The sequence below is a fragment of the Globicephala melas genome, chromosome 3 (genome assembly GCF_963455315.2).
Source record: "Globicephala melas chromosome 3, mGloMel1.2, whole genome shotgun sequence".
Lineage (NCBI taxonomy): Eukaryota > Metazoa > Chordata > Mammalia > Artiodactyla > Delphinidae > Globicephala > Globicephala melas.
The window spans coordinates 157,233,877-157,378,055 of record NC_083316.1 but is presented as its reverse complement, the minus strand read 5'-3'; the positions used below and the strand labels follow the sequence as shown (position 1 = coordinate 157,378,055).

At 42.2% G+C, this 144,179-nt stretch overlaps 2 protein-coding genes and 1 pseudogene across 11 annotated transcripts; 1 reads left to right on the top strand and 2 right to left on the bottom strand.

The window, feature by feature from the left end:
* Positions 1–17,732: 17,732 nt before the first annotated feature.
* LOC115865528 (inner centromere protein pseudogene) lies at positions 17,733–23,049 on the top strand (annotated as a pseudogene).
* Positions 23,050–30,841: 7,792 nt separating this feature from the next.
* Positions 30,842–106,478, bottom strand: MGAT1 (alpha-1,3-mannosyl-glycoprotein 2-beta-N-acetylglucosaminyltransferase). Of its 8 annotated transcripts, none has more exons than XM_060296796.1 (4): positions 106,393–106,478; positions 49,801–49,844; positions 47,669–48,088; positions 30,842–33,383 (listed from the first exon to the last, which is right to left on the bottom strand). In XM_060296796.1, exon 4 carries the CDS (start codon positions 33,256–33,258, stop codon positions 31,915–31,917), a length of 1,344 nt encoding a protein of 447 aa, XP_060152779.1. In that variant the 5' UTR covers positions 33,259–33,383; positions 47,669–48,088; positions 49,801–49,844; positions 106,393–106,478; the 3' UTR covers positions 30,842–31,914. The 8 variants fall into 8 exon arrangements, with proteins under 8 accessions (XP_060152779.1, XP_060152780.1, XP_060152782.1 ...); XM_060296797.2 differs by lacking the exon at positions 106,393–106,478 and adding an exon at positions 96,076–96,175; XM_060296799.1 differs by lacking the exons at positions 49,801–49,844; positions 106,393–106,478 and adding an exon at positions 49,402–49,504.
* Positions 91,761–106,458, bottom strand: ZFP62 (ZFP62 zinc finger protein). Of its 3 annotated transcripts, none has more exons than XM_030880335.2 (2): positions 106,393–106,458; positions 91,761–96,203 (listed from the first exon to the last, which is right to left on the bottom strand). In XM_030880335.2, coding segments are annotated over exons 1-2 (2,718 nt in total). In that variant the 5' UTR covers positions 106,394–106,458; the 3' UTR covers positions 91,761–93,486. The 3 variants fall into 3 exon arrangements, with proteins under 3 accessions (XP_030736195.1, XP_060152771.1, XP_030736193.1); XM_060296788.1 differs by having other exon boundaries at positions 106,389–106,420; XM_030880333.3 differs by lacking the exon at positions 106,393–106,458 and adding an exon at positions 101,466–102,627.
* Positions 106,479–144,179: the final 37,701 nt, after the last annotated feature.

Genomic DNA, 144,179 nt, shown 5'->3' with positions numbered 1-144,179 from the left:
GTCACAAAACACCGAGCTGATCTCCCTGTGTTATGCGGCTGCTTCCCACTAGCTATCTATTTTACATTTGGGAGTGTATATATGTCCATGCCACTCTCTCACTTCGTCCCAGCTTCCCCTTCCCCTTCCCCGCACCCTCAAGTCCATTATCTATGTCTGCGTCTTTATTCCTGTCCTGCACCTAGGTTTTTCAGAACCTTTTTTTTTAGATTCCATATATGTGTGTTAGCGTATAGTGTTTGTTTTTCTCTTTCTGACTTACTTCACTCTGTATGACAGACTCTAGGTCCATCCACCTCACTACAAATAACTCAATTTCATTTCTTTTTGTGGCTGAGTAATATTCCATTGAATATGTGTGACACATCTTCTTTACCCATTCATCTATCATCGACACTTAGGTTACTTCCATGTCCTGGCTATTGTAAATAGAGCTGCAATGAACACTGTGGTACATGACTTTTTGAATTATGATTTTCTCAGCATATATGCCCAGTGGTGGGATTGCTGGGTCATATGGTAGTTCTATTTTTAGTTTTCTAAGGAACCTCCATACTGTTCTCCATAGTGGCTGTATCAATTTACATTCACACCTCTCCAACATCTATTGTTTGTAGACTTTGATGACCGTCATTCTGACTGGTATGAAGTGATACCTCATTGTAGTTTTGATTTGCATTTCTCTAATGATTAGTGATGTTGAGCACTCTTTCATGTGTTTGTTGGCAGTCTGTATATCTTCTTTGGAGAAATGTCTACTTAGGTCTTCTGCCCATTTTTGGATTGGGTTGTTTGTTTTTTTGATATTGAACTGCATGAGCTGCTTGTATATTGTGGAGATTAATCCTCTGCGAGTTGCTTCGTTTGAAAATATTTTCTCCCATTCTGAGGGTTGTCTTTTCGTCTTGCTTATGGTTTCCTTTGCTGTGCAAAAGCTTTTAAGTTACCATTTGTTTATTTTTGTTTTTATTTCCATTTCTCTGGGAGGTGAGTCAAAAAGAATCTTGCTGTGATTTATGTCATGGAGTGTTCTGCCTATGTTTTCCTCTAAGAGTTTTATAGTGTCTGGCTTTACATTTAGGTCTTTAATCGATTTTGAGTTTATTTTTGTGTATGGTGTGAGGGAGTGTTCTAATTTCATTCTTTTACATGTAGCTGTCCAGTTTTCCCAGCACCACTTACTGAAGAGGTTGTCTTTTCTCCATTGTATATTCTTGCCTCCTTTATAAAAAATAAGGTGATCATATGTGCGTGGGTTTATCTCTGGGCTTTCTATCCTGTTCCATTGGTCTATATTTCTGTTTTTGTGTCAGTACCATACTGTCTTTTTTTTGTCTTAAACGTTTTTATTGGAGTCTAATTGCCTTACAACGGTGTGTTAGTTTCTGCTGTATAACAAAGTGAATCAGCTATACATATACATATATCCCCATATCTTCTCCCTCTTGTGTCCTCCCACTCTCCCTATCTCACCCCTCTAGGTGGTCACAAAGCACCGAGCTGATCTCCCTGTGCTATGCAGTTGATTCCCACTAGCTATCTATTTTACATTTGGTAATATATATTAGTCCATGCCACTCTCTCACTTCGTCCCAGCTTACCCTTCCCTCTCTCCGTGTCCTCAAGTCCATTTTCTACATCTGTGTCTTTATTCGTGTCCTACCCCTAGGTTCTTCATAATCTTTTTTTTTTAGATTCCATATATATTTGTTAGCATACAGTATTTGTTTTTCTGTTTCTGACTTACTTCACCCTGTATGACAGACCGTAGGTCCATCCACCTCACTACAAATAACTCAATTTTGTTTCCTTTTATGGCCAAGTAATATTCTATTGTATATATGTGCCACATCTTCTTTATCCATTCATCTGTTATGGACACTTAGGTTGATTCCATGTCCTGGCTATTGTAAATAGAGTTACAATGAACATTGTGGTACATGCTTCTCTTTGAATTATGGTATTCTCAGGGTATATGCCCAGTAGTGGGATTGCTGGGTCGTATGGTAGTAAACAAGATGAAAAGACAACACTCAGAATGGGAGAAAATATTTACAAATGAAGCAACTGTCAAAGGATTAATCTCCAAAATTTACAAGCAGCTCATGCCACTCAATATCAAAAAAACAAACAACCCAATCCAAAAATGGGCAAAAGACCTAAATAGACATTTCTCCAAAGAAGATATACAGGTTGCCAACAAACACATGAAAGACTGCTCAACATCACTAATCATTAGAGAAATGCAAATCAAAATTACAATGAGGTATCACCTCACACCACTCATAATGGCCATCATCGAAAAATCTACAAACAGTAAATGCTGGAGAACGTGAGGAGAAAAGGGAACTCTCTTGTACTGTTGGTGGGAATGTGAATTGATACAGCCACTATGGAGAGCAGTATGGAGAGTCCTTAAAAAACATATTGCCTTGATTACTATAGATCTGTAGTGTAGTCTGAAGTCAGGGAGCCTGATTCCTCCAGCTCCGTTTTTCTTTCTCAAGATTGCTTTGGCTATTTGGGGTCTTTGGGTTTCCATAAGAAGTGTGAAATTTTTTGTTCTAGTTCTCTGAAAAATTCCACTGGTATTTTGATAAGGATTGCATTGAATCTGTAGATTGCTTTGGGTAGTATAGTCATTTTCACAATGTTGATTCTTCCAATCTAAGAACATGGTATATCTCTCCATCTGTTTGTATCATCTTAAATTTCTTTCCTCAGTGTCTTATAGTTTTCTGCATGCAGGTCTTTTGTCTCCTTAGGTAGGTTTATTCCTAGGTATTTTATTCTTTTTGTTGCAGTGGTAAATGGGAGTGTTTCCTTAATTTCTCTTTCAGATTTTTCATTGTTAGTGTATAGGAATGCAAGAGATTTCTGTGCATTAATTTTATATCCTGCTACTTTACCAAATTCATTGATTAGTTCTACTAGTGTTCTGGTAGAATCTTTAGGATTCTCTATGTATAATGTCATGTTATCTGCAAACAGTGACAGCTTTACTTCTTCTTTTCTGATTTGGATTCCTTTTATCCCTTTTTGTTCTCTGATTGCTGTGGCTAAAACTTCCAAAACTATGTTGAATAATACTGGTGATCATGGACATCCTTGTGTTGTTCCTGATTTTAGAGGAAATGGTTTCAGTTTTTCACCATTGAGAACGATGTTGGCTGTGGGTTTGTCATATATGGCTTTTATCATGTTGAGGTAAGTGTCCTCTATGCCTACTTTCTGGAGGGTTTTTATCATAAATGGGTGTTGAATTTTGTTGAAAGCTTTTTCTGCATCTATTGAGATGATCATATGGTTTTTATCCTTCAGTTTGTTAATATGGTTTATCACATTGATTTGTGTATATTGAAGAATCCTTGCATTCCTGGAATAAACCCCAGCTGATCATGGTGTATGATCCTTTTAATGTGCTGTTGGATTCTGTTTGCTAGTATTTTGTTGAGGATTTTTGCATCTATGTTCATCAGTGATATTGGCCTGTAGTTTTCTTCCTTTGTGACATCTTTGTCTGGTTTTTGTATCAGGGTGATGATGGCCTCATAGAATGAGTTTGGGAGTGTTCCTCCCTATGCTATATTTTGGAATAGTTTGAGAAGGATAGGTGTTTCTCTAAATGTTTGATAGAATTTGCTGTGAAGCCATCTGGTCCTGGGCTTTTGTTTGTTGGAAGATTTTTAATCACAGTCTCAATTTCAGTGCTTGTGATTGGTCTGTTCATATTTTCTATTTGTCAATAAAATGGACAGCCTGAAAGAAATGGAGAAATTCCCTGATGATTATTGATGTTGAGTATCTTTTTACGTGCCTGCTGGCCATCTTTGTGTCTTCTTTGGAAAAATGTCTATTCAGATCCTCTGCCTATTTTTAAATCAGGTTTCTTGTTTTGTTGATATTGAGTTTATGAATTCTTTGCACATTTTGGATATTACTCTTTATCAGATATAACATTTACAAATATTTTCCTCCATTCAGTATGTTGCATTTTTGTTTTGTTGATTGGTTCCTTCACTGTGCCAATGATTTGTAGTCCCTGTAGTCCCAGTTGTTTATTTTTAATTTATTTCCCTTCCCTGAGGAGATCTATCCAGAAAAATATTACTAAGACCAACATCAAAGAGCTTACTGCCTAGGTTGTCTTCTACAAGTTTTATGGTTTCTGGTCTTACATTTAGGTCTTTAAGCCATTTTGAATTTATTTTTCTACATGGTGTGAGAGAGAAGTCCAGCTTGATTCTTTTGCATGGAGTTGTTCAGTTTTCCCAGTACCACTTGTTGAAAAACTGTCTTTTCTCCATTGTATATTCTTGCCTCCTTTGTTGCATATGAATTGTCTATATAAGTGTAGGTTTATTTCTGGGCTTTCTATTCTTTTCTATTGATTTCTGTGTCTGTTTTTGTGCCAGTACCATGCTGTTTTGATTATTGTAGCTCTGTAATATAATCTGAAGTCTGGGAGCATGATACCTCCAGCCTTGTTCTTTTTACTCAAGATTGCTTTGGTTATTTGTGTTCTTCTGTGGTTCCACAAAAATTTTAGAATCCTTTGTTATAGCTCTGTGAAAAAGGTCTTTGGTATTTTGATAGGGATTGCATTGAATCTGTAGTTTGCCTAGGGTGATATGGTATTTTAAGACAATTAAATTTTCTAATCCATGAACATAGTGTACCTTTCCATCTGTTTGTATCATCATCAACTTTCTTTCATTAATGTCTTACACTTTTCCAAGTGAAGGTCTTTCGCCTCCTTAGGTAGGTTTATTCCTAGCTATTTTATTCTTTTTGATGTGATGGTAAATAGGATTGTCTCCTTGATTTCTCTTTCTGATCTTTCATTGTTATTGTATAGAAATGCAAGAGATTTCTTTGTATTAATTTTGTATCCTGTAAATTTATTGAATTCATTGATGAGCTATAGTAGTTTTCTCGTAGCATCTTTAGGATTTTCTATGTATAGTGTCATGTCACCTGAAAAGTGACAGTTTTACTTTTTCCTTTCTGAATTGGAATTCTTTTATTTCTTTTTCTTCTCTGATTGCTGTGGCTAGGACTGCCAAAACTATGTTGAATAAAAGTGGTGACAATGGACATCCTTGTCTTGTTCCTGATCTTACAGGGAATGCTTTCAGCTTTTCACCATTGAGAATGATGTTAGCTGTGTGGGTTTGTCATTTATGGCCTTTATTATGTTGAGGTAATTTCCCTCTATTCTCACTTTCTGGAGAGTTTTTATCATAAATAGGTGTTGAATTTTGTCAAAAGCTTTTTCTTCATTTGTTAAGGTGATCTTATGATTTTTATACTTCTATTTGTTAATGTGGTGTACCACATTGATTGATTTGAGGATATTCAAACATCCTGGTATGCCTGGGATAAATCCCACTTAATCATGGTGTATGATCCTTTTAATGTATTGTTGAATTCAGTTTGTTAGTATTTTGTTGAGGATATTTTCATTTGTGTTTATCAGTGATATTGGCCTGTAATTTTCCTTTTTTAAAATATATTTGTCTAATTTTGGTATCAGGGTGATTCTGGCCTCATAAAACGAGTTTAGAAGCATTCCTTTTTTTGGCAGTTTTTGGAATATTTTAAGGAAAATAGATGTTAACTCTTCCTTAAATGTTTGGTAGAAATCCCCTGTGAAACCATCTGGTCCTGGACTTTTGTTTGTTGGGAGTATTTTTGTTACTGATTCAATTTCATAATTGGTAATTGGTCTGTTCATATTGTCTATTTCTTCCTGGTTCAGTCATGGAAGACTGTATGTATCTACGAATTTTTCCACTTCTACTAGGTTGTCCATTTTATTGCCATATAATTGTTCATAGTAATCTCTTATGATCCTATGTATTACTGTGGTATCCATTGTAACTTCTCCTTTTTCATTTCTAATTTTATTGATTTGGGCCCTCTTCCTTTTTTTCTTGATGAATCTGGTTAAAGAATTATCAATTTTGTTTATCTTTTGAAAGAATCAGCTCTTAGTTTCATTGATCTTTTCTATTTCTTTCAGTCTCTGTTTCATTTATCTCTGCTCTGAACCTCATAATTTATTTTCTTCTACTAACTTTGGGTTTTGTTTGTTCTTCTTTTTTAGTTCCTTTAGGTATTTTTTATTTCCTCCTTGATTTCTTCAGTGATCCATTGTTTGTTTAGTAGTATATTGTTTAGCCTCCACGTGTTTGTGTTTTCTGCAGTTTTTTTCTTGTAGTTGATTTCTAGTCTCATAGCATGTGGTCAGAAAAGAGGCTTGATATGATTTCAATTTTCTAAATTTACTGTGACTTGTTTCATGGCCTAGCATGAGATTTATTCTGGAGAATGTTCCATGTGAAATTTAAAAGAATGTGTATTCTGTTTCTTTGGGATGGAATGTTCTATATCTATCTATTAAGCCCATTTGGTCTAATGTGTTGTTTTAAGGCCTGTGTTTCCTCCATGTGAATGATCTGTTCATTGAATTAAGTAGAGTGTTAAAGTTCTCTACTATTATTGTGTTACTCTAAATTTCTTCCATTATGTTTGTTAATATTTGGTTTATGTATTTAGCTGATCCCATGTTGGGTGCATATATCTCTACAATTTTTGTATCTTCTTGGGTTGATCCCTTGATCATTCTGTAATGTCCTTTTTTTCTTGTTACAGTCTTTGTTTTAAAGTCTATTTTGCCTGATATAAGTATTGCCACCCAGCTTTCTTTTAATTTCCATTTACATGGAATGCCTTTTTACATCACCTCACTTTCAGTCTATGTGTGTCTTTAGATCTGAAGTGAATTTCTTGTAAGCAGCATACATATTGGTCTTGTTTTTACATCTATTCAGCCAATCTTTGTCTTTTGATTGGAGCATTTAGTCCATATACATTTAAAGTAATTATTGATAGGCATGTACTTATTGACATTTTAATTGCTTTGGATGTGGCTTTTTTTTTTTTTTTTGTACTTCCTTTTTGTTCCTTTCTTCTTTTGCTCTCTTCCTTTGTGATTTGGTGACGATCTTCAGTGTTATGTTATGTTTGGATTACTTTCTCTTTTTTGTGTGTGCGTCTATTATAGATTCTTGTTTTGTGGTTACCATGAGGTTTATACACAGCAATCTATTTAAATAAGTAATTATTTTAAGTTGCTGATCTATTCAGTTCAAGTGCACTTTAATAACCCTTCATGTTTACTCTTCTTCTCCATGTTTACTGGGTTTTCTTTCTTTCTTTTTTTTTTTTTTTTTTAGTTTTCAGATTTTTTTTTTACATCTTTATTGGAGTATAACTGTTTATACTGTTGTGTTAATTTCTGCTTTATAACAAAGTGAATCAGTTATACATATACATATGTTCCCATATCTCTTCCCTCTTGTATCTCCCTCCCTCCCACCCTGCATATCCCACCCCTCTAGGTGGTCACAAAGCACTGAGCTGATCTCCCTGTGCTATGCAGCTGCTTCCAACTAGCTATCTATTTTACGTTTGGTAGTGTATATACGTCCATGTCACTCTCTCACTTTGTCACAGCTTACCCTTCCCCCTCCCCATATCCTCAAGTCCATTCTCTAGTAGGTCTGTGTTTTTATTCCTGTCTTACCCCTAGGTTCTTCATGACATTTTTTTTTCTTAAATTCCATATATATGTGTTAGCATATGGTATTTGTCTTTCTCTTTCTGACTTACTTCACTCTGTATGACAGACTCTAGGTCCATCCACCTCATTACAAATAGCTCAATTTCGTTTCTTTTTATGGCTGAGTAATATTCCATTGTATATATGTGCCACATCCTTATCCATTCATCTGTCCATGGACACTTAGGTGGCTTTCATGTCCTGACTATTGTAAATAGAGTTGCAATGAACATTTTGGTACATGACTTTTTTGAATTATGGTTTTCTCAGGCTATATGCCCAGTAGTGAGGTTGCTGGGTTATATGGTAGTTCTATTTGTAGTTTTTTAAGGAACCTCCATACTGCCATGTTTACTGTTTTGACATGATATTTTACATCTTTTTTGTTTTGTGTATCCCATAACTACTTATTGTGGATATAGATGACTTTATTACTTTTCTCTTTTAACATTCCTACTAGCTTTATAAGTGGTTGATTTACTACCTTTACTCTATATTTACCTTTTCTGATGAGATTTTTCCTTTCAGAGATTTCATGTTTCTAGTTGTGGTCTTTTCTTTTTCCACTTAATAGAAGTCCATTTATCATTTCTTGTAAAGCTTGTTTGGTGGTGCTGAATTCTTCATTTTTTGCTTGCCTGTAAAACTTTCAATCTCTCCATCAAATCTGAATGAAAGCCTTAGGTAAAGTATTCTTGGTTGTAGGCTTTTCCCTTTCATCACTTTAAATATATAATGGCACTCTCTTCAGGCCTGCAAGGTTTCTGCTGAAAATTCAGCTCACAGCCTTATGGGAGTTCCCTTGTACATAGCTCATCCTTTTTTCTTTGTTGCTTTTAATATTCTCTCTTTATCTTTAATTTATCCCATTTTAGTTACAATGTGTCTTGGTGTGGTCTGTTTTGGGTTGATCCTGTTTGGGACTCTCTGTGATTCTTGGACCTGGATTCTTTTCTTTTCCCAGGTTAGAGAAGTTTTCAGCTACTATATCTTCAAATATGTTCTCTGCCTTTTCTATTTCTCTGTTCTCCTTCTGGGACCCTACATATGAACAAGTTTTGTTCCAAGAGTGTGTTCATAAGTCCTATTTTTTCATAAGTCCAACAGAGTTAACCTAGGTACCCAATTAACACAATCAGCTATATAGTGCTGTACTGTAATAGGTTTATAATAATTTTCACACAAATAATACATAAAAAGCAAATAAACCAAAAAATAAAAAGAAAATTTTTAATCTCACAGTACAGTACCTTGAAAAGTACATTAGTACAGTAAAACAGCTGGCATACAGGGGCTGGCATCAAGTGAAGAGGTAAGAAGAGTTACTGACTGCAGGAGAGAGAGGAGGTGGGAGATGGTAGAGCTGAAGGATCATCAGCAATAGGAGATGGAGGGCAAGCTGCAATTTCACTCATGCCTGACGTTGATGGAACACACATTCACATCCTTGAAATTTCACACCTTGAAACTTCGTATGTAGGAGACTTACTGTAATGTGAATTTTAGTATACTTGATGTTGTCCCAGAGGTATCTTAAACTGCCCTCATTTCTTTTTCTTTTTTTTTTTTCTTTTTCCTTTGGTGGATTACTCTACATTGACTACTTTTTATTCCAAAGTTGCATTTACCCATCTGCAGGTGGCATTATGTAGCAACCCTCTTACCTGCTTATCACACCACTGATGTCCAACCAGCCTGTTGCCTATTCAGCAAGCAAGTACAAGGTGCCTTCCACTGCCAGCAAGGACATCAGCAAAATCTCCAAAACAGAAATAGTGGGGGTACATTCTCATCACCTGTTCTTACTCTGGCTTGGAGTAAGAAATCAACAAATGATGAAATAAGGGTAACTTTGGTCCTCCCCAGTCTCTCATCTAGGTGTTTTCAACCGCATATTCTACTTTCATCATCAAGGGATTTCAGAGACCTTCAAAACTCATTCAGTCCATACTGTACAAGCCAGGCAACACTCACTTCAGAGAGAAGTACAGCAGTCTTATACTTAAAGTTCTCCATTAAACTAAAACACCTCAGTGGACAAAAATAGTCCTGAAAGAGAGAATTATTTTGGTATCTAACTTGAATGCTATTTTTTTCTCATTAGTTTTCTCTTTTATACATACTAGCATATACATGTCAATCTCAATCTCCCAGTTCATCCCACCCCCCTCCCCCTTTGTGTCAATACATTTGTTCTCTACATCTGTCTCTATTTCTGCCTTGCAAATAGGTTCATCTGTACCATTTTTCTAGAGTCAACATATATGCATTAATATACGATATTTGTTTTTCTCTTTCTTACATCACTATGTATAACAGTCTCTAGGTCCATCCACATTTCTGCAAATGGCACAATTTCATTCGTTCTTATGGCTGCGTATATTCCATTGTATATATGTACCACATCTTCTTTATTCATTCCTCTGTTGATGGACATTTAGGTTGCTTCCATGTTCTGACTACTGTAAATAGTGCTGCAATGAACATTGTGGTGCATGTATCTTTTGGAATTATGGTTTTCCCTGGGTATACATTCAGAATTGAGATTGATGGGTCATATGGTAGTTCTATTTTTAGTTTTTCCAGGAACCTCCATACTGTTCTCCATAGTGGCTGTATCAATTTACATTCCCACCAACAGTGTAAGAGAGTTCGCTTTTCTCCACTTCCTCTCCAGTATTTATTGTTTGTAGATTTTTTGATGATGGCCATTCTGACCAGTGTGAGGTGATACCTCATTGTAGTTTAGATCTGCATTTCTCTAATAATTTGTGATGTTGAGCATGTTTTCAAGTGCCTCTTGGCCATCTGTGTGTCTCCTTTGGAGAAATGTCTATTTCGGTCTTCTGCCCATTTTTGGATTGGGTTGTTTGTTTTTTTGATATTGAACTGCATGAGCTGCTTGTAAATTTCAGAGATCAATTCTTTGCCAGTTGCTTCATTTGCAAATATTTTCTCCTATTCTGAGAGTTGTCTTCTCGTCTTGTTTATGGTTTCCTTTGCTTAAAAGCAAAAGTTTTTAAGTTTCATTAGGTCCCATTTGTTTATTTTTGTTTTTATTTACATTTCTCTGGGAGGTGGGTCAAAAAGGATCTTGCTGTGATTTATGTCATAGAGTGTTCTGTCTATGTTTTCCTCTAAGAGTTTGATAGTGTCTGGCCTTACATTTAGGTCTTTAATTATTTTGAGTCTATTTTTGTGTATGGTGTTAAGGACTGTTCTAATTTCATTCTTTTACATGTAGCTACTCATGCAGCTCAATATCCAAAAAAACAAACAACCCAATCCAAAAATGGGCAGAAGACCTAAATAGACATTTCTCCAAAGAAGACATACAGATTGCCAACAAGCACATGAAAGACTGCTCAATATCATTAATCATTAGAGAAATACAAATCAAAACTACAATGAGGTATCACCTCACACCAGTCAGAATGGCCATCATCAAAAAATCTACAAACAATAAATACCGGAGAGGGTGTGGAGAAAAGGAACCCTCTTGCACTGTTGGTGGTAATGTAAATTGATACAGCCACCATGGAGAACAGTATGGAAGTTCCTTAAAAAACTAAAAATAGAACTACCATATGACCCAGCAATCCCACTACTGGGCACACACCCTGAGAAAACCATAATTCAAAAAGAGTCATGTACCACAATGTTCACTGCAGCACTATTTACAACAGCCAGGACATGGAAGCAACCTAAGTGTCCATTGACAGATACAGATGAATGGGTAAAAAAGATGTGGCACATATATACAATGGAATATTACTCAGCCATAAAAAGAAACGAAATTGAGTTATTTGTAGTGAGGTGGATGGACCTAGAGTCTGTCATACAGAGTGAAGTAAGTCAGAAAGAGAAAAACAAATATCATATGCTAACACATATGAATCTAAGTTTAAAAATCTTTAAAAAAAAAAAGGTTATGAAGAACCTAGAGGCAGGACATGAATAAAGACACAGACATAGAGAATGAACTTGAGGACATGGGGATGGGGAAGGGTAAGCTGAGACGAAGTGAGATAGTGGCATTGACATATATACACTACCAAATGTAAAATAGATAACTAGTGGGAAATCCATGTTGCCATAAGTGGCAACATTTAATTCTTTTCTACAGCTGAGTAAAATTCCATTGTTTATATATGTCAGGGGTCCCCAACCCCCGGGGCCACAGACAGCTACCTGTTAGGAACCAGACTACACAGCAGGAGGTGAGTGAGGTGCACAGCAGGTGAGCGACCGAAGCTTCATCTGCTGCTCCCCATCGCTCTCCATCGCTCTCATTATCACCTGCACCATCCGCTGTCCCACAGTCTGTGGAAAACTTGTCTTTCATGAAACCAGTCCCTGGTGCCAAAAAGGTTGGGGACTGCTGATATATACCACATCTTCTTAAGCCAGTCATCTCTTGATGGGCACTTGGGTTGATTCCATGTCTTGGCAATTGTAAATAGTGCTGCTATGATCATTGAGGTGTATGTATCTTTTCAAATTAGTGTTTTCATTTTCTCTGGATATGTAACCAGGAGTGGAATTACTGGATCATATGAAAGTTCTATTTTTATTTTTTTGAGGACCCTCCATACTGTTTCCATAGTGGCTGCACAATTTCATTCCCACCAACAATGTACAAAGATTCCCTTTTCTCCACATCCTATCCAACATTTGTTGTTTGTAGACATTTGATGATAGCAATTCTGAGGTGATATTTCATTGTGGTTTTGATTTGCATTTCTCTAATAACTAGCAGTGTTCAGTGTCTTTTCATGTACTTGTTAGCTATCTGTATATCTTCTATAGAAAAATGTCTATTCAGATCTTCAGCCCATTTTTTCATTGGGTTGTTTGGGTTTTTTTGATATTGAGTTGTTTGTATATTTTGGATATTAACCCCTTGTTGGCCATATTATTTGCAAATAAATTCTCCCATTCAGTAGGTTGTCTTTTCATTTTGTCAATGATTTCCTTTGTTGTGCAAAAATGTTTAAGTTTAATTAGGTCCCATTTGTTTATTTTTGTCTTTATTTCATTTGCCTTAGTAGACAGATCCAAGAAAATATTGCTATGATTTATGTCAAAAAGTTTTCTGCCTATGTACTCTTCTAGGACTTTTATGGTTCTGTTCTTACATTTAAGTCTTTAAAGCATTGTGAGTTTGTTTTTGTATATGATGTGAGGGAAGATTCTAATCTCATTGTTTTACATATGGCTGTCCAGTTTTCCCAGTTTCCCAGAGGCCCGCGTACCGCAAAAAAAAAAAAAAAGAATTTTAGGATTATTAGTTATAGTTCTGTGAAAAAGTCATGGGTATTTTGATAAGGATTGCACTTAATCCTTAGATTGCTTTGGGGAGTATGGACATTTTAACAGTATTAATTCCTCCAATTCATGAACACATTTCCATTTCTTTGTACCATCTTCACTTTCCTTCATCAACATTTTATAGTTTTCAGCATACAGATCTTTCACCTCCTTGGTTAAGTTTATTACTAGGTATTTCATTCTTTTTGATGTGACTTTTTTTTTTTTTTTTGCGGTACGTGGGCCTCTCACTGTTGTGGCCTCTCCAGTTGTGGAGCACAGGCTCCGGACACACGGGCTCAGTGGCCATGGCTCACGGGCCTAGCCGCTCCGTGGCATGTGAGATCTTCCCGGACTGGGGCACGAACCCGTTTCCCCTGCAACGGCAGGCGGACTCTCAACCACTGCGCCACCAGGGAAGCCCCTGATGTGACTTTAAATGGGATTTTTTTCTGCTTCCTTTTCCTGATAGCTCATTATTAGTGTATAGAAAAGCAATAGATTTATGTATATTGATCTTGTGTCCTGCAACGTTGCTGAATTAATTTATTATTTCTAATAGTTTTGGGGTGGAGACTTTAAGATTGTCTATATAAAATATAATGTCATCTGCAAATAGCAGCAGTTTAACCTCTTCCCTTCTTATTTGGGTGCCTTTTACTTCTTATCTTGTCTGATTGCTGTGGCTAGAACTTCCAAATCTATGTTAAGTAGAAGTGGTTAGAGTGAGCATCCTTGCCTTGTTCCTGAGTTTAGTGAGAAAACTTTCAACTTTTCATCATTAAGCATTATATTGGCTGTGAGTTTGTTGTAAATGGCCTTTATTATGTTGAGATATGTTTCTCTGTACCCACTTTGATGAAAGTTTTTATCATGAATGGATGTTGAATTTTGTCAGATGCTTTTTCTGTGTCTATTGAGATGATTGTGTGATTTTCATCCTTGCTTTTGTTAATGTGGTATATCACATTGATTGATTTGTGAATGCTGAACCACGCTTGTATCCCTGGAATAAATCCAACTTGAACATGCTGTATGATCCTTTTTATGTATTGTTGTATTTGTTTTGCTAATATTTTGTTGGGGTTTTTTGCATCTATATTCATCAGATATTGGCCTGTAATTTTCCTTTTTTTTGTAGTGTCTTTGTCTGGTTTTGGTGTCAGGGTAATGGTGGCCTCATAAAATTAATTTGGGAGTGTTCCGTCATCTTTGATTTTTTGAAAAGTTTGAGAAGGATTAGGTATTAGTTCTTCTTTATATGTTTGGTAGAATTCCCCTGTTATCTGTCTGATCCTGGACTTTTGTTTTCTAAGAGTTTTTTAAATTTCAAATTCAATTTCACTTCTAGTGATCAGTCTGTTCAAATTGTCTGTTTCTTCTTGAATCGGTCTTGGCAGAACTTTATGTTTCTAGAAATTTGTCCATCTCTTCTAGGTTGTCCAATTTGTTGGCATATAGCTGTTCATAGTATTCTCTTACGATTTTTTGTATTTCTGTGGTATCAGTTGTTATTTCTCCTGTATGATTTTTTATTTTATTTGGGTCCTCTCTCTTTTTCTCTTGGTGAGCCTGGCTAAAGGTTTATCAATTTTTGTCTGCCTTTAAAAAAAAAAAACTCTTGGTTTCATATATCTTTTCTATTGTTTTTTATCTCTATTTTATTTATTTCTGCTCTGATCTTTATAATTTCCTTCCTTCTGCTGACTTTGGGTTTTGTTTGTCCTTCTTTTTCTAGTTATTTTAGGTGGTAGATTAGGTTGTTTATTTTAGATTTTTCTTCTTTCTTGAGGGTGGCCTGTATCACTGTGAACTTCCCTCTTAGAACTTTCATAGATTTTGGAAAGTTGTGTTTTCATTTTCATTCATCTCAAGGTATTTTCTGATTTCTTCATTGACTCATCGATTTTTTTAGTAGCATGTTGTTTAGTCTCTACATGCTTGTTCTTTCCCCATTTTTCTTTCCCTAGTTGATTTCTAGTTTCATACCATTTGGGTCACAAAAAATGCTTGATATAATTTCTATCCTCTTAAATTTGTTGAGGCCTCTTTTGTGACTAAGCATGAGATCTATCCTGAAGAAGCTTCCATGTACACTTGGAGAGAATGTGTATTCTGCTGGTTTTTGATGTAAAGTCCTGTAGCTATTAATTAAGTCCAACTGATCTATTGTGTCATTTAAGACCACTGTAGCCTTATTGCTTTTCTGTCTGGATGATCTGTCTGTTGATGTCAGTGGGGGTGTTAAAGTCCCCTACAATTATTATATTATCATCAATTTCTCCCTTTATGTCTCTTAGTATTTGCTTTACATATTTAGGTGCTCCTGTACTGGGTGTTTATATGTTAACAAGTGTAAAATACTCTTCTTGTATTGATCCTATTATCATTACATAATGCCCTTCTTTGTCTTTCATTATTGACTTTGTTTTAAAGTCTATTTTGTCTTATATGAGTATTGCTAACACTGCTTTCTTGTCATTTCTGTTTCCATGAAATACCAACTTCATTCTGTGAGGTCATCATTACCCTGATACCAAAACCAGACAAAGACATGAAAAAAAGTAATATTACAGGTCAATATATCTGATGTTTATAGATGCAAAATTCCTCAACAACACATTAGCAAAGTAAATTCAATCATATGCTATAATCAAATGGGATTTATTAAATATTCCCAAATCAATCAATGCATTACACCACATTAACAATAGAAAGGATAAGAATCACATGATTGCCTCAATAGATGTAGGAAAAGTATCTGACAAAATTCAACATCCATTCATGATAAAAACTCTCAACAAAGTTGCTATAGAGGGAACATATCTCAACATAATAAAGGTCATTTTTGACAAACCTATAGATAATATCATATTCAATGGTGAAAAGCTAAAGCTTTTCCTCTAAAATCAGGAACAAGACAAGGATGCCCATTCTTACCATTTCTATTTAATGTTGCAATCAGACCAAAAAAAAAAAAGAAAGAAAGAAATAAAAGGCATACAAATTGGAAGGAAAGATGTATAACTGTCACTATTTATAGATTACATGATATTTTATATGGAAAACCCTAAAGTCTGCATCAAAACATTATTAGAACTAATAAATGAATTCAGTACAGTTGCAGGAGACAAGATTAATATACATAAATCTATTGCTTTTCTATACACTAATAATAAACTATCAGAAAAAGGAAGCAAGGAAACAATCCCATTCGCAAAAAGAATGAAATACCAAAGAATAAACTTAACCAAGGAGGTGAAGGATGTATACCCTGAAAACTATAAAATGCTGATGAAGGAAACTGGAGACAATACAAAGAGATGGAAAGATATCCCTTGTTCATGAATTGAAAGAATTAATATTGTTAAAATGTCCATACTCCTCAAAGCAATCTAAGAATTGAGGGCAATCCCTATCAAAATACCCATAACATTTTCCACTATAACAAATAATCCTAAAATTTATACGGAATTACAAAAGACCCCAAATAGCCAAAGCAATCTTGAGAAAAATGAACACAGTTAGAGGTATCATGCTGCCTGACTTTATACTATACCATAAAGCTATAGTAGTCAAAAGAGTACTGGCACAAAGAGAGACACATAGATTAATGGAACAGAATAGAAAGCTCAGAAATTAACCCATGCACCTATGGTCAATTAATCTACGACAAAGGAGGCAAAAATATACAATGGGGAAAAGAGAGTCTCTTCCATATGTGGTGTTGGGAAAACTGGACAGCTACATGTAAAAGAATAAAATTAGAACATTTTTTCAAACTGTATAAAAAAAACAAACTCAAAATGGATTAAAGACCTGAAAATGTAAGACCAGAAACCATAAAACTCCTAGAAGAAAACATACGCAGTACACTCTATGACATAAGTCTTAGCAATATTTTGGGGGATCTGTCTTCTCAGGCAAGGGAAACAAAAGCAAAAATAAACAAATGGGACCAAATTAAACTTAAAAACTTTTGTACAGTGAAGGAAACCATAGACAAAACAAAAAGACAACCTACTGAATGGGAGATAATATTTGCAAATGATATGTCCAATAAGGGGTTGGTATCCAAAATACACAAAAAGCTCATACAACTCTGTATCAAAGAAACAAACAACCCAATCAAGAAATGGGCAGGGCTTCCCTCGTGGCGCAGTGGTTGAGAGTCCGCCTGCCGATGCAGGGGACACAGGTTCGTGTCCCGGTCCGGGAAGATCCCACATGCCGCGGAGCAGCTGGGTCCGTGAGCCATGACCGCTGAGCCTGCGCGTCCGGAGCCTGTGCTCCGCAACGGGAGAGAGCACAGCAGTGAGAGGCCCGCGTACCGCAAAAAAAAAAAAAAAAAAAAAAAAAAAAAGTCTACAAATAATAAATGCTGGAGAGTGTGTGGAGGAAAAGGAATCCTCCTACAATGTTGGTGGAAATGTAAATTTGTACAGCCACTATGGAGAACAGTATGGAGGTTCCTTTAAAAAACTAAAAATAGAGCTACCTTATGATCCAGCAATCCCACTCCTGGGCATATATCTGGAGAAACCATAATTCAAAAAGACATGCACCCCAACGTTCATTGTAGCACTATTTACAATAGCCCGGCCAAGGAAGCAACCTAAATGGCCATCGACAGATGAATGGATAAAGAAGATATGGTAGGTTGCTTCCTTGCAGCCGTGAGCTTTGGAGGCTGGGAGCGGTGGAACTCGGGCGGGCTGAGATCTGTGCTGGGAAGGGCGCCGGACTTGTATCGGAGCAGCACTTAGGAGACACGGTGCAGTTGAACAGAGCCATCATGAGGACGACAGCCCTAGGGCCCATTCACTTGCTGGAGCTCTGTGACCAGAAGCTCATGGGGCTTGTCTACAACGTGGACAATAAGGACATAGTGTGGCTGGAGGAGATCGAGGAGGAGGCCGAGCGCACGTTCACCAGAGAATTCAGCAAAGAGCCCGAGCTGATGCCCAAAACACCTTCTCAGAAGAACCGACGGAAAAAGAGACGGATTTCTTATGTTCAGGATGAAAAGAGAGACCCCATCCGGAGAACGTTGTCCCACAGAAAGACGCGGAGCAGCCGTCAGAGCTCCCGGCGCCTCCGTAACAAGGACAAGCTGGCCACAGTGGTGGGGGAGAACGGCTCCGTCCTGCGGCGGGTGACCCGTGCGGCGGCCGCAGCTGCAGCGACCTCCGCGGCAGCCGCTCCTTCGCCCACCCCTGAGTCTCCCACGGTGCTGACCAAGAAGCCCAAGGACAGCCTGGCCCTGTGCCAGCTGGTACCCGTGGTGGAGACTGGCATCAGCGAGCGCCGGAGCGCTGAGCAGCACCTCAGCCAGCTCCAGTCTGCCCAGGCTCCGTCCCCCACCCCGGCTCCGGCCACGGCTTCGGCCTCCCATATCACCTTGACCTCGGAGGACGACTCAACACCCCAGAAGTCAGAGGCTGAGAGACTGGAGTCTGTCCCCGTGAGCTCCCTGATAACTACACCCCAGGACCCCAAGAGCCGAGGGGGCGGGGCAGAAAGGTCCGCCTCCAAGCTCAGAATTGCCGCGACCTCCCCAGGCCCGCAGGACTCACCCAGCTCTCTGGCCTCCCCGTGGCGGGAGCGGGTGCTGGCTCCCATCCTGACAGATAACTTCTCCACGCCCACGCGCTCCCACGTGGGCCGCGGATCGGTGCGGCGCAGCCTGATCGCCCCGTCCTCCCCGGGGCCCCAGGTCTCGCTGGCCCAGAATTACTCCCTGGTTTCCAAAGAGGAGAGCACCGTCCGAAGATCAAGCAGAAGGATTGCCAGGAAGGCCACCAAAGAGCCGGCCGCCTCATCTGCCACAGTTACCTGGAGAGGCTCCTGCATGTCGAGGTGCCCCAGAAAGCGAGCCCCAAGGCGGAGGAGCCCAGCAAGGAAGCTGAGCCGGAGAGGACGGCCGAGCCGGAGGTCCCCAAAGCAATGGCAGTGCCTTGCGGCTCCGCAGTGCCACCAAGATCGCCATTAGCATGCCCGGCTCGCAGCCTGCAGCCGGCGGCCAGGGAACGCCCTCCGAAGGGTGGCGGGAGGCCGAGACTGACCAAGCAGATGGCCCCCAAGGAGCCGCCTCCGAGTGTCAGGAGGAAGCGCAGCTACAAGCAGGCAGTGAGTGAGCTGGACGAGGAGCAGCAGCTGGGGGGTGAGGAGCTGCAGCCCCCCAGCAGCAAGACCCCTTCCCCGCCCTGTCCCGCCAGCAAGGTGGTGCGGCCCCTCCGGCCCCTCCTGTAGACCGTGCAGAGGAACGAGCTGCTCATGACCCCGACCTCGACCCCCAACAGCAGCATCATGAAATCCTTCATTGAAGCGCAACGCTCCCCTGCGCGTGGACCCCAAGGAGGAGCTGCAGCGGCTGGAGAACCTGCGGCGTTAGGAGGAGGCCGAGCAGCTCCGCGGGCAGAAGGTGGAGGACAAGCGGCGGCGGCTGGAGGAGGTGAAGCTGAAGCGTGAGGAGCGCCTCCCTAAGGCGCTGCAGGCCCGGGAACGGGTGAAAAGGATGAAGCAGGAGAAGAAGGAACAGATCGAGCGGCAGTTTGCTCAAATCGACGAGAAGACGGAGAAGGCCAAAGAGGAGCGTCTAGCCGAGGAGAAGGCCAAGAAGATGGAGGGGGTGGAGGCGTTCAAGAGGCAGCAGGAGGAGGAGGCGCGGAGGCTCAGGTGGCTACAGCAGGAGGAGGAGGAGGAGGAGAGGCGCCCCCAGGAGCTGCTGCCGAAGAGGAAGGAGGAGGAGCGGGAGCGGCGGCGGGAGCGGGAGCGGGGGCGGGAGCGGCGGCGGGAGCTGGAGCGGCGGCGGGAGCGGCGGCGCGAGCGGGAGCGGGAGCGGCGGCGGAGCGGGAGAGGCTCCAGGCCCAGAGGGAGCTGCAGGAGAGGGAGAAGGCCCTGCGGCTACAGAAGGAGCGGCTGCAGAGGGAGCTGGAGGAGAAGAAGAAGGAAGAACAGCAGCGCCTGGCTGAGCAGCGGCTGCAGGAGGAGCAGGAGAAAAGCCAAGGAGGCCGCGGTGGCCAGCAAAAGCCTGAACGTGACCGTGGACGTGCAGTCTGCAGCTTGTACCTCGCATCAAATGACTCCACAGGGCACCGCCCCCCCCCCCAAGATCAACCCAGATAACTACGGGATGGATCTGAACAGCGATGACTCCCCTGATGACGAGGCCCATCCCCGGAAGCCCATCCCCAGCTGGGCCAGAGGCACCCAGCTTAGCCAGGCCATCATCCGGCAGTACTACCACCCCCGGAACCTCCTGCAGCTCTTCGGAACCATTCTCCCACTGGACTTGGAGGACATCTTCAAGAAGAGCAAGCCCCGCTACCATAAGCGCACCAGCTCTGCTGTGTGGAACTCGCCGCCCCTGCAGGGCACCAGGGTCCCTGGCAGCCTGGCCTACAGCCTAAAGAAGCACTGAGCCAGGTCCTCGGGCCTGCTCGGCAGCCTCAGCCTTCATCTGTGTCTATACGTCTGTGTCTCTGGTGCCATCCTGCCTGGTATCCTGTCGCTGAGGGTTCGGTCAAGTGTATATAAACGTCCTCTGTGTGCTACAGGGGGAAGGCGGCTCGGGCCTGCTGGGAGGCTGAGCTTGTTGGGTGTTCGGGGAAGACCCAGGCCCAGCCTTGCCTGGTCTGCTGACAGCACTCTGTAAATAGGTTGTTAGAGTTCAGCTGAATTTTAGCCTCTAGTGTTTGAGAGCTAGAGTAATAAAGTCTATTCCTTCAAGCCTGCTGTGAGTATCATGAAGACTGGGCTTCTCTTCAGAAAGCCCTGGACCCTGGCCCCGTCTCGGGCCGCTGGATGGGCTAGAGGAATAGGAACTGCTTATACTCCTGGGGTGTGCGTCAAGGTCTCCTGGGTCCCACCCCCAGAGATGCCGATGGAGTGGGTGATTCTGATGCCAGCCCTGGACAACCCTGAGAAACACTTCAGTTACTTTCATGTTGGGGCAGGTGACGATACTTCCTGTTTTTCTGGGGAGCGCCCTGCCTGTAAAGGGGGCCTCATTCCAGTGGTAAGACCTGGAGTTGAGGTCAGGAGAATTGGGCTCTTGACACAGCTCTGCCACTTAAGAGAGGCCCTCAGCCCCTCCACGCCTCAGGCTCCACCCACCCTTGCTGCACGGATGGTGAAAGGACTTAAGAACGTGGACGTGCTGCTGAAGCAGGAGATCTGGGTTAGGAAGGGAACATCTCTTGAAACTCCCTCAGGACCAGTACGTGCAAGTAGTTGAGATGTTTCTCCAACAAATCCAGGCAGCTGCTAATTAAATGCTTAGTGTCCATGGAAGCTGGCCCTGCCCCATCGCTGCCAACCATGTTGTAAACGTGCCACAGCTTCATCATCTCCTACTCCAGCCCCTGGAATGGGGGTTGGTGAATTTGGGCCTATGGGCCAAATCAAGTCGCAATCCATTTTTGTAAAGTTTCATTGGAACCCGCCCAGTAGAAATGAATGCCTGTTGTCTCCGGCTGCTCTGCTGAGGGCAGAGTTAAGTAGTTACAACAGAGGCCTTATGGTTCGCAAAGCTGAGAATATTTACTGTGAACCTTTACAGAAAATGTTTGCTGACCCTGCTTTAGGACAAAATCAAGGCTGAATATAAGAGAGCTTTTTAAAATGAGTAAAGAGTGAATGCACACAACAGGCTGAAATCTAGAAGATTCCACCATGCAAAGAAAATCATTTTACAGTTCATTCAAATACGGTGCGAATTTAAATTTGTTCCATATGTTCTCTGATGAGAAACTGTTGTGTTGAGTCAACTGGTGAGTGTGTCTTTGCCTGAAACCACAATGTCAATGGGGAGCATATAGATGGATGTCCAGTTGTTCTAGAGCCATTTGTTTAAAAGACTATTCTTTTTCACTGAATTTCTTTTGTATCTTTGTCAAGAGTCAATCAGCCATATTTGTATGGGTCTATTTCCAGACTTTGTATTCCCTTTCATTGATCTATGGGTCTCTCCTTTTACCAATACCACATGGCCAAGATTACTGTAGCTTGTATAAGTCTTAAAAATCTGGTAGTGAGGCTTCCCTGGTGGTGCAGTGCTTGAAGGTCCGCCTGCCGATGCAGGGGACACAGGTTCGTTCCCTGGTCCTGGAGGATCCCACATGCCGCGGAGCGGCTGGGCCCCTGAGCCATGGCCACTGAGCCTGCGCGTCCGGAGCCTGTGCTCTGCGGCGGGAGAGGCCGCAACAGTGAGAGGCCCGCATACCGCAAAAAAAAAAAAAAAAATCTGGTAGTGTGATTTCTCCATCTTTATTCTTTTCAAAATTATTTTGGCTTTTCTATCAATTTTGCCTTTCTGTATAAATTTTAGAATCTGCTTATCTATACAAAAACACTGCTGGGATTTTGATTGAAATTACATTAAATCTATATAAGTTTGGGGAGAATTCACATGTTTATAATAGTGAGGCTACTAATCCATGAACATGATATATCTCTTCACTTATTTACATCTTTGGTTTCTTTTATCAGCATTCTGTAATTTCAGCATGCAGATCCTATATAAGTTTTGTTAGATTTATAGCTAAGTATTTATTTTCTTGGAGCTGTTATAAATGGTATTGTCCTTCTAAAAAAAAAAAGAAGATATGGTATATATATACAACAGAATAGTACTCAGCCATACAAAGAATGAAATAATGCCATTTGCAGCAACATGGATGGACCTAGAGATTATCACACTAAGTGAAGTAAGCCAGACAAACATGTGATATTGTTTATATGTGGAATCAAATAAATGAACTTATGTACAAAACAGAAGTAGACTTACAGACACAGAAAACAAAGTTATGGTTACCAAAGGGGAAAGGGAGAGAAGAATAAATTAGGAGGTTGGGATTAACACGTATACACTACTATATGTAAAATAGATAACCAACAAGGACCTACTGTATAGCACAAGGAACTATACTCAATATTTTGTAATAACCTGTAAGGGAAAAGAATCTGAAAAATAATATATGTGTATATAGATATATGTGTGTATACAACTGAATCACTTTGCTGTACACCTGAAACTAACACGACGTTGTAAATCAACTATACTTCAAATTTTTTTAATTAAAATGAATTTGAGAGATCAAAGTGAAAAAAAAGTGGGCAGAATACCTGAATAGACATCTTTCCAAAGAAGACATACAGATGGCCAACAGGCACACGAAAAGATGCTCAACGTACTAACCATCAGGGAATAGCAAATCGAAAGCACAATGAGATATCACTTAATACCTATCAGAGCAGCTATCATCAAAAGACCAAAAATAGCAAGTGTTGGCAGGATGTGGAGAAAAGAGAACCCTAATACACTGTTGACAGTTATGTAAATTAACACAGCCACTACGGAAAACAGTGTGGAGGTTCCTCAAAAAACTAAAAATCCAGCTATTCCATCATGGGTATATATCTGAAGAAAACAAAGGCCATAATTCAAAAAGATACATGCACTCCAATGTTCATAGCAGCATTATTTACAATTGCCAAGATTTGGAAGCAAACTAAGTGTCCATCAATGGTTGAATGAATAAAGAAGATGTGATATATATATATATATAGTTATATATATTGGTATATATATATATATACACACATATAATTATATATCTAGTTATACATATAATTATATACCTAGTTATAGACATAGGTATAGATAGCTATAAAATGGAATAATACTCAGCCATAAAAAGAATGACGTTTTTCCATTTGTAACAACATGGATGGATCTGGAGAGTTTTATGCTGAGTGAAATAAGTCAGAGAAAGACAAATAGTACATGTTTTCATGTATCTGTGGAATCTAAAAACAAACGAATGTAATAAAACAGAAACAGACTCACAAATACAGAGAATAAACTAGTGGTTACCAGTAGGAAAGGGGGTAGAGGGAGAGGCAAGTGGGGTAGGGGATTAAGAGGTACAAAATACAAGGTATAAAATAAATAAGATACAATATAATATGTTTCACGGAGACTATAGCCAATATTTTATAACAACTTCAAACGGAGTATAATCTACATAAATATCAAATAACTATGTTGTACACCTAAAACTAGCATAATACTGTAAATCAACTATACTTCAATTTAAAAAAAAAGTATTCCCTGTCTGTGTGACTTTGCCGAACATCGGAGTAGACCAGGAAGGAGGGTGTTTTGAAAAACAAGAATGGGGGTCGGAGACCTGTCTAGGTGGAGCTTGTCTATTTCCACAGGTTTGTAGCTCAAAGAACTCTGTGTGGCCTGAGGCAGGGCAGTTGTCTGGTACCCACTGAAAACTGGGTCTGACATTGTGAGCAGTGGCACAGGTCAGTTATTTAGGAAGGCTTCCCACCTGCTAGTGGAGGTAAGATGAGAGCCGGTCCAGGTCAGCTTAAATGGAGAGCACTGAGAGAGATGCATCTCCTCTAGATGTCATGTCATGGATTGCCATGTGCCAAACAAGCAGAGGGTTTGAGACTGTCTCACATTCCATAGTATGAGGCTCTGGAGCCCCTTGAGAAGGAGCTGTGTGACATAAGGCAAAGTGAGGCAGCAAGACAAGACTGTTGGCCAAAAAAGGCTGAGAGTGACACGGTCCCATCTCTTCATTGCATGTCAGCCCACTCTACATTGATGCTTCCAGTGTTTGGAATGTTCAAATGCTCATTCCCTCCTTCACTCCTCTCCCCACACTCTTACCACAAAGCCAGACTATTTTCCTTGAATTTTTCCTGATAGAAGCGGTATGACAATCAACCTTGAAAATGTTTAATTACTTTATTCATTCACTGTAACTTTAAAATCACTTCAGTTCCTGTCTAGCATGGAATGGAGGCAGACAACAAGGTAATTCAGTGTGAGCTCACTGCCATGGCTATTTGGAACTCCTGAAGCAACAGGCAGAATGCTACTTCCAGGGAAAGTGTGACTTCCTGTGGGGAGGGAGGGAGGGAAGAATAGAAAGGGAGAGAAGGAGAATATTCTTTTTATAAATCTTGTAGAGGCCTTGTTGTATAAATGTGAATACGTGAATTTGCTAATTTTCAGTAAGGCAGAAGTTGATAGAAAAAAGAACAAATGTGAAGTGAATTTACACCAGAGGCCCTAGAAGGTGGGAAGTATAAAGACAAGATGTGGTTGGAGAAAAGGGGATAGGGAGGATGAATCAAAGGAAGGGGAAAAAAAGAATCTAGGAAAAAACAGTCAGTTCAGTTTGGGGAGAGAGGTGTTGGAACCACATGTGTGTGCCGTGTAACCGGATGTAGAACTGCCAGGGTGTGGATTGGGGTTGGATGTCCATCTCTTTCGGACCATAAAAGAGAGCAATAGAACAAGGAATGGTAGGTCAGACTAGGTGTTTCAGGTGAGGCCTCGCCCAAGACTTTGATGAAATCCCCAGGTAGGTGGCCGTGGGGCTCAGGGCTACAGTTTCAGAAACTCAGGTTTCTTGATCTATTCATAAATCTGAGGAAGCAATGCAACCAAAGTCCCCAAGAGACTATGTAAATGAAAAGTCCACTCCCTGACAATTCACACTACTGTCAGCAGAGGGCGCCCCTGCCCAATGAAGACCAAATGCAAATTAAAAACTTGTTTCAAGGCAGTTAATCTGGGCAGTAGGGTTACGGATGAACTTTGTTTTCTTTTTCTTTTTCTACATCTTACAAGAGTTATACAATGCAAATATACACTACTTATAAGATCACCAAAATTATGTGAAAATAAGATTTATTCTGCAACTTTCTGTCAAATGGTATAGAAAGTTATATATATTTGCCATATTACAAAATATTAATTGTCATATCATCTCAATGGAAGGGATATGAGTCTTCTTGGTACTAGTCTTTCAACTTCTCTATGGGCTTGAAAATTTTCATAATAAAAACTTGGGGAATATCTTGAATATAAATTTGAAAAAAAAAAAAAAGCTTGGGGAGGAAATAAAAGATATTCACATCTATTAATTCAAGGACCACTTCTACCTAAAAAATAGAGCCAGTCTCCTAGATAGCAATATCCTCACCCCTAGGGATTGGTGAGTAAATGTTAAAAAATTCTTATTCTCAAAATATTTGTTTAAACATTCCCTTCTGGTTAAATAAATCTTACATTTCAGGGACAGAACATAGTACCTAAGACCACCAGGTACCACTGTCCCTTAACAAACTACCCCAAAACTTGGCATCATAAAACAACTGTTTTATTTTACTCCCTATTTGTGGGTCATAAATTCAGGAAGTGTTTGGCTGGGCAGTTGTCACTTGGGGTGTCCCATGCAGTTTCAGGTAGGTGTCAGCAGAGCAGCAGACGTCCAAGGACCCCACCCCACCCCACCCACCCCTGGGCTGGATATGCAATGTGGGTGACTCACAGGGCTGCAGCCTCTCCAGCAATGCAGCCTCAGGGTCATTGGACTTCTTACAAGGCAGCTCCACACAGCTCAAGGCTCAGAATTTGTGCAGTCCAGCAAATGAGGCAGAACCCAGCTCCCCTTTCATGACCTGGGGCCTCACTCCTGCCCACTGCGTGGTTTCATGTAGGCCAAGGTGGCTAGTACCACCACAGTAAGAGAAGTTTTAGCTGAACACACGGCTACCTCTCCATTTCCCTGTCTCCCCTGCAACTGGGGGGACTAGACCAAGTCCTGGTGACTGGGAGATGAGGGAAGGAGATATGCACAAATTCTAGGTTTCATTCTAAAAGGAAAGAGGCTTGCCCTCCCCTTCTCTTTCCTTCCTATCTGACTGGAGCCAGGGCACCATCTTGGACTGGGTGCTGGGAACCATGTGTTGAAGATGGTAGGACAAAGAAACAGAAGACTGAGTTCTTGGTGGGTGTGAATCTGCTGTAGCAGCCTCAAAATACCACCCACCTGGACTTCTGAGTGAATGAGGAATAAAACATCTTATTTAGGCCACCATCGTGTTGCGTTTCTGTGTTTTGGCTACCAGACTCGATACCCTATAAGGTAAAAGTCTGCTGCTTTTAATACAAGTGCATCTCCTGGAAGGGACACAGATCCCTGTGAAACAGAGCAGGACCCCGTGGGGCCTTTCTGGGGACAGATCTCCACCCCCACCCGCACTCCTGTTGTGAAAAAGCTTTTCATTTTCTAGGCCTTCCCTGAGTTCCAAAGAGCAGATTTAATCAGAGAAGTGAGAAAATGCAGAAGCACTGGAAAACAGTCAAGCAAGATTCTGTGCCTCAAGACAGGAGATGTGGTGTCTGTCCCCATACCAGCAAGGGCCCTGACCTCTGCTCCTAGGTGGAGGGTGTGTGGGAGAACAGACAGAGATTCAAGGCCCCGGCTGGGCTGTAGGCAAACCCCTGATCGCTAAGGAAATCCTTTCAGGTAGCCTGAAGTCCCAAGTGTTTGTTAAAGATATTTAAGGAAGAGGGTAAATGATGAAAATTATGGTGAAGGTGAATATTTGACATGGTTACATGTAAATGTTTAACTTACATAAAGCTAAATAAATATTTATGTAAAGTTATGGCTTTTATAGATGATTTACCGATTTATCTACATATAGGAGAAAGAGGCCTGATAGGAGTAAACAGAGATGGGACTGGGGGAGGAGTGTGGTATGTACGTGTGAATGTTTTATTATCTGCTTTCTGAAATGAATATATTTCGCTTTTGTAACAAGAAAAAAGGAAATGATACCTTTCACTTTATTTATTTATTTATTTATTTTGTGGTACACGGGCGTCTCACTGTTGTGGCCTCTCCCGTTGCGGAGCACAGGCTCCGGACGCGCAGGCTCAGCGGCCATGGCTCACGGGCCCAGCCGCTCCGCAGCATGTGGGATCCTCCCGGACCGGGGCAGGAACCCGTGTCCCCTGCATCGGCAGACGGATTCTCAACCACTGCGCCACCTGGGAAGCCCACCTTTCACTTTAAAAGGTTGTTGCATCTAACAATCTAAACTCAGCACACACACCCCCTAAGCTCCCCTTCCCCCCACCCCAGCTCCACCGGTCCCAATCCCCATCCTCAACTCCGCTGTCAGCCCTACACCTGGCCCCCTACCACGCCCCCAGGTACGACCCCCCAGCCTTGGTCCGGTTTTGAACAAACCCCAGGGGATCAACCCAAGGCTCAGGGGGACCCTGGCCAGAGACTCTATCCAACACATCCGTCCACACCGGGATGACTCAGCCCACAAATAGAATCCCACCTGAATGACCCAGATAAGAGAAGAGGACCTAGGCCAAGAGACTTGTGCCGTGGAGGGAAGGCGGAAACACCAGTGGTTGGAGAGAATGGCAGGAAATGGAGGAGGAAGGGCTTTGGGTCCCTGGCAGAGGCTGAAGGGCCAAGGCCAAGGCGCAGGAGTGGTGGGATGGCTCAAGCCGTTTCTGGGCCCACAAACACACCAGGTCCCCGTGAGGCCTCCTGTGGGCAGCTGAGACGCCGACAAACCCTCCGCCCACGGGAACTTGCAACCTGCAAGCGCCTTGCCAGTCGGTCACCGACGTTTCAGTGAGGGCCTGAGGTAGGAGGTAGAGGGGCCCCTGGGCTGGACAGCTGGTGTTTGCCAAGTGGAGTAAAATTGGAGCTTTTTTTCCCTAGACACTCCAAGGCCAAAGTTAAAGGCAGGAGCTGAGCTCTGCTGGAGTAAAGAGATAAGATGACCATTCCTGAGACCAAGGAGACCTCCCTGACTACACATGCGCAGTAAGGCTCCTAGGGGGTCAAAAAGGAGGGGGCGCCACAGCACAATAGGTGATGCCAAAACTCCCACAGGCCTCTATGCTGGAATCCATCTTGGCAAAATGTTGTGCACGCATATGGGGAGGGTCCTAGGGCAGGTCAGGTGTGAGAAAAGAAACAAGATAATTGGCCAAAGGTAAACAGAGACCGGGAAAAACTGCCCTATATAAATGATTTAGCTGCCCTTTTACTGTGCTTCTCCCCACCAGGGAGGACACCTACACCCTTTCTCTCCTGGTGTATATTTCTGCCTTGCTTCTGTCTTAAATAAATCAACAGTTTCTCTGTGTGCTCTCCCACATGTTATGCTGTGTCTCTGATAATAAACTCTGTACCTGTGTTTTACAGTTTTTTTCCTCATTGAGAAATTCATTTTTCAAATGGGGCAAGAGCCAGGGGAACTTTGCTTTTAGTCTCTAGCCCCTGGTGGTGTAGTGGTTAGGATTCCTGGTTTTTCACCCAGGTTACCCAGGTTCAATTCCTGGGCAGGGAACTAAGATCCTGCTTTAAGCCACCACTCACTGCCCTCTCCCGAGATCAGGCCCACCTGGCCTGTGTTGAGCTGGGTGAGCTCTTTGGTATTATCTTTAATCTCCAAAGTCAAGGTTAGCAGAATTCTGAAGGATTTAATGACACCATGTTTTTCCATTTGGTATGTCCGCTTGCTTTGTTATCCACAGGAGGTTCATGCTCTATGAGGGCTGGCAGCCATGCACACATGAATCACACCTGAGGATGCCTTGGCATAGTGAATGTGGCCTCTCTGGGGACCCGCATCAAAAGGAAGAGAAACAGGACACAGAGACCCCTGAAAGTGCTCCTCACTTAAGGACAAACCTGAGAAACCTGCCTGAATCTTCAGAGGGTCTCCTCCTCTACAATCTCCCTGGGAGGGCTGCCCTCCCACCCCCACCTGCTGTTTGGCCTGGGAGCCCAGGCCCACCCACCAACCTGGAGCCTGTGGGAGGGGAGACCAGAGTACAAGGGAGGCAGAGGAGACGGCCTTGGAGCAAAGGCTGTAAAGGAGAGAAAGGGGAGGGTCCTGATTAAGTAGTGATTAACATGGGTTCCATTCAAATCCTGGCTCCACCCCAACCAGGTGTGTGGCCTTGGGCAAAGGACCCTCTCTGTGCCCAGTTTGCTCCTCACCTGTAAAACGGAGCAATACTTAACTACCCATGATCTCTTTGAGGATTAAAGGAGTTCATTCTAATTTGTGGAGCGCTCAGAACAATGCACTTGGTAAGCAACTGTTAATTTAGTGCTAAGAACATGGATTCTGGCAGCCAAAACACACCTGGCCCAATTGTGTCGAGACAGAGAGCCTTGCCAATCACAGCTAATGATCACCTCTCTACCCCCAAACAGGGTTTAAACATCCACCTAAGAGCACGTGGGAAGACAAAACTAGCTCTACAACAATCTAAAAGGTTAAGATGAATGTCTGACCCTGGTTCCCTTAGCCCAGAAGTGAGGCCAGAGTTGCTCCCTCAGTGACCTGGTGACACCCCCTTCTCCACAACTCATCCATCTGGTGTGAAGCTCGAGGATGGTTTCTGTCAACAAAGTCACCTAGCTCAGGGTTTTCAAACCCACTGATGAAATCAAGTTGGTAGGTCACAAGCAGCATTAAAAAAAAAATAAAAATAGTGGAAAATAGAAACTCTTAGGATAGTTTCAGGTAAAGTTTGCCATTTACGTGTGGGTGTCTTGGGTGGCAGTGTAAAAGGCATCCTCACACTCTTAGTGCTACTGCCAGCGTTGATCCAGTTGTCAGGTCTGCATCCTGGAAGGTGCTGGAGGATGCCTAGCAAATGCTGCCTGGGCCAGCAGAGGGCATCCCACCCGAGGTGCCCATTTAAGGAGGGACTGCCTGCATTCTCTCTCGGACCAGGGCTTGAGGGCCCCACTGCCCACCTCTAGAGAAGATTAGCACTGGGGGAGTGAAGCCTTGGGCCCTCTCCACCTCCAAGCCTGGCCTTTCTTTCCCACCTAGGCCCCTCCTTAGCTCTCCTACTCCCTGCTCCTATCTTCCCGTCATCTGCTTTCCTTCCTCCAACTGACCTCCTTCCTCTCACCTGTGCAGCCCCTTCCTTTAGGCCTCATTCTTTTCCTTGCTTCCTCCACCTTTCTCCTCCCTTTTCCACCCCCAACTCCTTTACCAGGACACACAAACACACAGAGTTTTTCAGACAATTCAGGCTTTATTTTTGAAAATAATTCTGTAGCTTCAACTTTCTTCCGTGAACTGAGGTCAGGCAAGAAAGAAAAACACACATGTTGCTCTCCAACCCTCCATCTGCGTCCTAATCTGTGCACACGGGAAGGGAATGCTTGGGGGAGAAGGGAAGGAGGCTGGGCTGAACGGTCTTGGCTGCCCTACCTCACACTGAGAGGGCCTCCAGAAGCCACGGGCCGGGCTAGCATGAACCGTCCCAGAGTGACAGGGAAAGGATTGGTTTTCAGAAAGGACCGGATAGGGGGCAGTCTGTTTCTTGGAGGAAGGATGAGGGAGGGGCGCCCCAGCACCCGAGGCTTTTCCCCCCACCCCAGCGGGTGAGCTGAGGAGAGGTTCTGCTTTTCCCCTTCACCGTTTCATCTTAGGATCACGAACTGCTAGGCTGCAGGGAAAGAAGAGCTGAGAGGTGGTCAGGGATAAACGAGAGGGGGAAGAAGAGAAATACAGGCAGGAGGGAGTGAACCCTGACAACCTAACAGCTCTGCCCAGACCCTGATGATGATGAAACCCCTTTGGTTAGTCTCATTTTGGCCACAAATACATCTCCTTCTCACATAATCCAGCCTCCCACCTTGCTCCAGTTGGGGGAAGGTGGAGAAGGTGGGGGACAGGTACAGGAGGAGGGCTCATACTCTGGCTAGAATAGCCAGGACAGGGAAAAGAGGCCTGATCAAGAGAACTAAAGTTGCCAACCTCTCCACAGATGTCCTGGGAGAAAACCTGGAACGTGGATTTTGTGGCCCCAATGAGCCCAAGTCTCTCCCTACCACACAGTGGTTTCCTGCTTAATAACTCCCCCAACATACCCCAGAAAGATTCCCCTGATTTGACCCCCTTGAGAACAGGAGAATAACCCTCACCTTATCATCTGTGCACTTGAATGCCACTCAAAAAAAGAAAGAAAAAAAAAAACAAGATAAATGGACCCAAGAGAGAAACACAGAGAGGATGATGCAGCCCAGGGACTACGGTCCCATCTTAGGCCATGATAGGCCAGGCGGGGCCCCAGGAGGGACAGGCAGGTGCTGCTAATTCCAGCTAGGATCATAGCCGTCCCAGGTCTGGGGTGGGGCCAGGTGGACACGGCGGCCCCGGAACAGGAAGCTGACGATGCCCTGGTAGCCGGCCCTGGGGACACCAGACTTGAGGTCATCCATGACTCCCAGGGCCTTGGCGAAGGCCTTGAAGCTGTCCCTGCTCGTGTACTGCACTCGCACCTCCCCCAGCTCACTCCGCTCACTGGTCCTCACTTTCTCCACCTGCAGCAGGGGAGCACCGTAGACACGTGCAAGGAAATCCCTGTCATAGGCCTCCTGTCGCAGGTAGGACAGGTCCAGCTGGGTGAAGGGCACGAAGTGCTGGTTCAGCTTGATAAACTTGAGGTGCTGGTCAAAGAACTGCCCATGGCTCACACCTTTGCGGCCAAAGGTCATCGTCCTGGAGATTTCAGGCCGCACACAGGCCCGGCCCTGCCGCTGCTCTGGCCGGCGCATCCAGTCGTCCCAGAAGGCCTTGGGCCACTTGGGCTCTAGCTCAGCCCAGAGCTCGGCCAACAGCAGCCAGCCCAGGCCAGGGAAGAAGTCTGTGCGGTAGAGCAGGTCAGGCTTGCTTGAGTCCACCATCTGTTCCTTGCCGTTGTCATTCCAGGCGGACACACACCAGAGGGAGGGGTCGGCCCTCAGCAGCGGGTACGTGGCCTGGAAGTACTCGAAGAAGTCTGGAGCCACCTCCAGGTCATCCTCCACCACCACGGCTGCTGGGAACTTGAACGTGTGAAAGACCTGGCCCAGCGCCCAGCGGTAGTGCCGGGCAATCTTGTAGTAGCCCTGGAACTTTCGGTGGTCGGGCGGCACTGCGATGTTGCTCAGGTCGGGCTGCCGGATGTGCGTGATGGCGCTGCCGTAGGAGGCGATGACCTGGGCTGTCTCCTCGTGCCCGCAGTCCTGGCTGACGATGACGGGGAAGTGCTCGGCCGAAGGCCGATAATGCAGCAGCTTGTCCAGGCAGCGCCGGACGGTGCTGCGGTCACAGGCGATGACCAGGATGGGGATCACAGCTGGCGGAGAGGTCACAGGCACGCGCGGCAAGACAGGCGGGGCCACGGTGGGCACCCTCCACCGCTGGCTCCACCTAGCATGATGCTCCCTGATCTGCTGCAACAGCCCCCGCTGCCGCTCCAACTCGACCTCAGCATCCTGGGCCAGGCGGATCACCTCCCGGGTGAGGCTGGCGGGGTCGTCATCGAGAGCACTGTCTGAGGGCAGCCTGCCAGGCGCCGGGCGCGTCCAAAAGAAGAGGAGCAACAGGGCGTTCCAGGCCACAAAGAGGATGGCGCCCCACAGCACGAGCCCTGCAGACTGCTTCTTCAGCATCCTGGCCCCCGCGGGGGAGGCGGGCAAGGGTGGGGCTCAAGGCTGCCCTTGGCTTGCCTGGCTCACACGCGCACAGTTCTAGGGATGTTTCCTCTGGGCTCCAGGATTAGGAAGCAGCCATGCACCTGAGGAGAGGAGAAAAACAACCATCATCACGAGGCATGGGGCTGCCCTGGAGTGGAAGAATGGGGCGCAGAAACAGATGGAAAAGTGCAGGACAAGGAAGGCCAGGACGTTAACTCCAAAGCTCTCTTAAAAGATAGCTGCCTGTTCCCTAATCTGGAGGGTCAATCTCTGCGGAAGAATAGGATTAGGAGAGCATGTTCCCGCACTCCAAAATGAGTTCATGAGTCCTCTGAAAAGCAATGTGGTTTTTTTGGGGGGGTGGTGGGGGGTGGGGGTGGTGGGGGGTGGGGGTGGTGTAGAGAGTGATGTTGGTGGAAGAGAGGAAGCAAAGGAATTCCACTTCCCCCTTCCCTACCTGACAGATTTTGTTTATCATCTTCTGTCCAGAGCTTAGGAGAGGTAGGGGTTAGACCACCTGCCTCCCATGCCTCAAATCAAACTACCCAAAGATTACTGATTTTAGGGCTTCCCTGGTGGCCCAGTGGTTGAGAGTCCGCCTGCCGATGCGGGGGACGCGGGTTCGTGCCCTGGTCCGGGAGGAGCCCACGTGCCGCAGAGTGGCTGGGCCCGTGAGCCATGGCTGCTGAGCCTGCGTGTCCGGAGCACAGAGCCTGTGCTCTGCGGCGGGAGAGGCCGCAGCAGTGAGAGGCCTGCGTACCGCAAAAAAAAAAAAAAAAAAAAAAAAAAGATTACTGATTTTAAAACTCTAATATCACACCTCAGGGCTAAAGCCAGCACCTTACCTAATAAAGAAGCACCAGAGGCATTCTCACGAAGGTCAGGAGCAAAGCCAAGCCACCCCAGATCTAATGACTATTTAACATTCTGTTGGAGGGATCAGCCAATGCAACTGGACTGCAGAACACAATCATAGGCAGAGGAAGTGGAGAAGAAGCAAAAGTATCTCAATGTACTGATGCTATGAGAATATGCCTGGAAAAGTCTAAGAGAATCAATGATAAATCCAACCTAAACAATCAAAGAATTGAGCAAGGTAGTGGGATATAAAAATTAACATGCAAAAATCAATAGCCTTCATATCCACAAATAATAACTCATTAAAAAAACAACAAATGAGGAAACCCTATTTATAATAGCCATGAAAATGATAAACTATTTAGGAATTAACAAGAAATATTCAAAAATCTACACGAACCTATAATTCCCGAAAAGACACAAAATAAGACTTAAATATCCCTTGTTCTTGGTTAGGGCATCTCAGCATCATCAAAAACCTCAATAAAAATACTTTTTTATAGAGCTAGACAAAAGTTCATAACAGAACATCTAGGAAAATGATGAAAACGAACGAGCAGTGAAGAGGGACTAGCCCTACCAGATATTAACATACTAAACATTACAAAGCCTCTATAATTAAAGGTATGTGGTGCTGGTATGTAAACAAACAGATCATCCAAAGGAATCGAATTTAAACGCCAGAAATACACCCAACTACACGCAGAAATCTAATGTATGACAAAGGGGATATTTAGAATTACTGGCGCAAAAAATGGTCTTATTAATGGTGTTACAACAATTATATAGCTACTTGGGGGAAAAAATAAGATCCGTACACAATAAATTCCAAGTGGAATAAATTCCAAGTGGACTAGACATCTAAGGAGAAAAATAAAACCATACAAGTGCTAAAAGAAAATGTATGTCAATTCCTCTGTAACCTTAGTGTAGGGAAAGGCTTTCTAAGTATGACTTAAAATACAGATGCAGTAATAAATAAGACACTTTTTGCATGGCTAAAAACACCATAAGCCAAGTCAAAAGACAAATAACAAACTGGGAGAGGATATTTGCAACATACATCACAAATAATAAACCAATACCCTCACAGACAAAGGACTTTTTAAAAACTGAGGGGAAAAAAGGCCCAAACTCTTGTCTATATGACTAGGGCAACTCACACACAAAAATATTAAAATGGTCCTTAGACATACGAAAAGGTATTTAATTTCACTCATAAGAAATATTCTAATTAAAACTATACTAAGATAACATTTCTCCACCCATCAGACTGGCAAAAATTCAAACACTTGTCCTATTCTCGTAACAGAGTCAGCTGAAGAACAGAAGTTCTTGATTTTGATGATGTCCAATTATCAGGGTTTTTTTTCTTTTATGAATCATGCTTTTGGCGTTGTAGCTAAGAAATCTTTGCCAAAGTCACAAAGATTTTTCCCTATGTTTTCTTTTTTAGGTTTGATAGTTTTAGGTTGTACATTTAGGTTTACAATTTTGAGTTAATTCGTGTATATGGTGTGAGATATGGAACTAATGTCCTTTTATAGCAGTCTGGCAGCTAGTCAAAATGCTAAACAGAGAGTTACCATATGACCCAGCAAGTCCACTCCTACATACAGACCCAAGAGAAATGAAAACATATGTCCATACAAAAACCTATATGGAGTGTTTATAGCAGCTTTATTCATAATTGCCAAAAAGTGGAAACAACTCAAATGCCCATCAACATGGGAATATGGATAAACAAATTGTGGTTTACCCATGGAATGGAATAATATTCAGCAATTAAAAAGGAACGTACTACTGATACACACGACACATGGACAAATCTCAAAATAATTATTCAAGATGTGAAAGAGTACATGCACATCAGTGGCTGCCTGGGGATGGGGCCAGTGAGAACATCAGGGGAGGTATTACAAAGGGACACTAGGAAACTTTGTGGGATCATAGTTTCATGGGTATATACATATGTACAAACTTATGAAAACTTACAATTTTAACTATGTAAAGTTTACTGTATATCATTTATACCTCAATAAAACTTTTTTAAAAAGATATTATTGGGTCAAATGACAAAATTAGAATATAGACCGTAGATCAAAGTATCAGTGTTGACTGACTGATAACCATAATGTGATTATATAAAAGAATATCCCAGTTCTTAGGTAATACACGCTGAAGTAATTAGGGGTAGAGGGCCATGGTAGATGCAACTTCTCAAATGGTTCAGAACAAAAATATCATGTATGTATATGAAGAGCAAATGGAGCAAAATGTTAACAGATGGATCTGAGTAATGGGAATATGAGTATTCTTATACCATTTTTATTCTTGCAACTTTTTTATAGTTTGAAGTTATTGTCAAATAAAATTTCTTAAAATCAAATATAGGGACATAGCCCACAGCTCTGACTAGATTCATCCAATATGGCCCCAGCTGGGCACATCAGTAAGAAGAACTGGGACACAATCCATTTTTCCTGAACTCCTCAATCACACCATGACATGCATCACACACCTGCTCTCTGCCAGGCTCTGGGAAGGGACTGGGACACACATCTAACAAGAAAAAGGCATGGTCCTGCCAACTCCCTCACTCTACCAGACCTCATTACTGAAAGGATCTACCATACCCTCCCATTCCAGGACAGCTGCCATTCCTGACCATGCAACTCTCTCCCTGGCATTCCTGCCTCTGGTCTCAACACTTCATATCCCAAAGCTTCAGGTCTGCACTCTCTTGTGCTGACTGCTCTGCCAGTTCCCCTCTGCCTCACAGACCAGTTCTCTAACCCTAGCTAAAATCTTGGGTCCCAGATCTCATCTCTGTGCTCCTGGACGCTCAAGCAGGCAGATCCAGTATCCAAGGATCAAAGGGCTGATCTTTAAGAGTCTCTAAAGGGAATGGATTCTGCCTCCCTCCTCAGAGACCCCTCCAGCCCCTGCAAGCACTACCACCCCCTGTCTTCCTCCTAGAAATCATCCACCCTCACAACTCCATCGCAGCAGTCTTCTCAGAAACCTCAAGTCCATTTCAGTTTTACTGTGTCATTAAATTTCCACTTTATTAGTGCTCATATACCAATTAGGGTTTCCTAGAAGAGAAACACACACAGATTTCCAGTTTCTTCCTCACTCCTCCCTCAGGATGTGGTCAATGTTGGAGTCCCTAACCCCCAACAACCTGCCTCCCAACTGACTGGGCAGGAATAGTCTTTAGATAAAGAGATGGGGGAAAGAAAAGAGAAACTGACTCCTTCAGCTGAAGTGTTGGCTTCAGGGCCAGAGAGCAGGCTTGTCTCTGACTTATCAATGAGCCACCTCAAACCAGCAGGCTCTCAGAGGGGTAGCAAAACCCCACGGGACCACATCCTCTCCACCCTGCACCCTGCTCCAGACATCAGAATTAGGTGGCCCACACCCACTACCCTGAGGCCTGGAAGACCTCCCAACACCTTCTAAGCCAGGCAGATCAAAGCAATCTTCTCAGCCCCTCTGCAGACTGTATTCCTAGCAAGTCTATAAACCTTGAGAAATGTTAGACAGCCCACAGGAGACAGCTGCCCCAGTCCAGCCAGGCCTCCACCTTAGCCCTCAGGCCCTTGTTCTCCACCCCACAACCCTTTTCTCTAAATTCTCAAACAGGACTTGCTTATCTTGCCGAAGGAGTACGTGATTGCTAGCCAGTCCCCTCTCTCGCCGGCTCTCTTTACTCCACTCTACTAGATTCCTTCCAGGACGCAAACACTCGAGCCTGCCTCAGGGCCTGTGCATGTGCCGGTATGCCTGGTCGGCTCTTCTCTCTCTTCTTCACCTAGTGTGTTCTGACTCACACCTCGCCAGGACACCTTCCCTGATGCTTTTGGACCCTGTGGCCCACCTCAGGCCCACCTCCCCTTCACAACCAACAGCACCAGCACAACGCTGTGCTCAACATCTGTCAAATCCCCTCTACCACCAGCTACCTGAGGAGGCAGACCCACTCCCCCAGTGCTGCCAAGCTGCTATGCTAGGATCCTCGACATTCAGATTTGCCTGCAACAAAAAAGTGGCTTCCATGTGGATGCCACACCCCCACAATCACTTAACTGCAATTCCCAAGTCCAAAAAGTGCTGAAAAGCCGAACTTTTCCACACTTGTTTGGCTTAACCTCATTTGGAGAAATCTGATCTAATGTGAGGCTACTTACAGTCTTTATTTATCCCATTCATATGTTTTGCTACAGAAAATAAACATGCTGGATTATCGTATGCTGCTCCAGACCTTCACTACACCATAAATGCACCAGATCATCTTTTTTAAATCCAAAAAATTCTAAATTCTGAAACATATCCAGCCCCAAGAATTTCAGAGTTATGAAAATAGAAGAGAAAGTTACCCATCCACTGCCATCATCCCATTTCAAGATCTCAAACGCTTTAAGCTGAACTCTCTTTCCTTATTATTAAATACTTAACTCCTGATGTGGCTCCTCAGCTGGTTCACCTATCACACACCTTGCTCCCCTCTAAGCAATCTTCCCAACAGTAACAGAGCATCCTTCTTAAAGTACACAACTGGTCCCAACACTAACTTGCCTTAAGAACCATACTGCCACTGCCCACAGACTAGAACTCAAAATTATTATTATGACACACAGGGCCTTCACAACAAACTGACTCCAACATTCCTTTTCAACCTCACCTCCAACCACTAACCCCATGAACCCCGTACTCTGGCCTCAACAGGCTACTTTCTCCCTCAATAAGTACCCTTTGTACACTGCTTTCTTTCCTCTGGCTGGTCCCGCATCCTGAAATATTATCCAAAGCCCCACCTACAAGCATTATACATCCTTAAGAACGCAGTTCCTTAACATCCAGGCAGAGCCAGGCTTCCCACAGCTATACTCCCACCGTACTCTATCCATACCTCCTGTCTTTCCTCTCCACACTGTAACAGAACCTGTGGCTGTACTTACCTGGCTCTCACCTTACTCCTTAGAAAAAAGGCTCTATGATCTGTATACCTATGACAGTGCTTGGCACATGTACGAAGTTCAAGTAGCTAGACGGAGGGCTGCTTGCATTATTCACTAAATCGGGGAGAAAGAAGACCAAACTAGCAGCCTAACAGTGAAAGATTACATTTTCCGAAGATGACTACCAAATATCCCATCCCACATGTTCTTCTTACAAAGTGACAATGAGGCTCCTCCCTCTAGAGCTGGGGGAGACGGGGTCTATGTTCCCTCTCTTTGATCTGTGACTACAGAGGAAGTGATGATTATGCGACTTACAAGGCTAGTTCATGAAAGGCAATACAGTTTCCACTTGGTGCTCCTGAGATGCCTGCTCTTGGAACCCAGCCACCAAAGTAAGAGGAAGCCCAGGCCATGTGGACAGGATACCTCTAGGTATTCCAGCTGACAACCACAGCTAAGGTCTGGCTAACAGTCAGCATCAGCCACTAGACATGGGAGGAAGCCTTCCAGATGATTCCGACCCCAGCCACATATGACTGCAAGTACATGAAAGGCCAGGAGCAAAACCACAGTGATCCAAAACCTTGGGTCACTTCTTTTTTTTTTTTTTGCGGTACGCAGACCTCTCACTGTTGTGGCCTCTCCCGTTGCGGAGCACAGGCTCCGGACGCGCAGGCTCAGCGGCCACGGCTCACGGGCCCAGCCGCTCCGCGGCATGTGGGATCTTCCCGGACCGGGGCACGAACCCTTGTCCCCTTCATCGGCAGGCGGACTCTCAACCACTACGCCACCAGGGAAGCCCTGGATCACTTCTGACTTACTCACAGGCCAGGGGTATCACGAGTCGCTGCCTACATTCAAGCGAAAAGGAACACAGACTCCCCACCACCGGGTGGGAGGAGGGCAATGTCCTATTGTAACAATATAGAGTGGGATATTTAAAGTTGTGGCCATTTTGGGAAAAGACAATTTGCTACATCTTCCTTTTCTAAAATAGAACAACAGTCCTTAACCTTGACCTGAGTACCTGATGTTCTGTTATTAATGACATTTGCCTGCAAGGCACAAACTCACAGTAGTTTTTTTTTGCCAGAGTTTTCACAACTCCTTCAGGGAAGTCACATAGCTGGTCCACACCACCAAGTACAAAGACATCTGCACTGTGGTGGGAGATGAGGAGTGAGCCTTTTTAGTGAATAAGACCCTCAACAAAAACCCAGGAGGTTCTGGGCAGGTTCCACCAACTCCCGTGGGTCTCAGCTTCTTCTTTTTTTTCTTTTTTACTTTTTATGGAGTATAGCTACTTTACAATGTTGTGTTAGCTTCTACTGCACAGCAAAATGCATCAGCCATACATATACATATAGCCCCTCCCTTTTGGATATCCCTCCCATTTAGAACGCCAGAGTGCATTAGGTAGAGTTTCCTGTGCTATACATATGTTCCCATCAGTTGTCTATTTTACACATAGTATCGATAATGTATATGTGTCAATCCCAATCTCCCAATTCCTCCCACCCCACCCCTCTCCCCCTTGGTGTCCATATGTTTGTTATCCATGTCTGTGTCTCTATTTCTGCTTGGCAAATAAAGTCATCTGTACCATTTTTCTAGATTCCACATATATGCCTTAATATACAATATTTGCTTTTCTCTTTCTGACTTACTTCACTCTGTATGACACTCTCTAGGTCCATCCACGTCTCTACAAATGACCCAATTTCGCTCCTTTCTATGGCTGTGTAACATTCCATTGTATATATGTGCCACATCTTCTTTATCCATTCCTCTGTTGATGGACATTTAGCTAGCTCAGTTTCTTCTTTTGAAAAACTGCCTATGAGCTGTGAGATCCCTTTTTAAAACTCTGATTCCTATGGTATTCTCTAGCCAGTTCTCTCTCTGTGACAAGAAAATGTTTCTTAAACAGCAAGAGAACACCAGATAGTCAACTTCTCACTGTAAGCAATAATGGAGAAGTCTTATTTAGCTTTTAGAAAGTATGCAAGTTGAAGGAACATTGACAGACCTTCCTTTCTGTCTCTGTGTTGCTTAGTACGTTCAAAAGCACTGCCTGAAAAAAACCAGAAAGCATAGAACATGCCACAGATAATGGAGACCTAACTGAATCACCTTCTTGTTCATTAGACCTCTGCTAGATTCCTGTACCTTGTACCAGGCTCCATAATTTCAAAAGGATGTTAGAACTGAAAGGGAGTCGGAGAAGATACACTAAATAATTGAAGGACTTAGAGAATAAGACCTAGAGCAAAGGGATGCAGGCTAAAGGGATATATGATGCTAGCGCAGCAAAAAGGATGAAGCCCTGGGAAACCAAGTAACCTTGGGCAAGTCACTTGCGCCTTAGTTCCCTCATTTGAACAGGGAGAGGGTTGATTTGGATCATCTCCAAGGCCCCTGGGCTCTGATGATGAAAAGGACAGTGACAATTTCCCCAGTGTCCCAAACAGGAAATGAGTTTAACCTGTCACATAGGCCACTGAGGTTAGACATACTACATTGCCTTCTAATCTGAGAAAAGGACAGGGAAGATCCGAGAGGCCTCAATGGTCTCGGGTAATGGGGTCAGGCAGGGGTGATTCACAGTTCGAGGCAGACGCAGGGGTGATGTAAGCATCTAAAAGAAAAGTCTACATGGTCTGAAAAGTATTATAAACGACAGAAGATAAAGCTGGACAATCTCAGCCAGTGATGTTCATAAAGGGAGGACTAATTAAACACATCACAGGGTCAAAGGTTAACCAAGGTGGAGCCTCACTCCAGGGTTCACTGTCCCGTGGGGACACAGACCAGCCGGCCACAGCCCCTGTGCTCCAGGGTTTATAAGATGGGGCCCTGCACGTCTCAGGGGCCCCCTACTCCACACACATTAGCAAACAAGTACGAGAAAGTTTTCTTGACAATTTACTTATTTCCACATCGAGTCAATTCTTCCTCCCGGCAGAGGAGAAAGAACCCCTAGTAACTTTTGGAATGGACGCGCGGGTGGGGTCTGGGGAAAGGCCCCTCGCATTCCGCTCCCCAAACCCTCTCCAGCGACCCCAGCTCCTCCAGGCCCCACACCCACGTCGGCCCAGAGGCTGAGTTTCACAACCAGCCCCCTCCCCGCGGAGCCCGCCCTCTCTCACCAGCTGGAGGCCCGGGATTCCGAAAGCGGAACGCAGAGCTCCACTTCCCGGCTCCAAAGGGGCCCGTGGCCGGGACCCGGGGCGGCCCGGGCCAAGTCCCTCTCTCGGGCACCGGGGCTGTCGGAGGACACGGAGGGCTCGGAAAGGGACAGCTTCCCAAGCCGAGACTCCAGCTCCGGAGCGCCCTCTCCGCTCCTGCGGGGCCTCCTTCAGTCAGACCTCGGTCCCGTTCCGGGGACAAGCCCCAGAACTGACGGACGCTGGCGTCCCCCGGCCCCCACTCACCAGGTCCTCCCAACTTCCCGGCCCTGAACTTGGCCCGCCCCGGGGCTTGGGGAGCGAGCCCGGTGCCCCGGCGCGTTCCAGGCGCTAGCACGGAGGCCGCCGGCACCTTCCGCCAGGCAGGCTCTTCCTGCGGCGCTCGAGGGCCGGACCGCCGGGCGGGCAACGTGGCCCTTCCCCGGGGAGGGCGGGGCGGGGCAGGCCGAGGGGCGGGGCCGGCTGCCCCTACTCGCCCGGGACCCCTTCTCCCCGGCTCGCCTCCAACGCTCGACCTCTCAGAAGGACTCGCGGTCTGGACACCCCAAGTTTTCCGGGGTCCCCAACTTCTGGAGATGCTGTGGAGACAGCTGTTACCTTTGAGCCCTTTGCCGCTCTCAATCGCAACTCCACGGGTCTATACCCATCAACCCAACCACACTCAACCCATTCCAGTCAGACTTCTTGCGTCTCCCCAGCCCCAGAGCCCAGGGCCTCGTGGGGTTGAGGGGCAGAGCCCTGCCAGAGGTAGGCCAAGCAGCCTGCCTCAGTAGTGCGTTTACCAAACCCAAAGCCAAGGATCCTCCCCACAACCCCTGGCTTCCAGGAGGGAGGAGTCCAGGGCATTTGAGAGGCTAGAGGGTGCAGGGAAGTAAGAACACGAACCAGGATGCCAAAAAGGAAGCCAAGGAGGAAACACCTGCAGCCAAAATCGAGAAAGAGCAAGCTGGCTTTTTTTTCTTCCTGTTTTTTGTTTTGTTTGTTTTTTCCTTTCGGGGTGGGTAATGAGTGCTGTTAGTTTGGAGCAAAAGAGCAAAGAGAGACAGACCTTTCCCTAGGGTACACCCACCAGACCTGAAGAGAAAAGGCCTCAATCAGGCTTTGTGGTAGCCCTGTGAAAGGGGGTGAGGGGGGACCCTGGAAAAGCCTAGATGTCCGTATCTGACCCTAACAAGTGAGGGTGGGGAGCTGAGAACTACCGGCTACTCGTGCAGATGACTTTCCTGAGAAGGATTGAGTCCAGGGCCAGCGCTACCATGTGATCAGGACACACTCTGGCACCAGCACGTGCCCCCACCCACTTCCCTCCCCTGTGTTCCAGAGCACAGAGCAGGCCAGAACTTTGTGGTATATGGTTACTGACTTCACTCACTAACTTGTTTCTAGGTGAAACTAGGAATTATGTGGGGTTTTAGAGAAACAAAGGCAGGACATGCCCTAAAGTTCCCCGCGTAGGGGTGAGGAGCTAAAACAAAATTGCACAGAGGCCATCACATGCCAGACCTGCATCCTGCCCCACCCCCAACCTCTCCTTTAACCCTCCTAGCAGCTCTGCAGAGTACACATTGTCATCCCATTCTACAGATGAAGAGTTTGAGACTCCAGCTAAGTGCCAACTTGCTGAAGGTCACAAGACCTAATGAGGGTCATGGCCAAGTTTTAGCCCCAGGCATTCCTGCTTCCAAAGATGGCACTCATTCCCTCTCCTCATGCAGCCTTGAGTGCAAGTGCTCTTTGTTATAGCTGTGTGTCCAGCATGACAGGCACACAGTGGGGCAGCAGGGAAATCCTGCAGTTGGAGCCCACCCCTGAAGGAGAAGAGTGAAAGAAGAGCTGACACCTCAGTGAGGCTGGACTCGTGTGTGTGTGAGTGTGTGAGTGTGTGTGTGTGTGTGTGTGTGTGCAAGGTCTCCAGTTTAGCTGATTGTGTGGACTGTGGCAGGAGATGGGAGCCAACCAGCTCCCATGTGCCAGCCAGCAGCCAATGCTTCTGTACCTCTGCCCCTTCTCTAAGCTTTTCCTCAGGTAGGAGACATGGAAGGCCTACATACTAACACTCCATGTCAAGGCAAGAGGGAAAACCAGAGTTTCTTAAAATGTAAAAAGTTGGGAAACACTGTAGGGCCAAGATATCAGGAGCTAAAATCACTGTCCCAGGACAAAGGCCAGAGAGGGATGCTGAAAGGTGGGGAAACCAACCAGCCCATGTGATGTCAGATTCCCACCTCTACCAATAATCCTTCTCCATCTAAGGCTGTTCAATGGGGAACAGGACAGGTAACTGTGTACCAAAACTCTCGCCCCATCATTATAGTCCTCTGTTTAAATTCCAAGGCTCACAGGAAGATCTAAGAGTAGAAATTCCATGACTGTCCCAAAACAAAGGGCCTGGTTAGAGAACAAGAATGAGCTGAATTCTTGGATGGAAGCAAGAGAAAACATTTGGTCTGAGAGGCAAGAAACAGGGTGATGAGTGCCAAACTGACCTGGGAAAAGAGGTCCTGGGCTCCTGATGGAGGTTTCAGGCAGAAGGGTTATAGGGGAAGGAGGGCAGAAACAAGGAGCCAGGTGCCTGAATTCTGGGGATGAAACTGGGAATGGATTATGTGAAAATGGAAGGAATAGGAAGATCTGGCCCCAGCCAACCCCCACTACTTCCAAAAGAGGAGAGGAGAGATAAGAAGGAAGTGAAAGTTGTTCCAGGAAACTACCCTCCCATAAACAATGCCTAAGATACCCTGAATTTTTATATAATTTGGAAAGAATTCATGTTCTGAACTTAAGAATTCATGCTCTGAAACCATCAGTAGTGGTAAAAGCAAAGTTTTAAATCAATGATGGATCTATTTTTCCCTCTCCCTTCCTCTCAATATCCCTTCTCCCCATAAAGACCCAGAAACTCAGTTCATTAAGATAAAAGAAAAAAGATTAATACAATAATCACTGAGCAGTGTCTGGGAAATGGAACTTTTGGTTAGCCACCTACAGTTCCTTTTGGGAAAAAAAAGGGTATAAATAAATTCAGTTACAACACACACACAATATGTGGTTTCAGTCTATCATTGTGGATAAGTAGCTGGACACCCAATGAGTGCTGTGCCCTGACATCCTGGTACCCCTGTGAGAAGGCTGTGACTGTCTTGAGAGGACTGTCTTGTGGAAGGGTCAGGCTGAGGGCAGGGCTACTGCTTTTGGTGGAAACAACAGGAGAGAGGAATTCTGGCTCACTCCAGGGAAGAAACATCTTAGCAGAGAGGCCGTCTGACAGGGCACTTGAGTTCCCCTCCCTGGAGGTTTGCAGCAGAATCCGAATGGCCCTTCTCAGGTCAGATGCTGTAGGAGCAGCACAGCACTGGGCAGGCAATCACAGCATCTGCCGCTCCACAATTGGGCAAGCCCTTCCTAATCAGGGCTTCTGTAGCTTCCCCTCAAGTATCAAACTGGGAGAATAATCCCTGCTCTGTTCTCCCCACAACAATGTCGTGACGAAAAACTTACACAACACAACAGCCTGGACACTTCACATAATGTAAGCACTGTACAAATACAGCACGACTCTGTGGTACTTCAAGTGCTTCGAAGCACTCACCGTCCTCCCAGGCACGATGAGGGCTGCAGAGGCATCCTGGGACCACACATCCCTGAGGGATCACTGTGATCCCGGTATCTAAGCAAAGACTAGCACCAGGAATTTGCTGGACAAAGCTAGGGGAGATGACAGGCCCACCCTGAAATCCAGACCTTCTAAAGTAGAAGCCTGGCCTCAAAGGGGCTACCTGAGGCATCAGACTAGAGAAGAAACATCTAGGGCCAGGAACTCCACCCAGGTCTGCCTGCCCAGCCCTCAGGCCCCTGGGGGACTCAGGGACTCCTATGGCAAGGAAGGAAGGGAAAAAAGAAATTAAGTCATAAATATGTGATTTTCAGCTTGCAAATGACCTCTGTTATTGTTGCCAGCACCCAGGGTATGTGAGGCCCAGGTGTTACACAGCTAGTGAGAGGCAAAGAAATGCTAGAAGCCAAGCTTCCTACCCCTTGCCCAGGCCACCAGACCCCACTGTCTATCAAAATTCCCAACACCTCTCCCTTCTACTGTTACTGTCACTGAGAAAAGCAGGCATCTTGGCAGAGGTAAACTGGAGTTCAAAGGAGGAGTGAGCAGAAAGTAAGGTAACCATGAACAGCCTATAGAGGGCTAAAAAATGACAGTCTGAAAAGCACTGGCATCTTAAAGAGCAGGAGAGAAGACCACGATATGGCACAGGAAGGAAAGGCCCAGGGTTCCATCTCCTAAACAGACACTCGGTCCTTGAAACTTCCACTTTTCTCCACCCCTCTTTAATCTGCTACCCCAAAGAGGCACACTTGCCAAGCTGACCGGAGAGCTCTGAGAGCCAACAAGGTATCTGGCAGAATCCCTCAATTTCAGTTCTCCTTGAACCCGTGCACCTTTGCCACCACTTCATGATCCCAGGTATTGTTTAACAGCAACAGGATGAGACAAATTCAGGGCAGGCTTTTAATTAAGGACAAATAAGGCTTTTGCCAGAACCCTATTTCAATAAAAGAACAAAACTAATTTAGAGTTTTTCTCTATGTAACTATACAAGCATATGAAGCAATGGCAATGTTACTGTTTTACATGTACATGGCCCTGGATACTTCTCAAAATCTATCATTTCATTTGTTCCTTGTGAACAACCTGTGAGGGACTTGGAAAGTTAGTTATCCCCATTTTGCAAGTGAAGAGAACATGGCAGAGCTTAACCAACATACCTAGGGGTGTACACTAAGAAAGGCAGAGCTAGAACACAAATCCTGATTCCCAAACCTGTGTTCTGTTCCTCTGCTCTTACCATGAGGTTTCATGGCCTACACTCCCTTATAGGGGAAGGAGGAGAGGCAACTTAGGAGGTTACCTAGACCATCTGCTACCTGCCCCCCAAGGCAGTTCTATTCAGTTAGCTGCCCAAAACACAGCAGCCTGCCTCAGCCTGGGTAATCCATTCCAGTGTTGTGCTTAGCCCAAACTGGCTTGGAATCCTACTACCTCAGCATTGAAAAAGCCCTTACAAGTAATCTAACACAACCTCCCTTCAGAGGCCTAAATAATTTTCATGTTCTCCTTGGACTAACCTCACAATTGCCATTGCTCACAACCCCTTACAAGGTAATCCTACCTGGGTAAGGAGCAGCTGGGAACAAGCCTGCACCCAGAGAGTGAAGGAGAGGTGAAGTTTCCTGTGTACCCCTCAGGGTAAGGGTTCCCATCACGGCAACTCCTCAATGACAGTGTCCCCAGACTTACCCCACTCAACATTTTCTGCACAGGAGCAGCAAGACACCAAGTGGGAAATGAGACACAAACCTTACCTTTCTTCTGCTCCCCTGGAGATCATCAAACCCCCATCCAGCACTCCATTTCCAAACTGAGAATCCCAAATCAGATACACCAAACAAAGTGCGGCTTCTCTCCTCTTGTCCAGGTCCAAAGTCCATGGCTGAGTGGACTCTGAGGGGGAGGAGTCTGGGGGGGAAGGGTTATGTCCAGGCCCCTCCCCCCCAACTGCAGGCTTCAGTGTCCCTCCCAGAGGTCTATTACATCCCTTCATTCAGCTGGTTTATTAAGCCCAGAGTCTGGTGATAGGCAGATCCCTGGTACTATCCCATCTCTTGTTCAGGGAGGGGAAGTCATCCACTGTGAGGGCTGGCGAGTCCGTCTTCTGCTGAGGCTCATGAGAGGAAACAGGCCTGAGAACTGACATGGTCCAGGAGGCTGATTTCTGTGTTAACCTGCAGAATATTTAAACATCATGACACTCTCTAATCTATTATATACCCAGAGGGATGTCTAAGACTCCCTACCTAAATTAGACTCCTTGACTCTATCATCAAAAACCCTTCCTTAAACACTCCACAAGGTTATACAAAGTTCCTACCTCATTCACATATTGCACCCCAAAACAGTCATCTCATCAATATGTATACACGTATAAGGCTCAAGATACAGGAAAGACAGCACCTAACCGCACTATAGGAAAAGTAACCAAAAGCACTAGTGTGTGGAGACTGTCTTCTAAGAAATACAGAAAAGAACATTCTCCCCCTGTTCTCGCCTTGTGAGTGCCACACACTAATCGCCCTACATCTCCCAAGCTTCTTAGGGTGTGCAGTGTTTTAATCGGCCAGCTCTCCCAGTCTGAACTAAATCCATTCCACACCTAGATGCTGGCACCTTCTACAAGCATTCTTTGCTCCCTTCCCTTCACCCGCACCTCCCCTTCTGCTTCCAAAACTGTGCCATGGATGTAATTCCCAATCTCCGTCAAACTCCTTCCCGGGGCCAACTCCCGAGAGCACTCTCCTGAAACGTTAGAAGCCTGAGTCCTACCAGCAATAGCCCCAGTGATGTTCCAATTTTTCAATCCGGTGGCCCACCCTGGCCGCCCCCTCCCTTCTAAGTGTATTCCTAAACACAAACACACACACACACACACACACACAATCGCGCGCGCGCGCTCTCCCCCTTCCTTCCTGTAGGGGCGTGGCGCCCACAAGAACGCCCCCCAACCCAGGAAAGAATTTAGCTCCTCCCACCCTTCTCAGAACCCCGCGTTCGGTGTTCACGGGGAAAGGGGTGACAACGCGACCCTCTCTAGGTTCTGACCCCTTCCCCTCCGCTGCCCAGACGACCCTCGCCCTATCTGCGCTGGGTCGTTACCTGGGCCCTCCCCCCTCCCCCAACCTCAGCAGGGAGCCGCGGCCCGCCCCAGGTCGGACTCCAGGGCCCAGGCCGGACTCCAGGGCCCAGGCCGGGTCCCCGTTGCCCGCCCAGGCCCCACCCCCTCGACCCCCGGCGGCCCGGCCCTCCCCTCGCACTCCTTTCCCCCTCCCACCATCTACCGCAGCCACTTCCGCCCGTCCTCCGGAAGTGAGTCCGTGGCAACTGCCACCACCCGTCACCCGATTTATCTCCCCCCAGCCCATCACCCCCGCCACCAAGGGAGCAGGACTTGAGGTTGCTCTGCAGTCACTATTAACAGGACTGGGGACGAGGCGTGGGCAGGACAGGGTGTGAGTGAGAACGGAGCTGGGGACGACAGTACCGGCCGTGCAAGAAAGGGCGGGACAGAGTTTGTGGCGGAAAGCGGGAGCTCGCGTCAAGTCGAGCCGCACGGGAAGAAGAGCGCATGCGTCACGATGCCTCGGTCGGGTGCTTGGACTGCCTGGCCCGGAGGGAGTGGGCGGGAAGGGGGCGGAGCGAGGAGCCCGGAAGTGGGGGCGGAGCCGGCCTGGCGCCGGTTCACCTAGTCCACTTTGGTCTTAGGGTCGCCTAGCAACCGCCCGCGTGCTCAGGGTTCTGGAGAAAGCCCCGAGGGCTACCCTCTCTGGATGCGAGTCCTGGTGAGAAGCAATTCTGGAAGCACCAAGGGTTGTGTTCACCCGTCCCTGTGCTGAGAGCTCTATAGCCGTACTGAAGGAAAGCTGTTTTGTTCATTGCTTACTGTTTCTCGCTGCATCTCTCACGGAGGCAGGACCTTCCTTGGGTCTGAAAAGAGAAAGAAAAGAGTGAGACTACTCATAAATTAAGCCCTCCCCCCGCGCCCCCACGACAGCTCTCTGTTGTACACGCCTCGTGTGAAACACTTTTCAATTATTAGTACCCACAGGTCGGAACCACGGTTACCATTCCCTGAGCAGCAGAGAGCTCTGCCCGAGATTACGTGGCTAGACAGTGATGGAGGCTGGACGCGAACTTCCCAGTCTGTGACACTAACCTATGTTGCCACTATCGTGTGCCACCTGTGACCATTCTCCTCTTAAACCTTTCTACACCTTCAAACATTGGACTTCCAAAATTTCCCTGGTTGCTTTTTTCTAAATGTATTGGTCTGACTTGCTTTTGACTTCAAACTGAATCCAAGAGAAGCTACTACTAATTTTTGTTCATATGTCATCCATTTAATGACGTGTTCTAGAATTTTGCCAGGACTGTGGACGGATTCGCAGCCTTTGCTTTTTCCCCCTCTTATTGAAAACTGGAACTTAGGCTCCAGTCTTCTGGCATATCTTCTTTGATACTGTGATTTATAAGAAGAAATATATGTATTTGGTCTTTGTCTAGTTTCTGATACCGAGCTCCTAAAATCCTTGGAATTTTCATAAGTGATAAGAGCACTAGGAGGATCTTTTGTTCCAATATTTGATTTTTGACCCTAGTTCCTGACACAGGGCCACTGAAACCCTTGGCATTTCCTGGGTGATAGGAGTGTCATTTTTTCTAATGAGGCAACTTTGGGTGGGCTCCTGGATAGCTTCCGGATGGGGGCTGATCATTGGAAAGACCAAGCTGTGATTAGAAGGTTGGAATTTTTAAGCACCCCCTCCCCAGGCACTCCCCCACCCCCGCCATTTTCTTGAGATGAGAGAAGGGTTGAAAATGGAGCTAATGATAGATTAGGCTTAGGTGATGAAGCATCCATTAAAATCCCAATAGTATGGGATTCAGAGAGCTTCTAGGTCGGTGAACACATCCAGAGACCGGGAGGGTGCCACACCCCCAACTCCAGAAGGACAGACGCTCCTGTGCTCGGGACCCTCCCAGGCCTTGACCGCTGTATCTCATCTGGCATTCATCTGTATCCTTTAATAAACTAATACACATAAGTGTTTCCCTGAGTTCTGCGAGCTGCTCTAGCAAATAATCGAATCCAAGGGGTAGGAGGTCACGGGAACCTCCAGGTAGAACAAAAGTTGTGACTTGCAGTTGGTATCTGAAGCAGAGTCAGTTTGGTGGTACTGAGCCCCTAACCTGTGGGATCTGATGTTATTCCAGATTGTGTCAGAATTGAGTTAAATTGTAGGACAAGCAGCCGGTGTCACAGAGAACTGCTTGGTGGGAGAAAACCTCCACACATTTGGTGTCAGAAGTTAAGTGCTCTGTATGAGTAGTAAAGAAGACACATAGGATAAAAGACTGGGTTTTTCTAGTACATACGTTGATCTGACTTGCTCTTAAGGCTGAATCCAAGAGGAACTACTACTAATTTTAAGAGTTCATCCATTTAATGACATGTTCTAGAATCTTGCCAGGACTATGGACGGATTTACAGCATCTGTCTTTCCCCCTTTTTTGAAAACTGGAACCTAGGTTCCAGTCTTCTGGAATATCTTCTATCCATGTGATTTCTCCAGATTACTAGCAGTGACCAACTTGCATATTTTCAATACTGGGAATGTAATAGTTGCTAGGTCAGGAGTCGTGAAATGATTTTTTTTTATTTGGAAAGATGTCATAGTATTAGAAACATTCTTAAAACAAAATTTATATTGCTGCTACACTCAAACAATACAGGTCCACAAATAAGTTCCTGATCTTTTCTCAAAAAGCTGTCTTTCTCATCTGAATTAATGTTAACTCCACTTCATTTTCTCAGGCCAGAATGCCAAGAGCCATCCTCATCTTCCTCTCTTACATCCTCTATCCAGTCTGTCAGGAAACCCTGTTGGCTCTATCTTCAAGCTCTGTCTAGGATTCAACACCTCAGCATTCTCACGGCCCCCTTCATCGCGCACCTGGACAACAAGGTCCCTCTGTCCTTACTCCCCTCCTCCAGTAGCCTAGTCTTCACACAGCAGCTAGAGGGATCCTGGCATTTCTCTGCTTAAAACCCCACAGTGGGTCCCCCGTTCACTTGGAATAAAAAGCCAAAGTCCTTACAGCAGCCTACAGAGCCCAACACCAACTGGCCTGCTTACCCCTAACTTGCTCTCCCTTTGCTTACTCTGTCTCAGCCACACTACCCTCATTGCTATTCCTTGAACCCACCTCAGGGCCTTTGCACTAGCTGTTCTCTCTGGGTATAAAGCTCTTCTTCCGGATACTTTCATTACTCTTTCAAATATTTTCTCAAATGTCACCTTTCTCAGTGAGGCCTTCCCTGGCCAACCTATTTAAACCCTGCCCCTCAGCCACAGCACTGCCAGTTTCCCTTTACTCTGCTCAATTTTTTCAGTAGCACTCACTTAGCAACTCCCAACATATTTATTATGCTTACTGTTTCCCGTCTGTCTCTCCCCGCTAGAATGTCAGTTCCATGAGGGGAGGCATATTTGGCTGTTTGATTCCTTGCTGTATCCCTGGAACAGGGCCATGTGCCTGGCCCTTAGTAGGTGCTCAACAAACGTTTGTGGAATGAATGAATGAATGAATGAACTTGAACAACTGTTTTCATGGTGAAGTTTTCTTATCCTGCAGATACCTGAACATAGTGATAAGCATAGTATGCATATTTTGCATTATGATATTTTATCATCATAAGATAGTATCATGTTTCTAAATACTTTCAAAATTATAACCACTTTTTAAAACGTACTTAGACTTTTTGCATGCTTGTTATAATAAAGCAAACAACAGAGTTGTGTAAAGAAAAAGTTACTATCGTCCCACCTCCACTAATCCCTTCCTGCCGAAGGGAACTACTTTTAAATTTAGTGGATATCTTTCCAAATATTTTCTCCATACCCACATATATATGTAACAGATACAGATGTCACAGTTCAAAGACAAGTATGACTAAACTGTAACTTTATTTTGTATAACACAAGGCACTTTCTATTTTTAGGCCTCACTGCCTCTGATAGCAGAAAAACTGAGTCTGGTTAACTCAGGATAAATGTTAGCACTTTATGATTTGCTTATTTATTAATGATCAGTTATAGTTTAATTCTAGTGAACTCTTTTCTCTCTTCACCTTTACAAAATTACCAAGCTTTTAAAAATTATTGTAAAAGAAGTATATATTCATTACAGAAAAATAGTAACTCACAAATATGCAAAATTTAAAAGTAACCATATGTAAAGCCAGCAGCCAGAAATAATCAGTTTGTTCTTTTCATATATATGCATATTTGAGATCCTATTATAATTGCTTTATACATTGTAAACATATTTCCATGTCAGAAAATATACATCTATGGCATTTTTAATGACTGTGTGATCTCCCATTATACAAATGTACCATAATTATTGTCCCTGTTTTTGTACATTTGGTTTCCAACTTTTTACTTTGGCAAAATTACTTGTAGCTAAATGTCTGAGCATATCCCTAATTATTTCCTCAGGATAAAATCCTGAAACTGTTGTCAAAAGGTGTAGTCACTGTTGAAGGCTTTTGACGCATGTGAGACCTACAGAAAGGTGTCACTGCTTTGACTCCAGCGAGCAGGAGGGTCCTTTTCTTCACACCCTGCCAGCACCATCTTAAGTCTTCCCTATTATCTTGTTTTGCAATGTTTTCTTGGATATTTTCACAAACATATTTTTTCCAACATATATTTTTCAGATGATAATTATTTTGGATTCATTTTAGAAGCTAGATACTCTTTTATAATTTAATGGCCTCCTCCTTACCTTTTCAAGTGTTCCTTGTACTGATTTTAGTCCAAAGTCAGATAGATAAAAAAGTCAGTTTGTATATTTGCTATTTGTCACATGTTCTTTTATCCTGGAATGTATTTTAGAATTTTGACCCATAAGGAAACAGCCATATTCATTTTCTCCTTTTATCTTATTGTACCTCTTAGCAACTTCTGACCCACTCATCTGTGCACCTCTGACTGTGCACCTCTCCTTCCAACACTCTTCCCCCTTGACTCCCATGCCACCACACTCTTCCTGGGTGCCCTCCTCCCTCTCTGACCACTCCTTCTCAGCCTTCCTGACTAGCTTCTTCCTCCTCCCTCTTATTCTCTACCCAACACTTTCTCTTTAGATGATCCTGTTACCAAACTCAGGTCTGGCTGCTCACCGCTCAAAAATCAGTACTCAAGAGAGACAAATGTTGGTAAAAAGGAAAGTTACTTTTAATCCGAGTGCGGGCAATCTGGGGAGATGGTGGACTCAGTTTTCCCCCAAAGCCATCTCTGAAGATCCTGCTCAGCCATGAAAGTTTTTAAAGGGAAAAAAGGAAGTAATCTCAGTTAACCACTGAAACAGGGGGTCAGAATCGGCGATTCCCCACTGTGTGCATGTTTGTCGACTTCCTGTGATTTTTCTTTAGATGCTATCTTGTTCACACAGTTTGTTCACGAGGTTACTGAAGGGGAAGCTAGGGAAGAGATCTGGTCATCGGTTACTTATTCTTCACTTCTACTTCTTTGATCTACAGAAAGAACTCACATGTTAGGCAAGGTATTATGTGATCAAAAGATTTGAAAGGTGTGCTAGGGCCAGAGATGAGTAGAGCACGGGAATGCCAGGTTTAACGTTAGTGTCAAGACAAAAGGGGCCTCCCGCAGAGAGCTGTTTCCTGCAAAGAGCTCTTTCCTGCCAAAAACTGCTTACAATCCCACTGAAGTCACGTGGCTTCCGTTATCAACTCTGTGTCAGAGACACCCAAATAAGCCCCCCAGGTCCCTTCTCCTCCGTCCTCCAGGCCCATATACCCAGCTGTGTGCTTGATATCTCAACTTGGTCCCCTCACAGGTAGCTCTAATTCAAGTGTCCAAAACTGAACTCATAGTATTCCTCCCAGCTCCTCTCCCAGCATTCCCCTTCTCAGTGAGTAGCTCCATCAACCAGCCAAACGCTTGTGCCAGAAATCCAAGTCCTCCACAAAGTTCCCACATCCAACCAATCAGCACACCCCTCAAAGTTCATCTCCCAATTATTTCATGACTCTGCGCTTCTCTCTGTCTCTTCCCAACCTGGACCAGTCAGTACAGCTTATACTGTGACCATAGGAATTGGGTCACACAGGACTCAAGCCTGGCCAGCCAGCTCCTTCCTGAGATTTGCTGAATTCAGAGTAAGTTTCTCTCAGGTAGCAAAGCTCAAGCATGAATGGCGATAGTTTCAAATTTTCTACTTAAAGGACAAAAGTCTTGGAGGACACTTGCTCAAGATTTGTTGGCCCTGCTCAACCTTCTGACCTTCTGACATGAGTTGATGCTAAGGAGCAATCTGAAGCCACTTGATGTTTCCCTTTGGGAGAAATAGATTTTTCAGTCTGTTGCCCATGTAGGTTTTCCATTATCCATGAAGTGCAGTACACTTAACCAGAATGACTTAGTTATACCAGTTTTTCCTGGACACATTACACCCTTTAAATCTGCAGGTACGAGTTTTATTTTATTTCAGTTATGCCACTTACTGCAGGATTTCCTTTAGCAAGTTACTAACCCTCTCTGTGCCTTAGTTTTCTCATGAATACAGTGGGGATGATAACACTACCTAACGTTATTCAATTATCATGAGCATTCAATGAGATCGTGCATGTCAAGTTCTTCAAACTATGCCCAACCTATATAGTAAGTGCTCAGTAAATGTCGGTTACTCTTCTTACGATTAATTCAGAAAAGTTTCAGGCTAGTACTTCTTTACTGTTTCTTTCTGTTTCATTTGTTCTGTTCTCATCTTAGGAATACCCATTTTGTATATGTTGGGACTCATTTGACTGTCTTCCACCTCCCTCATTTTTATGTCTTTGTTTCTTTGCCATTTTTCATGTTTTGTGAAGAGTTTTTTAGTTATGCGTATTCTATTTTTGATGTTTCTAATGTTCCCAGGCAAATATCAAGTTAATACAATTTAGTTAATAGTAAATTGTATTAACCTGATAACTAAAACTCTAACATTGTACACCTGGTTTTTTTTTTTTTTTTTTTTTTTGCATCTTTCCAAAGTGTATGGTTTAGTGGTTTTTGGTATACTGACAGAGTTATACAACCATCACCACTAATCCAGAACACTTTCATCACCTTTGAAAGAAACCCCATGTCCATTAGCAGTCACTCCCCATTTCTGCCTCCCTCACCCCTGGCAACCATTGATCTACTTTACGTCTCTACCAGTTGGCCTGTTCTGGACATTTCATATGAATGGCATAAGACATTATGTGTCTGGCTTCTTTCACTTAGCATAGTTTTTAAGGTTCATCCATGTTATAGTATGTATTAGCACTTCGTTCCTTTTTGTAGCTGAATAACATTCCACTGTATGTATGTGGTTTATTCATTCATTGGTTGATGGATATTTAACTTGTTTCCACTGTGTAGTATCTGTTTTTCCCAGTGTGATATAAGGAATGAATAAAGAGACTGGACCACAGCCTCTACATAGAAGCCTACAGAATCCCCAGATGAAGAAAGTGGTATTTGGGAGGAATTTGTGTTTTCTGGAAAGCAGTGGATATGGGCCAGTGCCCTCCTAGATGTGGGGAAATCCCAATTTTAAATGATCTGTTATCCCTACTCTTAGTATGCACATAATTATCACACCATGTTCCTTCTGTGTCAGGTGGAGACAGTCCTGACTATAGGCATGTTCTGACTTTCCCCTTGTCTTCTCACTCACTCTGTCCTTGGCCTGGTTGGATTTCCTTCCTGAAATGCCCTCTGCCTATAGGTCTCTCTTCATGTGTGATTTATTAGTCATTATACCATTTTCTAATATCTGCTCCCTTCAGCACTTCCAGGAGGTGAGGGTGGACTTTCTGGAACACTGAAGACAGATAACCCCCACTCCCTTTTTTATGTTCCTTGTGGCTAAAAGTAAATAAATAAATTAATAATTGGGTGTGGGGGCCCGGAGTTGCACTGCAAATATGGAAATGAAGAGGATGTGACAAGCCCAGACATCTCCAGAGATAAGGTGTAAAGCTGAAGACTGTGTAGATGCTGTAAGGAATCTGCGTGAAACTCAGAATATTAAGCAGAGACTTAGGATGAAGGTGGGGTGGTGGATGGAGGACACTTGGGAATCTCAGTTCAATCATGGGATGAAAGCTATTTAAGTACACTTAAAATCATAGCACTTTCTTGCTTCATTTCACAATGAAGGATGAACTTACTATCTTGTGTCTGGTCTTATTTAATCCTAGTATTATTTTAATTATGTTAATTTGGGGCATTCCTCCCCAACTAGATTATGAGCTTCTGAAAGGAAGAGACCCTGTTTACCTTATCATACTCATATATTTCTGAATTTGTTCAATTCAATAAACATTTACCTGCCAGCTCAGATTCTGGCTCCTCTGATTTCAGTGGACTCAGGAGATTCAATTTGCTTTCCCAAGGCTCAGGTTGTAAAATCTATCCTTCATTCCTGGCAAGGCATTCATGAGGATCAAATGAAACCAAGACTGTGAGAACCCTTTTAAAACTGAAAAGAGCTATGTAAATATTTATTGTGTTTAGAAGTTTCCAGATAGCAATCAGAAAGTGCCAGGGTGCTAGTAGCTTTGCGCTTTCAGGGGAGAACCCCTCAATGCCCTCTCCATCTGAGAACAGAGAAAGCCCTCAGCATCCCCTCCCTTAGGAAGCTGCTTCCGTTTCTCACCTGGCCTCTCCCTTTTTCAGGGCTCTCAAAGTGCTATCATTGTCATAGAGAAAGCCAGTCTACTCTTAAACACCTTTCTTTAACAATATTATAAGTTCTAATTGTCACTGGGTGGTGGGTTGGTTGGTTGGTTGGTTGGTTGGTTTTAAATCTGAATTTGCATTTAAACCAGAAGCATTTTTCTCAGGTCAGTATTCCCTTAGACCAGCTCCATCAGCAGGGGTTGTCCAGTTACCTAGTGAATATTTGAAACCTCAGATACTGATGCCAGGAAGCTGAGGTTTTCCTGTACGGGCCTCCACTGGTGGGGAGTGGTGGGGAGAGGGGTGGAGAGGGAGAAGGGGCAGTCAAGTGAGAACACTCTGAAATAAAAGTGTCTTTTGCCTTCAGGATGTATCAGTTCACAGGGAGAGAGGAGACTGGTTCTCAAGAAAGAACAAAGAAGCTTACAAGTAAAACACTGAAGACATGCAGAAGTGCTGGTGTAAAGAATAAAGAAGTGTTTAGAGGGATGTAAGCTTAAATTAGGAATACTTCCTGAGGGTAGGTGGCTCACCAGCAAGGTCTTGAAGGGAACCAGGAGAGAGGAACCCCTGGTTTAGGTGTCATAAATCCTCCCTTACTTCAAGTAGAACCAAGCTCAAATAGGAATATTTCTAATCCTTATCATCTAAGCTGGGCCTGGTGCCAGGAGCTTGGATGCTTGTCCTGATTGCAGAGACCAGGTTTCACACACCCCCATCAAATCCTTTAAAGCATTTCCTTGTGCAGGAGCAGTTGAAAAGTACTTTGGGGAAAAAACAATTACAACTATTACCCCCAAGCCAAAATTATAACCTTTTCATAATTCTTTTATCTTTTTTGAAATGGGTTTTAAACCAGAACAACTATTTTAAATTGTTAGAAACATTTTAAATAATTGTCAGTAGTAGTCTTTATTAATCATAAAAAGAGAAACATATACATTAGTCTTTGAAAGTACCATCTCTGATATTAGGCCTTTTTAGTATTTAAGAAAAAAACAGCAGAAAAGAGCAAGCAAAAGCATGTGAGGGACAATAACATAACTGGACCTAACAAAACAAAGAGGCTGAGATGGGAGACAGAATGAAAGAGAAATATTTAAGTTGGGGATGGAAGTCAGTGAAGGAGGTCTAAGTAATTAATAAGATGAGAAATATAGATATCTACATGCTAAAACAGGTAAGAGAGAGCCATCAAAATTCTGAGTCATGAGAAGCAAGAGGAACTACAGTCCTGCAGCCTGTGGAACAAAAACCACATTCACAGAAAGATAGACCAGATGAAAAGGCAGAAGGCTATGTACCAGATGAAGGAACAAGATAAAACCCCAGAAAAACAACTAAATGAAGTGGAGATAGTCAATCTTCCAGAAAAAGAATTTAGAATAATGATAATGAAGATGATCCACGACCTCAGAAAAAGATTGGAGGCAAAGATGGAGAGGAGGCAAAGATGGAGAAGATGCAAGAAATGTTTAACAAAGATCTAGAAGAATTAAAGAACAGAGATGAACAATACAATAACTGAAATGAAAAATACACTAGAAGGAATCAATAGCAGAATAACTGAGGCAGAAGAACGCATAAGTGACCTGGAAGATATAATGATGGAATTCACTGCTGGGGAACAGAATAAAGAAAACAGAATGAAAAGAAATGAAGACAGCCTAAGAGACATCTGGGTGGGACAACAATAAATGCAAAAACATTCACATTATAGGGGTCCCAGAAGGAGAAGAGAGAGAGGAAGGACCCAAAAAAATATTTGAAGAGATTATAGTTGAAAACTTCTCTAACATGGGAAAGGAAATAGCCACCCAAGTCCAGGAAGCGCAGCGAGTCCCATACAGGATAAACCCAAGGAGAAACATGCTGAGACACATAGTAATCAAATCGGCAAAAATTAAAGACAAAGAAAAATTATTGAAAGCAAGGGAAAAACGAAAAATAACATACAAGGGAACTCCCATAAGGTTAACAGATGATTTCTCAGCAGAAACTCTACAAGTCAGAAGGGAGTGGCATGATATACTTAAAGTGATGAAAGGGAAGACCCTACAACCAAGATTACTCTACCCGGCAATGATCTCATTCAGATTCGATGGAGAAATCAAAAGCTTTACAGACAAGCAAAAGCTAAGAGAATTCAGCACCAGATCCACAACAAACCAGCTCTACAACAAATGCTAAAGGAACTTCTCTAAGTGGGAAAAAGGGGAAGAAAAAGACCTACAAAAACAAACCCAAAACAATTAAGAAAGTGGTAATAGGAACATACATATCGATAATTACCTTAAACATGAATGGATTAAAAGCCCCAACCAAAAGACACAGGCTTGCTTAATGGATACAAAAACAAGATCCATATACATGCTGTCTACAAGAGACCCACTTCAGACCTAAGGACACATACAAACTGAAACTGAGGGGATGGAAATAGATATTCCATGCAAATGGAAATCAAAAGAAAGCTGGAGTAGCAATACTCATATCAGATAAAATAGACTTTAAAATAAAGAATGTTACAGGAAGGACATTACATAATGATCAAGGGATCAATCCAAGAAGAAGATATAACAATTATATATGCACCCAACATAGAAGCACCTCAATACATAAGGCAACTGCTAACAGCTCTAAAAGAGGAAATCGACAGTAACACAATAACCGGGGGACTTTAACACCTCACTTACACCAATGCACAGATCGTCCAAAATGAAAATAAATAAGGAAACACAAGCTTTAAATGACACAATAGACCAGATAGATTTAATTGATATTTATAGGACATTCCATCCAAAAACAGTAGATTACACTTTCTTCTGAAGTGCGCACAGAACATTCTCCAGGATAGATCACATCTTGGGTCACAAATCAAGCCTCAGTAAATTTAAGAAAATTGAAATCCTATCCAGCGTCTTTTCTGACCACAACACTATGAGATTACAAATTAATTACAGGGAAAAAACCGTAAAAAACACAAACACATGGAGGCTAAACAATACATTACTAAATAACCAAGAGATCACTGAAGAAATCAAAGAGGAAATCAAAAAATACCTAGAGACAAATGAGAATGAAAATACGACGATCCAGGGCTTCCCTGGTGGTGCAGTGGTTGAGAGTCCGCCTGCCAATGCAGGGGACACAGGTTTGTGCCCCAGTCCGGGAAGATCCCACATGCCACGGAGCAGCTAGGCCCGTGAGCCATGCCCACTGAGCCTGCGCGTCCTGAGGCTGTGCTCTGCAACGGAAGAGGCCACAGCAGTGAGAGGACCGCATACCGCAAAACAAACAAACAAACAAAAAAAATGACGATCCAAAACCTATGGGATGCAGCAAAAGCAGTTCTAAGAGGGAAGTTTATAGCTATACAAGCCTACCTCAAGAAACAAGAAAAATCTCAAATAAACAATCTAACCTCACACCTAAAGGAACTAGAGAAAGAAGAACAAACAAAACCCAAAGTTAGCAGAAAGAAAGAAATCATAAACATTAGAGCAGAAATAAATGAAACAGAAACAAAGAAAACAATAGCAAAGATCAATAAAACTAAAAGCTGGTTCTTTGAGAAGATAAACAAAATTGATAAACCATTAGCCAGACTCATCAAGAAAAAGAGAGAGAGGACTCAAATCAATAAAATTAGAAATGAAAAAGAAGTTACAACAGACACCGCAGAAATACAAATCATCCTAAGAGACTACTACAAGCAACTCTATGCCAATAAAATGGACAACCTGGAAGAAATGGACAAATTCTTAGAAAGGTATAACCTTCCAAGACTGAACCAGGAAGAAATAAAAAATATTAACAGACCAATTGCAAGTAATGAAATTGAAACTGTGATTAAAAATCTTCCAACAAACAAAAGTCCAGGACCACATGGCTTCACAGGTGAATTCTATCAAACATTAAGAGAAGAGCTAACACCCATCCTTCTCAAATTTCCAAAAAACTGCAGAGGAAGGAACACTCCCAAACTTATTCTATGAGGCCACCATCATCCTGATACCAAAACCAGACAAAGATACTACAAAAAAAGAAAATTAGAGACCAATATCACTGATGAATATAGATGCAAAAATCCTCAACAAAATACTAGCAAACAGAATCCAACAACATATTAAAAGGATCATACACCATGATAAAGTGGGATTTATCCCAGGGATGCAAGAATTCTTCAATATACAAAAATCAATCAATGTGATACACCGTATTAACAAATTGAAAAATAAAAACCATATGATCTTCTCAATAGATGCCGGAAAAGCTTTTGACAAAATTCAACACCCATTTATGATAAAACTCTCCAGAAAGTGGGTATAGAGGGAACCTACCTCAACATAATAAAGGCCATATATGACAAACCCACAGCAAACATCATTCTCAATGGTGAAAACTGAAAGCATTTCCTCTAAGATCAGGAATGAGAGAAGGATGTCCACTCTCACCACTATTATTCAACATAGTTTTGGAAGTCCTAGCCATGGTATTCAGAGAAAAAAAGAAATAAAAAGAATACAAATTGGAAAAGAAGAAGTAAAACTGTCACTGTTTGCAGATGACATGACACTATACATACAGAATCCTAAAGATGCCACCAGAAAACTACTAGAGCTAATCAATGAATTTGGTAAAGTTGCAGGATACAAAATTAATGCACAGAAATCTCTTGCATTCCTATATACTAATGATGAAAAATCTGAAAGAGAAATTAAGGAAACACTCCTATTTACCACTGCAACAGAAAGAATAAAATACCTAAGAATAAACCTACCTAGGGAGACAAAAGGCCTGTATGCAGAAAACTCTAAGACACTGATGAAAGACATTAAAGATGATACCAACAGATGGAGAGATATACCATGTTCTTGGATTAGAAGAATCAGTATTGTGAAAATGACTATACTACCCAAAGCAATCTACAGATTCAATGCCCTCCCTATCAAATTACCAATGGCATTTTTTACAGAACTAGAACAAAAAATCTTAAAATTTGTATGGAGACACAAAAGACCCTGAATAGACAAAGTGGTCTTGAGGGAAAGAAGCGGAGCTGGAGGAATCAGACTCCCTGACTTCAGACTACACTACAAAGCTACAGTTGTCAAGACAATATGGTACTGGCACGAAAACAGAAATATAGATCATTGGAACAAGATAGAAAGCCCAGAGATAAACCCATGCACCTATGGTCAACCAGTCTGACAAAGGAGTCAAGGATATACAGTGGAGAAAAGACAGTCTCTTCAATAAGTGGTGTTGGGCAAACTGGACAGCTACATGTAAAAGAATGAAATTAGAACACTCCCTAACACCATACACAAAAATAAACTCAAAATGGATTAGAGACCTAAATGTAAGACCGGACAGTATAAAACTCTTAGAGGAAAACATAGGAAGAACAACACTCTTTGACATACATCACAGCAACATCTTTTTTGATCCACCTCCTTGAGTAATGGAAATAAAAACAAAAATAAACAAATGGGACTTAATGAAACTTAAAAGCTTTTGCACAGCAAAGGAAACCATAAACAAAATGAAAAGACAACCCTCAGAATGGGGGAAAATATTTGCAAACGAATCAACAGACAAAGGATTGATCTCCAAAATATATAAACAGCTCATGCAGCTCAATATTAAGAAAACAAACAACCCAATCCAAAAATGGGCAGAAGACCTAAATAGACATTTCTCCAAAGAAGACATACAGATGGCCAAGAAGCACATGAAAAGCTGCTCAACATCACTAATTATTAGAGAAATGCAAATCAAAACTACAATGAGGTATCACCTCACACCAGTTAGAATGGGCATCATCAGAAAATCTACAAACAACAAATGCTGGAGAGGGTGTGGAGAAAAGGGAACCCCCTTGCACTGTTGGTGGGAATGTAAATTGATACAGCCACTATGGAGAACAGTATGGAGCTTCCTTAAAAAACTAAAAATAGAACTGTCATACGACCCAGCAATCCCACTACTGTGCATATACCCTGAGAAAACCATAATTCAAAAAGACACATGCACCCCAATGTTCATTGCAGCACTATTTACAATAGCCAGCTCATGGAAGCAACATAAATGCCCATCGACAGATGACTGGATAAAGAAGATATGGTAGACATATACAATGGAATATTACTCAGCCATAAAAGGAACGAAATTGGGTCATTTGTAGAGACGTGTATGGATCTAGAGACTGTCATACAGAGTGAAGTAAGTTAGAAAGAGAAAAAGAAATACCGTATATTAACGCATATATGTGGAACCCAGAAAAATGGTACAGATGAACTGGTTTGCAGGGAAGCAGTTGAGACACAGATGTAGAGAACAAACGTATGGACACCAAGGGGGGAAAGCAGCAGGGGGAGGGGGTTGTGGTGTGATGAATTGGGAGATTGGGATTGACATGTATACACTGATGTGTATAAAATGGATGACTAATAAGAACCTGCTGTATAAAAAAAAAAATTCTGTGTCATGAGGAAATATACACTAGCAGTCAGGAAATCATAGCATTTTCCATCTTGAAACTATTACAACCATATTTGAACCATTCTAATAAAATTTTTTATGCTAAAAAAATAATACCATCTCTGATCTTTTGCTAGGTGTGTGATTCACTGTTTTCCACCTTGTTTGGGGACAAAGGTGTGATTCTCACATGCCCTACCCCCCACCCCCAAACCAATACAGACTCCTCCAGAATAATGGAAGAACAGAAATTAAAAGTAATCCAACACCCCTAGCAAACACTCATTAGGTATCATCTGGAAACTGTTCATGGCAAAGTAAAAAAATTTTTTAAGGAGCCACCAGTTTCTTGGAGTTAATCCACTCCTTCTTCTGCCTGCCACCTCCCAGTTATCTCACTGCTGTGTGGCAATCACCTCTGCATTGTGTCATGCACTGATTGACTCCTGGTAACTGTTAAAGGGCTGAGCTTTTCAGATAATTGCTACTTTTAAATAAAATCAGACCCATTTGAGGTCACGTCTCGGGGAATATTAAACTTGCATTCTGACATGCCTTCTTGAGTGGGCGAAAAATAATTGGAATTTCAGTAGAGAATTGGGTGTGATGTATGAAATGGATCGCATTACTCAGCTGCAACCCAGAGCGAGGAGAAGATTTCAAGTAAAACATTTGATTTACTTTTTTTTTCTGGGTTTTCTCAGTACCTGAAAAACCAGAGGCGGTTTGCTCCAGGGAAGAGATCAGGGATGGCTGGTCTGAGGAGCACAGAGACTCCAGATTCATCTCCCCTCCCTCAGCTTGGGGTGCCACCTCTTCCTCCTCCACCCACCAAAGTCCTCAGAAGTCCTCTATTACCGGCTCAAACGCCACTCCCTCCTTGAAACCTTCAGTAGCTGTCAGCGCTGATTCTTCTTTGCCTTGTATTGGAATTCATTGTGGTACAGCTGCCCCTAGTCTCACTCCTTTCCTCATCCCTCAGTTCCACCTCACGCCCAGCAGTATCTCGAGAGACTCCGGTGGATTGTGAGAAGCCACGGAAGAAATCAAAGTTTCAGTGAAGCCCTTTAGCACGGAAATCCTCCCAGGGAGGCTGTGGAATCGAAATTAAGAAAGGTAGAAAAGAAAAATACAAAATGTTGAAGATTTAACCCGATACATTTTGAGAAAAAGAAGAAATGTGGTGTAGTGGATGAGGCAGGACTTTGGGCTCAAATCTGAATGAAATTTATAGATGCCGCTCAACCAAATCCCGAAGAGATACAGCCAAGAAAATGTTAGAAACTTCGTTGCAGATTGTACAGGTTTCAATAAAGAGGGCCAAGTTTGTGGGGTAACGGAAAATAGAATAGGCATTCCAAGAATAATACATGATGTTCCCAGTTCAAAAGTAAGGAAGTACCATCTGAAAAGTATGGGAAAGCGCAAGTTTAGGTCTGTGTAGAGAGACGCCATGCGTGGCACAGCCATTATGTTCACACTCAAGGTCCTCATGCCTTGGATTCAACTTCCAGCTCCACCACAAAGCTCTGTGCCGTGGGCAATTCTTCAACCTCTCAATGCCTAAGTTCCCCCCACCTGCCAAATGGGAAATGAATAATGACCACCTCATGGTTTTCTTGTAAGGATTGAAGGAGTCACCAGCAATGGTGCCTGGCACACAGTGAGTACCATAGCATGTTACTTTACTATACATTATAAAATTTGAAAGATCCGCTTGGTGATTTATTTGGAACAAATAAAGAAACCTCAGGAATAACCTTATCAAGTCCTCCACAGATGATGAAACACAGTGTCATTAGACGACCCTTATAAGCCACTTGAAATGCATTTTATTACCCACTAGTCTCTTTGGGTCATTTTAAAATGGGTTTTTATGTATTTAGATCTTGTCTTCCAGTGTGACTCTTGAATGCAGGAACTTCTGTCTTAACCTTACGTGACACTAACAATGTGAGGCACGTAGAGCGGAGCTTAATAATACCTGTTAGTTTCTTTAAAATACAAACTTTCAAATGTATCCCAATGACAATCATTTACACATTAGCAATGAATCATTTATTTATTTATCTATTTTAATGCCACTTTGGAAGACACAGATGGCCCTGGCAGAAAGGTCTGAATGAGTAAGTGTTAACAAAGGGAGAGAAGGCCCCAGAAGGAATTGTGACCTGGGCAGCAGGTCTCGCTGGGTCTTGGTAGTCAGAGGGAAGAAGGCGTGTTCACTGAAAAAGTCTGATGAAAGCAAACAGAAGGTATACCAAGGACTATGGCCCATACACAAATGTGGAGCCCCTGTCCTCGGGCTGCTCACAGCCCATTGAAGAAACAGACAGGTCAGCAGCCTCACAACACAACCCAGGCCATGGAGGGAGGCCCTGCAAAGCCCCAGAGCTCAGAACTCAACCTGAAGCTTTGACCAGGAGGTGACATTTGTCCTTCTTGTTCATCAAACATTAAGGGAACCACCGGGAACAGCAGGGAGGCAGGGAAGATCGAATCACTTCACTAAACCATCCATTTGTAAACCATTTCTAACTAACCAATTTTCTGCCGGGGGGTGGGGAAGGGGAACTGAGAAGAAAAACCAAGTCCAGTGTTCCTAATTCTGAGGGGGTGAATAGACTTGGCCGACGTGGGACAGAGAGTGCGCTTCGATGGAAAGGCAAGACTCTCCTTTGGGATGTATAGAATTGGGGGCAAGGGGAGGCAGAGGGGGCTTGGGGATGTAGGTGCTGGAGGAGTGAAGTAGGAAGTGAGTTCCTGTCCTCCCAGTGGGCTCTCCCTCACTGAGCAGATCACTTGCAGAGACTGGAGTGACTACACGAAGGAGAGACTGGTGTTCTGTTCAACAGCTGGATAGGGCTGGTGACTGTCCCTTTGCCACTGAGATAGAGGTGGCAGTGGGACAGCATATATTGCAGAGGTTTGGCATGCCAAAGTCCAGGAGGACCGAGGAGTCAAGTGGACACAGCAGGAGCAGGGTTTGTGCCACCTTGCCAATCCACTGAAATACACTGCCCTCCAGATGAGGGAACACTTCAGGGGGCTGCGGGGTGTGAAGCCAGTGATGAAAATTGAGAGGAGCAGAAGGAGACTGAACTAGGTGTCCCCCCTTCCTCCCAGCAGCAGTGCCCACATCCTGTCCAGCCTAGATCCATCCATCAGATTGAGGACCTTCAAAGTAAAGGGACAGGGCGTGCAACCAGTTGAGTTGCCAGATGAAATACTGGACACCCAGTTAAATCTGAACTTCAGACAAGGAATATTTGTTATTGCATAAGACATACTTACACTAAAAAAAGACAAACAAGGAATAATTGCTATTGTATGAGACATACTTACGCTAAAAAAAGACAAATGAAATAATTGTTACTGCATGAGACATACTTACAGTAAAAAAGACTATTCCTTGTTTATCTGAAATTCAAATTTAACTGGGTGTCCTTTTTTAAAAAATTTGTTTTGCTAAATCTGGCATTTCTAGTAACAGGACAACATGCTAAGTGAACCTCAACATTTTGAGGATGGTATTAAAGTAGTAGGGTCTTGTCATGTCTTGGCAAAGGTGGGAGCTTCCACAAATGGTGCTGACTTCTCCAGGCTCTGGGATTTGGTTACTAACTCCCAGGTGATAGTTCCCTCTCTAAGCACTGGGTCCCTCTTCCCTCTGGGAGCTGTGAGACAAAAAGAGAAAAGAAATGTTCTACACAGCCTAGTTTGATTGGCCAGCCAAAGTAATAGGCAATAGCTCAGGGGTTTCAAACTGCGGGTCACAACTCCTACAGGTTGTGAACCCAGGTCATGCCAGCATTTTGAGTAGGGGGTAGGGTGGGTTAGGGGAGGCAATCAGAGTGTACTGCCTGCATTTTATCTCAAAAAAATCTTCTGTGTCTGTGAGTCACTGTGTGTATACATAGTTAATGATGTTTCTTACTGTGGTCAGGGTCCAAAATGTTTGAAAGGTACTGATATGATGTTGAGACCTGCAGGGCATTATTGTGAAAACTGTATTGGATCAACAGCCAGGATGATTTGGTTTCACACTTACAGGATAGGGTAAGCTTTGCCTTGTTCTAGAAAAAATCACCCTCTGGAACCACCTTATCTTTTCACGGAATCTGCAGTCTCTGCATATAGATGGCCAATCCTTCATTTAAATCACTTAGAGTTCCCAGTGTTGTTCATTTTGCTGTAATCACTTACTAAAAGCATACATTGGAATCATATATTGTTGTACCCAATCTTAGGCATTAAATAAAAGTGTTAATGTGGAACTAAAGGCACTGTCCAAATGGCCATAGTGGTTTTTCACATTTGTTTTATTTCCTCCTCTAAAGGAAAAGCTTTTCAACTTTGAAATCCATGGAGATTACTTGGGATAATTCCCCAAAACTACCCTAAATGGTTCTGAAAGAGTCATAATTTCTCTCATTCAAAGAATATATGATGCTTTTATTTAGAAAGAGGAAGAAAAAATGTTTGCAGTTTCACTTGGAAATTTTAAAAAATTCCTATAACAATTAGCTCTTGATTCAGAAATTATAAATAAGTAAAGCTATTTTATCATCCACTGTTACTAAAACATTGTGTCCTGTGATGTTTTAGTCTTTATTGATCCAGGGATTTAACTTTTATCTTGAGCTCTTTTGTAGGAAAATAGCTTATAAATCTTAAGTATAAATACTTATTGTCCTTTACCAATTGCTCCAACCTCTGTTTCTCCAAATTTTGCATTTATGTGTGGATGAAATGGATTTGCCATGCTTTTTGCAGTGGACGATACTGGTTGGCCATGGAATGTACCGGCCTTGGAGGCAGATACACCAGGATTTGAAACTAATTCTGGCACACAGGAACACTGTGATTTTGAAGGCACATAAGGCTTTGGAGCCTCAACATCCTTAAATGTAAGGTGGGAAAAACCAAAGTACCTAAACTGTAGAGCTGTTGTGGGTTTATATGAGAGAATAAATATAAAATAAAGCCTGGCATGGGAGAGACAATGCTATATATTCACCAAATTCCATTTCTATTTCCTCTTTATGAAGCTTGACACCACATTTTCAACCTCCCTTGTAGTTAGTTTGGGGTTGTGTGACTGGGCTGTGGTGTGGGCTATTTCTAGGCCTGGCTACCTAACCTGGCTACCATGCGGGCACATGTTTTAGCTCATGTGGCTACAAGACAAAGGAAGATTGCCCAACCCACATAAGACTTTATGTAAGCAAGAAATCAACCTTTCTTTGTAAAGCCATTACGATTTTGGGGTTTATTTGTTACTGCAGCATTGACTAGCCTACTCTGACTAATACACTTGAGATATATAGAGAGATATAGACTAGATAGATAGATAGTAAACAGCTAGTAAACTTTAGCATTTAAGTTATCTATGAACCTTAAAATATGGAATGAGTCCTTTGATATATATTAAGAGAAAAAAAGTGAGACAATATATACTGTGCCACATCGTGTATAAGAAAGAAGCGGAAATTAAGATGTACATATGTATTTGCTTATCTTTGAAAAAAAAAAAGTATAGGAAAGGAGAAACCAGAAACTAATAAAAATGGTTATCTATAAGGGGTAGCTTGGAACAGGGTGGACATGATATTCATGGCAGTGAGACTTCTCTGACTAAACGTGTTTATACAGTATTGGTTTTTGAACCATGTAGTTTACATATTCAGAAATAAGAGTAAATCATAAAGGAAAAATGACCTAAAGTTGGACCTTAAAAGAAACAAATGGGCCAATTCTATATGAAATTGGTTATTCAAACAACAATGAAAAAGAAACTTATTTGGGGTAACCTGAACAATCTACTCTGACTGTACATACAGTAATATTATTGGGAACAAGGAATTTCTAGTATAAGAGGGAAAAAATAAAATAAAAGAGAATTTAAGAAAAAAAATTACGCTGAATGCCATGACAATATGAACTCATACAATTCATACCCCCCCATATATATATATATATGTATATATGGTCTCCTAGTTGTGTTCCTGAAAGAGCCTAGAAACAACACTCTAGTGGCAATGAGTCCAACGAGCCCCCTTATCTTGCATCTCCCAATATAATAACTGGCACAGGCAAGAATAATCAAATGGGTACTACAATCACTACATGAAAGGTGGTTGGGCACTAGGTTATTCCCACAGGGGCGAAGTACCACTCCACAGATCATTATTAATTTCAAAGGGAAAGATGTTCCTTTGGTACCCGATGCAATGTATACCCACCCCCACAGAGGCATTTGGCCTTGCCTGTCCCTCAGGACCCACTTGCCCTGATTGCTGGATAAGCTGGTCCCAGTGATGGTGGTAAAGCTTCAGCCTCCACCTTGTCACCTCATCTCCTACAATGACAGACGTCTCTGCTTTGGCAAGGCTGTCATTACACCTTCCAGGGCCGAAGCTGCAGCCGCTCCCATGGCCAGGTCCAATGCAGCAGGACCCACGGAGGCCCTGGTTTTTCCAGTGGCTGCCCAGAGGCACTGAGTAACACAGTCCAGAAGTACAGATACATCAACACCCCACAGGCTTTATCCTGGAGTAGTCCTCCAGGAGGTAATAGTGTCACACGGCAACTCTGAAGATGTCATACATGACCAAGTGACCAGCCAGGCTGCTTATGAAGCCATTGCCAGCTCAGCAATGAACCACCTTTGATTCCCCTTTTTGGCTCCCGTGGATCGTACCCATCATAAAACACTAGCATGTAAACTTTGCTTCAGTCTCTGTTCCCAGGCAAGTGCTTCTCCATGGAAGTACGGCAGTCACTTTCTCAACCCAGTCATCACCTTTAGCATCACTAGTAGTGGAAAAACCCAACATGTGAACCTCTTCATGAGATGCCTCTGAAGCATTCTTGCAAATGACGTTTAACCCAAAACTAATCAAGCCTCCAGACTGAATTTCCATTTTAAGGGCAATACAGGCATAAAAGAAAAAGTTAAAGAACACCGTCAGGAAACAATCAGACAAATGAAGAATGTGCAACTCTCTATAAATCCCCTGGCCTGGACTCTTCAAAAGTCCATGTCATAAGTCAAAACCAAACAGAAGTTAAGGTGGGAGAGATTTTCTAGGTTAACCTCCAGATAGACTCCACAAACCTTGATTAGATGACAGGCGAAACTGCATAGAAGTCTTTAAGGGACAATTAAAAATATTTAAATATGTGTCCACTGACAGACAAATGGATAAAGAAGATGTGGTACATATATGCAATGGAATATTACTCAGCCATAAAAAGGAACGAACTTGGGTCATTTGTAGAGATGTGGATGGACCTAGAGACTGTCATACAGAATGAAGTAAGTCAGAAAGAGAAAAACAAATATCGTATATTAACACATATATGTGGAACCTAGAAAATGGTGCAGATGATCCAGTTTGCAGAGCAGAAATTGAGACACAGAAGTAGAGAAAAAATGTATGGACACCAAGGGGGGAAAGCGGCGGGGGGTGGTGGTGGTGGTGGTGTGATGAATTGGGATTGACATGTATACACTGATGTGTATAAAATGGATGACTAATAAGAACCTGCTGTATAAAAATATATATATATATATTTAAATATGGCTTGGATATTAGTTGTGATTGTTAATTTTCTTAGGTGTGATAGTGGCATTGTGGTTATACAGGTGATTGTCCTAATTCTTAGGAGATTCATGCTGAAGTATTTAAGAACCATGATGTCATACTGACAACTTAGTTTCAAAACTGATGTGTCTTGGTGTATGTGTGGTTGGGGGGTGGGGAAGAAGGAGAGAGCGCAAATATCGTAAAACATTAACAACCATTGTATCTAGGTGGAAGGCATAACGTACTTGTTAAGTGTTTTTTAATTTTCACAATAAAATGTCAGGAGATAAACACCGAAAAAATCTAGGTAAAATGTAGGATATATACACATTTGAAGAAACGTTTTAAACCATGTTTTATTTTCCTCATTTTCCAGTAAGCAGCCAATACTTTATCAGGGATTAATTCATCCACCTCAAAATGGATAGTCACACCCAAATTGCTATGCTTTCAAAAGCTTTTTACCTCTTGCAGGTCTCTAGCAATTTCCCAAGGAGAAAATATTTGATGCCATTACGCACACCTCAATTCTTAGCTGGCAGAATAACCAGCGAGCAGTACAGAGCCGCTTCCTTTGAAAAACCTTTCCAGGGAGCAAACTGTGAGTATTGAGGCACTGAGGCACCATGGAGAAAATGTATTTTAGACGTAATTTTGATTGATCTGATAGAGGCATCAGTTATCTTTTCCATGCATTGCAAATCTCGTATAGGATTCAGATACGAATAGCATCATTCTCTACAGCTGTATTGGCAACAGATAGACACGAATTAACAAATATAGTAATATACACAGTTATTTCAGGCTTCTATTATTAGCACCACCTCTTGACTCATCGGGAAAACTCCTCCCAAACTATTTTTGTTAATGTGACTATTGCATTTGTTTTGACAGAGTTTTCTATTATCACCACAACTAGCACTTTATTCCCAAGATGCCTCCAGACAGAATTGCTACCCCCACGCCCCCTTCTGCTCTCACCAAGGTGACTGGCCCCAGGTTAGCCAACCTTCAGTGCCTCCACCCATGACAGAGTCCCAGGAAAGCGTGCCACCTCACATTATATTCATGCTAACTAGGCTGGCTAGGCAATGCTCTGGACTCAGAAAGGAGTCCCCCACAGGTCAGGTTGTTTCTGCTCCATCCAGGGAGGGGTCCTTCTTATACCCACAGAATGGTCATAGTACACTAATAATGCTCATTTTCCCATATTTAATGGTAGAACTCTTTGGTTAAGGCTGAGTTCATGACCACAGCATTAGGTTTCTGCTGCATTAATGCTGCGTAATAAGCAACCCCAAAGTCTCAGTAGTTTCCCAAAAAAGCCATTTATTTTTCTTTCAGATCAGCAGAGGCAGCTCTGCTTCAGGCTATGAACTGATTTAGGGCTGCTCCACTTGTCTCTCATCCTCTGGACCAATGGCTACCTGGGGCAGGCTCTTCCTAATGTAGGGTGGCAGCTGTGCCGGTAGGGCGAACAGAAACACAAGGGGCCATTTAAGGCCCTGGCTCAGAACTGATATACGGTCGCTTCTGCCACATATGCCTCTGGCCGAAGCCCAAGATCAATGGGGTAGGGAAGTACTCTCCATCCTGGGGAACATTGCCAAGAGCCGGGAGGAGAGGAAGAATTGCAGGCAGATCATTCAATTGACCTCAGCCTTCCTTGCAGCTTGGTGTGTCCTTGCAACTAAGTTTTGGCCAAAGGGATGCGAGGGGAAGCGATGTGTGCAGCCTTGCCCTTGTAAGGATTGGGAATGCCCTGTCTTTCCCCTGCCCATCACCTGGGGGCATGGTGGGACTGCAGCAGTCATCTGGCCCAGAGGCAGATGGTACAGCCAGTCCTACCTCTGGACTGTTACACGTATGTCATTTACACTGCTGGATTTTTGCATCTCTGTAACGGCATCTTAGAACCATAGTTAGCTAGTACACCATTCATTCATTCATTCAACAAGTATTTACTGAGTGTCTTCTCTGTGCCAGGCATTGTGCTAGGCCTTGGAGGAAGTGACAATGAGCAAAAGCAAGACAGAGACTAATGGATGTTGCCTTCCTTAGGACAGAGTAGCCTAGAGAAGGGAACAAATAAACCCCAAATCTCAGTGAGTTAATGTGCTTAAAGGTCTATTTCTTGCTCATGTGAAGTCTAATATGGTGCTGGTGGCCCTCCTACATCTTCTAGTCAACTAATTTTGAAATATAAACTTCCCAGGTTTCGGGAACAGTGGAAGAGAGAGCTGGAAGATTACAGAATTTTTTATGTGCCAAGCCAGGAAGTAGCTTATATCACACCATCCACATTTCCTTGGCCAGAACTCAGTCACGTGATCACCCTTAACTGCAAAGGAAAGTGGGAATAGTAGTCCTCCTACAAAGCCAGGAAGAGGAACTCTGCCACAGATGCATAGTTATAAACGAGGAGAGGACTCTGTTCTGGCCTCAGCCTTTTTAGATTAGCTCACTTACCTCCTGAGTATGTGTGTGGTTGTGCCATCCCCAGAGTAATCCCTGAAATTTGCAGGAAAGCAGTTCAGAGCAGCATACAGCAGTAAGTCAACTTCCTTCACTTCCTCCGATTCTTGTCGGTTGCAGTCTACCACCATTCATTTCTGAGAACACTGTTTTCTTCCCTCCATTTTATAATTCTCTCTCCTCCTCGTATTAGTTGAGCTTCTCCATAGAAACAGAATAAAGAGCATGTGTCTGTCTGTCTATCTATCTATCTACTTATCGTGCGTGAGAGAGAGAGAGAGGAAGAAGAAGGAGGAGAAGGAGGAGGAGGGAGAGGAGGAGAAGAAGAAGAAGGGGAAGAGGAAGAAGAAGGGGAAGAGGAAGAAGAAGGGGAAGAGGACGGGGAAGAGGAAGAAGAAGAAAAAGGGAAGAGAGGGAGAAGGAGGAGGGGGAGGAGGGAGGAGGAAGAAAAGGAGAAGAGAGTGATTGATTTTAAGGAAATGGCTCATGCAATTACAGAGGCTGGCAAGTCCAAAACCTGCAGGGTGGGCCAGCAGGCTGGAGAGCTGCAGGAAAGAGTTGATGTTGCAGTTCAAGTCCAAAGGCTCACAGCTGGCACAATTCCTTCTAGCTCAGGGGAGGTCAGTCTTTCTGCACCACACAGGCCTTCAGCTGATTGGACAAGGCCCACCCATAATAAAGTCAATCAGTTTGTAAATCTCATCCAAAAAGACTCTGACAGAAACATCTAAAATAATGTTTAACCAAATATCTAGGCACCATGGCCCAGCCAAGCTGACATATGAAATTAAACATCACATCTTCCAAGGCTAGTTTTTAACACTTTATATTTCTTGTCTAAAGTGGGAGACAGAGTGATATGGCGGCGGGGGTGGGGGGGGAGTCAAAGGGTGGGTTCAAATCCCAAACCTTACTCATCTGAACTCAAGTTTTCTAATTCGTAAAATGGGGATAAGAATGGTTACCTTGAGTGGATCTGTAAAAATTAAGAGATCATATATGTGAGACACCTAGACTTACGCCTGACAGATGGTGACAATTATTAAGTTTTCAATTTGAAAACAAGGTTCACTGAACACTCTACGTATCAGTATTTTTACTGATGCTTTTTATTTGCAGGTGACTCTCCACCCTTTCTGTTTTCCTTCTGAAACTGAGCAGTGTATCAACAAGAAGAAAATTCCCTGCTACAGTGGATAGTTCTCATGTGGTTTCACCATCTCCTGGCACTTGAGTTGCCAGCAGTCAGCTGTGCCCGGGATGCTTTGCCTTCCTACTTTTCCATGAGCCATCACTGATGACCCATGCAATGGCGCATGTTTGAACAACTTATTTAGGCACTCCAGAGAAAATCCAAGGGGAAAGAGAAGTGAGGAAGAGTGATAGGAATAAAGAAAAGGTGGGAGTTGGCAGGAAACGAGGCAAGGAGAAAAAGGAACAGAAATCATATTTTCTACTAATTTTCTTGGTGGTTCTGTGTCAGTTTATAAATTAGCATCTGACTGATTGGACAAACCAACTTTTCTGATACTCTCAGCCAGCCAGGCTACAGATCTCTCCATTGGGGTGGAACTGAGGAAGCTTTAAAAGTGGGCCAAAGCCACATGGGACATGTGTCATAATAAGCAACATGGTCTTTCATAAGTTGAGTGTTGCTGAAGGTTTGGAGTAAGTAATGTAGAGGGTATCAAACAGTGCTCCTTTTAGACTTGGTTTTCTAGTTAGGCAACTGGCTAAGCCACTTGTACAAAAAGACCCCAAACACATTGGCTTTAACAAGACAGGCCTCCGTTTCTCTTTTAGGTAACGGTACAGAGATGGGCAGGTAGACGGTACAGAGCACTAGCTGAACCGCTCCACGAGGTCACTGGGTACTGAGGCAGGAATGTTGGCATTGCCATCATCGATACACGATCCACCTGTGGATCCAAGATGTCACTCCAGTGCCACTTCAGTTGTCCCCTTTCCCAGCCAGGTGGAAGGGGCAGAAGAAGCAGAGGGCTAGAAAGCTTTTTTTTTTTTAAGGACATTACCTGAAAGTTGTCCTTCAATCCTGCTCACATCCCTTTGTCCAAAAGCTTGAAGGGAAGCTGGGCACATGCCCTGCCAGAAACTGCAGGGAGGGATCTGATTACACCGGGTGCCTCTGAGTAGCTAGGAGTCTCTGCCATACCTAACTCTTTGGAGGTTATTCAAATCCTTCATAAGAATCTGACCCAGTGGGCAACACCCCAGTTTTCTATTCTCTACCTGAGAAGCTCCCCTATCATCTATTGGAGGTTTCTATCTAAATTTCTGTCTGAGAAATTAGTTTTTCTGCTTAAAAAGAAGAGAGACGCTCGAATCAGTGAGGTGACTCGGCCCAAAGCACTTGTTACAACTTGGAACTAGGCCTGAAGCCCTGGCCATGGCCATTCTGACTCAGTCAGGGGAATCTGAGGTGAGTGGTGGTGGTGCTGTCCACAGCCAGGCTCCACCTCCTCACATAGGAAGTTCATCTGCTTTCCCACCCTCCCCCCACCCAATCTCCCCCCCCACACACACACTCATACCTAACAGTTCTCAACCTCAGGAGAAAATAAGAATACCAAGACTGAAAAATTCCATTTTGCTTCAAGGGCAGTTACTGGGTTTCCTCATGAAATGTCTTCACGATGGATGCGGTACATCTTCACTCTCCCCCAGTAATTACCACCAAAGTCCCCTTTCACCCAGTGTCCTCAGAGGTACTAGGTGAGGTGGGATGGGAGGGGGGGCTAGTTATCCCCATATTTGGCTCTTCTTCTGACGTGAGAATGGTATTTGTCAGGGGTCACGGCTGCCCCCACCCCATTTCCAGGACTCCCCTCAAGGCAAATGCTGATGTCCCCTTGAGCCAAGTGTGCCTGTCACATCCTGCTCCTCCAGGAAGGTCCTGCTGACTGGAATGCAGGCTGGATCTGGGGTAGCCTCCTTGGCCCACAGGAAGGAAGGCTGAGTAACAAGATAATGGGAGCCTGAGTCCCTGAAGATTGCAGAGCCACCATAGCAGCCCTGAGCTGCTGTTTCAGACCTTCATCTTGTCTAAACTACCTTCATTTAAGATCTCACTTAAAGCATCCGTCACCATTCTAATTGGTGGTGATGGGGGAGGTGGGTGAAATACCACTTTGCAGCTGTCAGAGAAAAAGCTAGATACTAATCAAAGCAGTAAGAACAGATTTTATTCGATAACTATGGCAATAGGGAAGAGGGTCCAGTGTAAACTAAACGCTACTTCAATTTGTGTAAAACTGGACATTTTAAAGAGAGAATGAGGGAGGAGGGAGGAGGAAATGAGGAAGGGTGGGAGCAGAGTCAGGGAAATGGAAACAAACAAAAAGCGTGATTAAGCCATTGGGATTTGCTAACTGACGTTTATGGAAGCTAGGCTCCTATCCTCCTACAGAGACTGGGAGACAGGGACCCTATCTTCAAGTGTTGGCTGGAACAAACAGAACATTCTTTTGTTTTCCCAGGCAGGAACTTCAGGGGTGCTGGAGTAGTCATCCTCAGGGACATGGCCTCGAGCTGTTAAAAGCTATGCTAGTGGGCTTCCCTGGTGGCGCAGTGGTTGAGAGTCCGCCTACCGATGCAGGGGACGCGGGTTCGTGCCCCGGTCCGGGAAGATCCCACGTGCCGCGGAGCGGCTGGGTCCGTGAGCCATGGCCGCTGAGCCTGCGCCTCCGGAGCCAGTGCTCCGCAACGGAAGAGGCCACAACAGTGAGAGGCCCGCGTACCGCAAAAAAAAAAAAAAAAAAAAAAAAAAAACTATGCTAGTGTTTGTCTGTCTCTAAATGAAGGATATGGGTGGAGTCGTTATGTGCCAAGAGCTCCTTCTGCAGTGCTCGCAGTCCACCTCACTCCCAGATCTGGGATCTTTGTGGGGCGGCCCCAGGACAGCTTGGCGCTTAGGACCTCAGGAGAGTGAATCAGATCCAGGGCTTCCTGGCTAGCAGCCCCGCACATGCAGGCCCTCTCCTCTGCAGGAGGCAGGGCAGCCAGGGGAAAAATCATTGGGAAACAAGCTATCCTTCTTCTTGGTTTCTCTCATGGTTTGATAAGCTAGAATGGGCCTTTAGTCAAAATCTGAGTCACCTGCTTCCTAGGGCTGTGGAGCAGGGAGCAGGGCGGTCTGGATTGCATTTCTGGAGGCTCCGAAAATGCAGCGGCAGGGATTGGGGTCTGAGCTATGACTTCAGGAGCGCCCCCCCAGACCCCCCATGCCTCATCTTGCTCCCTAACGACTCCTCTCCTTACCCCACCACCAACTCCTAGCCCCCACCCCCTACCCCGTCCCCAGAGTATTCCCTTTCTCTCTTTCACACCCGTTCTTGACCCCAATTACCATGTGTGCTTGCTGGTGCCTTCCAAAGTCAGTCTTTCTCCAGCTGTGCGTCCATCTACCTGTAAATTTCTCCCTCCTCCTTTGCTTGGCTAACACCTACTCAACCTAGCCATCAGCCCTCAGCTGTCAGCTTGAACACTGCCTCTTCATTTTGTCTTTCCCTGAGTCTCCAAACCAGGTCAGTCTCCACTCCCTCCTACCTCTGGATTTCTATCATTTCTACCACCATTGCTTACATGTCTCCCTGTCATTGTCATGACCATCTAATGGTTTTACACACTGGAATGAAGCAGCATAAGGGTAGCAACCCTCTCACTCTTGCCTCATCCCTAGCACCAAGGAGGGGCTCAGGAAATTTCAGTTAGATAAGCAGATGTGGAAACCTGATTGAATGGTGGAAAAGAGGTGTAGAGCGGGAGAAAAGTGAGGCCCCAGCTGTCATCCACTCTTCCCTGAAGTCTGACAGTGCAAGGAAGCACATGAAAAGAGAAGTATGTCAGGGTACAACAGAGTAAAGGAAGGCTGACTTAACACTGGGGTCAAAGCCAGCATGTTTGAAAGTGGAAGCTAGGGAGCCAGTGGAGAGGAGAAAGTTGAGAAGGTGGGGAGGGGAGTAGAGTTGAAGGAAGGGGACCTGGTTTGGAAAAGGCAACAATAAAGAGAGTAAAGTATGCTCAAAGAGATAAAAAAAAAAAAAAAGCAGGTATCACTTATCTTAGTAGTGTACCTGCCCTGTACCTGTTGCACAATAAATGTTTGAAGGGGAGAGGTGAAAAATTGTGGTTGCCTATTTCAGATGACCTCAGTCTTCTTAGGGAAATAGGAGGTTAGGTCTTATGAAAAATGGGCATTGAGAATCAAGAAATATTCTCTGGTGGTGGGATGAACTGGGAGATTGGGATTGACATATATACACTAATATGTATAATATAGATAACTAATAAGAACCAGCTGTATAAAAATAATAAAATAAAATTCAAAAAATAAATAAATATGCTCATTTGTTAGTGTATTAGTTAGGACTAAGTTCTATAACAAGTAGACTCAAAATACAATGGCTCTACAGTGTAGTCTCTATGCTATAGAAATTTAATTCTTGTACCCTTAGCAGTCCAGGATGGGTATCCAGGTCAGTGGGTAGTTCCCCTCTTGTTGATCATGTAGGCACACAGGCTCCATCATCCTCTAAGGTCTAGAGAAAATGGGAACATGCAGAGCATGCAAAGGAGGTTCTCATGGACCTGGCATGGAAGGAACACACATTTCTATTCACATTCCTTTGGAGGGATCTGAGTCATGTGTCCTCAACCAACTATAAAAAGGGCTGGAAGATGTTAGTCTAGCTGTGTGCCCACAGGAGAGAACAGAGTTTGGATACACAGCTAGTGGTTTTCACCACTGTGGCAGGCAGAAAAATGGACCCCAAAGATGTCCACATCCTAATGCCTAGAACCTGTGAATATGTTACCTTACATGGCAAAGGGACTTTGCAGATGTTTAGGACCTTGATGTGAGGTAGTTATTCTGCATTATCCCCCTGGGTCCAGTGTAATCACAAGGGTCCTTATAAGTGAAAGAGGGAGGCAGGAGAGTTAGTCAGTATCAGAGGGATGCAGCATGAGAAAGACTTGTCTGGGCATTGTTTGCTTTGAAGATGGAAACGGGCCATGAGCTAAGGAACTCAGGCAGCCTGTAGAAGCTAAAAATGACAAGGAATGGATTCTCCTCTAAAGCCTCCAAAAAGAATACAACTCCTGCTGATACCTTGATTTTAGCACAATTTCAGATTTAAGACCCATTTCAGATTTCTGATTTCCAGAACTCTAAGATAATACATTTATATTGTTTTAAGCCATCAAATTTTTGAGATTTGTTACAGCAGCAAGTGGAAACTAATACAACCAAGTTTGGTAATTCCTTTTTTAAAGAAGTACCTATTAATGGTATGAAGCATTATTTTAAATTTTAAGAAGACGGGACCATGTGTTGACTTTCCACCTTATGCACAAGCCTATTGACTGCCTCATGAACTCGTGGGAACCAGTCAGGGCTGGAGGATTTTAATGTGGGGAGGTTCTAGAACAGCAGTTCCCAAAATGTGGTCCCCAGACCAACAGAATCTGCCTCTCCTAAGAACTTATAGAAACGCAAATTCTCAGCCAACCCAGACCTACTGAATCAGAAACTCTGGGGCCCAGCAGTCTGTGTTTAACAAGTCCTCCATGTGATTCTGACACTTGCTCAAGTTTGAGAATAGGACTAAGGCTCTATTCTAGATGGAAAGAAACTAAAAAGAAGCAAAAATGAATTAGCAGTGCACAATTCTAAACTGGGTCTTTTTATTCCAAAGGACATTATTGGAACAATTAAAGAAATCTGGATGGAGTCAGAGCATTCATAATAATGAATCCATGTTAATTTCCTGATTTTGATGGTTGTGTGGTGGTGATGTAGGAGGTCCTTTCTTGTAGGAAATATACACTAAAAGTATTCAGATGTAATGAGCTGCCTTGTTAGGAACTTAATTCTCAAATGATTCAGGGAAAAAAACAGTTTTAAACTATCATTTCCATTTTTCTTTGAGACTATTTCAAGATTTTGTTTTAATTTTGAAAAAAAAAAAACCCAGCAAGATACCATTTGTCAAATATCAGCTTGGCAAAGGTGAAAAACGTGTGTAACACCTAGTGTTGGTGAAGGTATGGGAAACAAAGTTTCACACACCATGGTTGGAATTATAAGTTGTTGCAATATTTTTGGAAGGCAATTTTACAATATCTATCAAAAGTTTTAAAGCAAATTCTTCTTAGCAATTCTGCTGAGGGTAAGGAAATATATTTTATTGCAGTACTGTTTATACTAGAAAAAAACTGGAAATAACTGAAGTGTTTATCATTAGGTGACTGGTTAAATAAATTATGGTATAAAATATGCAGTGAGTTACTTGGCTTTAGATCACAACTTCTAAAGGTCTTGAACCAAGTTCTCTCTTGCTAGAAGATTTTAAAAGTCTAAGGAAAGGCTGTGAAAGAATTCTGTAGAAAGTTATAAGGCGCAGCGTTGAGAGCTTGGCATATAGCAGTGTGACAGTCAGGTTCCAACCAGGAACATATAAACCACTCTAAGTATTTGGATGGAGGGAATCTAATGCAAGGGATTGGTGACATACTCAGGGATCAGAGAAGGCTGATACAGAGACAGCTTTTAAAATAACAATGCTTAAGGAAATAAAAGACAAATTTGAGAATTTGGCAAATTACAAGAAAGGAGGCAGATGGAAAGTCCATAACTGAAAAGTATAGTATATATATATATATATATATATATATATATATATTTTTTTTTTTTTTTTTTGCGGTACGCGGGCCTCTCACTGTTGTGGCCTCTCCCGTTGCAGAGCACAGGCTCTGGACGCGCAGGCTCAGTGGCCATGGCTCACGGGCCCAGCTGCTCCGCGGCATGTGGGATCTTCCCGGACGGGGACACGAACCCGTGTCCCCTGCATCGGCAGGCGGACTCTCAACCACTGCGCCACCAGGGAAGCCCTATAGTATATATTTCATAGCAGATTACACAGTGAACTGGAAGATAAGTTATATCCAGAATGAAGCCTGGGTAGGGATTGAGGGGACAAAGGGATGGAAATGAGAGATTAAGAGGCATAAGAGATACAGTGAGAAGGTCTAACATACCTTTATTTGGAGTCCCAGAAGGAAAGAGAAAGATAATGGTATAGAACTAATATTCAAGCACACAATGGCTGAAAATTTACCAAAACTGAAGAAAGATACATATCTACAAATTTAATAGCCCTAAGAATCCCAAGCAGGATTACTTACTAAAAAGGTAATCCATACCTAAACATATCATAGTAAAACTGGAATAAACTAAAGACAGAGAAAAAATCTTAAAGAAGCCATTAACAAAAGAACATATTAAACAGGCAGATGAACAGCTGACTGCTCACCAGCTAGAGAAGAAGTCAGAAATTGGTGGCTTGATGCCTCCAATGTGACAAAAGAATGTGATGTTCAACCTAGAATTCTATTCCCAGAAAAAATATCTGTTAAGATCAAAGGTGGGGGACTTCCCTAGTGGTCCAGTGGTTAAGAATCCGCCTTCCAATGCAGGGAATGTGGGTTTGATCCCTGGTTGGGGAACTAAGATCCCACATGATGCAGGGCAACTAAGACTGCACGCCACAGCTGCTGAGCTCGCATGCTCTGAAGCCCCTGTGCCACAACTAGAGAGAAGCCCGTGCACCACAACGAAAGATCCTTCATGCTGCAACTAAGACCCAACACAGCCAAATTAATTAAGTAATAAAAAAATAAATAAATGGCATTATTCAATTCCAAAAAAGAACAAAAGTTGAATAAACTGTTTTTAGGCAAACAAAAGTGGGAAGGTTCTACCTCTAACAGGACAGAATGTTCTAAAGAAAGTTTTTCAGACACAAGGAAAATGACCGCACAAGGAAGGTTAGGGAGGGAGAGAAGAATGAAGAGCAATGGAAAGTAATTATAACAGTAAATATATGGATAAATCTAAATAAATATTTGGTGTAGAAAATAATAATAATGTATTTTAATACATAGCTATACATTTATACATACATAATTAAAATTCACAAAAACAATAGCATATAAGATGAGATAAATAGTTAAAGTATTCTAAGATCCTTGCATTGTCTAGGATGAAGATAAAAGTATTAATTATCGGGCTTCCCTGGTGGCGCAGTGGTTGAGAGTCCACCTGCCGATGCAGGGGACGCGGGTTTGTGCCCCGGTCCGGGAAGATCCCACATGCCGCGGAGCGGCTGGGTCCGTGAGCCATAGCCGCTGAGCCTGCGCGTCCGGAGCCTGTGCTCCGCAACGGGAGAGGCCACAACAACAGTGAGAGGCCCGCGTACCGCAAAAAAAAAAAAAAAAAAAAGTATCAATTATCACTAGGCTTTGATAAGTCAAGAATGGATCTTTTAATTCCTTGCCCATTAAAAGAATGGAAAAACTGTACAACTTCCAAATCAACAGAGGGAAAAATAGAATAATAGAAGAATTGTGATAGAATTCTAATAGAATAATTCTAATCCAACCTGAAAGCAAGAAAAGAGATAACAGGACTTAAGATTATGTGGGATAAATAAAATCAGTGAATAAGATTGAAACCAAAACATAACAGAACTTGTATATTAAAGACCTAATGCTTGTCTTAAAAAAAGTTATCAAACTTAAAACAACAACAACTATATGCTATTTCCAAGAGGCATATTTAAAATAAGGACACAGAAAGGTTGACAGTGAAAGGATGGAAAGAGCTATGCCAGGTAACAATAATCAAAAAGAAGCTGATGTTATTAATACCAGAAAAAAAAATAGCCTAAATAAGCCAAAGGCATTACTACAGATAGAGTTTTACTTCTTAAAGTTTCAATACACCAGGAAGATATAACAAGTCTGTATTTTCATGCACCTAATAACATGACTTCAAATATATAAAGCAAAATTCACAGAACTATAAATAGAAACGGATAACTCAACAATTATCTCATTAATCAATAGAACAAGCAGATAAAAATTCATAAGGAGCAGAGAAGATTTGAACAATACATTACAAAATTGATCTAATGTCTTTATCTAGGTGACTGCACCCAGCATTTGCAGAACACATGTTCTTTTCCAGTGCCTGTGGAACCTTCACTAAGGTCAAATACACACTGGGCCATAAACAAATCTCAACAAACTTCAATGGATAGCAATCATACAGAGTATGATTTCTGACCACAATGTTATAACAAAAAATATAACTAAGAAGTCCCTATATGTTTAGAAATTAAAAATATACTTCTAAATAACCTATGGGATCTGTTGTAATTATCTGTGTTTTCTGTTCTTTCTTATCACACCAGAGGTCTACCAATTTGAATTCTCTTTTTAAAGTACCAACCTTGACTTTTGATCCTCTCTGTTGTGTTGCTTTCTGTTTCATTGATTTTTGCTCTCATCTTCGTTATTACCTTCCTTTAACTTTAAAACAATGGGATAGATCATTAGTTAACTTGACAATAATGTTCGTATGAAGTTTTACAAAAATACAAAGTGCTTTTTCATTAATCCTCAAAGCAACATTGTGAGTTAGGTCTTTTCCCTCATTTTACAGATGGGGAAATTATAGACATAATTATTGCATTCACTGAAATACTGTCCCTAAGGTTTGCATCCAAGACAGAGGAACTTCTCCTGCCTGTCCCAGGGCCTCCTTTTATTCTCTGAGAACTTAAGGAACACTTACCCCATGGTTAAGATGGTGGAAGCTTGGCTCTCAACAACCCTTACTTCAGTAATCACCAGCACATCTATTGCCAAGAAAACATAGTGGTGGGGAGGAGGTGGGGAGCAAAATGTGTACAACACGAGTGGGCAGGCTGCCTAGCCAGCAAGGAAAGTGTGAAGCTGCCCTTGACCCACCCATACTCTTGATCACTGGACTAGAGCTGGAGGCTCCTCCTGTTGACCCCTTTTCCAGAATCAAAAAGACAAAGCATGTTTGCTTAGAAACAGTGAATTGCTTGCTTAGAAGCAAGATACCACTGAGTAAACTTATCCAAGAAAAATTTTTGTCTCAAATATTGTGTAGGGTGGTCCTTGGAGGATTTTCTTGGCTTGAGGAAGGGCCTACATTCCATTGCCTGAGTGTCCAAATGTTCGAGTCCTTGGACAGGGGTCACCACACTGCCAGACTTACTTCCCACACCCTTCTACAAATGCTTCTCAGTCCAGGCACAGTTCTAAGGGCTCTAATAACACTAACTTCTCCAACCTTCATTACAACCTCTGAGGTTGTTATTATTATCCCAACAAGAGGTAGATGAGGACACACAAGCAAAAAATAGAAGGTTTAGTTACTTGTCTAAAGTCATCAGGGAATAAGTGAGAGTCCTTATTTGAACCCAGGCTTCATGGCGGAGAGACTGTGCTCTTGGCTACTACACTATGTCACCTCTCTACATGGGATTCACACAAACTCCTTCCTGAGCATAACTGATACTATTCATAGCCTGAGAAGATCTAACAGGTCTAAATGGGAACACTCAATGGAAAGAAGAATCGAGTTAAGTATTCTGACTTCCTTCTGCATGTCTCCAGCCAAGGCCCTCAGCTGAGGCTGGGGAAGAGGCATGGAGAGACCTCCCAGGGAATTCCGTGGGAAACCTTAAGTTCCTGATGCAGACTTCACGTCCCCACTGTCTGTCCTCAGCTAACTGATCCTCAGGTGACCATTTCTCAGTTTTGAATCTCATGAGGGAAAAGTTCCTTGCATTGCATGACTGGTATTCAGTACCATTTCACCCTTAGTGTCTCTGTACATAAACCAAGATGAAATTATTTTTCAGGCTTTCACTTTCCGACAAATTTGCTAGAAATAGAGAGCACACTCCTATGGAAGCCTTTTCTAAACTCACTGTTTATTAAGGTTTTCCCTTCCTGTTTTATTGCTCCTCCCTCCGCTTGCCCCTCCTGTGAATTCCATATGAACTGAACTAATTTCAGAGTCTTTCCCATACTCCCCACATCCATAAGCCATGAGACCTTTAGTAAGTTTTGGTTAAGTTTTTCTCCTCCCTAGGAATTTCCTCAGTTCACATAAAATTTCTAATTTATTGGCAAAAAATTGTGACATAATATCTTACTGTTTTAATGTCTGTAGCATTTGTAACATAAAACTTTAGAAATTCGCTGAGACTTCAACTAAAAGGGAATTTATTCAAACTGTTGCAACAGGGAGTTTGAAAGGGAACGTCTCATCAAACTTGAGGAATGAAAGCAGTTTTATAGGGGAAAGAAATAAAAGCAGCACTGAACAGTGCGATTTTGGTGGGTTTTGGTCAGGTTGGTATTGCAATCTTACAGAAATTAGTTTTTCTTCCTGATTTGGCTCAATGGGCCTGTTACATCCTGTTCTCGGAATTGTTGACTCAGGAATTTAGGAGTGAGCTATTCTCTCAGAATAGCAGAGAGCAAGGAGGTCAGTGTATGTTCAGAGAAGAAAAATTTACAGTTCTCTGCATTCCCCTTTTTATTCCTGACTTTGGTTATTCATGCTTTCTCTTTTTTTCTTGATCAGTCTCACCAGATTTGAAACAGACGTTTAGCTCTGTTCTCTATATTTTTCTATTTTGTTTTTTTCTGCTCTTTATTACTTCCTTATTTTAACTTTCGTTAGGATTTATTTTGATTGTTCTACTTTTTGAGATGTTGCTTTGGTGATTACCAGGTTTTCTGAAATATCTTTCTAGGCTGTAAATTTCTCTCTAAGCACTGCCTAAGCAATATCCCTCTGGTTTTGATATGTAGTATTTTCATTGTCATTCAGTTGAAAATACTTTCTTCTTTGAACCATGATTTTAAAGTGTATTTGTAAATTTCTTAATAGACATGTTCTAGGTACGTTTTATTATTACTTTCTAATTTAATTTCAATTATTTAAATTTTGTTGAGATTTACTTTATGGTCCAGCATATATGTCATCCCCACCCCCCCAACTTTATTGGAATATAATTGACACACGCCATTGTGTAGATCAATTTTTGAAAATGTTTCATGTGTTCTTGAGAGAAAATATGCATCCTTGATACACTGGTGCATTGTTCCATGCATATGCGTTAGAATGCTTGTTATTGTTTAAATCTGTGTCTTTACCAATTTTTAGTCTGCTTGTCCTATTAACTAAAGAGAGGTGAAAAAAAATCTCTCATCATGAGTGTAGATTTTATATTTCTCCTTTGAGTTCTGCATATTTATTAGGTAGATACTAACTTATAACTGTTCTATCTTCCCAGTGTTTTTTCTTCCCTGAAACTTTTGTCTTAACGTAAACCTCCCTTTATCTCTGGAATGGTTTGTGCCTTGAAGTCCCTGTTCCATCTAATATTAGTAAAGCTACACCAGTTTTCTACTGGCTTCATATAACTTCTTTCCATTCTTTTACTTTCAGACTTTGTGTCCTTATATTTGAGTCTTTTGTAAGCAGCAACATAGTGGGGTTTTGTACTTTCGCCCTATGTGCTACGGTCTATATGTTTGTGTTTCCCCAAAATTCACAGGTTGGAATCCTAATACACAGTGTAATGGTGTTAGGAGGTGGGGGCCTTTGGGGGGTGATTAGGTCATCAGGGTGGGGCCCTCATGAATGGGACTAGTGTTCTTATAAAAGAGACCCCACATGACTCCCCAGCCCCTTCTGCCATGTGAGGATGCAACAAGAAGTCTGCAACCCTGAAGAAAGCCTTCACCCAACAATGCTGATCTCTAATCACTCTGGACTTCCAGCCTCCTAAACTTGAGAATTAACATTTTTGTGGTTTAAAAGCCACGCAGTCTGTGGTACTTTGTTATAGCAGCCCGAAGAGACACTGTCTGACAATCTTTGTCATTTAGTGAAATTAAATTAAATATTGGTATTTTGGGGGAAGATTTACCATCTTTTTTTGGTCTCACACCCTTTTTTTTTTTTAACATCTTTATTGGAGTATAATTGCTTTACAATGGTGTGTTACTTTCTGCTTTATAACAAAGTGAACCAGTTATACATATACATATGTTCCCATATCTCTTCCCTCTTGTGTCTCCCTCCCTCCCACCCTCCCTATCCCACCCCTCTAGGTGGTCACAAAACACCGAGCTGATCTCCCCGTGCTATGCGGCTGCTTCCCACTAGCTATTTTACGTTTGGTAGTGTATATATGTCCATGCCACTCTCTCACTTTGTCACAGCTTACCCTTCCCCCTCCCCATATCCTCAAGTCCATTCTCCAGTAGGTCCGTGTCTTTATTTCCGTCTTACCCCTAGGTTCTTCATGACTTTTTTTTTTTCTTAGATTCCATATATATGTGTGAGCATAGGGTATTTGTCTTACTCTTTCTGACTTACTTCACTCTGTATGACAGACTCTAGGTCCATCCACCTCACTACAAATATCTCAATTTCGTTTCATCTTATGGCTGAGTAATATTCCATTGTATATATGTGCCACATCTTCTTTATCCATTCGTCTGTCGATGGACACTTAGGTTGCTTCCATGTCCTGGCTATTGTAAAGAGAGCTGCAATGAACATTTTGGTACATGACTCTTTTTGAATTATGGTTTTCTCAGGGTATATGCCCAGTAGTGTCACCCCTCTTTTTAAATTTACCTTTTTGCTTAAAATTTTCTACTAGTATTGAAATTATATGTTGTATTTTTATGATTCCTCTAGATTTTACAATATTCACAAGAGTAACCAAAACCTTCACCCTAATACCTCAATCCTTTTTACTCTCTCTTATTTATCAGTCTTGTCTGGTATTTTAAGCCTATCTTAACAACTCTGCGTTTTTATTGTTTGGTATAAAATGTTATTACATTTGCTCACCTATTTTGTTCTTTCTTTTAGCATCTCAAAACCCCACCTGGGATCACTTTCCTTCTATATTAAAGTGCATTCTTTAAAATTTCCTTTAGTGAGGGTCAGCAGGGAATGAATGGAACAAATTGTCTTAAAATGTGCTAATTTTTCCTCATTCCTAACAGATATCTTCACCAGGTATAAAATTCTAGGTTGACAGTTATTTTCTACCTTTATACTGACATTTTCATTCCACTCATTTGGCTTCCATTGTTGCTGTTGAGAAGTCTGTTCCTTTGAAGGTAATTTTTAAATCTTCGGCTGTTAATTTTTTTCTTTGATTTCCTGCAGTTGCACTATGATGCACATAGATATGACTTTGTAAATTTATCCTAATTTGTATTCTTTGAGCTTTTAAATCTATAGACCTGTTATTTTTCATCAGTTCTGGAATATTCTCAGCCCAATTACCTTTGTCCCTTTTCTTCTGTCTTTGCCTTCTAAGACTGTGGTTAAATATATGTTAAAACTTCCTAGTGAGACCATTCCATCTTTCTGAGTTTTCCCATATTTCTCCATCTCCATGCTGCATTCTGGATAACTACTTCAAACCTATCTTTCAGCTCACCAATTCTCATTCCTCCTGTTTCACAATCTGTTGCCAAATACATCTTTAAATATTTTAAGTGGTCGTTTTCACAAACGCACCCAATAATTCTAATGTGACGTCTATGTGGGTCTGTTTTTCTGCTGGTTTCCAGCCGTGCTACCTTTTTTCCTTATATGCCTGATTATCTTTGACTGCTTGCTGACTATTTCCCCTGAAAAATCGTTACCTGAGGTCTAAATTGAAGGAGTCCTCTTCTGAGGAACTTTTATTTGCTTCTGCCAGGGCTCAAGTTGTGTTTACCTGGGTTGTAAGGGCTGGTCAGGGACCACAAATTGTCAGGATGTTCTCTTTTCTCTTTTTCTTCAATCCTATTGCTATGCTCGGTAACGAGGTCAGTCTCTAAAGTACCCTGGGGGTGGGGAGGGGGATGGGTCTAGATTTGGGGTTTTTGTCCTGACGGTGTAGTACTCTGGGAACCCAGTTTAACTTCAGAAGAGTCACCTATAAGATTCATCACCTTGGGTGAACCTGGCCCTATCATCCTCTCTCTCTTACTCTCTGTGGCTGGTGAAGTGGTGCCTAACTCTGCATCATCAGCAAAGTCTGCGGTCTAAGCTGCTTTGGTGTTCACCTCTGATGACGAGATCCCACCTTAAAACAGCCCTACCTGTTTTAACTGCAGTCTTTTCAGTCTCCACGCTCTTTTAAGGGGAAGGGAGGGCACACCACCTGCATTTTAAAAAACAGGTGGGAAACTGATCCAAAGAACCTAGACTACCTTCACCAGAAACAAAGTAGTGTCTCACCTTTTCAACATCATTTTTTCTTTTCTAGACTTTGAGATTTTCCAGTCAAGATTTTTAGATTTATATGCTTTATTTCTATCCTTCTAGTCCTTGCCCATGACATTTTACCATATTTAACTCAATAAAATCTAGAGTTAAACAGCATCTTCACCCTCCTCCTAAATAATACAAGCACTTTAGCCTGCTTTCACACAGATGTCCCAGCTTCCAATTTACCTACTATTGTCCAATATTCCAATTCTATTTATCTTTTAGCCTTGAGAATTAGACATGGCATTTTAAAAAACACAGTGTTCAATTTACCTACACCTTGGCAATTTTATTTTTCTTGCATGTCAGACATCCTCTGGGAGGTGGTGGTGGCTGGTGGTCCCTAAACCAGCTCAAGTCCTGAGGTGGCCTTGAACAGATGCAGCTGCACCAGCTCACTGGATCTGTTCTTCACAGTCTGCCTGGAGTGGCTGGAGACCTGAAGACCCCTCCTCATCTGGGATCAGTCCAAGAAGCACATATCTGGCCCTAGGTAGACTGTGGGCCCATTTTCCATGTGTCCAAGTCAATGGAGGCTGTAGTAGGAACATGAGCACGAGGAGGTGCTCAGTGGGCTGGGGTGCTCAGAATCCCCATTCCTGTGGTAGCTGTCTTCTCCCTTGTTATTTAACCTGTGTCTCTTTCAAAAGTAGGTGACACATTAGGTCCAGGTGGAGCTCATGTAGATGTGTGTGTGTGAGGGGATTGGGGACTTCAAGCCACAGGCACACCAACAGCCCTGGCCACATGGAAACCTTAAGTAACCTGATCATCTAAAACAGTTAGAGCTGGCCCTATATTCAGCCAATGAAAAGATTGGTCGATGCTCAGTGACCACTGGAAATCAATACTCCATGGCCTCTTTCCTTTCTGCCCACTGTACACCAGAACTACCAGGGACTGACCACTCTGGACAATGCATGAGCATTTCCAACGCTCCCTTTGATCAGGCCATCCTATTTTTCCCATTCTTCTCTTAAAAGGACCCAACTCAACATCCTGCTCAGATGTCATCGGTGCCTCCCTTCCCAGTAGGTGGAAGTCACTTTCCTTGGAAAGCCCACAGTTTAGTTCAGCATCCATTAGGGTGGCTTTGCTGTGGGTCTCTCTCCTCTATCTACTCCTGCTTCCTAGTACCTAGGACAATGGATGTGCCTAGCAGATCCTCAACAATATTTGCTGAATACACTAATCCATGTCTGTGGATAGGGTCAGGTTTGCCAGTGCTGCATGTAGAGAAGGACAAAGAGCAAGTGTGGTCATGACATTTCAAAGTGGAATTGAGTGGCAGAAATGCTCTTTCCCTCTCCCTTTTCTACAACTATCCCTCCCCCACCTCCACCCTCCTCCATCAAAACTTACCTTGTTTGGAGGCAAAGTGAAAGAAATACTTCTAAAGAGAGGTATGGAAACTGTATGTTTGGAAACAGGAATCCTAGAGAGAATCAGAAAACTATCTGTCCAGAGACTATTCTCTTGTAAAGAGTGGATTTTGGAGCCAGAGAGACCTGACTTACAACTCCATCTCTACTGATAAGCCCCACCTGGAGTATTCTCAGACAGGTTACTTAATTCTCAGAAGACTTGCTTTTCACTCTTCGGGTTAACAGTCTTACACATAGTTAACAATATTTTGTTAAATTCTATCTGTTCCCAAGAGAACTGTTTCTCTGTTGTGACTCCTCACTCACACAGCCTGTCCACTCCCAGGGGTTATGATCCAGCCCCAGTATGAGGATTAATCCAATTTGCACTTCTCCTGGTGGAGGCACAATCTAATTTCTCATGAAATGTGAGCTACTAGCCCTGTGAGACGAGTCCCCTGGGCACTCCTTGGTTTGGATCTGGTATAACTTAGCCCCCAAAGATAAGACAAACAAATGGGTCTCTCTGTATGATACTCCACCTAAAGTATGTAACAGCCTGTTTACTTTTGAAGAATTCCTTTATTGGAGTTTCACCTTACCTTGCCACAACTATCTGGCTCTTCATGGCCGAGAGTGAGCCCTGAATAAAGTATTCACAACATTTTACAACAGACAATACACACACGCAGTGCATGAAATCTTTACAGTAACACAATCAAACATTTAACAGGATTGTTAAGAAGCATGAATTTCCTCCTATTCCTCCATTACTGGTAGCTACTTAGCTTTTTAGCTCTTGCAATAAAATGCTCTCCTTCTCATCATTCCTATTCATAGGAATCCCTGAATCAATTCTTTTTGTGTAAGGTACAAATTCATGTTGAAGATGTGTTCCATTAGTTATTGAATGTGCTGAATTTCTGTCCATGGTATAACTCTTCATTTGTAGCATAATGTGTGAGGTTTTCACTTATCACACATTCATCATTTATTGAGAGGGTTCATTTGAAAAATTTTAAAGTTTCACCCATTCAATAATGTATAGCACAACATTACAACAGTCCAATCAACTTGAATTTATTTATGAGTGACTCTCTTCTATCTCCTGTTAGATTTATACGTCTACACTTTTTACACTTCCTACAATGAAATCCAAATTTTATTTCAGAAGTTGTCATCACTCCCCGCAAATCAGTTAAATCAAAGTTATTCTTCATGACCACTATGATATTAATTTATATTCCCTGAAGCCTGCCCCTCCCTGAATTTGCCTACTGGAGGTCCTTCTTGGATCTTTTCCACTGACCAATGGATAATTGGAATTCAAAGCTACACCTGAATTTCCTACATTTCTATTCACATAATTTACCCAAATATGAACTTTCTGATGGTGACTATGAGACTTCTAATTGAAGTCTTTTTCTCATTTGTGTTTTTTATGTCCAGAAATATCTACTTATTTTGAAGGTTGTCTCATACTCCATAACTTTGATAGGTTTTATCCCCAGTACGAACTATTTTATATTCCATAAGGGCTCAACTACTTTGACACTGGAACCTTCCTTCCTGGCTATGATTGAAAATCACAGAGAAAAAAATTACTCATGGTTTCACTTATACTATGTAAACTATAAGCCATGAACAAGGACCTCAGACACTCTTGTAAGATTTTTCTTCCATTTGGGTTCTCTAATACTAGATAAGCTCTGCCTCCTACAGAGACATGCTCATCCTGGTCCCATCCAGAGCATTCCCTCCCTCGTGAGTTCTCTTCTGTGATGTGCTACTATGACTTCCCATATTTGTTACATTTAAAGATTCCTCCCCAATATGGGTTCTTTTATGCTTGGTGAGATTCGATCTGATATTGAAAGCCTTCCCACACTCGTTACATTGGTATGGCTTCTTTCCAGTGTGGATCCTTTTGTGTTGGTCAAGGACTGATCTGTAATTGAAGGATTTCCCACACTCACAATTATACGGCTGCTGCCCACTATGGACACCTTTATGGTTGATAAGACTTGAGTGTGAGATGTATGCCTTCCCACACTCATCACATCTATAGGGTTTCTCACCTGTGTGGATCCTTCTATGCACTGTGAGGCCTGAGCTGTTCCTGAATGCCTTCCCACACCTATCGCACACATAGGGTTTTTCCCCTGTATGGATCCTTTTGTGTTGAGAAAGGAGAGAGCTGTAACTAAAAGATTTCCCACACTCAACACATTTGAAGGGTTTCTCCCCAAGATGGACCCTTTTATGGCTTATAAGAGTTCTGCTTGAGAAAAAAGCTTTTCCACATTCATCACACGTGTAGGGTGTCTTGCCAGGGTGGGTACTTTTATGGTTAATAAGGCTTGAGTGTGAGATGTACGCTTTTCCACACACGTCACATTCATAGGGCTTCTCACCAGTATGGATTCTTTTATGCACTTTAAGGCTTGAGTTGTTTCTGAAGACCTTCTCACACCTGTCACATTCATAAGGTTTCTCTCTAGTGTGGACCCTTCTGTGTTGAGAAAGGAGTGAGGTGTAATTAAAAGATTTCTCACACACATCGCATTTGTAGGGCTTCTCCCCAAGATGAATTTTTTTGTGATTTATAAGGGTTCGGTATGTGATGAAGGCTTTTTCACACTCATCACACTTATAGGGCTTTTCCCCAGGGTGTACACTTTTATGATTTATAAGGCTTGAGAGTGAGATGTAGGCTTTCCCACATTCTTCACATTTGTAAGGTCTCTCCCCAGTGTGGATTCGTTTATGTACTTTAAGGCCTGAATTATTTCTGAAGGCTTTTCCACACTCATCACACCCAAAGGGTTTCTCCCTTGTATGAATCCTTTTATGCTGTTCAAGGGCAGAGCTGTAATTGAAGGATTTCTCACAATAACTACATTTATAGGGCTTCTCCCCAAGATGGATTCCTTTGTGGTTTTTAAGGCTAGAGCGTGAGATATAGGCTTTTCCACACACATCACACTTATATGGTTTTTCCCCAGTATGAAGCCGCCTGTGGACTTTGAGTCCTGAATTGTTTCTGAAAGTTTTTCCACACACGTCACATACATAAGGTCTCTCTCCAGTGTGAATCGTTTTATGCTGAAGAAGAAGTGAGTTATAACTGAATGATTTTCCACACTCCTTACATTCATGGGCTTTCTTCCCAGGGTGAATGCTTTTATGGACTGCAAGGCCTGAGCTATAGCTGAATGCTTTGCCACAGACATCACATTTGTACGGTTTCTCTCCTGTGTGGATCCTTTTATGCACTATAAGGCCTGAGCTGTTCCTGAAGGCCTTTCCACATTCATCACATTCATAAGGTTTCTCTCCAGTGTGGATGACTTTATGCTGAATGAGGAGAGAGCTATAATTAAACGATTTCTCACACTCATCACATTTATAAGGTTTATCTCCAAAGTGGATGCTTTTATGATTTAGAAGTGTTCTGCAAGTAATGAAGGCCTTCCCACACTCATCACATTCATAGGGCTTCTCCCCTGTGTGAATCCTTTTGTGGACTCTAAGGCCAGAGCTATTACTGAAGGTTTTCCCACAGATGTCACATTCATAGGGCTTCTCACCTGTGTGGATCCTTTTGTGGACTCTGAGACCAGAGCTGTTCCTGAAGGCCTTCCCACACTCACCACATTCATAGGGCTTCTCCCCAGTGTGGATCCTTTTATGCTGGTCCAAAACAGAGCTATAATTGAAGGATTTTCCACACTCATCACACTTACAGTTCTTTTCCCCAGAATGGGTGCTTTTGTGGTTTATAAGGCTGGAGTAGGACATGTAGGCTTTCCCACATTCCTCACACTTGTACGGCTTCTCCCCAGTATGGATCCGCTTGTGGACTCGAAGGCTCGAGCTGCTCCGGAAAGTCCCCCCACAGTCATCACACTCATAGCGTTTTTCACCAGTGTGCATAATTTTATGTTGAACAAGTCGAGAATTATATTTGAAGGATTTCCCACAGTCATCACATTTATGTGATTTCTTAACAGCACTGGTTTTCTGCTGTAGAATGGGATGAGAGTTTCCATTAATGCTCTCCACACATTTGCCTTGTTCACTGCTTTTCTGTTCTATACAGACAGGTTGGTGTGTAACATGTTTTGAGCTCAGATGTAAGCTTTTCTCAGATGCCTCATCTTCCTGTTCTGTCTTTATATTTGCTGTATTCTTGGTTTTGCCAATCTTTTCCCTGATGCCACTTTTGTCTTCCTTCATTCTTTTTCCCTCAGGCTTTTCCATCTGATTCTCTACCTTGCTATCCCAATCACAAGTTTCACCAACCTTAGATTCCTGCATATGATCCTTGTGAAGACCTTCCATTTTTGGCCACACAGATTCTGCATTTCCAATATTTTCACACTTTTCAGTTGATTCCTCATCCTCAGTGCCCCTCGTCTTCAAATGTGACACTAAACCAAGAAAATGAAAATGATACCTTCACTTTAGAAGAAACTGAAGGAATTACATCCAAATTCACTCATTCACTCAACAATTGTTTATTGACTACATGCTGTGTGATAGGTACCATTTTTAACTGCTGAGGATACAGTGGTGGACATGCCAAAATTTCTGTCCCTGTGGAGCTAATGCTAAAATGCTAGAGCCCTGGATTGTCAATGGAACAGAGAGCTTTTCTATTCTTGCATAACAGCTTAGCATGAGGGCAAGTTGAAACGGGTTGGAATGACGCACAGAACCAAAGGCAACATTGATCAATTTCTGAAAAATGCCACCTAGTCTTGGAAAAACAAACAGTGGGTAGAAGTAATTTCTGAAAAATAGGAGACTGAAAGAGTAATAAAACAAAAGCTAAGAAGACATAATCAGCAGAGGGCAGGCAAGCAAAACTAAAGGAGAAATCAGTACATGAGTAGAGGTATTGGGGAATTGGTTATGAAATCATGAGGACAGTCACATCAGACTTGAGAAAGAAAACAAGCTGCTGTTGCCTGTCGTTGGTGTGGCCCGCCTAGATTTCCCTTCCAAGGAAAACACTGACCCTGGAGAGCGGTTAGTCAGGGAGGAACTCTATATGGAAGAACACACTCTGGCTTGCCAGGCAGAGGCTTTCACTCCTACTTTATGAACTGGCTAACTGCAGTCAGAGCATATCAAAGATCAGAAGCTAAAACACAAACCATCAAGCAAAGGATAATAATACTGCCTAAGTTCAAATACCTAGCTGTATGACCTCAAGAAAGTTATTTAACCTCTTTATGCCACAGTTTCCTCATCTGTAAAATGAGGGCAACAGAACTGTTGTGAGTATTACATTAAATAACATATATAAGGTATGGAGAACAATGCCAGTGACTTGGGTAGTTCTATATGCTATACCATCTACTTTATTATTTAATCAAGGTCAGGTTACTGGATCAGGGCTACAACCTGAGGATAATCCACAGGACTCAGGAAAGGTAAACCCCTTCTCAAAGCAGATTTTAGGGCCCAGGCAGTGACTCTCTGTTCCCCTGAAGGCACTCTACACACAGCTGGAACTCCGTCAGCATCCACCTGCTAAAAGACTGACTCTTGAGAACAAAACAAACAGTTCTAAACTAGTTGTTCCCCAACCTTAGACATTTAGACATTTGTGATTAGACTTAGTTAAAATTCAGACTTCCCCTCTTACCCTGGGTATCAGACCCTCTTCGTTGGTACTCTGTAGTTCTACTTAGAAACTATATGTGAACATGTGACGAGAAAACAAGGGCACTAAAAGTAAGATATATACTCTGGAGTAGACACATATAAAGAATCACACTCATGATCGAACTTATGCTTATGGGATTGGAATGATGGACTCTGAATTTAAATTTACAGAACAGGAGGAGCTAGGAACCCAGAATATCACCAGGAAGATAAAACAAAGAATCACTCAGTAGACATTTTAAAAAGGTGGTTCATCTGAGAAAGCTTCACAAAATGACTATTAAGTAATATTAGGTAAGAGATCATTAGAAGTCACTGAGAAATGCTGGCATGACCTAGTTCCTTGCTCCCTTTCTTTACTTCCTTGGGCAGAACAGTCCATACCATTTAAAATGTGAGTGCTACTGGGTGGGCAGTGGAATTCCAGACCATCAACAGCAACACACCGTTCATCTGAATCCTGCTCCCATCACATCAGAGACCCTGCTCCATCCATTCCCTTTGGCCTTGGCCCCTCCACCTCTACTCACCCTCAGCCCTGAAAAGAGAAAGACGTTCAAGTTTCTACAGCCATAAAACTAATCCCCTAAAACTGCCAGGGAAACCCACAAAATTTGTCAGGGGGAAAAAAGAAAAGGAAGAGCTACAAGGGAGGAGAACTAACCATACTAGATATCTAAATATGCCAAAAGGCTGTTACAACTAAAACAGTGTGGTATTGGTATATAAATAAACAGAATAGAATTAAAATTCAGAATAATCCCAATTACACAAAGAAATCAAGTATATGATAAAGATGGTATATCAAATTATTGAGGCAAAAACGGTCTTTTTAATAGTGTTGGAACAAGTATAAAGCCATTTGGAAAAAAATAAAACTAGATCTATTCTTTACACCATTCACAGGAATAAACTCCAAACGTAGCAGATCTCTAAATATTAAAAACACTATACAAATGCTAGAAGAAAACATGGGTGAATGCCTCCATAACCTAAGTATAGAGAAAGTTTTCTATGACCCAGATGCAATAAATGAAAACATTAATAAACTGGACTATGTAGAAATAAAAGTAAAATTGCATGGCAAAAATACCATAAGCAAAATCAACAAATAAATGACAAGGTGGAAGAAAATATTTGCAAGATACATCATATATAAGTGCTTATATAAGTGATAATATCTCTAATATACTAAGAATTTTTAAAAGTTGAAGAAAAAGAGTCTAAAAATCCTACAGAAAAATGGGCAAAAGACATGAAGACAATTCACAAAAAGAAAAACTAAAATGGCCCTTAAACATGTTTTCAATTTCACTCGTAATAAGAGAAATGCAAATAAGAACTATATAAAGATCCCCTTTCTCATCTATCAGATTGGCAAATATTCAAAAACTTAACAATATGCTCTGTGGGTGAGGCTGTGGGGAAACAGGCATTCTCATCCATTACTGGGAATGCAAACTGGCATAACCCCTGTTGAAGGAAATTTGCCAATATCTACACAACTATGTATGCATTATTCTCTAATCGAGAAATCCCATCTAGGAATTCAAACCAAAGATACACTTCCAACAATACAAAAGTATATATGCACAAAGTTATTCATCGTAGCCTTATTTTTAATTACAAAATTTGGAAAACTACCTACATGTCCAAGCACAGAAGACTGGTTAAATAAACTACAATAGCACATATACACACTGGAGAACTAAAAAGAATGAGGAACATTTCCATAAATTGATAGGAAGCAATTTCCATGATAGGTTGTAAAGTGAAGAAAAGCATATATGCTACATTCTACGTAAGAAAATAAAAAAAACAAGCATACAGCTGCTTATCTTTTCAGTAATGTGAGAATCCACAGAACAGTGAAGCCTGTTACCTATAAGGGGTAGGGTGGGGGAACAGAACAGAAGGGAGAGGGGAGAGAGATGCTCGAGTACAGCTTTTTGTATAGTCTTTACCCACGGAAGCATGATCATGTTCTGCAGACTCAAAGAATAAAATTAAATCAGTGACAAAACTGGACAACGGGAAAGTGAAACCAGAAACTGAACAGAAACAAATTAACTCATTTGTGTTTCACATGAATACCATAACAAGAAGGAAACAAAAAAGAAACAAAGAACTAACCCATGTCACTTGGGTACATAGTATGTGACTATACTATATACTCTCAGTCTTGGGAAGGCTGGAGGGGGAAGTGGGGAAGAGCTGCAAACAATCCTTTTTAGCAGGTTTGCTTTCTGTAGTGGAATGGGCAAAACAATTCAGAAACAATTTTAGATCTATTATGAGACTGAGTAAATGTGTTGATTTAGTTGAGAGCCAGGGCCCTCCTGGAGGAAGAAGGAATATAAAAATATGGAACAGGAGAAGATAAGAAAGAACCCTTTGTGGACAAATTGGAGGTACTGGTGTGAACTCATGATTTCTAAATTATATATAAATGTGCACATCATATAAATGTATATTCACATGTATTTAAATTTGTATGTATACAGGTGTAAATGTATATATATTCTCTAGCTCTGTCTGCTGACAGCTAAGAAGCAAAAATACCTGAGTTAACCAGCACACATCTAGCACCTTGTTCTGTGTCTCTACTACCACAACCTAGTAAAAGGAAGCAGGAGGATTCCAGGCTGGGGGCAGGATAGGTACAAAAGGAGCTGAGACATCCTGTTAGGCCAGCAAATAAGGAGATGCTTAAAACAAAACAAAAATGTGGGCACAAGATCCAGCTTCAACATCGAATTTAGGCTCCATAATAATTATGTAAAGAATTGTAAGCCATTGAAAATAGGATTTCTTGAGTACACACAGGCACAAACAGGGGAGAAAGGGAGGCCTCTTGCTGACAGCAGAATGCCAGGGCCCGTTGGTAAATGTGGAGGCAGTAGTAGAGCTGCAAGAAAAAACTCAGCATTCTGCAACTATCAAGGTAAAGACTGGATCAGGGGAGAATTATCAATGGATTCTAAATCTAGGGAGAAATTCTGACAAGGAGCAGGATATATGCATGGTCTTAGAATATTCTCCCATAGACCGCAAGGGGTAAAATAGTAATTACACAGTGGAGAGTCTTGGCTAGGGGTCTTAAGTTAATATTGTCAGTGGGGGCAGATAAACATCATGTGCTTCCAGAAGTGATGCCCTGAGAAGGACACATCACCTATAAGAATGCATTACCTGAAATGAAACAGGGAAACATCAGGTAGATCAGATAAATCTAAAATAAAGAACATTCTACTAAAAACTATCTGTATTCTTCAAAAATGTCATTTTCATAAAAGACAAAGAAAGGCTATAGAAATGTTCCATATGAAAGAAGCCTGCAGAGATTTGACCACAAATTCAATACCTGACCTCACCTGGATATGCAGTGAAGGGACAAGCTTTATGAAAAATAATCGTGCAGGGCTTCCCTGGTGGTGCAGTGGTTGAGAGTCCGCCTGCCAATGCAGGGGACACGGGTTCGTGCCCCGGTCCGGGAAGATCCCACATGCCGCGGAGCGGCTGGGCCCGTGAGCCATGGCCGCTGGGCCTGCGCGTCCGGAGCCTGTGCTCCGCAACGGGAGAGGCCACAACAGTGAGAGGCCCGCATACAGCCAAAAAAAAAAAAAAAATCGTGCCAACTGATGGAACTGGAGTATGTATGATAAGTTAGGCAAAAGTAATATCAAATTTAAATTTATTCAAGTTGACAATTATACTGTAGTTATGCAAGAGAATATCCCTATAAATATACACTGAAGTGTTTAGGGATAAAGGGCCATGCATGATGTATGTAAGTTACCCTCAAATGGTTTAGGAAAAAAATAGATAGATGGATAGATATGCATGAAAGAGCAAGAGAGAGAAGACAAAATGAAGTAGAATGTTAACCACAGGTAAATGAGTAAAGGGTATTTTTTTCACTATTCTTACCCTTAAAATTTTTCTACATATTTGAAATTATTTCCAAATAAAAAGTTTAAAAATGTCAAAATGTAAATTTAAAATTCTCTCAACTATACCTTCCCCTCCAGGTACTGCTTTCGCCATCCTGTCTCCTGTTCACAGTTGTGTCCTGGAAAAGTGGTCTTCACGTCCCGTCTCCCCTCATGCCTCATCTATTTAATCTGAATTCTTCCACTCAGACCATGCTGCATTAGCTTCTTCAGGGCCAGGTGCTGACTCCCCCGCCTGCTAGCCCTTGGATGTTCCTGGCTCCCTGTCCCGTCTTGAACCTCTCCTCTTGTGACTCTACATGCTCTCCCTGGGCAGTCCCATATATATGCGTGGCTCCTACAAGCTGTCTTGTAGAACCTCATCTCTGGCCCACACTCCTCTCTTCAATTATAGAGCCTCATATCCACCTGTCTCGGGCACTTCTCTTTCCCTCACCACTCCACATCCAAAAGACCGCTTAAGACCAGCTGATTCCACTGCCTACACAGTTCTCATGCCGCCACCCCCCACTCCATTTCCACTGCTAGGGCCTTAGTTTAAGCCCTCCTAAATTCCCTTCTGAACTCCTGCCATAGTCTCCCTACCTTCATTCTTATCCCTTTCCAATTCTCTTCCAATAACTGTCAAGAATTTTGTAAAATGCACACGTGAACACTCCCCAGTGGGTGTTCCCAGGCTACCTAGTGTGCTTGAAGCCTTCTGCATCTGGCCAGCTGGAGTGACTTGCTAAACACCAAAGGGGCCATGCTAATTCACCCCTTGCTGACACCACACTTACTAATGCTTGAGCCAGATGGACCCTTTCCCCTCTCTCTGACAGGCTAATTCTCAGTTCCCTTCATGTCCTCTCGGATTCCTTGTTTGATTGGCTGCTGACTGGCCGGGTCTACATGAAATCACAAATACTTCACTGTTTACCTCTCTAACCTAGGCAGACTCCAGGAGTCTCCCTGTTCTAGCCCTGCTTAACCTCCTCTGTTTGGGTGGAAGCAGAGTTTCCCATCATCTGATTGTAGTTCATCCAATCCCCTTAACCACAAATCAAAACAGAGCAATATAAATGTGTAGCTCCATTGAAAACAGATGGCTTGCAATGAAATTCATATTAATCAATACTAAGACTAAGAAAAGTTCAGTCAAACACACAGGCAGAAAAGCACTAAAACATAATGATGGTATTAGAAGTGGGAAGTCTGTGGGAGATGCTTAGGTTATGAAGAGTGGAGCCTTCATGAATGGGATTAGTGTTCTTAGAAAAGAGATACCACAGACACCCCTTGGGGCCTTGGTCTTGGACTTCCCAGCATCCAGAACTATGTAAAATAAATTTGTTTATAAGCCACTTAGTCTGCGGTATTTTGTTATAGCAGCCCACAAGGACTAAGACAGCGCTAAATTGTAAAGACAGTCAAGAGAATAACAAAATATTAAGTTATCCTTACAAACATTACTGAAGATACACTCTAGTATCTCAGTTATCTCTGCGACTGAGTGTTGCCCAGCAAACTTATATAATGATCCATATCCTACTTTTCTCTGCAGCCACTGGGCTAGTCCTAGGGACACAGAGATGCATAAAACAAGTCCTGGCCAATAAGGACTTGCAAACTAGTATGAGAGTCTGGCAGGAAAACAACCAACACGATAAAAATGGCAGACACTAGTCATGGATGAGGGAAGAAGGGGTAGGGATAGACTCTGCTTCAAAGAACTAGGAAGAGCTTCAAGAAGAGAGGAATAGTTCTAACAGAGGGAAGAGCAGGTGCAAAGGGGCTGGTGTCCACCACCCTCTGGACAACTGGAACAGAAGATGGCAGGCACAGCTGGATAAGTGGGCAAAAAGAAGGGCTGCACCAGGCTCTGCCCATCATACTGAGGAGTCCAGACTTGATCCCGAGGGGTTTTAGACAAAGAGGGACAAACTCGGATATGCATTTTGAAAGATCACTTATTCGATCAAATCAGGAGTTAGTAAAGGGCCAGACAGAAAACATTTTAGGTTTTGTTGGCCACATACAACTCTATTACTTGTTTTTCTTTTCCTTTTTTTCTCTTTGCTTTGCTTTTTAACATCCCTTTAAAAATGTAAAAACCATTCTCAGCTTGCAGGCCATACAAAAACAGACCACAGACCCAGAAGTCTACCAATTCCTGTTAGATAAAATCAAGGAATCAGAATTAATTTAGGATGGTGTGAGATAATGGCATTGTGGCCATTATCTTTTTTTTTTTTTAAGACTAAAGTATGCTAGGATAATATGGCATGATGTCTGGAATTTCCTTTAAAATACTTCAACAAAGAAAAATGAAAAAGGGAAAAGGGAAACAAATGTAGCCAAATCCTAATAACTGTTGAATCTGAGTGATGGATGTATGGAGTTCACTGTACTATTCTACTTTCCAGTTATGTTTACATTTCTTCATAATATAAAATTAAAAGAAATACAGATCACTCATACTAGTTGCAATGGGAGAATGGATTGGGAGCGGGGGGTGGGGGGGGAACTGAGTCCTGCAGTCTAGAAGGAGGTTATTATAATCCAATCAAGACTGATGTGGTGGCTAGCTCATGTGTCCCCTATGACACAAGAAAGGAATCGCTCCAAAAGCACAACTCCTGCATAGACAGAGGGACAGACAGGTTTAATTTCTTAAAAGTTCTCAAAGCTGATGATGGGGAACTCCTCTCTAATCAGTTTTCAACAGAGAGAGAGCTGGTTACATCCCAATAACCTAGTTACATCAGTTAAAAGTTTCAGCCACAGAAAGCCATCCACTTCTTCCAAATTACACATGACCCACACCTCCAGGCAAATGTGTGCTTCATGCTGTTCACATTCTACCACCAATGCCTAGAAAAGAACATGCAGATAGTAAGAATCTGTCTGTAACTCTTACTATCCCTGCCCAGGAGAGTCAGGAGCCACTTCTCAAGAGTAGACTCACAAGAGAGGAACTGTGGCTCACTCTGGTTGAAAATTCCTCCCTTAACAACACACTTCAATAAGCAACAGGTGCAACACCTGCAGCTACCGTGGATTTTCAGAGTACCAACCATATTCCATAAATCAATCTACCATCTGAATTATGTGTCTTAAGTTCTTGGATATTATACTGGACTTGGAGGTGACCAGAGAAAGAAAAAGAGAAAATAAGAGGGAATGTGAGGGCAAAATGCTTACCAACTCAGAAGACAGAAGTGGGAGGATGGGACAAATGAAAGATGAGACTAAGGAGTGAGAAAAGTGATACGCAGATGGACAGAGAGTACGATTTGTGATTTAGTTATTGCATTAAGTTTACGAGTATCAGAATTGTAATTGGTTAACATAAGTTGGTTCTACTGCTTAATCCTTATGATTAAAGGTGATTTTTCCTTAAAGTAAAAAATGAAATAGAGCACTCTCAAACTTGGTAGGGGAGAAGAGATTTCTAGTCATCCTAAGGAATAAGGTAAGCAAAGGAGATTTTCTGAAGCTAAAGGGGCAAAGACTGGCTTGAAGACAGTCATTAATAGATGGTTGATTAGGCTACTGTAAGGCTAAGTATCATAAACACAAGTCTCTGGAGAGAAAAGTTACTTGGTTTAATTTGTTCCTTAAACACTCTACATGACTTATTATAATAATGTATTGACATATTTAACAATCTACCAATAAATGGCAGAGTTAATGTAAAACAAAAGTTTTTTATCATTATTAATCCCTTCTTTAAAAACCCTTGCTCAGATAAGCCCTGGTACAATGTCCCTGGGTGTGCCATTGTTTGATGTAACAAAGAAACTGGAAACAACGCAAATGGCCTGAATAGATCTAAAAAATTACAGGACATCCAAAACATCCAAACAATGTCCGGTCCAATACCACAGCAATGTATTAAAAAAAAAAAAAGCTCTTTGTGTTCTGATGACCTCTAACATAGATTTACCAAAAGAAGGGGCAGAACTCTGAACAGTACCTTACCACCTGTGTAAAAAAAGGAGGAACTAACTACATTCAGATCTGCCAGTGTTTGCATAAAGAAACTGTGGGAAGATACACTCAAATAACCTAACAAGTATGGTTGGTTATCTACTGGGGTTGGGCCTAGGCAGACGGCTGGGCAGAAGAAAACCTTTTCACTGACATCTTGTCATATATTTAATATCTGAACCATATGAATACATTACATAGTCAAAAACTTATTTAAGAAAAAATCCTCGTGTTTTCAAAAAGAAAACACTCCTGGTGGCCTCCTAGTCCAAAAGTCTTAGAGCAGCACACCCAGCCCCGGCATTCCCCATTCCTAATTCACATCCCCACGCCTGGGCTCCCACAGGCTGTCCCCAGGTCTAGGAGCCTCCTCGACCTTCTTCTCCCTGGGACCTAGTCAATTCCTTCTCATCTTGTGAGAGGCAGCTACAGGCAGCCTGATCCCCTGTCAGTAAAACAGGTGAGCTCCCCTAGGGCGAAGGCCGAGAAGCGCCTCCCAGCGGCTCGATCCACACCTGCGGTAAGAGTCTCTCAACATCACTGCCCCATCAAAGAAAAATAAAGCGGGGGGGGGGGTCCCTCCAACGCTTGTATTCACTCTCAAATCCCAAGGCCAAACTGAACTGCCACGGGGGCTTATTTTAAAGCACTAATTTTCAGTGTTCCCTTCCCGCCCGAAACAGCAGCGAAGAGTTGAAAAACACGGGTGCGGGGCCCCAGCCCTTCTGCACGCACCGGGTAGCCCCAACCCGGCCCTGACCCCCTCGGACCCGCCCGGAGGTGGGGCATGCAGGGAGCCCATTATATTCCAGGGGCGAGCCCTAAACCCCTCAGCCGGCCCGAAATCTTCCCTCCCCTCCACTTCCCCGAACGCGCTTCCTGATGTATGTGTGGGGAGGGGGCGCGCTTCCTCCCGGATCCCGCCCGAGACCCGAGGGGTAGCTAGCACCCTGCCAAGAAGGGAAGGGCGTGGCAGGCTAGGGCCGGGGGCGGGAGCCCGGGCGGCCTCGGACTCACGTACTGGCTGTGGGGGCACCGCGGGAGCCCGGCCGCCGGCGGGACAAAAGCGCTGACGGCCCGGCCGGAATAACTCACGCCGGCTCTGGGGCACTTCCGAGTCCTCTCTGGGAGGCTGGAGGACTGACTCGATGATAGTTCCCGTTTCGGGCACGTGACCCGAGGCGCTCTACGACTGAGTGGTCGCAGAGAGAGTATTGTTCCTTTACTATTAAGATAAATTCAGTGCTCGTTGTGGCGCGAGCAGGGGGCGAACTGACGAAGTTCCAGTTTTCAAGGACTTTACGTTCTGGGGTGGGGCAGACAATAAAGCAAATAAGTGGCTCGGTAGAATAAACACCTGATAACCTCTGTATTTGAACGTAACTTGTTACAAAGTGAGGCTGCGTGGGCGACCCCGGGAGGGAGGAATGAGGGCAGAGGAGAGGGCGGGGACTGGGGCCCCTGAGGGTCTTAACAGGGGCTGGCGCGGCGGCTGGAGAGCTCCTGACCTCAGAGCGAAGAGAAGTGCTCCCGGACGGGCCGCTCAAGGACCAGACCTGACCCCAACTCTGCAGCTGCGGCAGCGGGGCAGTGACCTCCGGTGTCGGCTTCTGAAACCCCAGCTTGAAATGACTGAAAAGCGATCCTTTTTTTAAAGTAACATCTAAATATCTTTTATCTTAAGTTTAAGTAATTGCAGAAGACATCTTGAGGGCACATTGTGAATACTGACATTAAAAAAATATATAACAACCAAACAGCTTCTCATTAAGACGCATCCAAAGGACTCTAAATACGAGACGATTTGATACTATTATCAACTATTATACGTGACGATTTGATACTATTATCCACTTTATATAGTAAGGAATTTTACATCTTTTTGGGTATTTTCCTTGAACCTATATCTTTATGTACCTCACAGGGTTTTTATCCTAATCTAAAATATTTTAATTCTATGTGCATCACTGAATTTGATTCTAATGTAAAGTAGTTTTATGCTTTAAGTCTTATCGTCCACCCTAGCATGCATTTCCATAACAAAATTAGTTTACAATTTTTTCTCGTGTTAAATATTTTCTGAATTATTAAAAAAGTGTATAGCACAATATTAGTATCAATTCTTAGACAAAAAGTGAAATGCTTTGGAAGCACAACTTTTAATAAGATGGATTTTTTAATAGTTCAATATATGCAAGTTACTTGGATGGATTTTACTTATCGCTGTAGTTGTTACAGGAGAGTAGGTTCTTGTCTCACGGCAGAAAAAATTCAGAGATGAGACATGGAGGTCAAGAAAGAAACTGAGGGTTTAAGTGCTAGCTAGTAGGCTCTGAACGGAAGAGCGGGCGGACCCAGGTGAGTAGCTACCCTGAGTTTCTTTGGCAAGCCGGTGATGTGGGGTGCAGAAATGAATGGAAGGAATATTCATTGAGGAGGGAGAGGTTTGGGGTCGTATTTCCTGATTTTCATCCCAACTCCACCTTCCCGAGGGGAGGAGTGATTTTTGTCCTTATTTAGCCTTGATCGGTAGTGTCATGGCATTGGTGCATAATGGGAACTTCTTATCTGCAAGGCTAATTTTATTGTAATGAGGGCATATTGAGCAAAATGTTACGTTTGGACCCTGGAGATTCCCACCTTTTCTCACCTTTCTTTGCCTCCAGGACACATCACCCCAAAATATGTGGTCTCCTGTCAGTCTGGAGGTTCCTGCTTTTCTTTGTTTGCCCAAGGAGCCCCGGTGTTCAGAAGATATATGGTTTCCTGCCATTTGGCCTGTGCCCCTCCTTTCTCTGCTCATATCTAGCTATCTGCCTGCTCTGAGTGAGCAGATGTTCAGCATCATTTCCACACTTCTTTTACATTTTTTATAGATGCAGGTAAATAGTGGGAATAGAAGGGGATTCCTTGTAGCAATGGGTCTTTGATCCATCTGGCTCCATACCAGTACGAGGTGTGCTCTGTCATAGAAAAGACCCAGGCAGCTTCAAACCCTGGGAGGAGAGTCCCAGGACTTTTTCAGCTGCGTGGTTTCAGGCAAAAGCACATGCACATGTTGAGGACTGGGATTTTGAGCTACCGCCAAAAGTAGCCTAGAACACATGTAGGTATTGAGCAGTTGAAAAGTGGCTAGTTCTCTGAATTTTTAATTACAGTTAATTTAAATAGTCATATGTGGCTAATAGCCCCTTACTGGACAGCAAGGCTCTAGATGTTGCTTTGGGCAGTCCTCACATGCCTCCAGAAAGATTCACACTCTAGATTGAAGGTTGCTATGTTGGGCTTGCCTACCATACATGGCAGAGGAAGACTGTTTTTATCCTTTATGTAGCAAAGTAGAAAAATATTTATGTCCAGGCTGGGTGGCTTTGCTCAGTGAAAGTTATTTGGTGGGGTGGGGAGTGGGAGACAGGGATCATTGAGAAGCCCGCATAATCTTGATTTTTATTTTAGGTAATTTTTTTCCTCCATGAGTTTTGCTATACTCCAGGCACCTTTTGTTTGGCCTTGTGTCTACACACACGCGCGGGTGTGCACCTTTTCCAACACCTGTCTCTTCTGGAAATCTACAAATCAGAGCAGGGTCTAGACCTCCCCTGTCCACTATGTTAGCCACTATCCACATATGGTAAGCATATTAAACAGCTAGCCTGAATTGTGATGTGCTGTAAATGTAAAATCCATACTGGATTTCGGACTTGGTAGGAAAAGAGAATGTAAAATGTTATTATTTATGTTGATTACATAAGGAAATGATAATATTTTGGTTTTATTGGGTTAAATAAAAGATATTGTTAAAATGAATTTCACCTGTTTCTTTTTACTTATGTGTCTACCAGAAAATCAGACATCACATACATGGCTGGCATTAACATTTCTAGATTACGTTTCTAGATGCTGCTCTAGAAGGCCAAAAGGTACGGCAATGACTGCCCAGAGTTTGCCCTTCCTTTAGGGTTCATCTGCCCCCTTTGGAGTGGTTCAAGTAGAGATTAATGTTGAGCTATGCCCAAAGGAGCTTGCTTACAACTCCACTTTTAGTCCTTGAATTTGGTCAAAAGTCCTTCTCCCACTATGGCATAATATCACCTCATTATGTAAAATTTGGAAAAAAAAGAAAAATTAGGAAAACTAATCACTTTTAATCCTGTTACCCCGTGGCAACCACTGTTAACATCTTGGTAAACTTCTCTCCCTTTTTATCGCCAATTTTCAGTTTTAGATAGTTATAATTGTACTATATCTCCAATTTTTAGATAGTGTTTTTACAAATTAAATTATACATTATCATTTTCCATGTTGTTACTCTTTGTGATATTCTACTGACCTATAATCTCTTCAACTTCTCTGCTTTTAATAACTTAAGTTCTTACTAAGTCTTTTTTTTAAAAAAAATAAATCGGTGCTGTAATACATATTAGTGTGCAAAAGCCTTTTCTATGTTTTCCTTGGAATAGTAAGAAGAGTCTAGAAGCATTGGAAGCAATCAGAGCAGAGAAACGGACAAGGATGTTACCCCCTCCTACGATTATTTCCCACTGCAGCTGGATAAGGGAAAAGAAAGCAGAATATAAACACTGGAATGCAGGGGTATAATTATCCTATTTGTAGATTAAAAGATTTCATTTTTGAAAAGCCCTAGAGATTCAGCCAAAAAAAAAAAATCTAGAATAAACAGGAAGAGAATTCTGTAAGGGGTGTGGTTCCAAATTAACATACAGAAACCAATCATTTCCTTATGTACAAACTAGAATTAGAATAATGGAAGGAAAGCTTATGTTTACAGTAGAAACAAATATACAAAAGGCCAAATACCCAGAAATTAATAAGATATGTGCAAGACCTAAGTGAAGAAAAGTTACATTGCTCCCGGGGTCACAAAAGATTAGCTAAACGTATGGAAAGATTCTCAGATGCACCATTCACAGACATGGATTCAGCATCAGAACAATGTCATTTATAAATTAATCTGTAACTAATGATCCCAATAAAAAATAGCAATAAAGGGTGGGAGGGAGGGAGACGCAAGAGGGAAGAGATATGGGAACATATGTATACATATAACTGATTCACTTTGTTACAAAGCAGAAACTAACACACCATTGTAAAGCAACTATACTCCAATAAAGATGTTAAAAAAAATAGCAATAGAATCTTCTTTAGCAACATAACATTTATTCTAAAGTTCATGTGGGAAAATGAACAAGCTCTTGCTTGTTTGTTTCTAGCTAGAAAATGCCTGAGAAAAAGAAAATGTGATGGGGGAGCAGTGTTACAGAATATCAACAATTAAGTTGGTGTAATTATGAGACATAAAGTCTGAAAATAGACCTAAAGAGTCATGGGTATTTAGAGTCTGATAAATGTTGCACTTCAAATCAGTGGGGAAAACATGGTGTGGGGAAAACTGTCAAGCATTAGAAAAGCATGTTGGGATTCAAACCTCTGTTCTTATACCAGGATAAACTCCAGATGTGTCAAAGAATTAAGTGTAAAACTTGCCCACACTAACCATCACTGCTGCTGCTAGCACCTCCATAAAAATATTAGAAAAAAGAAACACAGGACATTTTTTAGATCATACTGGAATGAGGAAGGGTTTTTTTTTTCCTTTGTTGCTCTAACACAAAATCCAGAAACCATAAAAGTGAAGAGTAATCAATTCAAATACACACAAATAAATTTTATTTTAAAACCACCATAAGAAAAGTGAAAAATCAAATGGCTAGCTGGGAAAAAGTATTTGCATTTTGTATCACAAAGGGTAAATTTCCTTGCTACACAAAGAGCTCTTCCGAAACTGAAAGAAAGACCAACAATCTGATAGAAAAGTGGGTTCACAGAAACGTATGTACAAATGATTCATAATAACAATGCAAACCCAAACTTCACGGAGATGTCATTTTTCTCTTATGAGAATGGCAAAGATCCAAAAGTTTGAGAACACACTGTGGTGATGGGAAAAGGGAGGAAACAGCCCTCTCCTGCTGTGCTGGAGGAAGTGCAGACTCTCCTAGCGCCCAGGAAGGCACTGGGCAGTACGGATCACCATGCATGCATCCTTTTAAAAAAAAAATTTTTTTTTTAATTGAGGTATAGTGAGCTACCAGAAAACTACTAGAGCTCGTCAACAAATTTGGTAAAGTTGCAGGATACAAAATAATACACAGAAATCTCTTGCATTCCTGTACACTAACAACAAAAAAATCAGAAAGAGAAATTCAGAAAACAATCCCATTTACCATCGCATCAAAAAGAATAAAATACCTAGGAATACACCTACCTCGGGAGGTAAGAGACCTGTACTCAGAAAACTATAAGATACTGATGAAAGAAATCAAAGATGACACAAACAGATATAGGGATATACCATGTTCTTGGAGTGGAAGAATCAATATTGTCAAAATGACTATACTACCCAAAGCAATCTACAGATTGAATGCAATCCCTATCAAACTACCAATGGCATTTTTCACAGAATTAGAACAAAAAAAGTTAAAATTTGTATGGAAACACAAAGAACCCACCCCCGCCCCGAATAGTCAAAGCAATCTTGAAAAAGAAAAACAGAGCTGGAGGAATCAGGCTCCTTGACTTCAGACTATACTACAAAGCAACAGTCATCAAAACAGTATGGTGCTGGCACAAAAACAGAAATATAGGGCTTCCCTGGTGGCGCAGTGGTTGAGAACCTGCCTGCCAATGCAGGGGACACGGGTTCGAGCCCTGGTCTGGGAAGATCCCACATGCTGCGGAGCAACTGGGCCCGTGAGCCACAATTACTGAGCCTGCACGTGTGGAGCCTGTGCTCCACAACAAGAGAGGCCACGATAGTGAGAGGCCTGCGCACCGTGATGAAGAGTGGCCCTTGCTTGCCACAACTAGGGAAAGCCCTCGCACAGAAACGAAGACCCAACACAGCCATAAATAAAATAAATTAAATTTTAAAAAAAAGGAGAATAACTAAAATTTTAAAAAAACAAAAACAAAAAAACAGAAATATAGATCAAGGGAACAGGATAGAAAGTCCAGAGATAAACCAACACACATATGGTCAACTAATCTATGACAAGGAGGCAAGAATATACAATGGAGAAAAGAAAGCCTCTTCAATAAATGGTGCTAAGAAACCTGGACAGCTACATGTAAAAGAATGAAATTAGAACACTCCCTAACACCATACACAAAAATAAACTCAAAATGGATTAAAGACCTAAATGTAAGGACAGACGCTATAAAACCCTTAGACAAAAAACATAGGCAGAACACTCTCTGACATAAATCACAAGATCTTTTTTGATTCACCTCCTATAGTAATGACAATAAAAACAAAAATAAATAAATGTGACCTAATTAAACTTAAAAGCTTTTGCACAGCAAAGGAAACCATAAACAAAATGAAAAGACAACACACAGAATGGGAGAAAATATTTGCAAATGATGTGACCAACAAGGGATTAATCTCTAAAATATACAAACAGCTCATGCAGCTCAATATTAAAAAAACAAACAACCCAATCAAAAAATGGGCAGAAGACCTAAATAGACATTTCTCCAAAGATGACATACAGATGGCCAAGAGGCACATGAAAAGATGCTCAAAGTCACTAATTATTAGAGAAATGCAAATCAAAACTACAGTGAGGTAGCACGTCACACTGGTCAGAATGGCCATCATCCAAAAATCTACAAACAATAAACGCTGGAGAGGGTGTGGAGAAAAGGGAACCCTCCTACACTGTTGGTGGAAATGTAAGTTGGTACAACCATTATGGAGGTTCCTTAAAAAGCTAATATAGAACTACCATAAGATCCAGTAATCCCACTCTTGGGCATATACTGGAGAAAACTGTAATTCGAGAAGATACACGCACCCCAATGTTCATGGCAGCACTATTTACAATAGCCAAGACATGAAAGCAACCTAAATGTCCATTGACAGAGGAATGGATAGAGAAGATGTGGTACATATATACAATCAAATATTACTCCGCCATAAAAAAGAACAAAATAATGCCATTTGCAGCAACATGGATGGACATAAGGATTATCATACTAAGTGAAGTAAGTCAGACAGAGAAAGACAAACATCATGTGATATCACTTACTTGTAGAAGCTAATAAAAAATGATACAGATGAACTTGTTACAAAACAGAAACCAACTCACAGATCTTGAAATCAGACTTACGGTTACCAAGGGGGCAAGGCAGGGAGGGATAAATTGGGGGATTGGGATTAACATATACATACTACTATATGTAAAATGGATAACTAATAAGGACCTACTGTGTAGCACAGGAAACTACTCAATATTCTATAATAACCTACCTATAGGAAAAGAATCTGAAAAAGAATGGATATATGTCTGTGTATGACTGATTCACTTTGCTGTACACCTGAAACTAACACAACATTTTAAGTCAACTACACTCTAATAAAAATTAAAGAAAAAAAAAGAGAGAGAGAAACTAGTTCTTCAAGTCAGCTACGGCTTGACCATAACATTGGATATTATAGATACCCATTGTCTCATTTATAAAATAAATGTCAATACTTGCAAAAAAATTGAAGTATAGTTGATGTACAATATTATATAAGTTACAGATATATAATTAGTGATTTACAATTTTTAAAGGATATACTGCATTTATAGTTTCACAAAACATTGACTATATTCCCTGTGCTGTACAGTATATCCTCGTAGCTTATTTTTCTTTTTAATTAAAAAACATTTTTTTTTAATTTTTGGCTGTGTTAGGTCTTCATTGCTGTGCACGGGCTTTCTCTAGTTGTGGCAAGCAGGGGCTACTCTTCATTGCGGTGCACAAGCTTCTCATTGCAGTGGCTGCTCTTGTTGCAGAGCACGTGGGCTTCAGTAGTTGCAACACACAGGCTCGGTAGCTGTGGCACGCGGGCCCTAGAGCAAGTGGGCTTCAGTAGTTGTGGTGCATGGGCTCAGTAGGTGTGGCTCGCGAGCTCTACAGCACAGACTAAGTAGTTGCAGCACGCGGGCTCTAGGGCACACGGGCTTCAGTAGTTGTGGTGCGTGGGCTCAGTAGTTGTGGCTCACAGCCTCTAGAGTGCAGGCTCAGTAGTTGTGGTGCACGGACTTAGTTGCTCCACACCATGTGGGATCTTCCCGGACCAGGGATCGAACCTGTGTCCCCTGCATTGGCAGGTAGATTCTCAACCACTGAGCCACCAGGGAAGTCCTGTAGCTTACTTTATACATACTAGTTTGTACTTCTTAATCCCATACTCCTATCTTGCCCCTCCCCCTTCACTCTTCCCACTGGTAACCACTATTTTGTTCTCTATATCTGTAAGTCTGTTTCTTTTTTGTTATATTCACTGGTTTGTTGTGCTTTTTAGATTCCACATATAAGTAATATCATACAGTATTACGCATACATCCTTTGCCTTGGCGACTCTGCTCTAGAAATTCACCATACTGGTGTAGTCGTGTACTCATGAAATGGTGTGTGCAAAAGTCATTCACTGCAGCACTTTTAAAAGTAAACGATTGAAGAAAACCTAAAAAGTCCAAAGTAGGAAAGTAATTGAAAAAATTCTTGTACATCCACATGTACTAGTTTGCTCGGGCTGCCATAACAAAGTACCATAAACTGGGGTGCCTAAAGAGCAGAAATCTATTGTCCCACAATTCTGGAGGATAGAAGTCCAAGATCAGTGTCAGCAGGGTTGGTTCCTTCTGAGAGCTGTGAAAGAGAATCTATTCCATGCTTCTCACCTAGCTTCCGGTGGTTTGCTGGAAATCTTCGGTGTTCCTTGGCTTGTAGACACATCACTCCATCTCTGCCTTCATCTTCACATAGCATTCTCCCTGTGTGCATGTCTGTGTCCATATTTCCCCTTTATGTAAGGAAACCATTTATACTGGATTAGGGCCCAATCTATGTAACAGAGAACAAATCTGACTCCACATTGGATCTATTCCTTTAGCTCTAATCTTTGTGCTCTGTTGCCTGTGCTTAGTCATGCTGGCTCTGCACCTTCTGTAAAAAAATGTTGCCTATAGCCTGAAATATACAGGATAGCCCATTCTTAAGGCTCTGACCTTTAAAGGTATAACATTTTTCCATTAAAAAGTTGCAGAACAGAGAACAAGTTTTGTCTTGTTGGAGGTTTATAGGAACATTGTGACCAGACCTACTTGGACAGTTGCATGAACAAAGGATTCCAGTGCCAAGAAGTTTGCAACAATCAGCCACACACCCTCCTTTTGGTATAAAAGAAGCCTGAAAATTAAAATGGTTATTTGGGACACTAGTCCACCCCCTCTTGATCGGATAGCTTTTCAGATAAAGTCGCTATTCCTTGCCCCAACAACTTATCTCTCAATTTATTGGCCTGTCGTGCAATGAGTAGTACAAGCTTGGAACTGGAAACATCTACTCCACTGTGACCTCATCTTAATTAATTATGTCTGCAGTGACCCTATTTCCAGATAAGATCACATTCTGAGCTACTCAGGGTCAGGAGTTAGGACTTCAACAGAAGAATTCTCAAGGGGATACAAAACAACCCTTAACACCATGCAACAGACTAATATTCACCCATAAAAAAGAAATAGGGAGCTCTTTATGAAATGGTGTGGAAATATCTAAGATGCAAGAAGTCAATGTTCCAAGTTATCATATGCTATACTTTGTGTAAGAAAGGATGAAAAAATATGTACATATTTGTGTACATAAAAATATCCCTGTAAGTTTACACCAGAAACCACTAACATTGGCTGTCTGTGGGGAGGTAGCTGGGTTGTTGGAAGAGATAGGTGGGAAGGAGTATTTTCAGTGCATATCCTTCTTATACTCCTTGCATTTTGAATCATGAGAGTGTAGTATTTATTCAAAAATTTAATTTAAGCTTAATAAAACTTAAATGGAATCAGACTGCTAAACTACTCTCAAGGAGGATTATATCAATTTACGAGGTCCCCAGCCATAAATACAGAGCCCTTTACACACACACCTCTCCAGGACTAAGTTTTAACAGGTGTGTTTTTTTCTCTAAATTTCCAGGCAAAAAATCATATCTTGTTTAATTTGCTTACCCTTATAGTGATCTCCTCCATCGATCACTGGCCCTTCTTAGATCAAGTATCATCTTGACATCTTTTGTGGAGTTTTTATACATTGTAGGAATGCATTATGTATTAAAGAAATTTACCTTTTGAATTTACTATAAATGTTGCTATTCTCTTTGCTGTTTGCCTTTTAATGTCAGTGATTTTTACACAATGGGTGTGTAAAATTCTTATGTGGCACTGTTGAGCTGCAAGAGAGACAGGGAGGAACCTGCAGAAACATCATTTATCAGGGACTCTTAAGGGATAACTCACGATCCCTGGAAAAAGATCTGGAAGGGACAGTAGTTCTCCTACTGTTCTCATTTTTGGGGCAAAAGTAGATGTGTCTTTTTTTTTCAGAAGGCCTGGCTGAAACTTGTATCTGCAGTGATAATCAACAATATTGAGCACCCTTATGGTGTGTATTTTGTACTAGGTACTGTTCTAAGTGCTTTACATATATTGATATATTGAATTTTCTCATCAATCCTATGATGAAGGCACGGTATATACCACCCTGCATCCTATAGATGAGGAAACAAAGAGAGTAAGCAAATCACCCAAGGATACACAGCTGGGCAGTTTAGAAGCTATGATCTTTGACATCTTTGAAACATTGTCTTGAAAACATCTTTGGCACCAGCTGGTCCAAGCCCAGCTGACTGATCTCCTCTTGGAGATGCCATTTTTCTCCACTTGTCGCTCACAGACCACAGGACACCAAGACCAAGTAGGAGCCCATTTAAAAAAAAAAAAAAAAAAGAGAGCGAGAATTAGACTTCCTGTTGTAAACATGGATCAACCCACAGTTATATAAGACTTTGGGGAAGTTGAAAATCAAAGGAGCTCTCTATTTCCCTAATTTGGAGAGGCAGTTCTTAGAAAATGGAACCCTGCTCCATCTTGAATCAGTGTTGGGCTCTGGGTTTCTAGGTAATTGGGTAACCCTGGGCTGGTACTTAACTGCCCTGGGTCTCAGCATCCTCATCTGGAAAATAGGTAATAACAGTACCTACTTCACAGAAATGTTGTGAAAAATAAATTAGTATATATAAAGCACTTAGAGCAGGGCCTGACATATAATAAGCACTATATCAGTATTAACTACTATTGTTACTGGCGTCACATTCCTATAGGCGTTGGCTCCTGAGGGGCGTAGATCATCCTCCTTCATTCCCCAGTGAAGAGAAAGATATTGAGATAGGACTTGAGGTCTTAGAAGTGCAGCTTTATGCAGGGTCAAATGTTGACTCCTTCCCGCTGGGTCTGGCTCTATTGGAGCCCAGAGAAGCACTTAGGGGAGAGGCCTGCCTCTAGCAGGGCGGGTATCTGTAAGGGACCCAGACTGCCTAGGATCTGTGGGTATCAAGTGTAGCCAGTGGTAGGTTTTTCTCCCAATAGTGAGGTCTTGTGAAACATCACGGCGTGTTCTTGGCTAGGCTAGGGAAAATTACAGAAAAGGCTGAGGTCCATATTTTTACCTGCGTGGTGGGCACCAGTGTTCCTAAACCTCTGGTCCTGTGACTTCATTCTGCAGGCGTGGGGTACCATCTGCTGAAAGAACTGAATCATGGAAGCAGAAACATCTCATCTGCATCCTGTAGAGATGTACACTCCCCCCACCCCCGACCACTCCACCCAATCCAAGATAGCACAGCATGGGGCACCGGGTCATAAGATGGGCTGTTGGAGGGAGGGAGGTGGCACAGGCATCACCTGTGAGCACATCCAGGACATCTGTCAGAAACCAGCAGGAGAAGGGGAGAGGGGGAGGCTTCTGATTGCAGAAGGGGTGGGAGGATACTCTGGAGCTGAGCTGTTTGCCCCTGGGATCTGGGCACCACATGGCCGCCCATGCTGATAGTCAGTGCCAGGACCTCCATCCTCCACCCTGAGAAGTTTCAATCTGGACACATATGGGGTCCACAGCAAGGCACCCTCCCTCAACCCCAAAAGACACAGAAACAGGAGGAAGAAGGCTACCATCTAGGAATTAAAATACTAAACTTCAGTATAATAAAGAGAATCAGTTTGGGGGAGATAAGCCAAGAAATTGTCTACAGAAATGTGTTTGAGCTTATAAACATCCCAAATCCCAATGATGCCAAGAGTGCAGTCTCAGAGAGGCACTCGGGGATGGGATTTCAGTTTGTGGACTGTGGATGATACTGTTGGACGCTTCCCCAGTAGTTATTCTACCTCCCTTCTTCTTGGCTAACAGAGTCCCCAAATTATAAGGGACAGCAATATGCCCAGACTGTTCCGGATTGGTGTAATGATTCTTATTGTTTTTTCAGATACTCAATTTCCCAGCCTTCCCCCTTGTAGCCAAAGGAGGCCAGGTAACCAATTTGGGCCATTGAGGTGTTCAGGGAAAGTCTACTGTGGATTTAGGAAAGATTTTGTTTTTAATTAAAAAAAGGAAACCAGCACAGAAGAAGCTGGCTGATACTGCCTGTTCCTCCTTCTTCTTCCTGCTTAAAGGTCCGTATGATGCCTGGACCACCTGCAGTCTTCTTGTAACCATGAAGCAGCACACAGGAGAATCCAAAGGCAAACAACTGATGAGTGCAGGGCAGAAGATAGGGTGTGATGGCTAATTTTGTTTCAACTGACTGGTGCCCAGATATTTCTATACTGGAAATTCACATTTTAAAAACTTCAAAAAACTTGAGATATAGTTGATGTACAATATTACATACGTTACAGGTATACAACATAGTGATTCACAATTTTTAAAGGTTATACTCCATTTATAGTTATTATAAAATATTAGCTACAAGCCCCATGTTGTACAATATATCCTTGTAGCTTATTTTATACATAATAGTTCATACCTCTTAATCCCCCATCCCTATATTGTCCCTCCCCCCTTCTCCTTCCCCACTGGTAAACATAGTTTGTTCTCTGTATCTTTGAGTCTGTTTCATTTTTTGTTATATTCATTAGTTAAAAAAAATTTTTTTTAGAGTGCACATATAAGTGATATCATATAGTATTTGTTTTTCTCTGTCAACTTATTTCACTCAGCATAATACCCTCCAAGTCCATCCATGTCATTGCAAATGGCAATATTTCATTCTTTTTTATGGCTGTGTAGTATTCCATTGTGTATATATATGCCACATTTTCTTTACCTCTGAATGAGATTCACACCTGATAGACTGAGTAAAGCAGGTTGCCCTCCCTTATTTGGGTGGGCCTCATCCAATTAATTGAAGGCCTGAATAGAACAAAAAGTCTTACCCTCCTCCAAGTAAGAGAGAATTCTTCCTGTCTGATGGCCTTCAAACTAGGGCATTGGCTTTTTTCCTGTCTTTGGACTGGAACTAAAACATTGGCTCTCTTGGGTCTCAAGCATGCTGACACTCTGAAGATCTTAGAACTTGCTGGCCTCCATAACTGTGAGAGCCAATTCCTTATAATAAGTCAATCTCTCTCTTTCTCTCCCCCTATCGTTTCTGTTTCTCTGGAGTACTCTGACTAATACATGGGGTAAGCCTGAGTCTCCATCGATGCCACGGGTCTGCTGCACCAGTCCTGATGTTGATCTGCACCACCATGCTCTTGACACACGACAAAATGAAATGTTCTCATTGTTCAAACCATTTAGTCAGTCTTTCATTACTTGCAGCAAAAGCATTCCTAAATAGTCCTGGTTAATGGAAACGAACTGTCTTTCATTCTCAGCTCCAGTGTACAAAATAATCACCCTGGGAAGACCCACCCTCCAGAAATTGTTTTAATAGCTCTGGGTGGTACTTAAGACTGTATTTGTCACAAGCTTCCAAGGAATTCTATTAGGCTCTGAGAAACACTGAACTGCAGATCATAGGGAGGCAGTAGGCATAATATCAATAGTAAGGTGGAAAATACTATTGAAAGAAAGAGCAGGATAAAAAGCATTATACTGTAAATGATTTACCTATTTAAAGAGACATGCAGAAGAACACTCTCTACAGTGGGGCAAAAAGGCTAGAAAGAAATTCATTTCTAGTGGTGGGATTTTGACATTTTTGTTTGTTAGCTTTTCAAAACTTCTGTAATCAAAGCCTGCCTTAGTAGTTTTAGTGGGGGCCTTAGTAGTTTTAGTGGGAGAGAACATACATGTACTTAAAAGAACATCCTTCTCTTAGTCGTCCTTGCCCATCCTGGTGATCTTCTGACTATGAATCCAGCTTCCTGGTTACCAAGGCATCTCATGATGCCTGTCCATGTGCATATTTCAGTCCCTGACACATAAGATTTCCCATTGTAAATGAATAAATTAGCATTTGTGTTGTTCTGTCAACTGTGAGCCTGGATAATGTGAATCAGTTAAGACAGACAAAACTGAGTTTGTGTCATCTAGACCCTGGCTTGTGGCAGGGCCCTTTGGCAGGGCTGGCAGGACCAAGAAAGAGAAAATTACACACAAACACCCACATTAACTGCAGCCAACATTTTAAGCACCTACTATGTGCCAAGTGCGGGGCTTAGCACTTCACAGACCATCTCATTTAATCCCCAGAACAATCCTGTGAGGAAAATACTGTTGGCACAAAAACCAGGAGGAACAGAGAGGATCTAGGTGTAATTATTAGGAACACCAACACATAGGTGCAGATTTGGGTGGAACACCAACACATAGGTGCAGATTTGGGTGGAAAGAAAGATAAAATATGCTAGGAAAAGTTAAAGCTACAGAAACAAAAAGTGTTTAGAGACTGGACAGAGGTTCTGGGGGGAAATGCAGCCTGTGATTCTGCAGGTACAGGGGGGGCTCCTTAGTGTAAAGATAAAATAAAATCCCTTAAGGAAAAGTAAAACTAAGAGGAATCCCCTGTGGAAGCAACATACAAAATGGACCCAGCATGGCTAACAGGGACCCAAAATAAAATGGAGCCAGGCGGTTATGACAGGCTGGGGGTTCAGTCATACATTCCGTATTCTTAGAAAAACCGCAGTCACACAGCTATAAGGACTTCTGATTCTGCTAAGGATCCTGCCTGGAAAGCCCCTAACAAGAAGCTCCAACAACAAATCATTGAGGAGTTTCAGTCAAGCTCTAAGGACTTGTGGTCAGGCTTCAAGAGCCATCCAAGTCTCTTACAAGCCTCCCAACTGTGGCTTCTGTGGTTTTTGCTTTTAAAAATCCATCGCCTCCTCCACTCCCGGGAAATGTACTTTCAGTCACAGCCAAAGGCTGCATATCCCCAGTTTGCAAACCTTTCAAACAATAAAGCTGTCCTTTTGCTTTAAGACAACCATGACCCTTTACTGGGATTTATTTCTGATTTAGGACAACCGTAGCATTGTAAAGGGAGAGAGTTATCCCATGAGCTTAAAAAGGATTAAGACTCACTTTGAACTGGTATTTACTTAGAAGTGTAAGGAAGGAATAACTTTCCCTCTACCCTTTTACATTCAGTGACTGAGGGCATATGAATTTAACTAACAGAAGACAGATTAACAGGAAAAAAAAGGTATATAATTCTATTAAAATTTGACATGCACAGGAATCCACAGAAGAGACAAGAAACTGCTGTTGAACCCAAGTTCATATGCCTCACCCACAGTGAAGCGAAACAAACCAAAATGTGGAAGTTTGGATTAGAGAAAGTTTTATTGCAGGGCCAAGCAAGGAGAATGGGCAGCTTGTGCTCAAAAGGCCCAAACTCTCCAACAGCTTTTAGGGAAGATTTTTTAAAGGCAACATTTGGGGTGAGGGCTGCAGGATGCATGACTTTCTTCTGACTGGTTGATGGTGAGGTAACAGGGTGGTACTCCAGGAATCTCAATCATCAACCTTCTGGTTCGGACCAGTTTGGGGTCTCAGCACGTAGTTAAGTTAAATTAAGGCCCCCTGAGTAGGGGCCTTAGTTCCTGTTGAATATTCAAAGACACGTATCAGATTATTACATACGTATAGATTGACATAGATGTATATATATCACTTGAGGAGGAATTAGTACTGTTTTTATGCTGAACTATTATTTCTGGACTGCTTTTCCTTTGTTTCTGCATTCCCTCACTTTCCTAATTAGTAACTGCTTGCATCTGTTCTTTGGAACTCAGGAAAGGGCTAGGAGACTAAAGCCTTTTCCTACAAACTCAAGGGGTGGGGGGTGCAGCCTGGCAGGGCTTTTGCACAAGAAAGGCCCTGCAGCATCCTGCTCAGTTTCAATCTCCTCTTTTCCTTGATACTCCTCATCTCAAAAGGGGAACAGGTACAGGATAAGAGAAAGAAAAAAGCTTCGGACAGAGACGTTAACCGTAAACTAGGCAGAGAAACTCGGTTTAGGGGGACTCAGTTTCAAAACTGAAAGGAAAGATTAGACTCAAGAGCTTATATACCCTTCTTAACAAAGTTAAGAGGTTTTGGCTAGCAAAGGACAATTTCTGGATAGGTGACTAAGAAATATATGTGGGAACCAACAGAAGATAAGGGTTATTTTAGTAAGGCTTATTTTTGCAGACTTATCTGGGGTGCAGACTCTGTCATTGGGGATGAGTGGCTTTCCTCTTCCAGGTACCCATGAACAGAGCACCGCCTTCCCATGGGGAAATGTATGCCTTGTTTTTAGGCAGATAGGGGCAGAGAACCCTTTTCTGTACCTGGTGATTCTCAATTGCCTTTAGCTCAAAACGAACCTTATGCGGAAGGGGCCTATTACGGGATGGCATAGTCTGGTCCCTGCCAGAGGTAGTAAGGGCCACCCAAAGAAGGGTTAATTCAATGATCTTTCCTACATTTTACCCCCACTTAAATAACTCTTCACTGTTCCAGGAAAAAAAAAAAAAAATCCACCATGCCACGCGGAAATTTCGATTCTGGAGAGGACACCGTGTTGCTCACGCTGCAGGTGTGACTTTCCAGATCCCAACCGGGGAGACTGTGAGAGGGCGCAGAGCAAGCCTCTTAGCCAAGCTCCCACCACTTCCCTGTCACTTCTCCCTGGGGTTAAGCGAGTTCTGCTACTGCTCGCTCGCTCCGCCCTCCCGCAGCCAGTGGACCGCGCAGGACGAACAGGCGCTTGCCCACCGTTTCCCTCCGCAGCAGCCAGAGGCAGGGGAACACGTTCTCTTCCAGCCCTTCCCTCTGCGCACCTATCTGACATCCCGGAGTCTACAGCTGCTTGGCCCCTGCCCTGTACCCCCAACAACTGCGGCCGTGACCCCAACCTTTGAGCAAAGGTAACCAAGACAGAGAAGCCGCCGGGGCGCTGCGCTCTACAGGCCCTCTGGTGAAGTTCTGGTTTCGCTCTAGGAGGCCGGGAGGACCGCGTCTCACTGACGCCGCCCTGCTGACCCACAGAATTTAAGTTCTCTTTCGGAGCTCTAGTTTACCACGTTTCAAAGTTAAACCTAAAACCAGGGGTGGCTGTAGACCTTTAGGAATGAACTGAAATTCCTGCAGAATGAAACAAGCATTTTCTGAGCTCCCCAGTCGTGGCCAGGAACAAAAAGCTGGTAAATATATAAATCCCATTAGTGAAGCAGAGAAACTAGGGGTCCTTGGAGAAATGGCTGACTGGGGAGGGAGTGAACCTGAAACACCTGGGCCAGGCAAGAGGAATCCGGGGCCAACCTGAAGCTACCCACTTTGGGCAAACTGATTTGCACTTCAGTGAGAATTATAACTGCAGTGGACCAAACACATCTAATAAATTTAAATCGGCGGATTGATAATGGCATCAAAAATATCCAACACCTTGAAACTGAGCAAAACCCTCCCCCACTTTGCCAAGTACAAAGGCCCCTCCGTGTCCCCTGCTTCTTGTTTGTAGAAAAGCTGAAATCTCCCAGGCCTCCCTGAGTCACAAAAGAGCGGGCTCCAGTAGTTAATGATTAGGACAATAAAGTCACAGAATCTTTCACTGTCTGATGCACATTCCTGAGTTGTTTTACAGATGCTATAACTGCCACCAGAGGGAAAAAGCTAACTGCATGATGACCAGACTGTAGCCATGACATAAGCTTCTCCATCTTGAGCACTACGGGGTCTTTGGCCAGCACAATTCCACGAACTGGCCTCAAGAGAATGGGATTAACATTATCGCTCATAATAACCTATATCTTTGTGGGCATCAAAATAATTGCAGCAGGCTTCCCTGGTGGCGCAGTGGTTGAGAGTCTGCCTGCCGATGCAGGGGACACGGGTTCATGCCCCGGTCCGGGAAGATCCCACATGCCGCGGAGCGGCTGGGCCCGTGAGCCATGGCTGCTGAGCCTGCGCGTCCGGAGCCTGTGCTCCGCAACGGGAGAGGCCACGGCAGTGAGAGGCCCGCGTACCAACAACAACAACAACAACAAAAATAATAATAATAATAATTGCAGCTTACTCTGCCCATATATATAAGTGAACAACTAAAATTGTCAGCAAAGAGATGCTACAGACCCAGGCCGACATCTTCCACTCTAAGTGTATGACGCCCTATGTCAGCATGAAGAAGTTACAGAAGATGGACCTTCGCCCCTAATTCTATAGAAATGGAATGATGTCTAACAGTGGAGATTTATAAGCAGCTCTTTTGCCCCTTCCCTTTTTGCCTATTTCTGTTCCCCTTAAACCTTATAGAAATGAGGCCACTAGGTAACATTTAACCTAACTCCTGACTTATGCTCTACTGAATGCAGACGATAACTTGCCTAATCTGTTGACTCTTTCCCTAGATTAAAAGAAGTAGGAGCAATCCCACTACTGGGCATATACCCAGAGAAAACAATAATTCAAAAAGACACATGCACCCCGGTGTTCATTGCAGCACTGTTTACAATAGCCAGCTCATAGAAGCAACCTAAATGCCCATCAACAGTTGAATGGATAAAGAAGAGGTGGTACATATATTCAAGGGACTATTACTCAGCCATAAAAAGGAACGAAATTGGGTCATTTGTAGAGACATGGATGGACCTAGAGACTGTCATACAGAGTGAAGTAAGTCAGAAAGAGAAAAACAAATATTGTATGTTAACGCATATATGTGGAATCTAGAAAAATGGTACAGATGAACTGGTTTGGAAGACAGAAATAGAAACACATATGTAGAGAACAAATGTATAGACACCAAGGGGGGAAAGCGGGGAGGGGGTGGATGGTGGTGGTGGTGGTATGAATTGGGAGATTGAGATTGACCTATATACACTAATATGTATAAAATAGATAACTAATAAGAACCTGCTGTATAAAAAATAAATAAAATTAAATTTAAAAACAATAAAAGAAGTAGGAATGAAGAATTAAATAAAGTATGACTAGCTCTCTACCCCCAGCAGCCCCCTTAGCAATCCTGCAGGCAGATCACGCAGATGAGATAACATCCTAAAGAAAGATCACAAGGAGTCAGCCAGCCTGCATGCAATGGAAAATGATGCAGAGCTTGACCACCTCCCTTGATGATTCACTGAGATTCTCCCCTTTTTCTCTTTAAAAATTGTCATGGCTTAGCAGAATCTTTGGAGTTGGTTTTGGGGACAAGAGTCTGCCTTCTCCCCAGACTGACAGCCTTCCTATTAAAGCAACTTTGTGTGTGTGTGTGTGTGTGGTACGCGGGCCTCTCACTGTTGTGGCCCCTCCCACCGCAGAGCACAGGCTCTGGATGCACAGGCCCAGCGGCCATGGCTCACGGGCCCAGCCGCTCCGCAGCATGTGGGACCCTCCCGGACCGGGGCACGAACCCGTGTCCCCTGCATCGGCAGGCGGACCCCCAACCACTGCGCCACCAGGGAAGCCCTAAAGCAACTTTTCTTTCTACCAGCACTTGCCTCTCAAATATTGGCTTTCTAGTGGTGAGCTGCCAAACCTGAGTCTGGTAACAACCTCATTTACTGCTAGGGAACCACTTTATTGAAAACTGGCAAAGTGTGTGTGTGGGGGGGAGGGGTTGTGAAATCAAGCATTTATTCTGTACATACATGAGTATAACCAAATAGTTGATGACAAATCTCCTTTATAAAAGCTTTCCTGATAATCAGTGGGTAACCATGGGGTTAGGATGTCATTGCCACTCCCAATGGAAGAATGGATGTAAGCAAAACAAAAAATAAACAAAAAACCCAAATAATCCAACAAAAAACAACTTACCAACCAACCAAACAAACAAACAAAATAAAGAACCCTGAATCTGATCAATTCTCTGGATCCAGTTACCAATTTACAGGAAATATAGGAACAGAGAAGCATGTTAAAAGAGAGTCAGCCAGCAACATACAAACTGTGGGAAACTACTAGAAAAATGACTCAGTCTCTTCAACAAAAATTTGCAAGGAAAAATAAGAGAGAGAACTGTCATATTAAAAGATACTTAAGAGATGTATCAACTAATGATGATATTTCTAATTTATTTGGATATTGATAAAACACAGAAAGTAAATATATCTATATGTTGTGTGAAACAATTGGGAAAATGAGAACAATGACTGGATACTTGATGATATGAAATGTTATTAATTTTTTTAAAACACGATAACAGTATTGCGGTATTATTTACACTGAAGTCTTTATGGATGAAATAATAAAATGTCTGAGATTTGTTTCAAAATTATGTGGAGGATTGAGGGGAAGTAGGTGGGAATTTAGATGGCAGAAGATGACCAGGAGCTGGTAACTTTTGAAGCTAGTGATGGGTTTATTATATTTTACATATAATAAAATATTATATGTAATATATTTTATTATATGTTATTTTTTAAAATAGCATAAATAAAAAATATTTTAAAATAAAAGATATTTTAAAGTATTATATTTTACATCAGGGTTTATTATATTTTACTTCCTATGTGTTTGAACATTTCCAAATTGAAAGTTTGAAAAAGGGAAGGCAGAGAGAAGGCAGAGTTTGAAGAGGCGCATACACTTGCACTTTGTCACAGCAATTGCGGCTCAGTCAGCTAATGGAGGGTGCAGAGTCCAGGTCACTCTCAATCAGATAACGATAAAGGTCAGAGGGTAGGTACAGAACTTTCTTAAGTTTAGGCGCCTCAGAGAGTGTGTTAAGTGAGAAAGGCTTTGATCATGTTTTGGAGAGAGGAAGAAGGTAAGGGCCTTTAGTGGGTGCATAGACAGGCTCCATAGCTTTACTCTCCAGGGTGGGCCTCTGTGCCTCTGCTTTCACAGCCCCTGCAAATCCAAACCACAGGGGTGCTCTCTGGGCTCCAGCTGGGCGAGGGCACCACATCTAGGCAAGAAGGAAAACACCACAAGATGATAAATGGCTTGAGGGGCCACAGGGGTTCCCAGAGCAGAGCCCCATGCTCCTGGTGCAGGGACCTTGGTGTATCAACAGTATTCTTCTTCAATCTGCACCAGCATTCCTTGGAACCCTGTTCCCAGAGGGCACGCATGATCACAGGAGTATAGCCTTTATGTGCTACATTCTGCCCTCCCCCTGCCCTCCTTTGGATTCACGATGTCATTAGGCTATCGATGTTTCTGAGGAATTCTGCAGTAATTTCAATTTGTTTTAACCTACTGTTTTGCAAAATGTTTTTTTCCCATGGAACCCCCTTTTACATGGAACACCTATTAATATTTCTTTGCCCCAATGGGCGTCCTATCTAAAATTGCCCCTGCCCACCTCCCCAGCCCAGCTCTACCGTGATCCAGACTCTGACCCTACTCTAGTTCCTCCTTAGCATGTATCATTATCTAGCATTACATTAGCTTTCCCCCAGTCTTCAGTAAACAGAGCTACGGTTGAACCAGTTGCTCAGGGCCCAAACCTGGACTCCCTTTCTCTCATACCCAAAGTCCAATCCACAAAAACAAGGTATCAGCTCTACCTGCAAAACCATTCTGGCCCAATCACTTCTCACCTTTGCAATGTTATTACACTATTCAGAGCCGTCTTCATAGCTCACTTGGACAACGGTGACAGCCTTCATAGTGGTCTCCCTGTTTCCCCTCTTTTTTTTTTTATAGTTAATAATACTGTATATACTTGAAATTTGTTGAGTAGATCTTTATTATTTCATTCTTTTTATTCCTCTGTTCATGGACATCTAGGTTGCTTCCACGTCTTCGCTATTGTAAATAATGTTTCAATGAACATTGGGATGCATGTATCTTTTCGAATTATGGTTTTCTTCAGATATATGCCCAGGAGTGGGATTGCTGGATCCATGTGGTAGTTCTACTTTCAGTTTTTTAAGGATCCCTGCTTCCCTTCTAGAGCCCCAAAACACTCATCCTCCACACAAAGGCCAGAGGGATACTTTAAAAATATAAATTAGATTATGCGGGCTTCCCTGGTGGTGCAGTGGTTGAGAGTCCACCTGCCGATGCAGGGGACACGGGTTCGTGCCCCGGTCCAGGAAGATCCCACATGCCGCGCAGCGGCTGGGCCCGTGAGCCATGGCCACTGAGCCTGCGCGTCCAGAGCCTGTGCTCCACAACGGGAGAGGCCGCAACAGTGAGAGGCCCGCGTACCGAAAAAAAAAAAAAAAAAAAAAAAAAAAGATTATGATTCTGTCCTGCTCTCCACCCTTCACTGGCTTCCTGTGACACTTGAAATGAAACAAAAGATTCTTATCATTTTCTCCAAGGCCCTGTATGATGTGACCTTGCCCACCTCTCAGTCTCACTTCCCACCCCTACTGTTCCCCCGACAGCCTCCTGCCCTGTTTACTGAGCTCAAGTCACATTGCCCCTCCCCTCACATTCCCCCAGAAGTGCTAGGCATGCTTGGCGGGGCAGGGAGTGTTTTTACTCATTGTTCCCTCTCCCTGGAAGCTATCTTTCCAAAATTTTGGAAGCCAGTTTATTCTCTCACTTTTTGGAGATCTTTGCTCAAAAATCTCTAGAACTACCCTACTTAATGGAGCCCCCGTCCCTTCAGCCTCCCTTATTTTTCCTTTATAGCATGTATTTGTCTCTGATATTCTGTCTTTGTTCATGTGCTTATTTTCTGTCTCTCACTAGAATGTCAACCTGCCTGTGTTGTTCACCACTGTTTCTCCAGTGTCCATACAAAAAACAGGCACACAGTAGGTGTTCTCTGCATCCTGGGAGCAAATGTTCTGAAGGTAATATTTGTATATGCACACAGAACCCAGCCCCACACTCATGGACAAAGGTCACTGCAAAGTTAGAGTAGGAAGCCTGATCCTTCACTCCAACCTGATCCTTGGAAAACCTTGAAGACAAAGAACAAACTGCTAAGCTGAGGCGCTGCAACCACCATCCCAGGGGCCCCTGATTCAACTTTGGAAACATAGAGAGACTATGTTCTATAATTCTTCAGGCTCATGTATACCTAGAGACTCCTCTGAGCCAAGGTCAAGGTTCCCCTTCCATTTCTGTGAAGTGCGAAGCTGCATCATAAAATGATACCAGTTCCCGAAACAGCACATTCCTGGTATTCTCAGGCATCCTTGAGGCTTCAAGACAATGGTCTAGCGAAAAGATGGGGACATTTGTGTCTATATGTGTGCATGTTTAAAATGTTTATTAAATAATCTTTTATTTTGAGATAATTGTAGATTCACATGTAGTTCTAAAAATATAATACAGCGGTAGCTCATGTACACTTTACCCAGTTAACCCAGTGGTAACATCTTGCAAAACTATGGTAATATCACAACGTATATGTATCTGCTATAAATAGCACACTTTAGTAACATTCATACAGGCAAGGCACAGGACAGTTTTATCATCACAAGGATTCCTCCTGTGCCCTTTCATAGCTACATTCACCTCCCTCCCTTCCCCTATCCCATCCCCGACAACTGGAAACCACTAGTCTATTCTCCATCTCCATAATTTTAATATTTCAAGAATGCTACATAGATGCCAAAATAATTCAATGAGAAAAGAAGAGTCTTTTCAACAGATGGTTCTGGAACAACTGGATATCCACAAGCAAAAGAATGACTCTGGATCCTTACCTCCAACCATATAAAAAAATGAACTCAAAATGGATCAAATACCTAAATGTAAGAATTAAAACTATAGAACTTTTAGAGAAAAAAGTGGGTGAATTTCATAATCTTGGATGTGGCAGTGGTTTCTCATCCATGACACCAGAAGCGCAAACAACTAAAGAAAACAACAGATAGATGTGATGTCACTAAAATTGAAAAATTCTGTTTCTTAAAGGATACTATCAAGAAAGTGAAAAGACAACCCACTGAATGAGAAAAAAAAATGGCAAATAATAACTGATAAGAGATTTGTATTTAGAATATATATAGGACTCTAACAAATCACTCTTACAAATAACCCAAATAAGAAATGGGCAGAACATCCAAATAGACATTTCCCCAAATAAGATATACACATGTTCAATAAGCCCATGAAAAACTCCTCCACAGCATTAGCCATCAGACAAATGCAAATCAAAACCACAATGAAATATCACTTCACACACACTAGGAGGCTATAAAAAAAAAAGACAGATAATAATAAGTCTTAGTGAGGATATGTAGAAATTGGAGCGCTTTTAGGTCGCTGGTGGGAAAGTAAAATCATGTAGCCACTTTGGAAAACAGGCTGGAAGTTCCTGAAAAGGTTAAATATAGGATTGCTATATGACCCAGGAATTCTACTCCTAGGTATATATCCAAGAGAAATAAATACATATGTCCACATGAAAAATTGTACATGAATGTTCATAGTAGCACTATTCATAATAGTCAAAAGTTAGAAACAACCCAGATGTTCATCGCTTGATAATTGGACACAGGAAATGTGGTATATCCACACAATGGAATATTATTCAGCTATAAAGAAGGAATGGTACATGCTACAACATGGATGAAACTTGAAAAATTGTGCTAAGTGATAGAACTCGGTCACAAAGACCACATGTCCAGAACAGGCAAATTTATAGAGACAGAAAGTAGATTGTGTTTGCCTATGGCAGGAGCAGATGAAGAGATCGAGAGGTGGCAACTAAAGAGTATGAGGTTTCTTTTGGGAGTGATGAAAATGTTCTAAAATTGACTGCAGTTATGGTTGTGCATATCAGTAACTTTGGTAAAAAACATTGAATTTTATACTTTAAATGAGTGAATTGTATGTGAATTATACCTCAATAAAGCTGCTACAAAAAAAGAAAGAAATAGCTAAGCATGGGAATTATTTTTACAAAAAGGCTGCTACATAAGAGGAATATACAATATGCGACCTTTTGGGATTGGCTTTTTATCTTACTCAGCATAATTCCCTTTAGATCCATCCAAGTTGTTGCATTTATTAGCAGTTCATTCCTTTTTATTGCTGAGTAGTTTTCCATGGTAGTGATGTATCAAAATTCATTTAAATATCATATCAAGGTTGTTTCCAGTTTTTTTAAATTAATTAATTAATTTTTATTTGTTTATTTTTGGCTGCATTGGTTCTTTGCTGCTGCGCGTGGGTTTTCTCTAGTTGTGGCGTGCGGGCTTCTCACTGCGGTGGCTTCTCTTCTTGTGGAGAGCACGGGTTCTAGGTACGCAGGCTTCAGTAGTCGTGGCTCTCGGGCTCTAGAGCACAGGCTCAGCAGCTGTGGCACACGGGCCCAGCTGCTCCGCGGCATGTGGGGTCCTCCCGGACCAGGGATCGAACCCATGTCCCCTGCATTGGCAGGCGGACTCTCAACCACTGCACCACCAAGGAAGCCCTGTTTCCAGTTTTTGATATTACAAAGAAAAAAGCTGCTATGAACATTCGTGTACAAGTTTTTGTGTGAATATGTTTCATTTCCCTGGAATGAGTGCCCAGGAGTGCAATTGCTGGGTTGTATGGTAATTGCATGTTTAGTTTTTAAGATACTGCCAAACCATTTTCCAGAGTAGCATTTTATATTCCCACCAGCAGTGTGTGAGTGAACTAGTTTCTCTGCATCCTTACCAGCATTTAGTATTGTCACTATTAAAAAAATTTTTTTAACTTTTTATTTTATATTGGAGTATATTAGATTAACAATGCTGTGGTAGTTTCAGGTGTACAACAAAGTGATTCAGTTATACATGTATCAATTCTTTTTCAAATTCTTTTCCCAATTAGGTTGTTACAGAGTATTGAGCAGAGTTCCCTGTGTGTCACTATTTTTTATTTTAGCTATTCTGATAGGTGTGTAGTGATATAAGGTGATAGTGGTTTTGATTTGCATTTCTCTGATGACTACTATGTTGAACATCTTTTCATGTGCTTACTTGTTATGTATATGTCTTCTTTCCAAAATGTCTCTTCATGTCTTTTGCCCATTTTCTACTTGGATTGTTTGGTTTTTTTACTGTTGAATCTTGAGAGTTCTTTACAGACTGTAAATAATAGTCCTTTTTGGATATGTGGTTTACAGAATTTTTCCCCTAGTCTGTAGCCTGTATTTTCATCCTCTTAAGAGGGCCTTTCACAAAGAAAATGTTGTTCAATTTTGATGAAGTCCAGTTTATTGATTTTTCCTTTTATGGGTTATGATTTTGGTATCCAGTATAAGAACTCTGCCTAGTCCGAGGTTCTGAAGATTTTCTTCTTTTTTTTTCTAAAATTTTATAGTTTCATATTTTGTCCTTAAGTCTGTGATCCATTTTGAGGTCATTTTTATATAAGATGTGAGGTTTAAATTGTGGTTCTTGTTTTGACTATTCAATTATTCTAGCACAGTTTGTGAAAAGGCTATCCTTCCTCCATGGAACTGCTTTTGCACATTAGTCAAAAATCAGTTGGGAATATTTGTATGCATCTGTTTCTGGGATCCTTATTGTGTTCCATTGTCCTATGTGTTTATGCTTCAGCCAATACCCCACAGTCTTGATTACTGTTGCTACGCACGAAGTGTTGAAATTGGGTAGACTGATTCCTTGTACTTCATTCTTCTTTTCTGAAATGATTTTAGCTATTCTTTGATTTTCCATATAAATTTTAGAATAATCTTGTCTATGTATACAAGATATTTGGGGGGATTTTGATACAAATGCACAGGTTTACTCATATATTACATTGGAGAGAATTGGTATCTTCACTATGTTGATGCTTTCAATCCATGAAAGTAGTATGTCTTTCCATTTATTTGAATCTTCATTGATTTCTTTTATCAGTATTTTGTATTTTTCAGCATGCAAGTCCTGTACATGTTTCAAGAGATTTAAGTCAAAGTGTTTCTCCTTTTTTGAGCAATTATAAGTGGTATGGTATTTTAAATTTCAGTGCTCCCATGTTCATTGCACAATTAATTTTTGTATGTTTATCTTGTACCCAATGATCTAGATTAACTCACTTATTATTTCTAAGAGTTTTTTTTTTTTTTTTTTTTTTTTTTTGCGGTACGCGGGCCTCTCACTGTTGTGCCCTCTCCTGTCGCGGAGCACAGGCTCCAGACGCGCAGGCTCAGTGGCCATGGCTCATGGGCCTAGCCACTCCGTGGCATGTGGGATCTTCCCGGACCGGGGCACGAAACCATGTCCCCTGCATCGGCAGGCGGACTCTCAACCACTGCGCCACCAGGGAAGCCCTCTAGGAGATTTTTTTTAGTGGATTTCTTGGGATTTTCTACATAGACAATCATGTCATCTGCAAATAGGGACAGTTTTAGTTTTTCTTTACCAATCTCTAGGTCTTTTATTTCCTTTTCTTGCCTTATTACACTGGTTAGAACTTTCCTTATTACGTTTTTTTAAAATTATTTATTTATTTTTGGTCGCATTGGGTCTTCATTGCTGTGTGAAGACTTTCTCTAGTTGCATTGAGTGGGGACTACTCTTCGTTGTGGTGCATGGTCTTCTCATTGTGGTGGCTTCTTTTGTTGCAGAGCACAGGCTCTAGATGCGCAGGCTTCAGTAGTTGTGGCATGTGGGCTCAGTAGTTGTGGCGCATGGGTTTAGTTGCTCTGCGGCATGTGGGATCTTCCCAGACCAGGAAATCGAACCTATGTCCCCTGCATTGGCAGGCGGATTCTTAACCACTGTGCCACCACAGAAGTCCCTCATTAGCATGTTGAATGAGAGTGGTGAGAGTGAAGATGCTTGCCTTGTTCCCAGTCTTGGGGGAAAGAAATCAGCCTTCCATCATTAAGAACCCTATTAGCTATAGATTTTTTTTGTTTTGCTAGATACTCTTCATCAAGTTGAGAAAGTTTCCTGTTTCTACTTTTTCTGAGAGTTAAAAAAATTATGAGTGGGTGTTTAATTTTGTCAAATACTTTTTCTTCAGTAATTGGTATGATCATGTGAATTTTCTTCATTAGCATGTTGACTTGGTAGATTACACTGATTGATTTTCAGATATTGAACTAGCCTTTTATCCCTGGATCAAATCCCCTTTGATCATGGTGTATAATTCTTTTTATATATTGCTTATATTTTTAAATGTTTTGTTAAGATCCCACCTGTCAGGTGAAAGACTTGAAAGGTGGGACACCTTTTAAGGTCTGTGGTGTCCAAACCCTTTGCTCCTCAAGGAGAATCTGTGAGTTGTGAGTTCCCTCCTGGTTGCATGTCACCATGCCTGGGGTGGGTTTTATGGTGATACTGTGTTTTGGTCTCTCCTACACATTTTGATCTGGTTATTTTCTTGTGTGCCTGAACGTGTAGGATTTGCTCATTTAGTTTCTAGATGTCTTTCAGGGAATTGTTGCTTATGGAGTTGTAGAGCCAGTGTGTCCATAGGAGGAGGTGAGTTCAGGAGCCTCCTATGTCACCATCTTGAACCAGAACTCTTCTTTTTTTTTTTTTTTTGTGGTACACGGGCCTCTCACTGTTGTGGCCTCTCCTGTTGCGGATCACAGGCTCCGGATACGCAGGCTCAGCGGCCATGGCTCATGAGCCGAGCCGCTCCGCGGCATGTGGGATCTTCCCAGACCGGGGCACGAACCTGTGTCCCCTGCATTGGCAGGCAGAATCTCAACCACTGTGCCACCAGGGAAGCCCAGAACTCTTCTTATTTAATGTTGGCTTTTATTGCTAAGATTTTTCCTTTTGGTCCTACTTTTGCTGTGTCTTATAAGTTTTGCTGTGTTATGAGTTCATCTTTATTTGTCTTGAGATAGTTTCTAACTTCCCTCTGATTTTTTCTTTGACCCAGTTGTTGTTCAAGAGTGTGTCATTTAATTTCCACAAGAATTTTTTCATTTCCCTTTTGTTATTGATTTCTAGCTTCATTCCATTGTATTTGGAAGATACTTGGAATGACTTCAATATTCTTAAATTTGTTAAGACTTGTTTGTGGCCTCACATATGATCTATCATGGAGAATGTTCTGCGTGCCTTTGAGAAGAATGTGGATTCTGTCCCTTTGGGCTAGAATGTTCTGTATATCTGTGAGGTCTATTTTGTCTACAATGTTAAAGTTGGCTGTTTCCTTATTGATCTTCTGTCTGGATGATCTATCCATTATTGAAAGTGGGGTATTGAATCTTCTACTCTTAACTGTATTTCTGTCTATTTCTCCCTTCACACCTGTCAATATTTGCTTTACATATAGATGCTTTCTTCTTGGGTGTACATGTATTTATAATTGTTATATCTCTCTGTTGAATTGACCTTATTATCACTATGTGATGACCTTATTTGTTTCTTGTGACAGTTTTTGACTAAAAGCCTTTTTTTTTTCTGATATGAGTATAGCCACCCTGCTTTCTTTTGGTTACCATTTGCATGGAATATGTTTTTCCATCCCTTCACTTTCAGCCTGTTGTGTTCTTAAATCTAAGGCAAGTCTCTTGAAGAAAGGATATAGTTAGATCTTGGTTTTTTTCTCACTTAACTACTGTCTTTTGTTTACTGAGTTTAATTCATTTACATTTAAAGTAATTATTGATATGTAAGGAGTTACTATTGCCATTTTTTTAATTAAAAAAAATTTTTTTACTATTGCCATTTTATTTGTTTTCTGATTTTTAGTTCTTTTGTTCCTATCTTACTTTCTTGCTTTTTGTAGTTTGATGATTTTTTGTAGTGATGTGCCTTATTCTTTTCTCTTTGATTATTACTTTGAGGTTACCATGAGGCTTTCAAAGAACTTCTTAATGTTATAACCGTCTATTTTAGGCTGATAACAGCTTAAGTTCAATCACATATGAAAACTCTACATTTTTACTCCTCTTTCTCCTACACTCTGTTACTGCTGTTAGAATTTACTTCTTTTTATATTGTGTATCCATTAACATTTTTTGTGGTTATAGTTATTCTTAATACTTTTTAAAAAAATTTTTATACTAGGGTTAAAAGTAGTTTACATGCCACGATTACAGTGTTATAATATTCTGTGTTTGTCTATATATTTACCTTTTCCAGGAAAATTTGTACTCTCATATAATTTCATGTTGCTGTTTAGTGTATATTCATTTCAACTTGAAGAATTCTCTTTAGCACTTCTAGTGGTGACAAACTCCCTAAGTTATTGTTTATCTATAAAAGTCTGTATCTCCTTTATTTTTGAAGGACAGTTTTCCGGGTGTAGTATTCATGATTGGCAGTTTTCTCCTTTCATTAGTTTGAATATATCATTTCACTCTCCCTAGTCTGCAAGGTTTCTCCTGAGAAATCCACTGATAGTCTCATGGGGGTTCCCTTGCATATGGTGAATCACTTTCTCTTGTTGCTTTCAAAATCTCTCTTTGTCTTTGAGCTTTGACAACTTAATTATAATGTGTCTCAGTATAGATTTCTGTATTAACCTATGTAGGGATTTTTGGACTTCATGAATTTGGATGTCCATTTCCATTCCCAAATTTGGGTAGTTTTCAGCCATTCTTTTTAAAAATAGGCTTTCTGCCTCCTTTCACTCTCTTCTTCTGGAATTCCAATAAGGCATATATTGTTTCATTTAATTGTGTCCCATAAGTCTCAGATTTTCTTCATGATTTTTTATTCTTTTTTCTTTTTACTCCTCTGTCTGGATGACTTTAAATGACTTTACTTAGAGGACATTAATTTTTTCTTCTGTTTGATCAAGTGTGTTGTTAAAGCTCTCTACTGAATTTTTCAGTTCAGTAATTGTATTCTTCTGCCATAGAATTTCTGTGCTTTTTTCATAGCATCTATTTCTTTGTAATAACTTCTCATTTTGTTCATGTATGGCTTTCCTGATTTCATTTAGTTGTCTACCTGTGTTCTCTCGTTGTGCACTGAGCTACTTTAAAATAATTACCCTGAATTCTTTGTCAGGTAGTTTGTAGGTTTCCATTTTTATTACTTTTTGCTACTGAAGCTTTATTAGTTTCCTTTGTAATGTTATGTTTGCCTGATTCTTCATGATCTGTGTATCCTTGCATTGGTGTCTGTCATTTGAGGAAGTAATCACCCCTTTCAGTCTTTCCAGGCTGGTTCAGCTGAGAAAGACCTTCACCAGTCAGCCTCACCTGGGACTCTAGGTGGGCCAGCTGGTAGCATCCTTAGGTAATTGGGGCCTAATGGTGGGGTCTGTGGGGTCCATGGTCAAGTGGGGCCCATTACTGGTGCTCTATGGTTGGGAAGGACCAGCCATAGGTTCTTCAGTTGGGCAGGGCTGCTGGCATGTCTTTCTAGTCAGACAGGGCTGCTGACAGGGTCAGTGGGATTGGCTCCATGGTTGGGTAAGGCTAGCTAGAAGGACTCTGTGGTTAGGCAGGGGCCACGTTTCGGCATGGCCACTCACAGAGGACATGAAACTATTACCAAGATGTGAGCAAGCAGACCACTAACTACCTAGTTCATTTGTTTGTTTGTTTCTAGATGTTCCCAGGTAGTCTAGCCATGGCAATTCCCCTAGTGTTCTGTATTTTGATTACTGTTGCTTTGTAGTGTATTTTGAAATCAGGAAGTATGATGTCTCCAGCTTTGTTCTTGTTCAAGATTGTTTTGGCTATTCAGGGTCTTTTGTGGTTTTATATGAATTTGGGGATAGTTTATTGTATTTCTGTGAAAAATACCATTAAAATTTTTATAGGGGTTGCATTGAACCTGTAGATCACTTCAGTAGTATGGGCATTTTAACAATATTAATTCTTCCACTCCAAGAACACAGGATATCTTTCCATTTGCTTGTGTCTTCTTCAGTTTCTTTCACAATATCATATGGTTTTCACATCTTTCACGTCCTTGCTTAAATTTACAAAAATATTTTAATTTTTTGATGCTATTGTAAATGCAATTGTTTTCTTAATTTCTTTTGTAGATAGTTTATTAGTGTATAGAAATGTAAGTTACTTTTGTATATTGATTTTCTATCTTGCAACTTTACTAAATTTGCTTATTAATCTTAACAGGTTTTTTTTTTTTTTTTTTTGGTGGAGTCTTTAAGATTTTCTGTATATAAGATCATGTTATCTGCAAACAGAGACAATTGAAGACTGGCTTCCTGCAGGGGAAGACCTTCACCAGTCACCTCTGCTATGGAGTCTGGGGCTTCTCAAATCTTTTCTGGTGATTTCTCCTCTGGGCTTGTGTGTGTATTTCTCCACTGGGAAGGTTTCTCTGTTTCTTTTTTCGGGAGTTTATAATCTCTTGCTCCCTCTGGTGTCTGTCTGCAGCACTTCAGAATTTATGACACTGCTGCCAAATGCCCTGTTCTTTGTTCTCAGTAGCCCCTAGGCATCCAAACTCTGCTGGTTCCCTTTGGTTCTCCACCATCAGGAGAGACAGAAACCAGTCCCTCAGTCTATCCCACAAAGAACCAGAATATTGGACACACGTTTCCCTCTTCCCCTCCCTCCCAAGGGAGAAATCACAGTTTGGGTGCTTTCTTCCATTTGAACTGTGCTTTGCTGGCAGGGGGATGGGGGGTAGTAGCTAAAATGCAACCGTTTGTCTTCTCCAGTTCAAAACAGCTGTGCTCAGTTTTGCACTCACCTGTGGTACTGCAACTTCCTAGCTGGTTTCTGGAGTTCCTATAAATGTACTGCGGTCCATATATTGTTGTTAAATTAGTGTCTCTTTGAAGGAATGAGAAGTGGAACTTCCTGTACCACCGTATTTTTTTACTATACTACCCTGACTTCATTTTTATTTTTTTAAAAAAATATTTATTTATTTGGCTGCATTGAGTCTTAGTTACGGCTGTTGGATCTTCACTGCTGTGTGTGAGATTTTCATTTCGTCATGCTGCATCTTTTAGTTGTGGCATGCGGGATCTAGTTCCCTGACCACTGATCGAACCTGGGCCCCCTGCATTGGGAGCGCAGAGTCTTAACCACTGGGCCACCAGAGAAGTCCCATGCCTTCACTTTTAAAGTTTAACTGCTGATAGCTTTCAGTCTATACTACCACCACCCCTCTTCCTTTTACCTCGCAGCTAGGCAAGCTGAGAACAGAGCCTGAACACTCCCTCTTTTGGCATCAGAGAGAAGTTCAAACCATGGAAACGCTGCCTCATGCGTGAAGGAATTTTCACCCCATCCGCTTCCCCTAACTGCAGTGAAAGCCAAGTCAGTTTCCTTTCTTTGCTTTCTTTTGCCATTTTTCACACCTGCTTAGAAGTCTGCCTTGCTTTTCCCAGAAAGCCTCATTATGTGACTAACAAACTTCCTCATATCTTTTTGATGCATGTATGACATCATCAGTCTCAACAACTGAACCAAATTTTGAGAGGCAGGAGGAGGATCCATTCTCCCTCTGAAGGGTGACCACTGCCGTATATCTTTTTCTATCCTTTCCACTCACTCTACCAATGACATTGTATTTGATATGAGTTTCCTATAGACAGCACATAACTGGGTTGTGGTTTTTTTTAATCTATTCTGCCTATTTATTTATTTAGCCATGCCATGCAGCTTGTGGGATCTATGTTCCCCAACCAGGGATTGAACCCCAGCTCTCAGCAGTGAAAGCACGGAGTCCTAACCACTGGAATTCCCAGTGCCAATGGAATAATCAGGGAATTCCCACGGCCAATTTCTTCATTAGCATATTTATAGCATTTAAATTTAAGGTAGTTATTGGTATTTAGAGCTTAACTCTGGCATTTTATTATTTGTTTTATATTTGTTTCCTGTTATCCTTCCTCTGTTTCTCTTTTCTTGACTTCCTAGGGATTACTAGAACATTTTTAGAATTCCATCTAGATTTATTTCCACTATTTTTGAGTACATCACTTTGTATAGTTGTCTTAGCATTTCATCTGGGTATTAGATATAAATATATGTACCACAACCTACTAGTACTGACATTTTATCACTTTGAGTAAAATGTGGAACACTTACTTCCATTTAGTTCTCTTCGTAACTTCTCCATATTTGAAATAAAATTTCCTTAAGTATTTCTTCTACCTATACTGAGCATCAAATGAGAGAATTATAACTTTTGTTTAAATCATGAAAGATAATTTCAAAAACTTATGAGAAGGGCAATCTATTGTCTTTACTTGTGATCGATCTATTTTTTTCCTTCATTCTTGATGTTGTAAGATTCCTTTTATCATTTTCTTCCTGTTTTAACAATTTTCTTTAGCCATTCTTTAAGACTAAGTCAACTAGCAACATATTCTTAGTTTTTTTCATCTGAGAATGTCTTCATTTCCTTCTCATTTCGAACATCTGATTCCATCCGGTCTTGGCATCGGTCAATTGCCTATTCTTAAATTGAAAATTGGATATTTTTAATACCACATTAGTAAATCCCAGATCCTAGTCAAAGATGCTTCTGTTTTATCAGGCAGTCACACTGTTTGGGTTTAGCACTCAGGTCCTCATCCACTTTTTACAGTAGTGGTTTCAAGAACTATTTAATTTTCAGAGACTTCACTGTGCTGTTTTGGTCTGCTTGGTTTACTTGGTGATGTTGGAGATTCTTACTCATCCCTTCTAGTGCTTCCTGTGCAAACAGAGATGCTTCCCTAAGTCAGACTTCCTGGTATCTCTAGGTGATGGAGGGGAGTCCCTGGCCCATAGAGAAAAAGAATGGTTCCCCTGGCCTCTTGTCAGTGGAGGTTCCTGCTCAATCCTTTGGCTAGTACCACTTTGCCCACCTGATGTTGTCAGTGATGTGGGTGTGGAGTGAGCCTACTTGGGCCACATTCCTTTGCTGAGTAAGGGGGTGAATCATAAGATGCTTGGCTGCTATGTTGTTCCTCCAGACCTATGCCCCTAGTCAGTACATCTTCTTCTTTCAAATTTTCAGTGTTTCCTTATGGTTGCCTCATGTTATTTCCAGGGTTTGTAATTTTATTTAGATGGATGCTCAAGGGGAGATAAGTCTATGCTATCCTATCCAGACCCCTTTCTCTGGTGCTTACACCATCATTTCTTTTTTCATCTATTCAACCAACAAACATATATTAGGGTCTGTGCACTGATAAAAACCCCAGGGAATGTCAGAAAACAGCACATGGAGGCTAATTTCTGTCTGGTGAGGAGAGATGAGCAAAAACAAATGATCAAATAGAGGTCACCTGTGTAGAGAGTGCTCACCTTAGTGTCCCAAGTCATAAGAGTGGAGGTCAGACTAAATTCTACTCAGGATTCCAGTTATTTCTGTTGAATCAACTTCCCTACTATCTATCCCCTTATTGTAGCCTTCTTCTTTTCTAGTTCTCTTCTTCTACTTGTATGACTTCAGTGCTGCCTAGTTTGCCATTCTACACCTGGGAGATTCCAATCATCCTTTTTCTATGCTGCTGCCTTGGAGTCTGTCTAAGATGCAGGTCTGGTTGTAACCTCCTCCTGCCAAAAGTCAGTAAACAACTCTACAGAGCTACAATTCCTTCAGTGGCTATGGGGAAACTGTCTACACCTTTATTTCAGTATATTCACAGTCTCCGCAATGGGAGAGGCCACAACAGTGAGGCCCGCGTACCGCAAAAAAAAAAAAAAAAAAATCCCAGTGTTAGAGTGAAGTAAGTCAGAGAGAAAAACAAATACCATATGCTAACACATATATATGGAATCTAAGGAAAAAAACAAAAAAGGTCATGAAGAACCTATGGGTAAGATGGGAATAAAGACACAGACCTACTAGAGCATGGACTTGAGGGTATGGGGAGGGGAAGGGTAAGCTGTGACAAAGTGAGAGTGTGGCATGGACATATATACACTACCAAATGTAAAATAGATAGCTAGTAGGAAGCAGCCGCATAGCACAGGGAGATCAGCTAGGTGGTTTGTGACCACCTAGAGGGGTGGGATAGGGAGGGTGGGAGGGAGGGAGTTGCAAGAGGGAAGAGATATGGAAACATATGTATATGTATAACTGATTCACTTTGTTATAAAGCAGAAACTAACACACTATTGTAAAGCAATTATACTCCAATAAAGATGTTAAAGAAAAAAAGAATAAATGGAGTCTACACAGACATAGAGAACAGACGTGTGGTTGACAAGAGGGAGGGGTGGAGGGGAGGGATGGATTGCGAGTTTGGGACTAGCAGATGCAAACTATTATATATAGAATGGATAAACAACAACGTCCTATTGTATATTCAACATCCTGTAATAAACGATAACGGAAAAGGAAAAAAAAATCCCAGTGTTGCAATTATAAGAGAAAAACATAAAATATATGAACTATTCACTGAAGACAAAAAGTGGTAAAAGATATGCCAGACAAATATTAACCAAAGGAGAACCATAATGTTAGCGTCAAATAATAAAATAAAAAGAGGTTTTAAGAAAAAAGCACTATTAGAGATAATTATTCCATCAATATAAAAAGTTAATTCACTAGGAAAATATTTAAAATTTTAATGTATATGTACCTTATATCTTTAATATTCACAAAGCAAATATTGATACATATACAAGGAAAAATTGACATACTGTGCATTTCGAACCTGACTAAATAAGTAGACAAAATTAATGAGAATATAATATTTGAACTACAAATTAATAAGTTTGATCAAGTAGACATTCTTAGAATACTGATTCCTCAGAAAACATTATTTTGGAGCACACATGGACCATTCACAAACTTTCACCATGTACAAGCACATAAAATGGTTTTCAGAAAATCTCAAATAATTGGTGTCATTCAGGCAATGTTCTCTAATCTAAATACAATATAATTAAGTTAAATAACAATAATAAAAGTAGTGTAAAATTCTTATATATTTGAAAATTTTTAAACACACTTCTAAAATAACTGAGGACTCAAAGAAAAAATTATAATAGTACTTATAAGATTTTTAGAATTGAATGATATTGAAATCACAATATATCATAATGTATGAAATGGAGCTAATTTGGTTTGAGTCAAAGTTATATCCTTAAATATTATTATTAGAAATGAAAAAGTTGAACATTTATCTGTTTGTCATTTATATTTAAATCATAATATACTGGAAGAGAATAGAAGGATAAAAATTATAAAGAGAAGGATTTGTAGAAATAAAAAGACATATAGTTCAGATTAATAAAGCTAAAGTTAGATGATTCAAAGTACTATTAAAATAGATAAGCATCTGGCAACATCAATCAAGAATAAAAGAGAGGGCTTCCCTGATGGCGCAGTGGTTGAGAGTCCGCCTGCCGATGCAGGGGACACGGGTTCGAGCCCCGGTCCGGTGAGATCCCACATGCCGCGGAGCGGCTAGGCCCATAAGCCATGGCCGCTGAGCCTGCGCGTCCGGAGCCTGTGCTCCGCAACGGGAGAGGCCACAACAGTGAGAGGCCCGCGTACCGCAAAAAAAAAAAAAACAGACAAGGGCAGTTTGGAAAAGGAAAAGTATTGATCAACATTATTCAGAAACAAAAAAATAAAAGTAATACAGAAATTTTGCAAACTCAAACCAAAGGGTACAAAAACCATAATGCATGATGACCAAATTGAGCTTCTACTGGAATGAAAGATTAGGTCAATGTTGGAATACGTGTTAATGTAATTATTATCTTAATGAATTAAAGGAGTA

Excerpts from the sequence above, each read along its gene's own strand:
- ZFP62 (XM_030880333.3), bottom strand. The coding sequence starts at position 101,493 with ATGGCGAAAGCAGTACCTGGAGGGGAAG. Across the intron at positions 96,204-101,465 it reads AGCAGTACCTGGAGGGGAAG|TGTCACATTTGAAGACGAGG; the intron begins GTATAGTTGAGA and ends TTCTTGGTTTAG.
- MGAT1 (XM_060296796.1), bottom strand. The coding sequence starts at position 33,258 with ATGCTGAAGAAGCAGTCTGCAGGGCTCGTGCTGTGGGGCGCCATCCTC.